Here is a 139541-nt window from a genome sequence, read left to right on the forward strand (position 1 = left end):
TCCCTTAAAGTGCTCAGCCTCAGGCCTCCATCCAGACACACACGTCAAATATGATGATGATTCCTGAAACTCTGATCTCATCATATAAAAGAAAAGGTTCTTCCAATCCCAAAGGATCAGCCACATACCCAGGTTCAATTATAACTTAGATCTTACCCAAAATACACGCCACAGCCAATTGTTATTAATTCAGCTAGAATTTATTAAAAAAGAAAAGAGAGTGAGTGTTGGTTAAAAGATCAATATACAGACAGACTTGAATTCAATTCTTGAGGTTCAGATGCATAGATGAGGTGAGCTCGTAGTTGCCAAAAGTCCTTTTAGAAATGGTCGAGAGGTTATAGTCCAATGTCCATATTCAGGGTGACTCCAGTCACTGACTCGGGATCTCAATCCTTATGGCTTAAGGTTTCCCCCTCTTGAAATCCAAAGCAGATCTGAGATGAAGAAGGATCATGTCCCAGGGTTCTTATACATTTCCAGCAGCCTTTCAGCCTGAGAAAACAACAGGCTTAACTCCTTCTCCCAAACATCCTGGCAATTAGCACAGGGTAATTTATCCATTAAACAGTTCAGATCCAGGTTAGCACAACCTTCAAAGAGACACAGAGACAATAATACTATTTCACTCAAGTATCATCATAAATGTTAATATTCCTTTTCTGATCTTTGAATTAAAACTACAGCAATAGACAAGACTTGTTTGCTGACATCACAAGAACTGAGCAAACATCTCCCCTTCTACCTCTAACAATGCAGACTTGTATTTCAAAGCTCTGCTCATTTATAGATCTTCCTAACCAGTCCTTAAGGTTCACCCATGGGTCAGGTCAGTGGGTGAGGTGAGTTGATTAACTCTTTCTGGCCCTGTCACCTTTCAATGAAATATTATATTATACTCATACCGTCACAGGAGGTCAGGAATGGGATGGCAGGGGCTGCAGGTCGGGAGTGAGGGGCACTGGTAGAGCTGGGGAAAGCCCAGGGGGCTGTGGGTTGGGCGTGAGGGGCACCGCTAGAGCTGTGAGTCTGGAGGTCAGGACTGGGATAGCAGGGGCTGCGGGTCAGGAGTCAGGGGCACCAGCAGAGCTGGAGGGAGCCCAGAGGGCTGCGGGTCGGGAGTGAGGGGCACCGGTAGAGCTGGGGGAAACCCAGGGGGCTGCGGGTCAGGAGTGAGGGGCACCAGCAGAGCTGTGAGTCTGGAGGTCAGGACTGGGATGGCAGGGGCTGTGGGTCAGGAGTGAGGGGCACCGTCAGAGCTGGAGGGAGCGCAGGGGGCTGCGGGTCGGGAGTGAGGGGCACCAGCAGAGCTGTGAGTCTGGAGGTCAGGACTGGGATGGCAGGGGCTGCGGGTCGGGAGTGAGGGGCACCGTCAGAGCTGGAGGGAGCGCAGGGGGCTGCGGGTCGGGAGTGAGGGGCACCAGCAGAGCTGTGAGTCTGGAGGTCAGGACTGGGATGGCAGGGGCTGCAGGTCGGGAGTGAGGGGCACCACTAGAGCTGCGGGGAGCGCAGGGGGCTGCGGGTCGGGAGTGAGGGGCACCAGCAGAGCTGTGAGTCTGGAGGGTAGGACTGGGATAGCAGGGGCTGTGGGTCAGCAGTGAAGGGCACTGGCAGCACAGTGACTGGGGAACTCAGCAGGGAGTCCAGGGGGCTGTGGGTCGGGAGTGAGGGGTACCAGCAGAGCTGGAGGGAGCGCAGGGGGCTGCGGGTCGGGAGTGAGGGGCACCAGCAGAGCTGGAGGGAGCCCAGGGGCCTGCAGGTCAGGAGTGAGGGGCACCGGCATCGCAGTGACTGGAGAGCTCAGTGGGGAGCCTAGGCGGCTGCGGGTCAGGAGTGAGGGGCACCAGCAGAACTGTGAGTCTGGAGGTCAGGACTGGGATGGCAGGGGCTGCGGGTCGGGAGTGAGGAGCACCACTAGAGCTGGGGGGAACCCAGGGGGCTGCAGGTCAGGAGTGAGGGGCACCAGCAGAGCTGTGAGTCTGGAGGTCAGGATTGGGATGGCAGGGGCTGCGGGTCGGGAGTGAGGGGCACCAGCAGAGCTGGAGGGAGTGCAGGGGGCTGCGGGTCAGGAGTGAGGGGCACCGTCAGAGCTGGAGGGAGCGCAGCGGGTGCGGGTCGGGAGTGAGGGGCACCAGTAGAGCTGTGAGTCTGGAAGTCAGGACTGGGATAGCAGGGGCTGCAGTTCGGGAGTGAGGGGCACCAGCAGAGCTGTGAATCCAGAGGTCGAGACTGGGATAGCAGGGGCTGTGGGTCGGGAGTGAGGGGCACCAACAGAGCTGTGAGTCTGGAGGTCAGGACTGGGATAGCAGGGGCTGCGGGTCGGGAGTGAGGGGTGTCACAGAGTCCCCGGGCGATGCTCTGGAACTGCTCCCCACAAATCCAGGCAGGACTCTGGGGAGCCTCCTCTCCCTTGGAGCAGACTATCTGCAGGGCAAGAAGCTCACACGGCTTCACCTCCTGGGTCTCTCCTTGGAGCATTCAGCATCCTCTGCCCCTTCGTGCGCTTCCCACAGCGCGTCTGCCCAGGCGGGGTCCTGGGGAAGCCAGAGGGTCCTGTCCCCCCCACTTCGCAGTCAGCCGTGACTCTCAGCCAGCCAGTAACACAGAGGTTTATTTAGATGACAGGAACAGAGTCCAAACCAGGTCTGGCCGGTACAGACAACAGGACTCTCTTTAGTTAGGTCCATCTGGGGCCCCAGGGAGGCCACAGCCCCGTTGGGAGGCCCGAGCCCCATGGGGGCTCCCCTCCATTTCCCAGCCAGCTTCCAAATCTGCCAACCCCCCTCCAGCCCCTCCTCTCTGGGCTTTGTCTCCTTCCCAAGCCAGGAGGTCACCTGATCTCTTTGTTCTCCCACACCTTTAGCATCCCCTTGCAGGGGGGAAGGGCCTGGCCATTAGTTGCCATGGAGACTTCGTCACATGACCCAGTCTAGACGAAGTGAGGCAGAGTTTGGAACAGCCCGACTGAGCCTGGCAGTTTTCTCAAAGTATCTGCTGCCGTAAACCGCATGTTGTGTGGACGTGTGAACCCCAAAGGTATCAAACATGAAAGACACATAAGGCCAGTTACGGGAGGTTTGCATGGCCAGGCCTGAGGGTTAAGTAGCTGGGCTCTAACAGCTGCCTCCTCCAAAGGAAAAGGGGCCTCAGCACCCATAAAAATAACTGGTTGCAAAAATCAATCATCCTGCATCCATCACCATTTTAAATTCTGACCTCTCCTGCCCGACGTGTCTTTGTTTAGCAACCAAGCGAACTGGGGAACTCTGTGGCTGTTACCCTCTAACTCAGTAGAAGGTTACACATCTTGACTCAAGCAATATTCCTCTTGAAAAAAATTATTTTAAAGTTTATCAAAATAAATTCCGTTTGAAATAGAAATAATTACAGTCTACACCAGGGCTCTATTTTCATACATGCTATTTCTCTCCCATGTTCCCCCAATCTAATTCCTTTGGAGTGAGGTTTCACTTTTCAAGATTAGCCACCATTTCCGATACAGTAGGAGGGGCAGGGAGAGAACTAGAAGAAAACCTGAATTATATTGTAACACTGAAAGTTATCACATAATCAGCCTCTTAGTTTACACTAATTAACTTCATGTTTAATTTCATTGTCGCTGGTAACAACTTATTCAAAGATTATAAAATATAAACCTATAGGGCACTTTTCTCTTAATTCACATTTCCACCCAGTGAGTTTTGTGTGAAATAATAATTTCTACAATAATCTAGGAGCCTTCCATTTCTGTGAGTTCATTTCGCCCTGGGTCTTCTCCCATGAGTGTGGGTGGAAGGGCTCTCATGCTAGTGGGAAGGCTGCATCATGAGAAAACCACCTGTGCTCTATTTCCACACTTTCTAATCTTTCAAAGTCGCAGGAGGTGGAGAAGTGATACAAATGCATAAGACAATAGCAAAACAAAGAGATCAAACCACGGAGTCAGGACTCAGCATTCATGTATCCTGCAGTCTGAACTTGGAATCTGATACATTCCCTTATTGGCTACCATCATTTGCCCAGCATGGAACTGCTTCTTGTCCAGCAAGTCAACCAGATTGGGGCCCACAGGCACAGAATGGCTCTGAAGGAATCAGCTGTTTCTCTCTGTGCCTCATGAAACTTTGGATCCAAATGGTAAAAGACAGTTGTTCCCAATTTAATCATGGCGTCCCGGAGTGTGACCAATGACACTTAACTAGGGAGCAGCGTTCTAAAAATAGTTTACCTGGGCCACAGGTCACCATAGCTTCCATCTCTGGGGTGAAAATCAAAATCTGCAGTTTCTCCCTGAGTTCTTGTCAAATCTTTGACCTTTCCTGGAGTAATTTTACAAATCTCTGGCGTAGAATTCTTCACAAACCGCACAACGTATCAATAGTGATAGTGAGGTACAACTCCCCCAAATATGCCCTTTCATTTCTTTAATCTGGTGGCACAGATTTAAATTAGGGACTAAATTCAGGTGCGGCTTAGAATCCCTGTAAAACACCAAATGTCAGCTATCTATTAAAAACAGGTCTCTTTCTGCAGCTATGTCACATTCAACACGGATTTCATTTTCTACATATTTGCAGCATCTCCCAGGGGTGAGCTGAACAGAAACATCACTTCCATTTTCCCCCATCCCCACCTAGACAGGAATTGCATTTCCCAAATAATAGGCAGTCCCCAGAAAAATCATGGAGCAGGTCCTCAAGGAATCCATTTTGAAGCACTTGGAGGAGAGGAAGGTGATCAGGAACAGTCAACATGGATTCACAAAGGGCAAGTCATGCCTGACCAACCTGATTACCTTCTATGATGAGATAACTGGCTCTGTGGATATGGGGAATTTAGGTAGTGACCCCTGGTGGCTAAGTGAGGCAGTGGCCTTTGATTTCCTCTTCTCTCCCCAGCCCCCTCTCTCTCTGGGGTAGGGCCCCCAGTTGAGGCACTACCCGATGTGTATCTCTACTAATTGGAGCAGTGACCTCCCTGTGGTGCCCTGGTGTGGCAGTGCCCTATTGGTATCTCCCTCCCCCTCTCCCCGCACCATTGTGGTAGTGGCCACTTCAGGCAGTGGCCTGTTTATAACCGCCCCCCCCCACACCACCACCACCACCACCACCACCACCATTGCAGCAGTGCCCCCTGCCGGCCATGTGCAGCAGTGCCCTGCATGTATCCCCCACAACCATTGCTGCAGTGACCCCAGGTGCCCAGTTTGAGTAGTAGCCTGTGTGTACCTCACCTCTTGCGGCAGTAACTTGTGGGGCCACGTAGGGCAGTGGCCTGTATGTACCATCTCCTCTGGAGCAGTGACCACTGGTGTCTTGGTGCTAAGATGCAACCACCTCTGGGTTACATGGTGGGGCTGTTTACAGGACAATGGGGACAGACCCCCACTGTTCCAGGAAGTAGGGGAATGTCTGGTGTTCGGGGCAGAGCGTTCCACCTTCTATTGAACTGTGATGCTCTGAGCACCTTTCCCGTGCATGAAGACCCTGTGTGGCTCCAAAGCTGGTCCAGTAACAGGTATCACCTCACCTGCCTTGTCTCCTGGTATTCTGGCCAGTGTCTAACTTCCCCTTCGCTGTTGGGCCTCAAACCTCCTCCAAGCAACGCCCCCCCAGTCCTTTAAGCTGCCAAACCTCCCCTGGAGCCTAACCCTGGGTGGGGGGCACCCCACCTGAAAACCCTACGGCACCATGGGAGTGGTCGTGTCCACTGCCTCCATCTCCCACCAGCCAGGACGGGCCCCCCACAGCACCATGGGAGTGGTCGTGTCTCCTGCTTCCATTTCCTGACAGCCGCTGCCAGGCCCGGCCCAGACTTCCCGTTTCTGGTGCGAGTCCGGTAGCAGATGCTGCCATGAGGCGGTGCTGGGAAGGGTGGTGCTGGTGTCAGGAGAAAGCAGGAGGAGTAGGTGGGGTCTGTGCTCCTGCGGGGAGGTGCTGCCCTTGCTGTGAAAAGGCCCCGCCATTAGGGGAGATGTCATCTCCCTGCCCTGCCACGCTCTGCACCAGCCCCTGCTTGTCACGGGAGCAGGGCTGGCTCCAGGCACCAGTGTAGCAAGCAAGTGCTTGGAGCGGCCAATTCAAAGGGGCGGCCCGTCCGATATTGGGGCAGCACGTCTGGGTCTTTGGCAGAAATTCGGCGGTGGGTCCCTCATTGAGCTGCTGCCGAATTGCTGCCAAAGAGGAAGGGAGGGAGGACTCGCCGCCGAACTGCCGCAGAAGCAGCAGTGTGGTTGAGCTGCCGCTGAAGAGCCACAGCTTGTCCTTTTTTTTTTTTTTCTCCTGCTTGTGGTGGCAGAAAAGCTGGAGCTGGCCCTGCAGAGGAGGAGCAGGCTCCAGTCTGCGGAGCTGCAGCAGGGAACCCCGCAGCAGGGAACCCCACAGCCCAACGCCTGTCAGGCACCCCCGTTCTCCATGCCCCTAATCCCTGCTGCCCCCCCACCCAGCAGTTATAGAACAGGAGGCAACTTAACTTCTGCTCACTGTTCCCGGTGGGGCTCTAAGAGAGTGCGGACCGGAGCAACTTAACTTCCACTCCCTGTTCCCTTTATAGACGCACAGTCAGAGCTCTCACAGGCTGGGCAGCAAGGAGCTGATGCAGTTTTTCCTCACCCCAGTGGATATTGCAGCCCTTAGTGTAGAGGTTTGTTCTTTAAACATGGGGTCAGTCTCCTGTGGGGTTGGGCCACAGGACAGCCCCATGCCCCTTCCTGTGCTTCTAACCCTGCACTGTTCACCCTGCGTCCTGCCCCACACCCCTAACCCTGTGCCCCCTTCTGGCACCCCTAACCTCTGCACCCCTAACCCTGTGCTCCCCCCTGCACTCCTAACCCCTACATCCCCAACCTCTGGCACCCCTAACCCTGCACCCCCTCCAGCACCCTTACGTCCCTACACCCCTAACCCTGTGCCCCCCAAACCCTAAACCTGTGACCTCTGGCACCCCTACATCCCAACCCTGCACCCCCCTCCTGCACCCCTCACCCTGCCCCCTAACCCCGTGCCCCCTCCTGTCCCCCTAATCCCTGTGCCCCCCTCTGGCACCAAACCCCTGAACCCCCTCTGGTGCCCCCAAGCTCTGCACCAAAATCTCTGCACCCTTAACCCTGTGCCCCCCTCCAGTGCCCCTAACCCCTGCCTCCTCCTGCACCCGTAATCCCTGCACTGTGCCCCCTTTTCCCCTAACCCCTGCACCCCCTCCTGTGCCCACTTGGGGAAACTGACCTGGATGCACGGAGTAGCTGGCATTGCTGCTCGCTCCCCCCGCCACCCCTGAACACTGCTCCTCCGCACATCGCTAGGGGGCTGTGAGGGGAGAGCAAGGAGCGACATCAGGGCTCCCTGCCTCCAGGTCACCTTCCCCACCTGGGCTGCTGCTCTCTGTCCTCCCCTTATGCAGCCCAGGTGGGGAAGGTGACCTGGAGGCAGGGAGCCCTGATGTCGCTCCTTGCTCACCCCTCACAGCCCCCTAGGGGGGCACGGAGGAACATTGGGGGGAGCAGTATCCGCTCATCACCGCTCTCTCCCCCTTCTCTTCCCCCCCCTCCCCCCATGTTCCTATGCCGGGAGGGAGCAGGGAGAAATCTGGGCACCACCCCCAGCAGCACTCCCCTGCCAGCCGGGAGCAGTTTCTGACTTTACACCGGCAGCACACACCTCTCTGCTACTGTACAGCACCGTCCTTGACCATGGTACCCCTGGGCCATTCCCTGGTGTCACCCACCCCTAAGGCTGGCCCTGGCTATGGGCTTCAGAGGGAGTGACCAGACCAGGCGGCCATGGAGAGCTCCAGCCCCTGTTCTCCCCTCCCAGCTTCTAGCAATCAGAGGCCAGGGACATGCTTCCATGCTGATGACAGGTACTGCTCCATAACGATCCAAAGTACAGGGGCGGCTCCAGACCCCAGCATGCCAAGCGCGTGCTTGGGGCGGCATGCTGTGGGGGGCACTCTGCTGGTCCCGGGAGGGTGGCAGGCGGCTCCAGTGGACCTCCCGCAGGCGTGCCTGCGGAGGGTCCGCTGGTCCCGCGGCTGGGGTGGAGCATCTGCAGGCACGTCTGCGGGAGGTCCACCGGAGCCACGGGACAGGCGACCGGCAGAGCGTCCCCCGCGGCGTGCCACCGTGCTTGGGGCGGCAAAATGGCTAGAGCCGCCCCTGCCAAAGTACATTCATATTCCTCATCTGAGTCAGATGCCACCAACCAAAGATTGATTTTCCTGTCTAGTGGTTCAGGTTCTGTAGTGTCTGCATCAGAGTGTTGCTCTTTGAGGACTTCTGCAACATGTTTCACACCTCGTCCCTCTTGGATTTTGGAAGACTCTTCAGATTCTTAAACCTTGGGTCGAGTGCTGTAGCTGTCTCTAGAAATCTCATGTTATACTTTCTTTGTGTTTTGTCAAATTTGCATTGAAAGTGTTCTTAAAGTGAACAACATGTGTCATCACCCAAGACTGCCATAAAACAAAATATACGGCAGAATGCGGGTAAAACCATGGAGCAGGAGACATCCAGTTCTTCATCAAGGTCTTCAGTCACAACGCATTATTTTTTTTAACGAGCGTTATCAGCATGGAAGCATGTCCTCTAGAATGGTGGTTGAAGTATGAAGGCATATGGATGTTAGCATATCTGGTATGTTAATACCTTGCAACGCTGGCTACAAAAGTGCCATGAGAGAGCCTGTTCTCACTTTTAGGTGACGTATATAAGACACGGGCAGCATTATCTCTAGTAAATGTAAACAAACTTGTTTGTCTTAGCGATTGGCTGAACAAGAAGTGTAGGACTGACTGGACTCTAAAGTTTTACATTGTTTTCTTTTTGAGTGCACTTATGCAACAACAAAAAATCTACATATGCAAGTTGCACTTTAATGATAAAGAGATTGCACTACAGTACTTTATATTTTACAGTGTAAATATTTGTAATAAAACTATATATAGTGAGCACTGTACACTTCATATTCTGTGTTGTAATTGAAATCAATATATTTGAAAATGTAGAAAAACAAAAAAAAATTTCAATTGGTATTCTATTGTTTAACGGTGCGATTAAAACTGAGATTAATCATGATTTTTTTTAAAGTTAATTGCGTAAGATAACTGTGATTAATTGCCAGCCCTAGATTTGAATGTTTCTGTCACATGCAGGACAAGCTAGAATATCTGTGTGCAGGGAAAGAGCCTGGGGGGAATTGTGCTGTGAAATTATTTCCTGTTCTGACATGTCCCCAATTGCCTTTTTTGCCCTAACAGACTGCAGCGCCACATCCATGTTTTGCTCCAGCTCATTCCGTCCTTCCAGGGGCCGGGGAAGGGAAATGGCTGCAGTGGAGCCAGTTGAGGTAGGGATTAGCAGGGAGTTGCTGGCGGGTTCCCTTGGCGGGGAGAAAGGGTAGTAAATACATAGGGGGTGGGAACTTCCAGGAAGGTTGGTCTGGGTGGGAGAGGGCAAGAAATCCCCAGGGTGGGGGACAGGGAGTGACAAACCTGCTGGGATTTGTTTACTGTGAGGCTCCAGCATTTCTCAAATGTGGCCACCAGGGGCTTTTATTGTAGCCACAGCCTCCTGGACTGTAATTGAGGGAGTGCGGTGGGGCTCAGGGATGGTGGGCAGCAGCCTCAGTCAAGATACATGGAACGTAGGCTGGGTGGGGAGAAGTCTATGTAACTCATCCAGTTATTGATATACATGTGACCTCGAATATTACCAATCTGTGTTCCCCCCCCCCCCCCCCCACACAAAACCCCCCAACCAACCATCTCCCAAACAGACCCTCAGTCTGGAAAGCATTCGTCTCTCATGTTGTTGAAAAGACTCAAAGCAAACAGAAGAATCTCAGCTTTTAAAACAATCCTCTAGCAAGGCTAAGAAACTCACATCTGTAGACTCAGAAAACACTCCCAAGAAATTTTGACAATATGTTGTCATGAAGAAACCAGAGTGCTAAAGAGGCCTGATTTTTTAACTACTTTAAAAAAATCTTCTCAAATCAGCATCTTTAGAATGAAACTTTTTCTGCTTTTCTAACCAGACAATTCTCCCCAAAAGGAGAGGCACTGGTCCTGGAGACACTGCAATACCAGGTCAATGCATAGGGTGGACAGAGCAAGCTCCTATTACATCCCCTTGTTTCAAAAATCAATTTAACATACAGTCCTCAAATAAAGGACCTATCCGATATTTAAACTGATAAGAACAGATTTAAAGTTTATTAGAGAATATTTAAAAATAAACGATACAAAGTGTTTGAGGTGTCAGTTATTGTGTCATTGGGGGTAACATACAGGTTGTAGGGGGATGTTAGCGTTCTGGTATTGGACGGCATATACATATACACAGTCTGTCATGTCCCCAATGCGGGGTATACGGTGGGTGAGTTCAAGGTACAGCCAGCAAGCAGTGAGGGTACATCACTCATACAAACAGGTTACGGATAGTCGTGGGCATGAATAAATGAGCGGACTGGGTAATGATGATAGGATGACCCTCACAGGGCAGAGTTCAGTTTGGTTGGTTCAGGGGATAAAGTCCAACAGGGGAAGTCTACAGGTCACTTCAGCCCTATGGGTGCGCGAAGTCACGCCGGCTCACTCTTGGTATTGACGGTGGCCAGTGACGTGCTCTGTGTAAATGTCTCTGGACCACCGAATAGCGTCCGAGACCATTAGGCATCTCATGAGCCGCGCATAGCGACGGCCCACCCCACAGGTCCGCAGCACGCCTTCATTAAGGGGGTCCCAGGCGCCCAAGGCCCCAACGATCAGAGCGTCGGTGTGGACCTCATAGCCCTTTGCTCGCAGGGTGTCAGCCAGGGGAGCGTACTTTTCGAGTTTGCGGGCTCGGGCTTGGCGGAAGGCCGTGGTCCTATTCTCAAACGGGATTGTGACGTCGACGAGGATGATCTTTTTCCGGTCCTCATCCGTGACGACGATGTCCGGGCACAGCAGGCTGTCGGTGCCGGGGATGGCGCGATTGAGAGCGATCTCTCCCAGGTGCGGGGCGATGGCCTTCACCAGGCGGTCCTGGACGGCATTGTGGGGCCTGCAGCTGCACAGGACGTGGGGCAAGGTCTCCATGGCGTACCCACACTTCCGGCAGCGTTTGTCCGGGTTCCCGTGGCGGACGGCTCCGTAGAGAGGGACACAGTTCAGCCGGGTGTGGTGTATGAACCGCCAGTTGGCGAATTGGGTGAAGCTGCCTGCGGGGAGGAAGTGGTTGCTGGAGTCCCACTTGCCGGTCACCTCAAAGGCCTTGCCCTGGTCAGGTTTTTTCCTCAGGGTGTCCACGTAGAGCGCGTGGACGGCGGCCTTCAGGCTCCGGGGTTGACGAAGGTGTTGCCCTCTGTCTCGATCCGCGGTACCAGGACTCCCAGCTCCCGCCGATCTTCACTCCATACCCAGCGGCAGCCCAGTCGCTTTCCCAGCCGGCGCGTGGCGTTGTGGGCGCGGGACCACAGCGAGGCGATGTCACCCCTGTCCCGGGCGAATTCACCATCCAGGGAGCCGCTCAGGAAAGTGGCCACATCTTGGTCGGAGGGGGGTCTGCCGATTCGCTTCTTGACGACGGCGTGCAGGGCGGCCGTCACGATGTTCTTAACCACGGCATCCGGGCACGTCAGGGAGGCGAAAGGCGTGCGTGACGACCGCGATGTCGCAGAGGTCTCCCATGCGGGGGACGTTGGCGCCCCCGTGCCGGTGGGCGATATATATGAGCTCGTTGCTGGCTCTCTGGGGTAGGGACAGCCACTTCTTCACCAGCTGTCAGATGGTGTTGTCTGCCTTGTTGAGGGGCACCTTTGCCACGGCGGATCCTCTCAGCGATGCGGGGGATCAGGAAGGTGTTGAGGGCATTGATTTTCTGCCACGGTGCCAGCAGGGATGCATCAATCTTGGCAGTGTCCTGCAGGATCTCCCGGATGGTATCCTCGGGGGTCTGCCAGACGCGGAAGCCTGTCGGCGTGCCGAGGTGCTGGTAAGCCTGCCCCTCCGCCAGGGGGATGACGGACTCACCCTGGATAAGGAACTCCGTCGTCTGCACCGAGTCTCTCTTGTTCCCATCAACGTGGAGGGACGCACACTTCTTGGCATTGAAGCGGAGTCCCGTCCAGTCCGCGGCTCTCCCGATGGTGTCGAGCATGCCCTGGAGCCTCCCGGGGTCGTCCGCGGTCAGGACCAGGTCATCCGCGTAGGCCAGGATGCTCACCCTCTCGCCGTGCAGGTCGAGGCTGTTGGCACCGTCGGATATCGCCCGCAGGAGCGGCTCCATGGCAAGGTTGAAAATGATGGGGCTGAGGGGGCAGCCCTGCTTCATGCCACTGAGGATAGGAATCTCGGCAGTCTCTCCTTCCACTGAGCGGATGGTGGTGCTGCAGCCCTTGTAGAGTTCCCAGATCAGGTGGAGGAAGGTCTCCGGCATCCCAAACTCTCGGAGTGTGTTGAAGATGTGGTGGTGGGGGATGGACCCAAGGCGTTGGCCAGGTCGAGCCACGCTACCGCGCACTGCTTCCGCTCCCTCCTGGTCGTCTGGAGGACAGTCTGGAGCAGGAAGTTGTGCTCGTAGCACCCCTCCGACGGCATGAAGCCCTTCTGGGCCGGGCTGATGGCTCCCCCGGTCGTCGCCCACTCCGTGATCCTGGCTGCCAAGCAGCTGGTGTATAGTTTGTACATCGTGGAGCAGAGGGAGATGGGTCTCCAGTTGCTGGGATCGTCTCGCTCGCCCTTCTTGTGGATCAGGACCGTCATGGCCTTCTTCCAGGAGGTGAGAGACCGGCCGAAGCGCCTGCACAAGTTGAAGATGTTGGAGAGCATGAGGCAGCCGGGGTCCCGTTTCTTGAGGAGGCTGTAGGGGATGCCGTCTTTTCCGGGGGCGGTGTTCTTGGTTCTCGAGAGTCTGGCCGTCACCTCTTTAGGCGTGAAGTCGGCCTCTAGGTTGCCTGCATCGGTAACGCGGGGCAGCGGACGGAGACACTCCGGGCGCTGCGCATCGTTCCTGGGCACGTCGCCGAACACTCCAAGGAAGTAGGTGTAGAGGCGCTCGGGCGGGATCGTGCAGTAGGACGGGGGACCGTTGAGGACCTCTCTTACGGCCTTGAGGCGGTTCGTTCTGTACAGCTTCTGGATCCTTGAAGCTGCTGCTGGGTCGTAGCGGTGGTTGGCATTCCTTCTTCCGGTTCCTCTGGTGGAGGTGTCGCGATTCGGGGTGGGTCGTCTGAAGGCAGGCCGGGTGGTCTCCTGGTTAGGCGTCCTCTTGGAGGCATTTTCTGCTGACAGCTCTTGGGTGAGCCTGTCGATGAGCAGGTCAAATTCCTCAAAGGAGACTGCTGCTTGGAGCTTCTCGATCCAGGCGGCCTGCCAGGGCAAGGTTGGCCTGGTCGTCGACCGCCGGTCCTCGTGGTCCTCGGTCTGCATGGGTGGTGCGTTTGCAGTTTGGTCGACGGGTAGCCTCGTTTGCGGCTCGGGGGACCTCTCGGTTGGCCCCCCGAGGCATAGACGCCGGTGGGGTAGCAGCATTGCTGGTTGATGGTGTGACTTGGTTCGGATCGGTGGGTGTAGGGGCGGTGCCCGGACTTCCGCGTGTGGCCGTCGTCCGAGGGGTTGCTGTGGGAGCGTGGGAGCATCTGATGGTCGGGATTGGCCTGGCGTCTTTTTGGGCCGTGCCAGTCTGTCTGATGATGGGGGTCTGGTGCTGTGGTCTGGTCATAGCGGTGGGGCCTCCAGCGGTAGCAGTGTGCGGGGCGGTCTGAGGGGTGGTGCCCGCTCCTCCGGTGGGTGAGGTTTGCAGGGCAGGCTGAGGAGTTGCGTTGGTGACCCTTGTGGCTGGAGCTCGCAGGGTGGGCCAAGTGACAGCGTTGGTGCCTCCCGAGGCAGGGTCTCGGGCAGCCACGCGTGGCGGATGTTGTACTCAAAGTACTATACAGGATCTTTTCAGGGGGATTAAGGCAAAACAGCACGTGTATTAGTAATACAGGTATTAATTAATACTCTATGATATGCATATGAGATATATCTCACAGTCATGCATTCACACACACAGACACAAACACACTCCGTCTTGCTGTTGTTACCATCTAGTTGCTCCCTTTAACTGCACTGGCCAGGTGAGTTAGATGGGGGAGGGGTGGAGCCGGGCTCCTGCCGATCCGGATCGATGCTCCGATGGTGACAAGATGAGACCCGGGGTCCTTCTGCAAGACACCTCACATTTATAGCAGCTTCCCTCTTATGCAAATCTAGACCAGATTCAAAATCTGGGTCTGTGTCCATTGGTCTGTGTCCGTTGGTCTTTGTGCTGCTTTTCTCTGGGTGTTGTCCCAATGCTGCTCAAAGAGGGTGTTTTCTAAAGAAGGTGCTTGCTTCTAATTCCTGAGGCCATCAATATGTCTGCTCTTCTTTGTTGGGCCCACTTGACAAGTTGTATTGTCCTTTGCTCTGGCTCCCATTCCCTCTGCAACTGTTGTAGCTGTCTAGAGGTGGGTGTCTTCCAAGCCTCACTCATTCACACCTCATTCAGTCAATAGGGCAATTGATTACAGAGTGGGGGGGGGGGGGGAGATCTTATTCTACTTCTAGCAAAAAGGCACGTTTCTTTTACTTTAACTATACTATCCTTAGGGGCTATAACATTTGATACAAAGTTTTTTACCAATTTTCTATATAGGGATCTAATACAAAGTTGTATGAAAATAGAGAGGCACAATGCCAAGTCATATGAAATACAAAATAACATCATGCAAGATGCAATGTCATAAATATTTATAGAGATAGTTAATACAGAGATTTCTCTACATTGTCCCCCTTTTGACCTCTCAAGAACAATTCTTGAGTGGTCACCATTTAAAATCTCTGTTTTAAAGGTATGTATTGGGTCATGATTTCAGAATGTGGTTTTAATTTGGAATACATCTGTTTTATCCAGCGGCACATGCAGAGCATTAGAACTAACATAACAGTTAGGATTACTAATAGAACAATGATGGGATGGAAAATTATATTTAGGACTGCTGACCAGGTGGGTGACCAACCTTTAAACACATTGTACCAGTGGTGGATACTTAATTGTTTTGCCAGTTCAGCCACCCTGAGTATTTCTCCTCCCTCATGGAGGATAGCCAAACTTCTGGTTTGGATTTTCTCTCGAGTGGATTTTGTTAGTTCACTAATTTGTTTGTTATGGTAGGGCACAGGTGATCTGTTGTAAACAAACTGAACAATTATAACCAGGTGAATATAACTAAAACCATTACAATTGAGTAAACACCAGATATAACCTAAACACAAATCCAAACAATTATAGTTATAATAATTGGGAATACAATAAAACTATAACCATTACAATAATTGGGTACATTGACACATAAGATGAGGCCCAAGTTTGATGCTGCAATAGCCAAACAATAAAAGTTACTGAGGTCAGGACCTCCTTAAGACTTAAGAGGTTTTTGGGGACCTGAAAGATGGGGCCCTGCAATTATGGGCCAAGGTTTTACAGGTTATGGGGGCCCAAGAACTACCCTTCAGGGCTTGGGGAAGTAGAACCAGAGTGCATAGAGGAAAGTGTGGAATTAACAATACAAATCTATTAATAACAAAAATTAACAACAAAATGACTGTTAGAGAACCTAACAAAAAATAAACCTGATGCACTGGGGACCAAAGTGTTTTGGACACAACTGGTGATTGATAAGTTGGATGGACATGGGGGAAGTAGAGAGAGAAAAAGACATTTGCTCTGTCTAGTGTAGTATTTTTTTTTAACCCAATGCTAGCACAGGACACCACTAGAGACAGACACAGAACATGCAACAGAGAACATGCAACACAGAACACTGAACACAGACTTTGTCGTGACACTATAACCATGGTATTTTATAACTTTTCAGCTGGTACCAGCTCTTCTGATGTTCTGGTTGTAGAGCCTGAAAGACAGAAGCTTAGAAATAAATTAGCACAGTGCTTCCACATGGCAGACCCTGCTTAGTGTCTGCCACAGTGTGTTTGGTACTTGGGGCTGCACAAATGCTAATTAAGTGGTGCAAAAAAAATCATTTTAAAATTCCCAGCCACTTTGCCATGGCATTCTGGCCCTGGGAGGAGGAATCTACCCAAATATTCCCCTTCCCACTCTCCAGAGGGGTCCCAAAAACCTGCCCCTTCTGGGGTCTCAAATGCTTTTAATTCTGATGTTACTGCTGCTGTAAGATGTGAGAGTGCTGTTTTAACTCTGTGTACCCAACCTTAAGAGCACTTAACTGGGTTTGGGTACTACATACATTTTTATTTCTCTGCTTTTGCAGCAGAGGCTTGTAAATCTTGATGCAGTTTTTTTGTTTTTACATTTTCCCAACAGTTGTGAACAACAACCAACCACAAAAAAAAAAAAAAAAAAAAAAAAACCACAAACATAAATATTAAGCACTATAACCCCTAATTCCTAAAAGAGCAGCTTACAATGGTTGTTTCACATTTTTTCCCATGTTTCCCGGGGGTCCCAAGCCTCTCTTTCCCAATGTGCCATTACTTTCCAATTTTCTACCCCTTTTTTCAATTGGGATAGTTTTTCTTTTAGAGATATTTTCTCCTCTTTACAGGCTGCTAGGCAGAGGTAGCTGTCATTACAAGCCTCCCACAGCAGCCAGATCCCTGCAGCATCTTTGTCTGCTGCATTTGGGGGTTTACATATGAGGATATATTGGGCCAATCTATCCTCTAGGTCCGAAATCGTATGGACATCAGCTAACACTTGATCAGACCAAGGGCTGTGTCCAAATTTTTGCAAAATTTGTTTAAAGGGTGTGGGTTCTTGGACAAAAGACAGCGTTCTCTGTTTCTCTAAAGATGTCTTTAGACTGTGTCTTTCTAAACATTTTCCCTAACAAGTGTGCCTTAACCAAGTACAACACAGGAAACTGAACTGATAAATATCAGAACACTATAACCTCCAATTCCTAAAGGAGTGACTTTTAACTCCTGAAGGAACAACTTAACCCTCTCTGGGCCAGAGGGAGAAACGCTAAGCCTCCCTCTGTATTACTCGGCCTCCTACCACCGAGGGTTCATACACCAATTATACAAATCCTTTCCCAGGATCAGAGTGAGAAACACTAAGTTCTCCTGTTTAGCTCAGTCTTGCTACGGCTGAGGGTGTATGCACCTAAGATTTTTCAGTTTGGAGCGAGGATCTTTAAGTCCTCCTCCTGTTTAAACCTAAACTCCTATTTCCTTCAGAGTTTGGTTAATTGACTGAAAGTTTACACTCTTTTTCCTATAGTGCCAGGCTTGCTAAAGCTGGCGGTGTGCACACCAGTTTCATAATAACTGTGGATTCTATGCTTGCTCCCCCTTTCGCATTCTCCACCAAAATGTTGTACTCAAAGTACTATACAGGATCTTTTCAGGGGGATTAAGGCAAAACGCCACATGAATTAGTAATACAGGTATCAACTAATACTCTATGATATGCATATGAGATATATCTCACAGTCATGCATTCACACACACACAGACACAAACACACTCCGTCTTGCTGTTGTTACCAGCTAGTTGCTCCCCTTAACTGGACTGGCCAGGTGAGTTAGATGGGGGAGGGGTGGAGCCGGGCTTCTGCCGATCCGGATCGATGCTCCGATGGTGACAAGATGAGACCCGGGGTCCTTCTATAAGACACCTCACATTTATAGCAGCTTCCCTCTTATGCAAATCTAGACCAGATTCAAAATCTGGGTCTGTGTCCATTGGTCTGTGTCCGTTGGTCTTTGTGCTGCTTTTCTCTGGGTGTTGTCCCAATGCTGCTCAAAGAGGGTGTTTTCTAAAGAAGGTGCTTGCTTCTAATCCCTGAGGCCGTCAATATGTCTGCTCTTCTTTGTTGGGCCCACTTGACAAGTTGTATTGTCCTTTGCTCTGGCTCCCATTCCCTCTGCAACTGTTGTAGCTGTCTTCCAAGCCTCACTCATTCACACCTCATTCAGTCAATAGGGCAATTGATTACAGAGTGGGGGGAAGATCTTATTCTACTTCTAGCAAAAAGGCACATGTTTCTTTTACTTTAACTATACTATCCTTAGGGGCTATAACATTTGATACAAAGTTTTCTACCAATTTTCTATATAGGGATCTAATACAAAGTTGTATGAAAATAGAGTATCAGAGGGGTAGCCGTGAAAATAGAGAGGCACAATGCCAAGTCATATGAAATACAAAATAACATCACGCAAGATGCAATGTCATAAAGATACTTAATACAAAATAACACAATGCAACGTCATAAATCTCTGTATTAACTATCTCTATAAATCTTTCTCTACACTTGGAGGACCCAGGCTGGGGGTCAGGCCGAGACTGCCTCTGTGGGCACCTCTTATAGTCCCGCGACTTCTTATAAGCAGTTTTGTATTTTGGGTGGGTGGCCTGAGCGGGAGTCTGCTGCGGCTTGAACTTCTTAGGTTTAGCCGGAGCCGGAACATAGAGACCCAGAGTCTGGAGAGTCATGCGGGAGTCCTTCAGACCATGTAGCTTTTTATCCGTTTGTTCCTCAAAGAGAACATTGCCGTCAAATGGGAGATCCTGCATGGCAGCATGCGCCTCGCTGGACACTGCATCCGAAACTGCCTGCAGGGTTGCCCTGGCAGCCGCTGTATCCTCTTCCACCAGCGCTTTGAACTCCTTCCTGTCGCACTCCTGGAGGAAGTCCTCGAACTTGGGCAGGGAACCCAACAGATAGAATCCATACCAGCCCAGGAGAGCCACCCGTACATGGAAGCTCGAGAGCAAATTCATTTTTTCTTCCAAAAGAGTCCAGCCTCCATGAATCTTTATTTTGGGGGGTAGGGGCTGTCTGGCCCTGCCGCTCCCTGTGGTTGACCGACTCGACCACCAGGGAGTTAGGAGCAGGGTGGGTGTATAAGTATCCATGCCCCTTGGCAGGTACAAAATACTTGTGTTCCACTCTCTTAGAGATGGGGGCCAGTGAGGTCAGTGTTTGCCACAGGGCATTTCAAATTTTTTCCACCCCTTCATGGAGAGGCAAGGCCACCCTGTCCAGTGCCGAGGAGGACAGCACATTAAACTGGGAGTCTGAGGGCTCCTCCATCTCCTCTGCTTGGAGGTGGAGGCTTGATGCCACCCTTTTTAAGAGTTCTTGGTGGGCCCTAAAGTCCTCCTGCAGGGAGGGAGGCAGAACCGTAATCGCCTCATCCAGGGAGGGTGAGGAGGCCAGCATGGTACTTTCTGTGTCCACCGGCACTGGAGGGTCCACCATGTGGTCGGTCTCCGGGCATGGCACCATGGTACATCCCACCGACCCCTTCCTCTGAGGTCTGGAGAGGGTGGCCGATGGTCCTTCTGAGGCTCCAGCCACCGAGCGAGCCCCCACCAGGGGCTGTCTTGGGGGCCACAGTGCCCACTGGTACCATTGGGCTGGCCACAGGGCCTGGTGCACCTGACCCAACCTATTGATGGATGACTACAAAGGGAGGCTGGGCTGACATATGACCTGCCACTGTCCCCGGACTGGGAGGAGCGGCAGCGCCAGGAGCGATGCTGACCACGGGACCGCGATCCTGACATGGAGGACTGGTACTGCCTAACAGGTGCTCCGTGATCGGCTCTGGCAGGTGGACCCGCAACGGCAAGACGCTGGTGATCGACACCCAGGCCTGCGGAGGTGGTGCCTTGGCAGGGCCCTGGAGCAGGACACCGAACGGGAATGACATTGACATCCGTGCCATGACTGGCTGTGATAACCCCACCGAGATGAGGACCTTTGGTGATGTCTGCCTTGGTCACGACGGTGTTCGCTCCTCGAGGCAGAGCGGTGCCCAGAGTCTCGGTCAGATGGAACCCAACCAGACAGCCTGGTAGGCATCATGAGCAATTCACAAGGACTTTGCCCTGAACGGTCATTGGGAGGCGAACGGTGTCAGGAACATTCCCTCGACCGAGACCGGTACCGAGCCGGGAGCAACTGCGGAGATCCCAGCGGCGACTTGCCTCTAGAGCACAGGGCCGACATCAGCGGTGCTCCTGGTACCGGCATGGACATAACATCCTGGGCTGCCTGCGGGGCCTCTAGCATGGAGGACAGCTGGGGAGGCCTGCTCCAAATGGGCTGGGCTACTCTGCTCGACTTGAGTCGGAGGCCTAGAGGATCGAGGACTGCCCAAGGACTGCCCGAGGACTAGCCTCTGTCCCGGGTTTACTCCGGTGCCGGGGCGAAGGCGGCCTCTTCCTAGCCTTCTTGGCGTGCCCTGTGGACAGGGAGCGGTGCCAACTAGTCAATGGCGCCGAAGGGTCACCACGCACCAACATCACGGTGCCCGGTGCCGACTCGGAGCGGCGCGCCGGAGCCAGGGTCAGCGCCGACTCCATCAAGATAGCCCGGAGCCTAATGTCCCTTTCTCTCTTGGTCCGAGGCTTAAATGACTTGCAAATCTTGCAGCGATCGCTGAGATGGGTTTCCTCCAAACAGTGCAGACAGTCCATGTGCGGATCACTCAGTGGCACAGATAGCCTACAAGTGTCACATGACTTGAAACCCAGGGCACGGGGCATGCCCCGGCCCGGGCACTCTAGCCTAACTAAACTAACTAACTAACGGTACATACACTGAACGAACAAGCAGTTCTGGGGACGAGCTACAGCAAAGCTGGAGTAGGGCAGTTCCGAAGCACCTTCACCGGGTGCAAGAAGGAACTGAGGGTGGGGGGAGCTTACAGCGCCCCTTATACTGCGCCATGGAGGCGCCACTCCAGGGGTCGCTGGGGCGCTCCCTTACGGGTACTGCTAGGGGAAAAACTTCCGGCACCGGTGCACGTGGCGAGCACGCACACCTATTGAGGAATACACCGGAGCAATCACTCGAAGAAGAACCAGGAACATATACACAAAATTATGTATAAAAAGAGAGTGACTAGACTTCAAGTTGGGGTGTCTAAGTTTCAAGTAATAAGATTGAACTGTTGATTTTCAAAGCTGGTAGGGGACTTGGACACCCAAAATGATTAAGAGCTGGCAAACCACAGCCATGCCTCTTTGTGATGCCACCTTACTGATCTGAGCTACTAAAGATTTGAGATCTAAATATTAACATGATTTCTTGCACCAGAGCAGCTACTTGCACAGCGTCAGTCCAAAGACTGGACAAGTTGAGCAGAGAAGGAACTGACAGTAGCAACTCTCTTTAGAGCTAGAGTTGATAAAATCTAAATCTCTACTCATCTTCATTAAAAGAGCCAGAAAAGGTGCCACAACATTAATCTTCCTTTTTCAAGCAGAATAATCCTATAATCTAAGCAAGATGTTGCAGAGGTACTGAAGTGATGTACTATCTTATCCTGCTAGGAGTCTGAGTAATTATATTCTTCAAGAGTTTTCCATAAACCAACAAAACAGATACAAATAAAAAAAAATTAACTCACTTCTGTGGTTTAGAATTTAAAGTTAAGCTTTTCTAATCCGAGTAGGGGATTTAAAGACAACCACCACCCCATCATTTTAAAATCTCAGCTTTAAAAACCTGAAAATCAAGTCTTTACTATTATAAACTGGTAAGGCTTAGTTACAACCTCCTACCCACCAAAGGACCTAGAAGTTTTGAAATAATTCTAGAGAATCAAAATGTATCTAGTTTAACTATAAACAACTCTGAACTTCATACTGAATTAATCCTAGGACATGTTCTCTAATACCCGCTTACACCATGCCTATCCTTATAGAATTTGACAAACTTTTCAAAGTGCACTTTCCATTGTTTGTACTATATGGCACTGAGGTGGGGGGTGGGGGAAGAGAGGAAGAAGGATAACATTGCAAAAATTCAGCCAATTAAAAAAAAGAAGTTAAGCTCCTTTGTCCAAATAGGGATCAGTAGCATAGCATGTCCTATTGGTGGGAAGTCTACTTTCAGCAATTACTAACCTTCAATTAGCAGCAGCTAAATTCAGAGCAAAAGAAATTAAGGTATTTAAAAAACCCCTAATGGTGGAAAGCACATTTCCCTGAAGATGGTGAAGAGGAAACTATTTTCCAGAGAATTTTACACAGGGCACCTTCCTGACAATTCTCCCAAGGGGACAGACCCTAGCTAGTATTCTTTGCAGTTGTGATGTCGGGGTGCGTCAGCCCATCAATAACCAATGCACGCTCAAAGCTTTAGAAAAATGGACCAACAGAGAAGGTATAAAATTATTTCAAAATTGGTGGCACCACCCAGGCAGGGAACAGGTATACACAGTGTAAATAAGGTTAAAAATGAACTTAATTAAAAAGGAGAAATTTAATTAATTAAAACAACCTGTATTTTTCTTGCCTTTATGGAAACAATACATACCTCATAACATCAAGGCCATGTCAAATCCAAACCCCAACACAATTATGGAAAGTCACCTTCCCAATGACACACATTTGGGGCAGTAAAAGAACAGACTCCTCTCTAGCTGCTCCCCCCCCTCCCTCGGCCCACCTAACAGTTGCTCCGGATCCCTTGGTGGCCTGCCTCTTCTCACTACTTGGCTCTCTCACCAGGTCACATTTTTTCCCACCTCTCCTGCATGGACAGAATGTCATTACATCTGATCCTTGACCCCAACTCTTCACTCCATGATGCTTACACCCTTCTCGTAGACATTAAGTTGCCCGTATCCCTTTAAATCAGGGAGCTCAACACCATCTTCCAAAGGGCTAGTGGGGGAACAAAAGCCCTCACCTTGCACTGGCTTCCAAGGTCTGCTCTGTCAGACACCTTGCCACTGCCTCCCCAGACTACTACTTACTATAGCCTTCCCTCAAGCCTTTTCCGCTACCCCTTTCTGGGCTCCTTCTAATGAGTAGCATCATCCAGGGTTTCTCCCCAGAGGTCCAGTTCTTGTCCTTGTGTCAGGATCAGCTACAGGAGCTTGCTCCAATCCTGTCTCTGTCAGGTAGCACCCCCTGGTCTTCTGCCTTACCCTGCAGGAGCTTTCTTATTCCTGCCGGTCTTTCCCCTCTCATTACCAAGAGAGACTGCAAAGTTCTTCCCTTTCTCCCTGCAACCTCTTTCTGCTTCAGGCTGCCTCTCTTTATAGCACTCCCCAGCTCCTCCCCAGCTGGGCTTCATTTCTCATTAGGCCTTGCTTACCCTCCAGGTTCAACCAGGTGGGTTAACTGGTCTCTCAAGCCCACATTAAGCCTTTCTGCAACCCCCCAGCACAGGGACCTAAGTGTAAGAGAGAGCACCTGTGTCACTGCAAACAACAGTCTTCAATGAGTATGACAAGGAAGAGTATCAGTTTGTGCAGCAACACCTCATTGGACTATGATCTGAAAAGCAACAGAAGTAGGGTTGCACTGCACTGGCTTTTTGGCAGTAGAACAAGTTTCTGCTTGATGTTATCCTCATTTCACTACTGACTCAAAGCAGGGATTTTGGGGAATATGTTCAGTCCAACTGTCTCCTATGTCCCATAGAAAAACCTATGTGGATTTCTTAACACAAGCCTCATAATCTACTTTGCAGGGACATTAGGGAGGGTTTTTGGTCAGAAAAGAGGATTCATTTCCATAGATTAGATGTGTTTTTCTTTATTTAGTACAAGTCAAACACAACTTCTACCAGGGAACTTCCATGAACCAAGACTCACAAATACAATTGTATACAGCAGAACAGGCCAACACTGAGCACTGTCCCACCGTCTAACTCTTCAAGACTATACTGAACAAAATTAAACAGAGAAAGAGCAACTATTACAAATCAGTAGTTACTATTGGAGAACACACCTGGCTGATATGTTTTATTCAGGACTGAGAAAAGTGGCCTATTTCAACAGTAATTACTTTCCTCAAATGGACTAGAATCCAACCATTCTCCTGCTTAAGTGATGAAGTAGGTTACCATTACAAGCAAACTGATATAATATGTAAGATGCATCGTTCTCTTGTGCAAGACTAACTCCTCCATACATTGTACTTATTGATGAAGGCAGTGATGAGCTGCCAAAATATTAACAACCGGTTCCCTCCTCCCCCCCGCGGGGGCGGTCGTGCCCGCCCCCCCCGGGGGGGGGCTGTGCCCCATCCAACCCCTCATGTTCCTTGACACCCCCCCCCCGGGAACCCTGACCCATCCCCCGCTTCCCTGTCCCCTGACTCCCCCTTGCCGTCCCACCCAACCCCTCCTCTCATTCTCGATGGCCCCCCAAGACCCCTACCCCATCCAACCACCCCTTCTCTCTGTCCCTGAGTGCCCCCACCACCTCATCCAACCCTGCTCTTTCCTGACTGCTCCCCGGGACTCTTGCCCCCATTCATTCACCCTGTTCCCTGCCCTCTGACTGCCCTGACCCCATCCACCCCCGCACAACCCACCCCCTCCCTGCCCCGTTACCACACTGCCTGGAGCCGGGTCCACTCCGCCAGGACCACGACTGGGCCGGACCCCGGGGCAGGAGCCGAGCCCCGCCGCGTGGCCGGACCCCGGGGCAGGAGCCGAGCCCTGCCGCGCCTCGCCGCCCGGCCGGACCCCGGGGCAGGAGCCGAGCCCCGCCGCGCCGCCCGGCCGGACCCTGGGGCAGGAGCCGAGCCCCGCCGCGCCGTGCCGCCCGGCCCCTGGGGCAGGAGCCAAGCCCCGCCGCGCCGCACGGTCGGACCCCGGGGCAGGAGCCGAGCCCCGCCGCGCTGCACCGTGCCGCCGGGCCGGACCCCGGGGCAGGAGCCGAGCCGCGCCGCCGGGCCAGACCCCGGGGCAGGAGCCGAGCCCCGCCGCGCCGCCCGGCCGGACCCCGGGGCAGGAGCCGAGCCCCGCCGCGCCGCCCGGCCGGACCCCGGGGCAGGAGCCGAGCCCCGCCGTGCCGGACCCCGGGGCAGGAGCGGAGCCCCACTGCGCCGGGCCGGACCCTGGAGCAGGAGCGGAGCCCTGCCGGGCCGCACCCCGGGGCAGAAGCCGAGCCCCGCCGTGCCGTGCCGCCGTGCCGGACCCCGGGGCAGGAGCCGAGTCCTGCCATGCCGCGGCGCCGTGCTGGACCCCGGGGCAGGAGCCGAGCCCCGCCGTGCCACCGTGCCGGACCCCGGGGCAGGAGCTGAGCCCCGCCGTGCCGCACCGCGCCGTGCCGGACCCCGGGGCAGGAGCCGAGTCCCGCCGTGCCGCGCCCTGGTGCCGTGGCAGACCCCGGGGCAGGAGCCGAGCCCCGCCGTGCCGCCCGGCCGGACTCCGGGGCAGGAACCGAGCCCCGCCGTGCCACCGTGCCGGACCCCGGGGCAGGAGCTGAGCCCCGCCGCGCCGCACCACCTGGCCGGACCCCGGGGCAGCAGCCGAGTCCCGCCGCGCCGCACCGTGGTGGCGTGCCGGACCCCGGGGCAGGAGCCGAGCCCCGCCGTGCCACCGTGCTGGACCCTGGGGCAAGATCCGAGCCCCGCCGCGCCGCCCGGCCGGACACCTGGGCAGGAGCCGAGCCCCGCCGCGCCGCCCGGCCGGACCCCGGGACAGGAGCCGAGCCCCACCGTGCCGGACCCCGGGGCAGGAGCCGAGCCCCGCCGCGCCGGACCCTGGGGCAGGATCCGAGCCCCGCTGTGCTGCCGAGCCCCGCCGCGCCGCGCCGCCCGGCCGGACCCCGGGACAGGAGCCGAGCCCCGCCGTGCCGGACCCTGGGGCAGGAGCCGAGTCCCGCCGCGCCGCGCCCTGGTGCCGTGCCAGACCCCGGGGCAGGAGCCGAGCCCCGCCGTGCCGCCCGGCCGGACTCCGGGGCAGGAACCGAGCCCCGCCGTGCCACCGTGCCGGACCCCGGGGCAGGAGCTGAGCCCCGCCGCGCCGCACCACCTGGCCGGACCCCGGGGCAGCAGCCGAGTCCCGCCGCGCCGTGGTGGCGTGCCGGACCCCGGGGCAGGAGCCGAGCCCCGCCGTGCCACCGTGCCGGATCCTGGGGCAGGATCCGAGCCCCGCCGCGCCGCCCGGCCGGACACCTGGGCAGGAGCCGAGCCCCGCCGCGCCGCCCGGCCGGACCCCGGGACAGGAGCCGAGCCCCACCGTGCCGGACCCCGGGGCAGGAGCCAAGCCCCGCCGTGCCACGCCGGACCCCGGGGCAGGAGCCGAGTCCCGCCGCGCCGCGCCGTGCCGGACCCCGGGGCAGGAGCTGAGCCCCGCCGTGCCACCGTGCCGGACTCCGGGGCAGGAGCTGAGCCCCGCCGCGCCGCGCAGTGGTGCCATGCTGGACCCCGGGGCAGGAGCCGAGCCTCGCCGTGCCACCGTGCCGGACTCCGGGGCAGGAGCTGAGCCCCGCCGCGCCGCGCCGTGGCGCCATGCCAGACACCGGGGCAGGAGCCGAGTCCCGCCGCGCCGCGCTGTGGCGCCGTGCCGGACCCTGGGGCAGGAGCCGAGCCCCGCCATACCACCGTGCCGGACCCCGGGGCAGGATCAGAGCCCCGCCGTGCCACCGGGCCGGACCCCGGGGCAGGATCAGAGCCCCGCCGCGCCGCCCGGCCGGACCCCAGGGCAGGAGCCGAGCCCCGCCGCGCCGCCCGGCCGGACCCCGGGGCAGAGCCGAGCCCTGCCGCGCCGGACCCCGGGGCAGGATCCAAGCCCCGCCGTGCCACCGTGCTGGACCCTGGGGCAGGATCCGAGCCCCGCCGCGCCGCCCGGCCGGACACCTGGGCAGGAGCCGAGCCCCGCCGCGCCGCCCGGCCGGACCCCGGGGCAGGAGCCGAGCCCCACCGTGCCGGACCCCGGGGCCGGAGCCGAGCCCCGCCGTGCCGCGCCGGACCCCGGGGCGGGAGCCGAGTCCCGCCGCGCCGCGCCGTGGCGCCGGCCGGACCCCGGGGCAGGAGCCAAGCCGCGCCGCACCGTGCCGCCCGGCCGGACCCCGGGGCAGGAGCCAAGCCGCGCCGCACCGCGCCGCCCGGCCGGACCCCGGGGCAGGAGCCGAGCCGCGCCGCACCGCGCCGCCCGGCCGGACCCCGGGGCAGGAGCCGAACCCCACCGCGCCGCCTGGCCGGACCCCAGGGCAGGAGCTGAGCCACGCCGCGCCGCCCCGCCGGACCCCGGGGCAGGAGCCGAGCCCCTCTGCGCCGGACCCCGGGGCAGGAGCCGAGCCCCGCCGCGCCGCCCGGACGGACCCCGGGGCAGGAGCCGAGCCCCGCCGCGCCGCGCCGCCCGGACGGACCCTGGGGCAGGAGCCGAGCGCCGCCGCACCTCCCCTCCTCTACTCCCCCCCTCGCACCACCTTACCTGCTTGCCTGCCTGCTTGCTTGTTCAGGCTTCCCGCGAACATCTGATTCGCGGGAAGCAGGGGAGGGGGAGGAGAAAGGGGGCGGAGCAGGATAGAAGGGGGAAGTGAGCTTGGGCTGGAGCTTTTGTTAAATAAAGCCCTTATAAAACTGGTTGTCCTGGAACAACCGGTTCTAAAAGGGCTGCTAAATTTAACAACCGATTTGCGCGAATCGGTGCGAAATAGCTCAAGCTCACCACTGGATGAAGGTAAGTGATAGTGTATATATACCAGCATGAAAGAAATTGCATTGTTATAGATTATGTACAGTTGAACATAAGCTTCATGTTCTTTGCTATACACTAGTTTTACTTTCCAATATACTCTACTAAAACAATACTCAAGTTTTAAACAGCTTTTTACCATTAATATAAAGCCACAGAGAAACATGTAAATGAAACACAGAAAACAGCTTAGCAGCCACTACAACATCCATTAACAGAGAAAACAAGAAAACTTTAGTGCAGGAAGTGAGTTGATGTCACTTTGCCTTACATACTTGAAGGTTCATAATGGAATACAGGACTTGGCGGGGTAACGTAGCTGACTTGATGCATCTGTCTAGGATTTACAATATTATGGAATTGTGAAGGATTACCATAGGAGGGATTTGCGGGATGCCAAGTGCTAACATAATGATAGGCAAGTACTAAAGAGACGTGACAGTCAAACCCAGGTGGAGGTGGCTGGCCATAGGGATCTGTCACTAATGGATAACATACTGTTCCGTGGGATTGAGGTGGAGGCTCTACATTTTGGAAAGTACCTGAAAAACACACAGGTGACATATTTTAACATTCTGGCCATTTTTATGCAGTCCTTCATTTTCATTACAATTGAAACAATTGTATGAGACTGACAAAACAGAACATATCTAGATAAATAATAATTTATGCCCATATGATGTGTACACTGACAAGAAGACCATCTCCGCTCTTGAGTAAGTCTGGAAGGCAACCTGCTCACTCACAGAGGTGTTCCAGGTCTGGTTAAGTATTCATTGCCTATTGATTGTATTTCTTTTTGTTGAGGCTCAGAGGAAGGGCAGATCCCCTTTTGAACTTCTCTGGGGAGCTGCAGGACAGTAGGGGATTTAAAAAACAAAGCAAAAGAACACCTCTCTTTGTAACCTCTGTCTAGATACTATGGTGATGGATATGGGGTAAAGAAACTTAATAGAATAGGTTATAATTGCAGCAGAACTGCAAGCCTGTGTAATTGTCATTGATCAATTAATACTTGTGACAAAGATATGCCAGTTTCTACCATGTTTACTCCATTAGCCCAATATCAGAGACTTTTTAATGAGGCCAGACATCTGAACTTTGACATCTTCTACTCATTTAACACAGCCCCTGCCCACCACCCTTAACTATATGCCTCTGTAATCGGTTGCGCCGGGGCTCGACCCTCCCGTCGGCAGGAGGGGAGCCACACCGACTCACTCTTTGTCTCCTTTAGCTGGCTGAGCGACAGGAAACAGTATTAGAAAGCTCAGGCCCTTCGGTACAGGGGCTGAGCGGCAGTGCAGAACAACAGGCTCAGGCCCCGTTAGGGCAGGGGCCGAGCAACAGTCAGTTCAATAAGCCCAGGCCCTTGGGTGCACGGGCTGAGCAGCAGACACTACAATGAGCGCAGGCCCTGTGGTTCAGGGACTGAGCAGCAGAACAGTACAAGAAGCTCAGGTCCTCTTTGGCAGGGCTGAGCAGTAATAAACAGTACAGTGAGCTCAGGCCTTATGGAGCAGGGGCTGAGCAGTAATAAACAGTACAGTGAGCTCAGGCCCTATGGAGCAGGGGCTGAGCAGTAATAAACAGTACAGGGAGCTCAGGCCTTATGGAGCAGGGGCTGAGCAGTAATAAACAGTACAGGGAGCTCAGGCCTTATGGAGCAGGGGCTGAGCAGTAATAACCAGTGCAGTGAGCTCAGGCCTTATGGAGCAGGGGCTGAGCAGTAATAACCAGTACGGTGAGCTCAGGCCCTATGGAGCAGGGGCTGAGCAGTAATAAACAGTACGGTGAGCTCAGGCCCTATGGAGCAGGGGCTGAGCAGTAATAAACAGTACAGTGAGCTCAGGCCCTATGGAGCAGGGGCTGAGCAGTAATAAACAGTACGGTGAGCTCAGGCCCTATGGAGCAGGGGCTGAGCAGTAATAAACAGTACAGTGAGCTCAGGCCCTATGGAGCAGGGGCTGAGCAGTAAATAACCAGTACAGTGAGCTCGGGCCCTATGGAGCAGGGGCTGAGCAGTAATAAACAGTACACTAGGCTCAGGCCCTCTGGTGCAGGGGCTGAGCAGCAACCGTACGCGTATAGGCCCCGGTCCTTACACCTGGGTGAGGGGAAAAACTGCCACCCGTGAGTGGGGTGGCAGGGGGGACACAGGCCCGCCCACTCCACTGTGTCCCAGACCGGGGCCCTAACAGCGGCTTTCACTGCCGCTGGGCAGTGGGGTCCTGACCGCAACACACTGCCATCGGGACCTCTGCGTCTGCAGTCTGACGGGTCGGCTACCCCTGGGCTACTTCCACTTTCCCCCTCAGGGCTTACCTCGTCCGGGGCGCCCGTCAACCTGCATAGGCGCCTCTAGACCAGGGCTTGGTGGCAGGTCCGGCAGCTCCTCCGGGAAGTCCGGCCAGGCGTGTTCAGGGGGCTCCTCCGGGTAACAGCAGGGACGGGGAAACTCCGGCGGCTCCTCTTCGTAGTGGGCGCGGGGGAGTTCCGGCGGCCCCTCTGGGTACCGGTCACGGGGAGGCTCCGGTGGTTCCTCGTCGTACTGGGCGCGAGGAAGCTCCGGCCAGTCAGGGCAGCTGCCTCGGGCCCTGGAAGGTTCCCAGTCAGGAGCTCCCGCCGGCATGTCTGCTCGCGGCGGTGGCTGGGCTCCGACTGAGCTCTGGCTGCCAGCTTTTCTACTTCCTGTCCCGCCCCTTGACTTCCGGGGGGCGGGGACAGGTGGTGGTAGCTCCGCCCACTTGGGTGTCTGGGAGGGAGCTCCCTCTGCTGAGCAGGAGGGGAGCCACACCGACTCACTACAGCCTCTTACGAAACTGTTGGGTTGAGCTAACTGTTGCTGTAACTTTATACACAGTGGAAGAGAGCCAGCGATAATGGCTGTTTAGACAGCCAAGACATCAAATAGAGACCAATAACCATGGCTCCAGTCTTCTGTTTTAAAAAAAACATAAGGGAACGGCTACTAGTACTCAAAATGTAGGATTTTTTTTTAAATACAAACATCATTGTGGTTTGCTGTGTGTGGGTCAGAAAAGAAGGCCCGTCTAGAAAAGCAGTTACGGTCTACCAAGGTCAAGCCAAAAATATATTTTTTGTTTCTTGCTGGGGTTACCTAGCCCTGAATATCAGCAATTCTAAATCATAAACTTAAGTAATATATCAAAAACAGCAGACCCCCAACCCTAAAATAACCTATAAAGGAGCAGGGCTCACACAGTCAATTCTGATTTTTTGCCAGCATCTATCCCTGGCTGTAGGTAACGAACAATAATTTAAAAAATGATAGAAGACACTATCTCCTGTCACCCACCTATACAGGGCCATACATTATCCTAATTTTACATTAGAACTCAATTTTAACACCCCCGCCCACACACACACGTTTTCACCAATTCCAGAGGCCATTATATGCAATTCATCATTTGTCTCTTCTAACAGGAAATGTAAAGAGGCCCGTTACACTACTCCAGCTGAGCTACAACAGTTAGTTACATTGGTCTGCAATTTCAGTTGACAAAGCAAGGAAAAAGGACCATATCAATCAACTATGCTGTGTCAATTGGTAAATCAACAATAAGACACCCATTTCTACTTAATGGCTCACACTCACATACACAAATGGTCAGCCGAAAATACTAACCATTTGCTGTTTCCGGGGGAACTTGCTGGACACCATTCCCAACGTCAGTGTGCAGCCGAGGTACTGACTACTCCACCACAGGGGCAGGCTCGGTGTATGCTGAGTAAGCTTCTGCAGGTGGTGGCAGTGGTGCCTGTTGCCTGTATGCCATGGAATGCCAATAGCTCTGATGGTAATACTTAGGAAATTCAAAGTAAGGAGAGACGTTTTAGAGTCCGTGTGTGTGTACTTTCCTCCCCTGACCTCAGTAGCACTGAGCCATTAACATTTCCAGAATATGGTTAACAATGTTGTACACATTACATCTTGCAGACTGCCAGAAAGTCACCAAAACGCCTCTCCCTAAGCACTTTTCTCAACTGTATTATACCCTCCCGAAGAATTAAAGATGTCCCCCCCCCATTTTATCATATAGGAAAAGAAGGCATTTTGAGGTTTTTCTGTTGCAGGAGAGGCTGGCACGGGCCTTAGTCCACAGCATATCAGCATTATCTAGTCCATCAGAATCAGAGGGCAGATGCAATTCTAGTGCTGGCGTTACCACCTGCTGAGCACTACAATCTCATGCCGCCTTTTTTGGTGTGCCACATACCAATAAATATAGAGAAGGTCTTGCCAGTAATTTAGCCTCTATTTATTAGTAATTTCTATAATGTAGAATGTCTTGTTGCATTCTGTAAGGTCCTTATCCTGACAGGTGCCAAGAACCCTCTACCACCATAAGGTGGCTGGTAAGGGCATAGAGTCAGTAGGAACCCTGAGCACTGGGGCCCCATACCTGGAGAATAATGCTCAAGTTTCAACCCTGGATTATTAATAATGCTAAAGTCAACTAGATCACATGGCCGTTTGAGCATCAGCTGGGAGTTAGGACTTACCATGGACTTAATTGTAGTCGAGATCAAAATCAGGCGCCTGGTTTCTGTTCCTGCTGACTTGCTCAATTGCCTTGGGCAAGACACATGGGGCCCAGGAGAATTTTCCCACTGATTTCAACAGGCACTTGACCATGCTCTTAACCTTAAACTTCTCTCTGTTTTACCCACCCTTTCCATATAAATGGGAAGAACAATGCTTTCCCCACCCATCTTCATAAAGCCACCGAAATGAAACTCACTACATGTAAATGTTCTTTATGAGTTTCACAATTTACAACTCAAACTTCCTGCACTGTAAGCTTAGTCTCCTCCATGCACACATGCATGTACTAATAGCCAAGTGCACAGGAAGCATATTCAGAACACTTAAAAGCCCTATTCAGGCACATCAATGCATCTGTCAAGATAGGTGATATTGTACAAGCGGTTTACCATACCATATCTGACAAGCACTTACCTGCAATCCCAAATTAAAATAATACTGCACTACCTTTGTATCTGAAATTAGAAAACATACTATAATTATTAAGGATTGTGGACAAAAAACCACCCAGAAACAGTCATCTGTTTGTGGTCTTGTTAAAACTATGTCAATGAATAAAAATAAAATTGTTCATCGGACAATATTACTTTTTCTGAATGCATTTTTAGAATACAGATTTCAGAATCTGACTCAAATTATTTTCAAAAGTGATAGTCTCAAAGTTAGCACATATGTGTAAACAATCTATGCAGTTTAGCACAATAAAAACTGGATTAACCATTTTGACAAGTAATACATTAACAAGTAACATTAATAAGAAAAACTAAAATGAATGTATTGCTATAAATTGTTTGCTCAATGATGTTCTTCACAGAATGACTATAATCCATCAGCGGCTATTACAAACCTTAAAACAAATGATAAGATATTAAAGTAGAAATTACCATGGCCTAGATTTCCCAAATTGACTAGATATTCTGGGCACTTAATAGGGTTCAGGATTCAAACAAACACTTTCTGAAAATCAAAGCCTGTTGAAGTTTGTCAAATTGGGCAACCAACATTTAAGGCACCTAAAACAGTCTTTTTAGAAAACGTGGACCTCAAACTTCCTAAAGATCTGTAATTTCAAATTAACAATTAATGTTTTTACATATTAACTAGCTTGTTTCTTTGGGCAAGGGGGATAACTGTAAGGAAGGGATGGTGTACACGTACAGTAGAATCCCATTTATCTGACCCTCCTCTGCCTGACTCTCAAGGTATGTCTACACTTTCCGTGGATTGATGCTGCGGCGATTGATCAACCCAGGAAGGGAGGGGGTCGATTTAGTGGGTCTAGTGAAGACCCGCTAAATGGACCGGATCACTTTCCATCGACTCCGGTACTCCACCGGAATGAGAAGTGTAAAGTAAGTTGATGGGACTCCCTGCATTAGCATTCCAGACAGAGCCTCTGAGACTGCACTAGTAAAATTCTTATCCAGAAATCTATTTCTTGAGGTCTTGTAAGGTGACGCTAAATTCTTGGTGACTATTACTGTCTTGTACTTATAGATGAATCTCACTAGCCTCACTGCTGCTTGTCTGGCAGGTGTCACACTGTGGCTATATTTTACTGAAGATTATTCTGGGTTCTATACACTTAAAAGAGCATTGTAAACAAAAACTGCCTCCCCCCTGTATTTGCTGCTGTTCCAGTGTTCCACAGACATCACTATCTTCACTATTAGCCTGTTATTTCATTCTCCCGGTCCCCAATCTCCTGCCCCAGTCTGGGGAAAGTGAGTTAGGATGGCGGAGAGTGAGCGACGGGCGGGAGAGAGGGGGAAATGGAGTGAGTGGGTCAGGGCAGATCCTGGGTTGCACTTAAATTCAAAAAGTGATCATGGTTGTAAAAAAGTTGGAGACCACTGCTGTAGGATATACAATCCGGAGCGTGCACTGTTAGAGAATGCATCCCTCTTACCCTGAGGTAGATCACTGCTGTTGAGATTGCAGGAGTAAGGCGGAGCAATGCTGCCACTATCTCCCACCTCGCTGACAGTGGGAGGGGGCGCTGGATGATATGGGTATGGCACTGGCGGAATCACTACTATGTAAAAAAAAATTTTTTTTTTCAAGTCAGGTTTTCAATGGTTTTAAAACAAGTGAGCTACTAGCCAGTGCAGTTAGTATGAACTGCCATCATACTTTCTAAATGTATAGTTATCAGCTTCTGTTCTAAGGACTTAGCATTCCTTCTGGACAAATTAAAAAGTCTTTGGGATTTTTTAAAATCCCACTTTTTGTCTTATGGTTTGCATAGTTAAATTCCCTTTGGTTTGAACTGTATTATTGTGATGTTATGAGTGTGATATAATATCTCATTGAAAGGTGACAGGGCCAGAAAGAGTTAATTAACTCATAGACTGACCTGACCCATGGGTGAACCTTAAGGACTGGTTAGGAAGATATGTAAATGAACAGAGCTTTGAAATGCAAGTCTGCATTGTTAGAGGTAGAAGGGGAGATGTTTGCTCAGGTCTTGTGATGTAAGCAAACAAGTCTCGTCTATTGCTATAGTTTTAATTCAACGATCAAAAAAGGAATTTTAACATTTATGATGATGCTTGAGTGAAATAGTATTATTGTCTATGTGTCTCTTTGAAGGTTGTGGTAACCTGTATTTGAACTGTTTAATGGATAAATTACTCTGTGCTAAGTGCAAGGATATTTGGGAGAAGGAGTTAAGCCTATTGTTTTCTCAGGCCGAAAGGCTGCTGGAAATGTATAAGAACCCTGGGACACGATTCCTTCTTCATCTCAGATCTGCTTTGGGTTTCAAGAGGGGGAAACCTTAAGCCACAAGGATTGAGATCCCCAGTCACTGACTGGAGTCACCCTGAATATGGACCTTGGACTATAACCTATGGACTATTTTGTTGTGTATTTGGTTGTCATGGTTTTGTTGCTATGGCAACTGAGTTAGATTATTATGGGTTAGCTCAACCGGTTTCAACCGGCTGAGGAGCTCTCTGTATATATGTAAATAAAATGGAGGTTTTGGTTAGCTGCCTGCTCTCTGGCCTCAAGTGATTGCTTCCTACACCGGCTGCCCCAAGGATATAACACTGGCGACGAGGGTGGGATTCCGGTGCTGCTCCAGTAACAGAAGGAAGTAGAAGTTAAGGTAAAGAACAAACAAAACAAAAAAAAGCTGCTTGTTGCACTGACTGTGAAAGTGAAACTAAAAATCATGGCTACTCTGACCAGGCCCCTGGAGCCTTTTGATGAGAATACAGAGCAGTGGCATGTGTATACTGAGCGTTTTGAGCTTTTTGGTATTGCAAATGACATTACAGAAGCGAAGAAGGTGCCAATTTTCTTAACTGTTGTAGGGGCTAAAACCTACTCTCTGCTACGCAGCTTACTACACCCTGTTAAGCCTGAGACTAAATCTTACAGTGACATTGTGGAAATCCTGGGGTCTCATTTCTCCCCAAAACCACTGGTAATTGCTGAAAGATATAGGTTCCACAAAAGAGACCAAAAGGAAGATGAAACAGTTGTACAATTTGTAGCCATTTTAAAAAAGCTAGCAGAACACTGTGAATTTAAAGAAATGTTACATGATGCCCTGCGTGACAGGTTAGTGTGTGGCCTGTACAGTGAAGCTATACGGAAGCGCCTACTGACAGAGGCTCAGCTTACCTTACAGAAGGCTGTTGATATTGCTGTCTCCATGGAACTGGCTACAAGGGAGGCACAATACATCGGTGCACCCCCTAGGGTGCAAAAAGTGTCACAAGAACCGACCCACAAAACTGTGCAGAGTCAAGAATGTTACCGCTGTGGTAAGCCGGGTCACCAGGCATCAGAATGCTGGTGTAAGGACCTGGTGTGCCGACACTGTGGCAAAAAGGGACACATTGAGTGTGCCTGTAAACAAAAGAAAAAGAGGCCTGTGGTCTGGCCGACAAAAAGAGGAACCCTGCATACCCTAGAGCAGACCCAGGATGATCAAGGTGACACCTCATCGCAAGAGGAAGTGCCACTGCATGTTTTGTCTTTGGCAATGGGCTCACATGAATACTGGGTAACCCCGTTATTGGATGGCAAACGTATACGCATGGAACTGGACACCGGTGCAGCCGTCTCACTGATCTCCGAGACTGTGTATAAAGAAAAGCTACAGCATCTTCCGTTCTACTGTTCTGAAGACGTATACGGGAGAAGCTGTGCCTATGCTGGGCACTATTGATGTTAAGGTGGAGCTCAATGGACAGATGGCTAAATTGCCACTGTTTGTGGTGAGAGGTAACTACCCAGCCTTAATGGGTAGGTCTTGGCTTGGGAAGATTCAACTGAACTGGGCAGAAGTGCACCAGATGACTAAAGAAGAAACCAGTCTAACCCCTATACTAAGGAAACATGCTGCTGTTTTTGGAGATGATTTGGGAAGTATGAAGGGAATCACTGTGACATTGAACATTAAACCTGGCAGTCCACCAAAATATCTGAAAGCCCGAACTGTGCCATATGCCATCAGGCCAAAAGTTGAAGCAGACCTGGAGCGCCTGGTCACCAATGGAGTCCTAATACCAGTTACCCATAGCTCATGGGCCACTCCTATCGTTCCAATAGTGAAGAAAGATGGCTCTCTCCGGATTTGCGGTGATTTTAAAGTCACTGTCAACCCAGTGTTGTGTGCAGAGCAATACCCGCTTCCCCGCATCGATGACCTCTTCGCAGGCCTGGCTGGGGGACAAAAGTTCAGTAAGATTGATCTGAGTCAAGCATATTTACAGATGCACGTCGATGAAAAGTCCCAAGAGCTGTTGACTATTGTGACTCATAAGGGGCTTTATCGATACTGTCGTCTACCCTTCGGAATAACATCTGCTCCCGCCCTGTTCCAGAGGGCTATGGACCAGATCTTGTGTGGCTTGTCAGGAGTTCAGTGCTATCTGGATGATATCCTGGTCACTGGAAGAAATGAAGAGGATCACTTAAAGAATTTAGAGGCTACCCTACAAAGACTGGAAGAGTATGGCCTACGAGTTCGCAAAGACAAGTGTGAATTCTTCAAGCCCTCTGTTGAATATTTGGGACACATCATCGATTCTGCAGGTCTTCATAAGGCCCCTGCAAACGTTAAAGCTATTGTGGAGGCTCCCCCACCTCGAAATGTAAGCCAGCTGCGCTCGTTTCTAGGACTCCTGAACTATTATGGAAAGTTCATCTCACAGTTAGCCACACTGCTAAAACCACTTCATGAGCTCCTTGGGCAGAACAAGGCCTGGAAGTGGACTGAAGCCTGTGATGTTGCGTTTAACAAAGCTAAGGATGCATTGCTAAATTCTGAAGTTCTAACGCACTTTGATCCATCCTTACCACTGCAATTGGCCTGCGATGCCTCCCCTTATGGAGTGGGAGCAGTCGTGTCACATATTATGCCTTCAGGAGAAGAGAGACCTATTGCTTTTGCTTCACGCACTCTAAGCAAAGCAGAAACTAACTACGCCCAAATCGAACGTGAGGCATTAGGAATTGTTTTTGGAATTCGGAAGTTTCATCAGTACCTGTTTGGGCGAAAATTTACTCTTCTCACAGACCATCGACCTCTGACATCAATTTTTGGACCTTACACAGGCATTCCCCCATTAGCTGCTAGTTGTATGCAACGTTGGGCATTGTTACTTTCAGCACACACATATGAAATCAAATATCGGAAATCCACTCTACACGGCAATGCAGATGGCCTCTCAAGGTTGCCTTTGCCGGTCAAACACCAAGATAGTGCCCACAAGGAAATCTTCTACTTTGAACAGGTAGAGAATACACCCATCACTGCTACTCAAATAAAGAAGGCAACTCGCGTTGACCCAGTATTGTCCCACGTTATGGACCTGGTGATGCATGGAACATCTCGACAAACCTCTCCGGTCTCATCCGACCTTGTTCCCTACATGTCCAAGCGGACGGAGTTATCGGTCCAATCTGGTTGTTTGTTGTGGGGGAGACGTGTCATTATTCCACCACTACTGAGATCACAGATGTTAGAACAGCTACATTCCGGTCACTGTGGAATAGTGCGCATGAAGGAAATTGCACGAAGCTATTTTTGGTGGCCTGGACTGGACAGCGCTATTGAAGAGAAGGCAAAAGCTTGTATGTCATGTCAGGGTGTGAGGAATGCACCCCAGTGGGCACCCCTACACCCATGGGACTGGCCTGAAAACCCGTGGCAACGTATTCACGTTGACTTTGCTGGCCCCCTTGAAGGAAGCATGTTCTTGGTGGCAATAGATGCCCATTCTAAATGGCCAGAAGTCTCTATAATGCAGTCCACTTCTGCAGAGAGTACTATCCAAAAACTACGAGGACTCTTTAGTCGTTTTGGTCTGCCAGAACAACTTGTGAGCGACAACGGACCGCAGTTCGTTTCTCAGGAGTTTCAAAATTTTATGAAAGCAAATGGGATACACCACATCACGTCAGCACCATATCATCCGTCCACCAACGGATTAGCTGAAAGATTTGTGCAGACAATGAAAAACGCTTTGAAATCAGCAAGGGGCCAACACTCCATTCAAAAGCGTCTGGATACCTTTTTACTTTCCTACAGAAACACACCTCATGCTACGACCCACGCATCTCCGGCCTTTCTAATGATGGGACGACAGCTGCGCACTTGCTTTGATCTGCTGAAACCTTCTGAATCCCGACAAATTGTGCAACATCAGCAGCAATATCAAGTCATCAGACGGGCACCCAGAGCAAAAGACCGAACCTTTAGCCCGGGACAGCCAGTTTTGGCTCGGAATTATACTTCCAGAGCTAAAGGATATAACATATTTCTAAAAGGACTTTTGGCAACTACAAGCTCATCTCTACTGTGTATCTGAACCTCAATAATTGAATTCAAGTCTGTCTGTATATTGATCTTTTAACCAACACTCTCTCTCTTTTCCTTTTTAGTAAATTTTAGCTTAGTTAATAAGAATTGGCTATAGCGTGTATTTTGGGTAACATCTAAGTTATAATTGGACCTGGGTATGTGGCTGATCCTTTGGGATTGGAAGAACCTTTTCTTTCATATGATGAAGTAAGATTTTCAGGAATCATCATCATATCTGACGGGTGTGTCTGGACGGAGGCCTGAGGCTGGGTACTTTAAGGGAACTGCGTGGTTTGGACTTCTAAGTGACCAGTGAGGTGCTATAGAAGCTGTTTTGTGCTGGTTAGTAAATCTAAGTATTGGAATAACCACCAGCATTTGGGGTTTTGTCTGCCCCGTTTGGTTTGCAGTTCACCCTGATTGAGTGACCTCAGCTGGCTCCCACGGGCAGCACTGTCACAATTACCTACTCTCATTACAGTCAAGACAAGAGACATGACTAACTCAAACAACTTCATAAGACAAATCTCTGCGTATCCTTTGTGCATTTGAAGGCTTCCTAATGGAAGTTAGGTGCCTAAATACCTTTAAGGAAGTGAGCCTTTGTGTATAGTCAGCTTCACTTCTTCCCCTGCATAGTCAGTTTTAATAATTGGAGATATAACTATCTCCTAGAACTGGAAGGGACCTTGAAAGGTCATCGAGTCCAGACCCCTGCCTTCATTAGCAGGACCAAGTACTGATTTTTGCCCCAGACTCCTAAGTGCCCCCCCGTTTGAACTCTCAACCCTGGCTTTAGCAAGCCAATGCTCAAACCACTGAGCTATCCCTACTGTATAAGCAGCAGTTTTTTAAAGAGTTAGGGAAGTGTGATTATGAAACTCACAAAAAATGACTGCAAGGTTCAGGGTAGGGACAGTAGCTGAAATTACTGTATAAGCGTTTTTAAACTGACTAGATTCCAAGTGGCCCAGGCCCCTTGAAACAAACAGTTTATTTGTTTGTATAAGTTTATTTGTAACATCACCAAGTGGCTAACCCACATAGCGCAGTGGTAATCAGAACTGCAAGCATGCAGTGATCACATAAAGTAACTTAACCATCATGTAAACAAAACAATGACCTATGAATTGAGATGGTTGGTATGGGAGAGGGGAAAAGGAACGAGACTAGAGCAAAAGTAAGAATCCATGGAAGGTGAATGAAATTAGAGAGTACGGAAATTTGAGAGCATGGAAAAACTCTCATATGGAGAGATTCAGATTATTTATTTTAGAAAGCAGATGACAGAGTGGCTACGATTAATGTTCTCTATATAAAATAATGCTCTAGAGAAGGTAGCTAAGGAACTTCTCTTGTCCTTGTCTCATAACTTAAGGGGGGGAGAGACAAAAGGTAAAGGTGACAAATTTAAAACATAAAAACAAAATATTTTGTCACACAATGAACAGTTAGGCTGTGGAACTCATTGCCACAGAAAGACACTGAGGCAAAGAAGTAGCAAGGTTCAAAGAGGGATCAGACATTTACATGGATATCAAAATATCCAGAATTAGGATAAAAGCTTTGGATGGGTGTGACAAAGTTGGACTGATCTTAATGTTTCCTCTGAATACTGTGTGGGTGCCTCAGTTTCCCCTATGCATTTCTTAAGTCTCTAGGTGGTGGGATAAAGGCCAGTGTGCATAAATCACTGACACTCTGTCTCCATGGCAACTAATGGCCAGGCCCTTCCCCCCTGCAAGGGGATGCTAAAGGTGTGGGTGAACAAAAAGATCAGGTGACCTCCTGGCCTGGGAAAGGAACTCAGCAGAGGAGATGGGGCTGGAGGGGTTTTCAGTTTTGGGAGCTGGCTGGGGACGAGGACTGAGGGCAGATTCAGGCTAAATGAATCATAGAATCATAGTGTATCAGGGTTGGAAGGGACCGCAGGAGGTCATCTAGTCCAACCCCCTGCTCAAAGCAGGACCAATTCCCAAACAAGTCATCCCAGCCAGGGCTTTGTCAAGTCTGACCTTAAAAACCTCTAAGGAAGGAGAGTCCACCACTTCCCTAGATAACCCATTCCAGTGCTTCACCACCCTCCTAGTGAAAAAGTTTTTCCTAATATCCAACCTAAACCTCTCCCACTGCAACTTGAGACCATTGCTCCTTGTTCTGTCATCAGGTACCACTGAGAAAAGTCTAGATCCATCCTCTTTGGAACCCCCTTTCAGGTAGCCAAAAGCAGCTATCAAATCCCCCCTCATTCTTCTCTTCTGCAGACAAAATAATCCCAGTTCCCTCCGCCTCTTCTCATAAGTCTCTCAGCCCCTCCTCGTAAGTCATGTGTGCCAGCCCCCTAATCATTTTTGTTGCCCTCCGCTGGACTCTTTCCAATTTCTCCACATCCTTCTTGTAGTGTGGGGCCCAAAACTGGACACAGTACTCTAAATGAGGCCTCACCAGTGCTGAGTAGAGGGGAATGATCACATCCCTCGATCTGCTGGAAATGCCCCTACTTATACAACCCAAAATGCCATTAGCTTTCTTGGCACCAAGGCCACACTGTTGATTGATATCCAGCTTCTCGTCCACTGTAACCCCTAGGTGCTTTTCTGCAGAACTGCTGCCTAGCCATTCGGTCCCTAGTCTGTAGCAGTGCATGGGATTCTTCCGTCCTAAGTGCGGGACTCTGCACTTGTCCTTGCTGAACCTCATCAGGTTTCTTTTGGCCCAATCCCCTAATTTGTCTAGGTCCTACTGTAGCCTATCCCTACCCTCCAGCATATCTACCATTCCTCCCAGTTTAGTGTCATCTGCAAACTTGCTGAGAGTGCAGCAAGTGGAAACAGCAATTAAGATCTTTTATGGAGTTGGGTAGCTGGAGCCAATGAAAGCCACCACACAAGGTACTAGGCCAATGAGCAGCTAACCCATGTGGGCTGAGGGATTTCCCTAGGGATTGATTGCAAGTACAGTGACCCAGGCATTAACTGGTTGCAGCTGTGTGTACTAGAGGTAGAAAAATGAGGAAGTGAGCAGGAATCCTGCAGTTGTGGGGAGTAGAGACAGAGGTGCTTGGCTGGAAAGGTAGGTGTGGAAATTGTGAGCAAGCAAAGTGTCAGCTTTGTTCCTATTGTGTTCAGGAAAACAGGACATTGGTCCTGTCATAAATAGTTAGTTAAGGGTTAAGTTTCCACCTGTAAAGGGTTAACACATAGTACCTGGTGAACACCTGACCTGAGGACCAATCAGGGAAGAGAATTTAAAATTCCTAGGAGGGAACTTTTTCTCTCTGTTCGTGTGTGTGTTGTTCTTAGCCGTTTGGAGTTACAAGGGTCCAGATGTTTAATCAAGTCTTCTGCAAGTTTCCATCTTTCTGAACTAATTTCTTCTAGTCAAGATCATAGAATCATAGAATCATAGAATCTCAGGGTTGGAAGGGACCTCAGGAGGTCATCTAGTCCAAACCCCTGCTCAAAGCAGGACCAAACCCAACTAAATCATCCCAGCCAGGGCTTTGTCAAGCCTGACCTTAAAAACCTCTAAGGAAGGAGATTCCACTACCTCCCTAGGTAACCCATTCCAGTTCTTCACCACCCTACTAGTGAAAAAGTTTTTCCTAATATCCAGCCTAAACCTCCCCCTCTGCAACTTGAGACCATTAATCCTTGTTCTGTCATCTTCTACCACTGAGAACAGTCTAGATCCATCCTCTTTGGAACCCCCTTTCAGATAGTTGAAAGCAGCTATCAAATCCCCCCTCATTCTTCTCTTCTGCAGGCTAAACAATCCCAGTTCCCTCAGCCGCTCCTCATATGTCATGTGCTCCAGCCCCCTAATCATTTTTGTTGCCCTCCGCTGGACTCTCTCCAATTTATCCACATCCTTCTTGTAGTGTGGGGCCCAAAACTGGACACAGTACTCTAAATGAGGCCTCACCAGTGCTGAGTAGAGGGGAATGATCACATCCCTCGATCTGCTGGAAATGCCCCTACTTATACAACCCAAAATGCCATTAGCCTTCTTGGCAACAAGGGCACACTGTTGACTCATATTCAGCTTTTCGTCCACCATAACCCCTAGGTCCTTTTCTGCAGAACTGCTGCCCAGCCATTCGGTCCCTAGTCTGTATCAGTGCATGGGATTCTTCCGTCCTAAGTGCAGGACTCTGCACTTGTCCCTGTTGAACCTCATCATATTTCTTTTGGCCCAATCCTCTACTGTGTCTAGGTCCCTCTGTATCCTATCCCTACCCTCCAGCGTATCAACCACTCCTCCCAGTTTAGTGTCATCTGCAAACTTGCTAAGGGTGCAGTCCACACCATCCTCCAGATCGTTAATGAAGATATTGAATAAAACCGGCCCCAGCACCGACCCTTGGGGCACTCCACTTGATACCGGCTGCCAACTAGACATGGAACCATTGAGCACTACCCATTGAGCCCGACCATCTAGCCAGTTTTCTATCCACCTTACCGTCCATTCATCCAGCCCATACTTCTTTAACTTGCTGGCAAGAATACTGTGGGAGACTGTATCAAAAGCTTTGCTAAAGTCCAGAAATAGCACATCCACTGCTTTCCCCTCATCCACAGAGCCGGTTATCTCGTCATAGAAGGCAATTAGGTTAGTCAGGCATGACTTGCCCTTGGTGAATCCATGCTGACTGTTCCTGATCACTTTCCCCTCCTTTAAGTGGTTCAGGATTGATTCCTTGAGGACCTGTTCCATGATTTTTCCAGGGACTGAGGTGAGACTGACTGGCCTGTAGTTCCCTGGATCTTCCTTCTTCCCTTTTTTAAAGATGGGCACTACATTAGCTTTTTTCCAGTCATCCGGGACCTCCCCCGATCGCCATGATTTTTCAAAGATAATGGCCAATGGCTCTGCAATCTCATCGGCCAACTCCTTTAGCACCCTCGGATGCAGCGCATCCAGCTCCATGGACTTGTGCTCGTCCAGCTTTCCTAAATAGCCCCGAACTACTTCTTTCTCCACAGAGAGCTGGTCACCTCCTCCCCATATCGTGCTGCAGAGTGCAGCTGTCTGGGAGCTGACCTTGTCTGTGAAGACAGAGGCAAAAAAAGCATTGAGTACACTAGCTTTCTCCACATCCTCTGTCACTAGGTTCCCTCCCTCATTCAGCAAGGGGCCCACACTTTCCTTGACTTTCTTCCTGTTGCTAACATACCTAAAGAAACCCTTCTTGTTACTCCTAACATCTCCGGCTAGCTGCAACTCCAAGTGTGATTTGGCCTTCCTGATTTCACACCTGCATGCCTGAACAATACTTTTATACTCCTCCCTGGTTATTTGTCCAATCTTCCACTTCTTGTAAGCTGTTCTTTTGTGTTTAAGACGAGCAAGGATTTCACTGTTAAGCCAAGCTGGTCGCCTGCCATATTTACTTTTCTTCCTACACATCGGGATGGTTTGTTCCTGCAACCTCAATAAGGTTTCTTTGAAATACAGCCAGCTTTCCTCGACTCCTTTCCCCGTCATGTTATTCTCCCAGGGGACCTTGCCCATCAGTTCCCTGAGGGAGTCGAAGTCTGCTTTTCTGAAGTCCAGGGTCTCTGTTCTACTGCTTTCCCTTTTTCCTTGTGTCAGGATCCTGAACTCGACCATCTCATGGTCACTGCCTCCCAGGTTCCCATCCACTATTGCTTCCTCTACTATTTCTTCCCTGTTTGTGAGCAGCAGGTCAAGAAGAGCTTTTCCCCTAGTTGGTTCCTCCAGCACTTGCACCAGGAAATTGTCCCCTACACTTTCCAGAAACTTCCTAGATTGTCTGTGCACTGCTGTATTGCTCTCCCAGCAGATATCGGGGTGATTAAAGTCACCCATGAGAACCAGGGCCTGTGATCCAGCAACTTCTGTTAGTTGCTGGAAGAAAGCCTCGTCCACCTCATCCCCCTGGTCCGGTGGTCTGTAGCAGACTCCCACCACGACATTACCCTTGTTGTTCATACTTCTAAATTTAATTCAGAGACACTCAGGTTTTTCTGCAGTTTCATACTGGAGCTCTGAGCAGTCATACTGCTCTCTTACGTACAATGCAACTCCCCCACCTTTTCTGCCCTGCCTGTCCTTCCTGAACAGTTTATATCCATCCATGACAGTACTCCAATCATGTGAGTTATCCCACCAAGTCTCTGTTATTCCAATTACATCATAATTCCCTGACTGTGCCAGGACTTCTAGTTCTCCCTGCTTGTTCCCCAGGCTTCTTGCATTTGTGTATAGGCACTTAAGGTAACTCGCTGATTGTCCCGCTTTCTCGGTCTGAGACAGGAGTCCTCCCCTCTTGCAGTCTCCTGCTTGCGCTTCCTCCCGGTATCCCACTTCCCCACTTACCTCGGGGCTTTGGTCTCCTTCCCCCAGTGAACCTAGTTTAAAGCTCTCCTCACTAGGTTAGCCAGCCTGCTTGCAAAGATGCTCTTCCCTAGTGAGTATTAGAAAGGTACTTTGTGTCCTCATCTAATAATCCTATGTTTGCAATTCTGTGTGTTTGTTATTGATTATTCTTAATTCTACCTGTATTGTTTGTACTGAGAGGGAGAGAGGATTCTCTCCAGAAATTAGTAAGGTTATACCCTATGAATGTCCAGCTTGGACTCATAGAGATTGTGTATTTTCTTGTTTTTCTTTTAATAAATTCTTTCTATAAAGATTTGATTAAATCCCTTCTACTGTGGATACAGGGGGAGGGGGCTAAGAAACTCTCTCTCGGTGGTGAGACAAGCTTATCTCCGGGCAGAGAGGGGAAGGAGGAAACGGGGAGGTTTCTCCCTCTGTGAGTTGGTTTGTGTTTCCCCAGGGAACGTCTTGGAAAGAGGAGGGGGGAAAACAGGGGTGTCCCGGCCCACGTAATTTGACCGGGTGATGGCAGCAAAAAGGGGACCTACCCTAGGATTTTAGGGTGGGGGGATACATGCTGGTCCTCAACTTGAAACCCCCCAATTTCAAGTGAGGGTGAGACCATGACAGGTGCAATCTCTATTTACAAAGAATGTACACAAAGAAATACCTGATCCATGTCACCAATTTCAACTCCTTACAGCCAAGCCTTGCATATCGGCTAGGCACTTGTGCTGAGGCAACAATATTAAACTTTGTGCTTCAGGGCTTAAGCCAATCTCTATTAGAGACAAGGATGGGACCTGATGCTGGGGGCAGATTAACCCACATCTGCCCACTGCACCTACACCTTCCCATGACGCATCTGGAACCAGCTACTGTCCAAGACAGGATACCAGACTAGATGGGCGCAGTTCCTATGCAAGTTAGGGAGCCATCAATGTTTGTTTGTGCTGAAGAGGGACTCCCAAGGAGATGTAAACCTTGCTTGTCAGTGCTCCCTCCAAAATGTGATCCATGCCTGCGGGAGGTCCACCGGAGCTGCGGGACCAGCGGACCCTCTGCAGGCACGTCTGCAGGAGGTCCACCGGAACCGCGGGACCGGCGACCGCCAGAGCGCCCCCCCGCGGCGTGCCGCCCTGCTTGGGGCAGCACAGTTCCTAGAGCCGCCCCTGTTCATAGCGAAGTGAACCACATTCTATGGAAATACCTCGAAGCACTCATCAGCATGGGGGGCGGGGAGGGGGAGAAGGGAGAAGGAGTAGAACCTGAAATTTACAGTTTTGTATCTAACACTCTACCTGGCCTCCTAGCAGAAGAAGGGGATTCCAGGATGGGCTGAACTGCAGTCTGTGGGGGAATGGGTGTGGTAACATTGTCTTGAGTTGATGTTGCCACGCTGGAGGAAAAGACTGTTGCTGGAGCATTATTAACACAAGAGGAGGTTGAGATCTCTGCAGATTTCTCCATCACCTGCAAAAGAGCCAGGAGAGTTTTCAATACACTGCCAACTTTGATTTAAAAAAAAAACAAAACAAGAAACCCACATCTCTGAAATACTACCTGGGTCTGATAGTTTTCCTATCTATTTAGGCTGAGATACTCAGAGGAGCATAAAGGAATTAGGAGTCCAATTCCAGCCTAAAATCCTGCAGAGAATATGGACCAGTGACCCCCCCTCCCCATTTTGATTTCAATGATATCAATATTTGTATTGTGCTGGGAGTCTACATGGCATTTTACATCATAACACACTATGCAAAAAACTCCACCATCTCCACGAGGGCTTATCATATTAAATGAACAAACGCAATATGTCCACTACACAGGGATGCTATCCTGAGAGTTCACATATATATTCTGAAGGAATTCATGCAGCAATTGAGTAATCACCAATATCACTTCACTTCTAGTGTTTAAATCGAGCGCACAGCTACAGTACTGTGTAATTTCTTTTTAAAAAAATTATTCCAGCAACAGCGAGTGAGTGTGTGTGTGATGGGGGGCAGAGGGGAAATTATGTAAATTTAATGCAGTTCAGGCCAAATCCTGCTTCCTCGCTGACTCAAGTAAGACTATCAACGTCAACGGGACTACTATCATCATAAAGCAAGTAGGCTTTAGCCCCAACCCTGTGAACATAGGTAGGCAGACCACCTCTTTAGAGCAGAAAGGGTTATTTTTGTTTTCCTTCATTCATTTTTCAACTTTTCATTGTCACATGTGACTTAATGGTCTATGATTGAGATTACCTTCTGGGAATCTTGAGGTGAGACAGAACCTGTCCCTCTGTAGGGATATTAAAGAAGGTTTATATTAAACATGGTTTATATGAAAAATGACTTATTGTTAATTGATGCCTTATAACTAATGGTTTATGTTAAAAGTAAATTTGTGATTCTAACCTGCAAGCCACCAGCTGTGTCTGTGTGAAGCCTGCTCAAAGAAATACTTTGTATAAAACTTGTTAAACATTAATTAACTCTAAGTAAGCCAAAACAGTAGCTGTTATAGTGTATAAATAGAGACCCCCACCCTCTGAAAGTTTTCATCTCACTTTATCTTTGATTGTTAAAAGACAGGGAGTCTCACATAAATTGGTAACACCCCAAAAGGTAAAGAGACAGTGAAATAGATGTAATTAATCATAGAATTCAAGATCAGAAGGGACCATTATGATCATCTAGTCTGACCTCCTGCAAGATGCAGGCCACATAAGCCGATCCACCCACTCCTGAACTAATTCTCTCCCTTGACTCTGCTGTTGAATGCTCCAAATCGTGATTTAGAGACTTCAAGTAGCAGATAATTCACCAGTAAGCGACCCCTGCCCCATGCTTCGGAGGAAGTCGAAAAACCTCCAGGGCCACTGCCAATCTATCCTGGAGGAAAATTCCTTCCCGACCCCAAATATGGCAATCAGCTGAACCCCGAGCATGCGGGCAAGACTCTCCAGCCAGACCCTCTGGAAAGGGCTAACAATATCCCAACATTGACCTTTTGTACTAATTACCAGTGTGGCACGTTATTGACCTATTGACTAAACCCGTTATCCTATCATACCATCCCCTCCATAAACTTATCCAGCTTAATCTTAAAGTCATGGAGGTCCTTCGCCCCCACTGTTTCCCTCGGTAGGCTGTTCCAGAATTGCACTCCTCTGATGGTTAGAAACCTTCGTCTAAATTCAAGCCTAAATTTCCTAACTGACAATTTATATCCATTTGTCCTCGTGTCCACATTAGCACTGAGCTGAAATAATTCCTCTCCTTCCCTGGTATTTATCCCTCTGATATATTTAAAGAGTGCAATCATATCTCCTCTTGTCCTTCTTTTGGTTAAGGAAAACAAACCGAGCTCCTCAAGTCTCCTTTCATACGACAGGCCTTCCATTCCTCGGATCATTCTAGTGGCCCTTCTTTGTACTCGTTCCAGTTTGAATTCATCCTTCTTAAACATGGGAGACCAAAACTGCACACAATACTCCAAATGAGGTCTTACCAACGCCTTATATAACGGGACTAGCACCTCCTTATCTCTACTAGAAATACCTCGCCTAATGCATCCCAAGACCGCATTAGCTTTTTTAACGGCCACATCACATTGCTTACTCATAGTCATCCTACGATCAACCAGGACTCCTAGGTCCTTCTCCTCCTCCGTTACTTCCAACTGGTGCGTCCCCAGCTTATAACTAAAGTTCTTGTTAGTCATAACCTTACACTTCTCACTATTGAATTTCATCTTGTTATTAATACTCCAGTTTACAAGGTCATCCAAATCTCCCTGGAGGATATCCCGATCCTTTTCCGAATTGGCAATACCTCCCAACTTGGTGTCATCTGCAAACTTTATCAGCCCACTCCTACTTTTGGTTCCGAGGTCAGCGATAAATAGATTAAATAAAATCGGACCCAAAACCGAACCTTGAGGAACTCCACTGGTAACCCCCCTCCAACCCGACAGATCACCCTTCAATACGACCCTCTGCAGTCTCCCCTTTAACCAGCTCCTTATCCACCTCTGGATTTTCATTTCGATCCCCATCTTTTCCAATTTAACCAGTAATTCCTCATGCGGTACCGTATCAAACGCCTTACTGAAATCAAGATATATTAGGTCCACCGCTTTTCCCTTGTCTAAAAAATCTGTTACTTTCTCAAAGAAGGAGATCAGGTTGGTTTGACACGATCTACCTTTCGTAAAACCATGCTGTAATTTGTCCCAGTTGCCATCGGCCTCAAGGTCCGTAACCACTCTCTCCTTTATAATTTTTTCCATGACTTTGCATACTACAGATGTTAAACTAACAGGCCTGTAGTTACCCGGGTCACTTTTTTTCCCCTTCTTGAATATAGGAACTATATTAGCTAATCTCCAGTCGAACGGTACAATCCCTGAGTTTAGAGATTTATTAAAAATCATCGCTAACGGGCTTGCAATTTCACTCGCCAATTCCCTTAATATTCTAGGATGAAGATTATCCGGGCCCCCCGATTTACTTCCGTTAAGCTGTTCAAGTTTGGCTTCTACCTCAGATACCGTAATGTCTACCCCCATATCTTCATTCCCATCAGTCCCTCTACCACTATTCCTTAGCCCTTCATTAGCCTCATTAAAGACCGAGGCAAAATATTTGTTTAGATATTGTGCCATGCCAAGATTATCCCTAATCTCCACTCCGTCTAAAGTTTTAAGCGGTCCCACTTCTTCCTTCCTGTTAAGATAGAGAATGTATGTGAATGAATGGTTAGGGAGTTACCAGCCTGAAGAATTCAGTGTCGGCTGAAGAAGGTGTCAAGTGGGATCAACCAGAGGACCCCCGGAGGGCAAACTGGAATCCACCCACCACACCTCAAAGGAAGGAAAAACAAAGCATCTGACAACATGGAGCCAACCACCTGCTGATTGATTTAGCAACAGCAAAATGAAGCAACTCTCATGAACTGACATAGGAATTAATTCCTATAAAACTGGACTCTAAAGACTGAGGACTTTGAGTCTATGGTTCTGCTGCCAGCCTCCAGGAGCATCAGATGCATCTGACACAGACTCGGCTCCATCCTCATGACCAAGATACCTGGCCAGTAACTTGGCATGAGCAACATCTAGGCTGGTAACTATAACATCTATACAAAACCTGAATGAATGATTGTGTGGATGAATATATGTGTGTGTGTGTGTGTGTGTATAAGGAATAAGTAGTAATAGAAATAAGTATTAAAACAACATTGTTTACTGTTGTCTTTTATTTTGTTATGGTATTTACAATAAATGTGGCATCTTTGCCTTATCCCTTTTAATAAGATCCTGCTATTTTTTATTGGTATAACATTTTGGTGGAGAATAGCGAAAGGGGGATTATTGGTATTTTTGCCTCACTTATTGTAAACCAATCTGTGTGCACACAAACCGGCTCTACAGAGCATGGTTCTATTCCTGGTTAACCAAAACCTGCTGGCCCCCGTGTGGGTAGCAGGAACATATAGAGCTCATAAAATTGTTAACTAAACCTGCTGGCCTCCGTGAAGGTAGTAGGAAACTTAAAATTGTTAACAAAACCTGCTGGCCTCCGTGAAGGTAGCAGAGAAATAAAAAAAAATCAGGGGCAACAAGAGGGTCCCAGGGACCAGACAGTGCTGCTCACTGAACAAAATTTAAAATGTTTAAGAAAAGGCAAGGGAAAACAGTCCCAGAGGAAGAAATGAAGTCAAAAGTAGCTTCTACCTCACCTTTTATTAAAGAGATAATGCCTTTTCAACAAATCCTTCAAAGATATGGGAACAGTCCTTGGACTGAACAAGCCCTTGCAGATATCTGCACCATTTCGGGCCTAGAGGATAGATTGGCCCAATATATCCTCATATGTAAATCCCCAAATGCAGTAAAAAGAGATGCTGCAGGGATCTGGCTGCTGTGGAAGGCTTGTAATGACAGCTACCTCCACCTAGCAGCCTGTAAAGAGGAGAAAATATCTCTAAAAGAAAAACTATCCCAATTGAAAAAAGGGGTAGAAAATTGGAAAGTAATGGCACATTGGGAAAAAGAGGCTTGGGACCCCCGGGAAACGTGGGAAGAAAATATGTGAAACAACCATTGTAAGCTGCTCTTTTAGGAATTAGGGGTTATAGTGCTTAATATTTACCAATTTGGTTTTGTTGTCCTTGGTTGTTGTTCACAACTGTTGGGAAAATGTTTAAGAAAACACTGTCTAAAGAGATCCTTAAAAACAAACAAACAAAACAACAAATTGGCTAGGTACCTATTAATATATAAACCCTCAACTCCGATGAAAAAGAAAGCAGCTGCAGTTTGGCTTCTATGGGAAACCTGTAATAAGGTATTCCTTCAATTGGCTAAATGTAAAAACAAAAAACTGCATCAAGATTTTCAAGCCTCTGCTGCAAAAGCAGAGAAATAAAAATGTATGTAGTACCCAAACCCAGTTAGATGCCCTTAAGGTTGGGTACAGAGTGTTAAAACAGCACTCTCAAATCCTACAACAGCAGTAACATCAGAAGAAAAAACATTTGAGACCCCAGAAGGGGCAGGTTTTTGGGACCCCTCTCGAGAGTGGGAAGGGGAATATTTGGGTAGATTCCTCCTCCCAGGGCCAGAATGCCATTGCAACAGTAACAACAGTGCCTGCTTCTGCCTCAGACCTCCAGGCCATGGCAAAGTGGCTGGGAATTTAAAAATGAAATAATTTTTTTTCACCACGTAATTAGCATTTGTGCAGCCCCAAGTACCAAACACACTGTGGCAGAGTCTAAGCAGGGTCTGCTATGTGGAAGCACTGTGCTAATTTATGTCTAAGCTTCTATCTTTCAGGCTCTAAAACCAGAACATCAGAAGAGCTGGTACCAGCTGAAGAGTTATAAAATACCATGGTTATAGTGTCGCGACAAAGTCTGTGTTCAGTGTTCTGTGTTGCATGGTCTCTGTTGCATGTTCTGTGTCTGTCTCTAGTGGTGTCCTGTGCTAGCATTGGGTTAAAAAAAAAATACTACACTAGACAGAGCAAATGTCTTTTTCTCTCTCTACTTCCCCCATGTCCATCCAACTTATCAATCACCACTTGTGTCCAAAAGACTTTGGTCCCCAGTGCATCCGGTTTATTTTTTGTTAGGTTTTCCACACTTTTCTCTATACACTCTGGATCTACTTCCCCAAGTCAAAAAGGGTAGTACTTGGGTCCCCATAACCTGTAAGACCTTGGCCCATAATTGCAGGGCCCCATCTTTCAGGTCCCCAAAAACCTCTTAAGTACAACTGTTAAAAATAGGGAATTCTGCAACATTTTAGCAAATAAATGTTAGTTTAAGTCCAAATCAGCTTAAACCTTGCATGACAACTGTGGTCCTCCTACAAAATCTTATTTCTTGTGTGTGCTTAAGAACCTCAGAAACTTTTATTGTTTGATGGCTATTGCAGCATCAAACTTGGACCTCATCTTATGTGTCAATGTACCCAATTATTGTAATGGTTATGGTTTTATTGTATTCCCAATTATAATAACTATAATTGTTTGGATTTGTGTTTAGGTTATATCTGGTGTTTAGTCAATTGTAATGGTTTTAGTTATATTCACCTGGTTATAATTGTTTGGTTTGTTTACAACAGATCACCTGTGCCCTACCATGACAACAACTACTGTAATAATCATAGATTAAGGGGCAGAGTGTTATCAGCCCCCCCGCCAGTAAATGAAAGTAAATGCAATGTCACTACTGTTTTTACTAAACAAATTACAACCTACCACTGGTATGATATATTCTCTGGATGGTCCCCAACCACCACTGGCATCCTATCAGTAATGCTACATCCCTTAATAGTTGTCTTGGTATTGAATTTTATTTGTATTATAAAAATGTTTCGCATGTGCTTTTGGATAAAAAAAAATGTACAATCGATAGGACTCACAAACCCATGTTCAGAGAATCATAGAATCATAGAATCTCAGGGTTGGAAGGGACCTCAGGAGGTCATCTAGTCCAACCCCCTGCTCAAAGCAGGACCAAACCCAACTAAATCATCTCAGCCAGGGCTTTGTCAAGCCTGACCTTAAAAACCTCTAAGGAAGGAGATTCCACTACCTCCCTAGGTAACCCATTCCAGTTCTTCACCACCCTACTAGTGAAAAAGATTTTCCTAATATCCAGCCTAAACCTCCCCCTCTGCAACTTGAGACCATTACTCCTTGTTCTGTCATCTTCTACCACTGAGAACAGTCTAGATCCATCCTCTTTGGAACCCCCTTTCAGGTAGTTGAAAGCAGCTATCAAATCCCCCCTCATTCTTCTCTTCTGCAGACTAAACAATCCCAGTTCCCTCAGCCTCTCCTCATAAGTCATGTGCTCCAGCCCCCTAATCATTTTTGTTGCCCTCCGCTGGACTCTCTCCAATTTATCCACATCCTTCTTGTAGTGTGGGGCCCAAAACTGGACACAGTACTCCAAATGAGGCCTCACCAGTGCTGAGTAGAGGGGAATGATCACATCCCTCGATCTGCTGGAAATGCCCCTACTTATACAACCCAAAATGCCATTAGCCTTCTTGGCAACAAGGGCACACTGTTGACTCATATTCAGCTTTTCGTCCACCGTAACCCCTAGGTCCTTTTCTGCAGAACTGCTGCCCAGCCATTCGGTCCCTAGTCTGTAGCAGTGCATGGGATTCTTCCGTCCTAAGTGCAGGACTCTGCACTTGTCCTTGTTGAACCTCATCATATTTCTTTTGGCCCAATCCTCTAATTTGTCTAGGTCCCTCTGTATCCTAGCCCTACCCTCCAGCGTATCAACCACTCCTCCCAGTTTAGTGTCATCTGCAAACTTGCTAAGGGTGCAGTCCACACCATCCTCCAGATCGTTAATGAAGATATTGAACAAAACCGGCCCCAGCACCGACCCTTGGGGCACTCCACTTGATACCGGCTGCCAACTAGACATGGAACCATTGATCACTACCCGTTGAGCCCGACCATCTAGCCAGTTTTCTATCCACCTTACCGTCCATTCATCCAGCCCATACTTCTTTAACTTGCTGGCAAGAATACTGTGGGAGACTGTATCAAAAGCTTTGCTAAAGTCCAGAAATAGTACATCCACTGCTTTCCCCTCACAGTACCTTCTTTTAAACAGGTTACATAGAAAGTGACACTAACAAGAATATGTATATCGTAGTGCCAAAAGGGGGATTATGTAGGGATATTAAATAAGGTTTATATTAAACATGGTTTATATGAAAAATTACTTATTGTTAATTAATGCCTTATAACTAAAGGTTTATGTTAAAAGTAAATTTGTGATTCTAACCTGCAAGCCACCAGCTGTGTCTGTGTGAAGCCTGCTCAAAGAAATACTTTGCATAAAACTTGTTAAACATTAATTAACTCTAAGTAAGCCAAAATAGTAGCTGTTATAGTGTATAGAGACCCCCACCCTCTGTAAGTTTAAAGAAATACTTTGTATAAAACTTGTTAAACATTAATTAACTCTAAGTAAGCCAAAACAGTAGCTGTTATAGTGTATAAATAGAGACCCCCACCCTCTGTAAGTTTTCATCTCACTTTATCTTTGATTGTTAAAAGACAGGGAGTCTCACATAAATTGGTAACACCCCAAAAGGTAAAGAGACAGTGAAATAGATGTAATTAAGATAGAGAATGTATGTGAATGAATGGTTAGGGAGTTACCAGCCTGAAGAATTCAGTGTCGGCTGAAGAAGGTGTCAAGTGCGATCAACCAGATGACCCCCGGAGGGCAAACTGGAATCCACCCACCACACCTCAAAGGAAGGAAAAACAAAGCATCTGACAACATGGAGCCAACCACCTGCTGATTGATTTAGCAACAGCAAAATGAAGCAACTCTCATGAACTGACATAGGAATTAATTCCTATAAAACTGGACTCTAAAGACTGAGGACTTTGAGTCTATGGTTCTGCTGCCAGCCTCCAGGAGCATCAGATGCATCTGACACAGACTCGGCTCTATCCTCATGACCAAGATACCTGGCCAGTAACTTGGCATGAGCAACATCTAGGCTGGTAACTATAACATCTATACAAAACCTGAATGAATGATTGTGTGGATGAATATATGTGTGTGTGTGTGTATAAGGAATAAGTAGTAATAGAAATAAGTATTAAAACAACGTTGTTTACTGTTGTCTTTTGTTTTGTTATGGTATTTACAATAAATGTGGCATCTTTGCCTTATCCCTTTTAATAAGATCCTGCTAGTTTTTATTGGTATAACACCTCCACCCTGAAGAGATTTCAAAGCAAAACAGTGTATTTAAAATGTAGAGAAGCTACAAGATTTCTGGGGGAAAGGAGCAGGGGAGGGTGTGTGAGCCAGAAACCCAAAAGTCTTCTACTTATTCTTTAATTTTCTAAAATATACTCAAAGATCCTTCAGTTTGCTTAACCCCCCCTCCCTGCAATTAACTGGAGTCAGGCCAGTTCACAATTGCTCTCTGCATTGCCAGGTGCAGAGTAGTCTTCTATACAGTAACTCCTCACTTAATGTTGTAGTTGTATTCCTGAAAAATGTGACTTTAAGCGAAACAATGTTAAGTGAATCCAATTTCCCCATAAGAGTTAATGTAAATGAGGGGGTTAGGTTCCAGGGAACTTTTTTTCACCGGACAAAAGACTATATTATATATATATTGTGATAGACAATTGGGTACAGCAGAATTGCAGAAGGCAGATATCCTGGCCACTGGATTAACAGTTTTCTGTTCCCTGACTGACCAGAGCAGGGGCTGCTCCAGGCTAATGAGAACACCTGACTCTAACCTGTAACGAGTCGGGTGAGGCCATTAAGCTAATGTGACCACCTGACTGTAATTAAGGCCCTGCTGATACTAAACAAAGGGCTCACTCCAGTCAGGCAGAGGAGAGCCAGGGAGCCAGAGGAGAGGAAGTGCGGCTGAAGGGCTGGTTACTGAAGACACCCCCAAACCATCATTAAAGGAGCCCTAAGGTAAGGGTGAAGAAGAGAGAAGCAGGAGAGCTTTGGGGAAGTGGCCCAGGGAAATGTAGCAACTCTGGCAGTGAAAGGTTGGCTACCAACAACTGCTACCATTAGGGTCCCTGGGCTGGAACCCGGAGTAGAGGGCGGGCCCGGGTTCCCCCCAACCCACCACTACAGGAACAGCTCCTGGAAGGGGAAGTCAGGTCCCTGTCAGGACAGGAGGCTGAACAGAGACTGTGGGAGTTCTCTCACCAACCTCCTTGCAGCCTATGATGAACAGGGCTCAGTAGACTGTAACCCGGGCCCTAGAGAGAGAAGGGCTACATGGAGGGTCACAATGAGCCACTGAGGCTAGCGAAACCGCCTAGAAGCGCAGGACCCACGGGAGCAAGGTCAGAGCTCTGCCACAATATACACACACACAGAGTATAAGTTTTAAACCAACAATTTAATACTGGTTCACAGTGGTGATGATTGTGAAGCTTGGTTGAGGTGGAGGAGGCAGAGGGTGGGATATTTCCCAGGGAATGCCTTACTGAAAAATTGGCTGAGCCCTCAAGGATTAACTCTGACACTCTACAAGGCAGCAGGGATGGAGGGAGGGGAGAGAGATATGCACATTTCCCTTTTAAGTACACTGCCTTATTAATTAGATCAGCTTGTTGAAACCACAGCTGCTGCCAGCAAAGCCCTGTCCTGTCCCCGCCCTGCTCTATGGAAGATGAGGTAAGCGGGGTGCAGGAGTGGGACACCTTGACATTAGCCCCCCTCTTCTTCCCGCCCCCTCCGCACAGCAAGCAGGAGTCTCGGGGAGCAGTGTGGAAGTAGAGCAAGAACTGACAGCGATTTGAAGGGGATTTCAATGCAAAGAGTCCCCTCTCTGAGCAAGAGTCAGGCTAGCTGTAACCCTACTAGGTAATAATTGGAGATATACCAATCTCCTAGAACTGAAAGGGACCTTGCAAGGTCATCAAGTCCAGCCCCATGCCTTCACTAGCAGGACCAATTTTTGCCCCAGATTCCTAAGTAGCCTCCTCAAGGATTGAACTCACAACCCTGGGTTTAGTAGGTCAATGTTCAAACCACTGAGCTATCCCTCCCCTAACGCAAGACTTGTAGAAGTGAGGATTGTGTGAGGCGAGGGGGAAAGAACTGTGGGAGAAGATGTTGCAACCTTGTGTTAGATAAGTATGGAATGTAGAGTAGAGGCTAAATAGAGGTGAGAAAAATAAGATATCAGGATGACCTAAGTCTAAACAAACTGCAGCTGTTGCTCTTTATTGTATGTAACAAAGGTATAAATGCTTGCTGAATTGTTTACCTGGAGAGAGACCTGTTTAGCTCTCTCCCTCCACGCAATTGCTAGAGAAAATAAATTATCTGACTTGCTGCACCCAACATGAGAGTGAGAACTCTGTTTTTCTCCAACAATTTGGGAGCTCGTCCAGGACGGCAACGCCTGCAGAGACAACGGCAGCTGCTGCGGATCGTTCCCCTTCGAACTCCATGGTGCCACAATAGAGGTAGAGACCTTTTGAAATCTCTATTGGGGTATTGGAGGAGGACTGACCATGGGGCTGTCTGTCCCTGTTGGGCTTACGCCATCTGAACTTATTGACTGTGCAGCAGGATCAGATGCAGAGCGGTGCTGGGGAACTGTTTTGCTGCCCCCAATAAGGTTAATGCATAAGGCAAATGCACTAGGTTAATGCATCGGTGCTGAGGGGTTTTACTGCCTCAAGAGGGGTTTTGACCACCTCAGATAAGGGAGAAGTGTATTGAGTCCGGACGTAAGGTAGGCTTTGGGAGGAGGGAGGGGGGAGGGGGGAGAGAGAGAGAGTGTGTGTGTGTGCGAGTGAGTGAGTGAATGAGAGTCGCCGGAAGGTGCCCAGAGTATTCTGTGAAGCTGGTGGACTCATGACCAGAAATATTGTAACGCAAGCCCAGTGACTCCACCTAGTGGATCGGTGAAAGATCCGACCCACGGTGGGCTGCTTCTGCCTGGCATCATCCAGCAAGAGGCCTGCCTGGGTCTAGGGTTATGTGAACCAATCTTCCCTCCCCTTTCCTCTCCATGTGAGGCAACAAGAGTAAGCGGCACCGTCTCTCTGAGACTAGCTGACGCTCTTTGCTGAAGGGAAGTGTAGGAGGGTCGTGGCCATCCTCGTTAGCCCCTCCTGTGTGAGTGACCTGCGGTGTGATACCCTTAGTGTGTGTGTGTGTGTGTGATTGGAAAATGGAGGGGGGGGGCAGTCTAAGCATTCCCTCTCACCCCCTAAAGGTACCCCAGCATATTACATGTATGTACATTATGGTTCTAGAACCTGCAGATATTTAGACAATTGGAATCTTTACACGTGTGAAAATCTATCTAAACAATGCCCACTAGAAGGTACCTTCAATCTAGATAAGATCATACATTTCAGAGGAGCTTTTAATCACCAAAAAGCCTCTGACACACAATGGGAGCAATTTGTCTATTGAGGAAAGGAATGGGTTAATTTGAAATTCAGCTTGGCCCAGAGATAAAGAGACAGCTGCTCTGCATTCAAGGTCAAGAATCAACGCAGCCCATGCCCAGTACAAACAAAAAACTGCTTTCAGCCCCAGCTGGCTGTGAAAAAATATAGACAGAGGCAAACCAAAGGCAATACAAATTGCAGGACTGAAATTACATTTGCAAAGCTTAGCTGTCCAGTGAGACCCAACAGTGTGCCTTTGTAACCCTGGAGCTGGTGTGGCTTGGTGACACAGAAGAAGCCACAGGCAGCTGGCCTGGACAGGAATCTCTGAAAGAAAGGCCGCAGGAGACCCCAGGATGTAAAAGAACAGCCCTCCCAAGAGCGGAAGCAAGTTGGAGATTCTGGACAAGCCGTATACAGGATAATCTCCCGTCCACCTCCTCCCCACCTTTGCTGGACATTATACACAGACGTAGCCAGTCTGGACGTATGTGTGCGAGTATGAAAGAGGCTTAGGGCTTGGGGCATTAATGTTTTTCTTCCTCTGAGTAATGTGGGAGCGTTCCCAACACTCTCTGCTGTTGTTTTACCATTTTATTAATGAAGCTTTAAAATTCAATCATATGGTGTGTTTTATCTTCCCGCAACGATCCTGTGGTGTCAGCCTGATCACCTGACACAAGGGATAGATTGGTAACAGAATCTGTCAGAAGCAGCAAAGAATCCTGTGGCACCTTATAGACTAAAAGAGTCTCACCTCAGTCCCTGGAAAAATCATGGAACAGGTCCTCAAGGAATCAATCCTGAACCACTTAAAGGAGGGGAAAGTGATCAGGAACAGTCAGCATGGATTCACCAAGGGCAAGTCATGCCTGACTAACCTAATTGCCTTCTATGACGAGATAACCGGCTCTGTGGATAAGGGGAAAGCAGTGGATGTACTATTTCTGGATTTTAGCAAAGCTTTTGATACAGTCTCCCACAGTATTCTTGCCAGCAAGTTAAAGAAGTCTGGGCTGGATGAATGGACGGTACGGTGGATAGAAAACTGGCTAGATGGTCGGGCTCAACGGGTAGTGATCAATGGTTCCATGTCTAGATGGCAGCCGGTATCAAGTGGAGTGCCCCAACGGTCGGTGCTGGGGCCGGTTTTGTTCAATATCTTCATTAACGATCTGGAGGATGGTGTGGACTGCACCCTTAGCAAGTTTGCAGATGACACTAAACTGGGAGGAGTGGTTGATACGCTGGAGGGTAGGGCTAGGATACAGAGGGACCTAGACAAATTAGAGGATTGGGCCAAAAGAAATATGATGAGGTTCAACAAGGACAAGTGCAGAGTCCTGCACTTAGGACGGAAGAATCCCATGCACTGCTACAGACTAGGGACCGAATGGCTGGGTAGCAGTTCTGCAGAAAAGGACCTAGGGGTTACGGTGGACGAAAAGCTGAATATGAGTCAACAGTGTGCCCTTGTTGCCAAGAAGGCTAATGGCATTTTGGGTTGTATAAGTAGGGGCATTTCCAGCAGATCAAGGGATGTGATCATCCCCCTCTACTCAGCACTGGTGAGGCCTCATTTGGAGTACTGTGTCCAGTTTTGGGCCCCACACTACAAGAAGGATGTGGATAAATTGGAGAGAGTCCAGCGGAGGGCAACAAAAATGATTAGGGGGCTGGAGCACATGACTTATGAGGAGAGGCTGAGGGAACTGGGATTGTTTAGTCTGCAGAAGAGAAGAATGAGGGGGGATTTGATAGCTGCTTTCAACTACCTGAAAGGGGGTTCCAAAGAGGATGGATCTAGACTGTTCTCAGTGGTAGAAGATGACAGAACAAGGAGTAATGGTCTCAAGTTGCAGAGGGGGAGGTTTAGGTTGGATATTAGGAAAAACTTTTTCACTAGTAGGGTGGTGAAGCACTGGAATGGGTTACCTAGGGAGGTAGTGGAATCTCCTTCCTTAGAGGTTTTTAAGGTCAGGCTTGACAAAGCCCTGGCTGGGATGATTTAGTTGGGTTTGGTCCTGCTTTGAGCAGGGGGTTGGACTAGATGACCTCCTGAGGTCCCTTCCAACCCTGAGATTCTATGATTCTATGATTCTATGATTTTGCAGCATGAGCTTTCGTGGGTGAATACCCACTTTGTCGGATGCAAGTAGTGGAAATTTCCACTACTTGCATCCGAAGAAGTGGGTATTCACCCACGAAAGCTCATGCTGCGAAATGTCTGTTAGTCTATAAGGTGCCACAGGATTCTTTGCTGCTTCTACAGAACCAGACTAACACGGCTACCCCTCTGAGAATCTGACAGTTTGGTGAAAAAATGAGTAGGGGGGAGCCCTGCAGAATTACACCATCTATTTGTTTTGCCCTTTTTATTTTTATGTTTGCTTTGCTTGGTACTGTTGGTGTTATATGTTGAGGATTGCATGATTAAAGGTGTACCCACTCAGCCACAGTAAGTCTGAGAACTGGAGAGGGGTTTAGCATTCCTCTCTCCACCCCGGTTGACCGGGAAGGGTGTCAGGTGGATCTATCCCCAGTCGTAGCGAACATGAACCAGGCAGAAAATCAAACCTACACCCAGGGCAAGTTGCAGGCCTTGTGACAGGACTTCCAGGTAGAAAAGGAAGCACTGGCTAAGCAAGTACCGGTCCTGCAGGGACTTGTTAAAATTTAACCATTTGTGCTCAGCATACGCCGTAACAGCAGGGTGTTTGCCACAAAGAGGGAATGAATAGTTAAAGGCCGATGGGCCATGCGTTTTGCCCAGGTGGCAAATCTCACGAGGGAAGACTTGGGTAGCCTTGTGAGTAAGAATGTTTAAGGGAAGAGACCGGGGGGTGCGGGCTAGTTGAGAAGCCCATCCTCCTAGCTAAACTGGTAGTGGAACAAAGCCGGTGCCCATGGAAGAGACAGTTCAGCAAGAAAAGCAGGATTGGGCCCAAGCGGGCAGGCAACAGATAGAGAGATTGGAAAACAGGTTGGAAACTTGGAGGGCATAGTGAAAGAAAAGGAGTAAGTAAGTACAGGAATGGGAAACTTAAATCCCTGGAACAATAATTAGAATGGTAAAATCTGAGTTGATTGGGTGTCCTTTTGGGAGATAAGCAAGTGATTTAAGGAAAGAGTGAGAAATTAACTCTGTAGTTGCTAGAGGGAATCAAGCAGTTGAACTTTGTAAAATGCTAAAGAGGAAAATTCTTGGTGTCTTTGAAATGTTTGTAAACAAATCCAGGCAAAGAAATCATTTGGCTGCAATCATTTGGCTATGAATGATTTAGCTGAATTAACTAAAGAAATGTAATATACAGTTTTACTTAATTAAAATCCTATTAGGATCTATGGGGCTACAATAAGTGGTGTTTTCTTTCAGATCGTTGTGTGTTTTGAAAGCAGGAGTTAAAAGTAAAAGGCAATCAAAATTCTGGCAGCATCAATTGTGTCTCTTTTAAGTAAGAGTCTTTAAGCTGTGGATAGCTTTGGATCCAGAAGCAAGCCAGAAAACATCTGTATTAATGCAAATTATCTAACTGATAAGGTAGGAGCCATTGAAACCTGGGCTGCCTATGAAACCAATTCAAGAAAATATGGGGTAATTCCTCTGTTTTGCCTGAAATCAACAAAGGTATTTGTATATTTTAAGCAATGACTGACTGCCCAGAAGGGGTAGACCTCTGTTTTTTCTGTCTTTCAGATAATCAGAGAAAACTGATGCCAGCTGAACAGCATTCAACGTACCATGCATTTACTAGCACAATAGGAATTCTGTTCTGTGTTCTATGTCCTGTCTTGTGGTGTTTCTCTCATGGCCAGAATTGTTGTGTTTAATATTTTCATAGGACAGTCTAGTTTAAAATCAAACAGAAGGGTTAAATCAAAAAGCAGATACTTGTTTTATTCAATTTGGAATACAAAGTGTTTGGATAATATCAAGAAAATGTGATATACTAAAGTCTAATACATTTGCTTAAGTAAGAAAAAGAAACTTCATTGGCCAGATCTTTTAACTGAAAAAAATTGTTGTTAAAATTTGCATACCAACAGTCTTTGGAAGCAAGGACATGAAAGGTTAACTTGCTCCCCACATTGCCCATGGGATCCTTCTGGCTACCTCAGATTTCTAGCCAGAGGGCTGGATATGGTGGGAAGCTATTGGACACCAGAGGCTGTACCGAGTGGACTCCTCAAAAGTGGGTGTGAATGTCCTGGCTTGTTGCTCCAAAGCTCTGTAAAAAAGTTATTTTAGTGGAAGGGTATATGTGGCATACATTGAATAATAAGACTAATGTACTGTATAATGGCAATGTTTATGTGTTCATGGTTGGGAAAAGGTGTATGAGTGAAGAGCGGAAGTTTCCTTTGTAGGTTAAAAGAAGCCAAGAAAGGGGAGAAGGAAAAAAGAACAGAATGAATTAACTGAAAAAAAAATAGCTAGTATGCTCAGTCCAAAGATAAGATAAGATGCTGGCCCCACTCAAGGACACTGCTCACAGCTAAGGCTTGGCTGACAACCAAGAAAAGGGGGGGCTTGAATGTGCCCAAGTAGCTGTAAAATCTGCAAACACTGCCAGGCATTAATGAAATGTGTTAGGTTTCTTTTCTCACAGGTAAAGAAGCGCTACCCAAAGACCCTAGCAGCCCTGCCACTCCTTGGATCCAGGAGACTGGATCTATGTAAAGGTCCACCAAAAAAAGACTGCTCTGGCTCCGAGCTGGAAAGGCCCTTACCAATTTGGGCTGACTACCAACACCGCTGTGAAGTGCCAAGCTCTGACTGCCTGGACCCATGTGTCTCACGGCCAAAAGGCCCCTCCGCCTCGAGATAATTCCACTCCTACTATTGATCAGCCTGTCTCTCCTTCTCGTGTTTCTTTTCCTCTTTCTGAACCACAGGAGAAAAGGACACGGTGATGTGCTGGTAACCTCTCCTTTATCCACTGACAGAGCTAACCTGCATTTGGTATTTGCTACGGAAACCAAACCACTACAGGGTGCTGTGCTGGTAAACTCTCCCCTGTATGATGCTGAGCCACAATTGCTTCAGGAAAGAAGAAGGAACACGCGCTCCGCTGAAATTGCCAAAGTCCAGGAATTCCTGCCTATAAAAGACATTAAGAACTGACCCTGGTGAAGAGACAAAGAATTATACACTGGCAGGAAGAAACTTGTGGGACCCCTGCTTGGGAATGTGGCATTGATTGGATTTTGGGGTTTGTAGTACCCTCCCTAATTGGATTTTAAATGACAAATACCAAAGGCACCTTGTTGCCACTGCCCCCGCATTTTCTCCATTACACTATTACCCCTGTAACACATCCAAATACAGACAATGCCATACATCTACTACAACCCAATAGCCATACCACCCTGAGCATGCCCCATCTTGTCTGATCTTAGAAGCTAAGCATGGTTGAGCCTGGTTAGTACTTTGATGGGAGACCTCCTGGGAATACTGGGGCACAGTTAACCCAAGTACAGGCTGGAGTGGGTGAGCTACATGTTATTCTGTCCTTAGTTCAATGACCCAGATGTTTTAACAGAGATGGTATTGAATAACACTGAGGCTGGGAAGGCATTGCAGTGGGGGAACCTGGCTTGCTCAGAATCCAAGATTTCCTGAAAGACCAGCTAAAGCCCATTCGGAGTGATCTCAAGCATGAGGCGTGGCCCACTGCCCTTACAGATACCTCAGGAGTACCATCTGATCTGTGGCCATGGAGACACACTTGGAGATTTTCTGGGTGAAAGTGCGGTCGTTCACAGTGCTCCTTTCAAGCATATGGGCTGGTAGGAGTGTGGGCTCTCACATACCAAATCCTGCCCAGTCTGTGGGGAGGATGCATGTGGGACTGGATTATTCAACATGACATCTGGGAAATCAGAGCTCCTGGTATGCCTAATTGATTTATAGTCAATGCCCCTAGAATAATACCTGCCATTTAGAAAGGACTAGGGACTCAATGGATATTTTGGCCCTTAGAAACACCCCCGCCCAACTTCAGTGTGTACATAAACTGAAGCCAGGGGAAGTTGTCACTGTTCATGCCAGTGTTTGTTGGGAGGATGGGGGACAAGGAACTACCCTGACAGGACACCTACTTTTCCAAGCTAATGACAGTTGTGTGCTTGTTGAGGCCACTATGTTGCGAGATATACATTTTAATCTCATCACTGCTGCAGGCAATCATATTATTTATTGGCCTGCAGATAGAATTCTATAATTAGCCCTTAGGTTTCAGATACCCTTTAACTGGACTACCCTAGTATCTGGCCAGTTTCAAAATTTGCTTTCACTGCTACCAGACGTTCAGAGAATCTCTGAATTAAAAGAGCAAAGTCATATGCTTCAAAATATATCTCAAGTTGAGAAATATGTTCTTTATACAGTTTATAGTGTTTATTTTCTGTATTAAATATAATGGATTGTGTTTTGTAATTAAGGTTGAATAGCAACCCCACTATATTATTACAATGGGAATGGGAATGTTTTTATTATTGTTGTTTAGTGTAGGATTAGGTTACTGTTGTTGTAAAGGACGTGATAATAGTAAAACCTTTCATGTCCATGCTAATTATGCATTGTTATTGCATCCAGTCAAAACCCTGAAGGTTGAAGCATTTGATGTAGAATCTGAAATGCAAGACTTGATGCAAATAGAGATTTAAGAATGTTTGTTGTGCTAGAAGCACAAAAGGGGTGTGTCTGGAAGTGGAGAAAGAACTGACAGGGATTTGAAGGGGATTTCAATGCAAACAGTCCCCTCTCTGAGCAAGAGTTAGGCTAAGCTGTAACCCTACTAACGCGAGACTTGTAGAAGCGCGGATTGTGTGAGGCAAGGGGGAAAGAACTGTGGGAGAAGTTGTTGTGGCCTTGTGTTAGATAAGTATGGAATGTAGACTAGAGGCTAAATAGAAGTGAGAAAAATAAGATATCAGGATGACCTATGTCTAAACAAACTGCAGCTGTTGCTCATTGTTGTCTGTAACAAAGGTACACATGCTGGCTGAATTGTTTACCTGGAGAGAGACCTGTTTAGCTCTCTCCCTCTATGCAATTGGTAGAGAAAATAAAGGATCAGAAGGGTCGCTGCGTTAGTCTGGATCTGTAAAAGCAGCAAAGAGCCCTGTGGCACCTTATAGACTAACAGACGTATTGGAGCATGAGCTTTCATGGGTGAATACCCACTTCGTCAGACGCATGCATCCAATGAAGTGGGTATTCACCCATGAAAGCTCATGCTCCAATATGTCTGTTAGTCTATAAGGTGCCATAGGACTCTTTGCTGCTTTTAGAGAGAATAAAGTATCTGAGTTGCTGCACCCAGAGAGTGAGAAATTGTTTTTTCTCCGACAGCAGCTCCAAGGCAGAGGGCAGGAGCAGCACATGGCAGCGGGGGAGAGACAGCTGAACTGCAGGTAACCGATAGCCTTCTGGGTGGCTGCTGCACAGGGAACTTAGGGGAGCGGGGAGCTGATCGGGGGGGGGGTGCTGGGCACCCTGGTTCCAACTACCCACCAGCTACTGGCAACGGGCTGCTCTTCCTGCAAGCAGTGGACAAAGCAGGCAGCTGCCAAAGGATGTTAGATTGGAGCATTGCACAACTTTAAACAAGTATGTTCCCTAATTGATCAGCAACGTAACAATGAAACGACATTAACCGGGACGACTTTAAGTGATGAGTTCCTGTACCTGATCTCTGGACCAGCAAGCTGCAGGGGTGTGGGGTAGAGAAGAAAAAACACCTTGTTTTACTAAACACTAGCTTCTCCAAGCCCATTAACAAACAGACTGATTTCAAAGGCAAGGTCTGGTCCAGTCCTGTCTCTGAAGGCTAGCATACACTGGTGTGAGACTTGAAGAGTAGTACATAAAACAGAACTAGGAGTGGGGAGATTCAGGGCTTTACAAAGAACATAGATGGTTTTCCACCTCCCTTCTCCCCCCAAAAGTGTGAAGACAGACATGGAGCAGAACTCTTACAAACAAAATTCAGACTGTAAAAGCCACCACCAGGATGTGTTTATACTTGATAAGCACTGTGCACTGATTTAAAGACCAACTTTACAATGATACTGTAATGAGGTCACATTTTCACAGGATCCCCTTCAGAGCCAAGCATTCACTATGTAGCTGGAAGGGGTGGGGAGTGGGAGAAATGTGAAATAGAAATGGAACTATTATTTCTTCCTCCTAAAAACCACCCCTGAGCATCTACACTAAGGGTATGTCTACAGTATGAAATTCAAAGTTCTTTTATTTTAATTTCCTGAATCAAGCTCACACATTCGATATTATGTGTCCCCACTAAAGCACGTGAATTCATCAGAGTGCGTCCACAGTACCGAGGCCAGCATCGAATGGAGGAGCATTGCACTGGGGTAGCTATCTCACAGTTCCTGCAGTCTCTGCTGCCCATTGGAATTGTGGGTTAATCTCCCAGTGCATGGTGGGGCAAAAACATTCTTGCGGGTTTTTCTGGGTGTGTGCTATCACTCGCTCCTCCCTCTGTGAAAGCTACGGCGGATGCCATGCTGCCAGCAGACAGTGCAGCACAGTACACCGCCTGTCTCCTGGTATGTCGAATCCACTTTGAATGTCCTCTCCTCTTTCATCTAACCATTTCCCACCATTTCTTGGCCATCGTGAACAGAGCCACACAGCTTCCGCCGCAAACTCTGCTCTCGCCGCTTTTTCCATGTTGTCGGTCCTGGGCTCCTGTGGAAGCTACTGAAGGCAACCATTCCCTGCTGTTACTCGCCCATCATGAACGAAGCCTCATAGACAATCTGGAGAAAGAGGCGGAAGCTGTTCTCGCCTCCCATGGAAGCTACAGAAGACAACCATTTACCACCTTTTATTGGCCATCTTGAATCAAACAGCTCATTTCGCACCCTTTTTCAAGGATTACCCGTGCAGGCGCCATTGTGCAGCAAACATAGAGCCCACTCAGATCTCTGCCGCAGTTTTAACCATTGTAAATACCTCGTGCATTATCCAGCAGTATGTTCAGTACCTGCAAAACTGGGCGAGGAAGCAATGACAGTGCGATTACTATACTGATGAGGACATGGACACAGACATTCCTAGATGCACGGCGTGTGGCGATTGGGAGATCATGGTGGCATTGGGCCAGGCTCATGCCATGGAACACCGAATCTGGGCCCAGGAAACAAGCACAGACTGGTGGGACCGCATAGTGTTATGGGTCTGGGAAGATTCCCAGTGGCTGCGAAACTTTTGTGTGCGTAGGGCCACTTTCATGGAACTTTGTGACTTGCTGTCCCCTGCCCTGAAGCACAAAGACATCAAAATGAGAGCAGCCCTGACCATTGAGAAGCGAGTGGCCATAGCACTGTGGAAGCTTGCAACATACCAGGAGACATACCAGGAGACAGCAACCAGTCAGTCAGGAATCAGTTTGGAGTAGGCAAATCTACTATAGGGGCTGTTGTGCTGCAAATAGCCAACGCAGTCATTGAGCAGCTGCTATCAAGGGTAGTGACTTTGGAAAATGTGCAGGCCACTGTGGATGGCTTTAATGCACTGGGGTTCCCTAACTGTGGCGGGGCAATAGATGGAATGCATATCCCCATCTTGGCCCCGGGACACTGGGGTGACCAGTACATAAACTGCAAAGGATACTTTTCCATGGTGCTGCAAGCACTGGTGGATCACAAGGGATGTTTCACCAACATCAACGTGGGATGGCCGGGATTGGTGCACGATGCTCGCATCTTCAGGAACTCTGGTCTGTTTGAACAGCTGCAGGAAGGGACTTACTTTCTAAACCAGAAAATTACTGTTGGGGATGTTGAAATGCCTACAGTTATCCTCAGGGACCCAGCCTACCCCTTAATGCCATGGCTCATGAAGCCGTACACAGGAACCCTGGACAGTAGTAAGGAGCAGTTCAACTATAGGCTGAGCAAGTGCAGAATGGTGGTAGAGTGTGCTTTTGGACGTTTGAAAGGGTGCTGGCACAGTTTACTGACTCGTATCAGAGGGGTAGCCGTGTTAGTCTGGATCTGTAAAAGCAGCAGCGTCCTGTGGCACCTTATAGACTAACAGACGTATTGGAGCATTAGCTTTCGTGGGTATTCACGTGGATGCATGCAATGAAGTGGGTATTCACCCACGAAAGCTCCTGCTCCAATACATCTGTTAGTCTATAAGTTGCCACAGGACTCTTTGCTGCTTTTACTGACTTGGTTAGATCTCAGCACAACCAATATTCCAATTGTAATTGCTGCTTGTTGTGTGCTCCACAATATCTATGCCCTGGTCTACACTAAGGTCGGGGGTCGAACTAGGGTACACGAATTCAGCTACGTGAATAACGTAGCTGAATTCGAACTACCCTAGTTCGACTTACTTACCCGTCCAGACGCCGCGGAAGCGAACTCCGCGGCTCCAAGGTCGACTCCGGCAACTCCTCCTGCCGCGGTGGAGTACCGGAGTTCGAACTAGCGCTTCCGGGGTTCGAACTATCGCGTCTAGATCAGACGCGATAGTTCGAACTCCGAGCAGTCGAACTCGCCGCGTCGACCCAGCAGGTAAGTGTAAACGTGGCCTATGAGAGTAAGAGGGAGACTTCTATAGCAGGGTGGGAGGTTGAGGCAACTCGTCTGGCTGCCAATTTCGCACAGCCAGACAACAGAGCGATTAGAAGAGCACACCAGGAAGCGCTGCACCTCAGAGAAGCTTTGAAAGCCAGTTTCATGACTGGCCAGGGTACAGTGTGACAGTTGTGTTTGTTTCTCTTGAAGTTACCTACACCATATGTATATATATTATATGAGAGAAAGGAACTAAAGTCAAAATTGTTTAAAAACTGTTCTTTATTTGATGCACAATGTATTGAAGTCCAGAAACCAAATCAAAAGTTCGCATATCCCAGCTTTCTGGTACGTGGGCGATCCTCTGGGAGTGAGTGTGTGGGTCCCCATAGCCTCCTCACCCAGACACCCAAGAACATGTGGGGGGAGGCTATGGAACTTGGGGAGGAGGGAGGGTGGTTATACAGGGGTTGCAGTGGCAGTCTGCAGTGTTGCTGCCTTTCCTGCATTAGATCCATCATACAGCGGGGCATGTCAGTTTGCTCCCCCATGAGCTTGAGCATAGTGTCCTGCCTGCTCTCATCGCACGCGTCCATCCTCTCTTTGTGTGCCTGTAATGCCATATCGGACTCCGCAATTGTTTGCCTCCACGCATTCAGCTGGGCCCTATCAGTGCCGGAGGACTGCATGAGCTCGGCGAACATGTCGCCCCTAGTTCGTTTTTTTCCATCTTCTAATCTGGACCAACCGCTGGGATGGAGTAGATAGGTGCAAATGTTTCAACGTGGCTCCTGTGAGAGGAGAAAAAGGGAGGGTAGTACTTTAAAAAATACATTGCAGAGAACAAAGGGGGCACTTTGGTATGAGGAAGCCATCACACACGACCGGGCAACAGAATTCAGCTTGCAGGCAGCCTAGGGGCACGCGGGGTTCTGCTTCTTCTACGTTCATTTCAATGCTTTCACACTGCTGGGCCCCCTTTCCCATACCAAGCAATGCCTGGTGGGTTCGCCATATAAAAGGAGGGGCTGCGGGCTCTCTGGGATGATCACTTCACACAACAACCACCACCCCCCGCTCCCCCACCGCGTGGCTCCGATCAGGCTCAGAGCAGGGATGAGCCTTTTACACTAAACATGAACAACCCAGCGCAACTGGGTCCCCCCCACCCCCCGCCACGTGGCTCTGATCAGGCTCTCACTCACCAGAAGTACCTTCTCCAGGGTCATGGAACAGGAGCCTGCCTTGGGAGTGAGGGGAGGCTATTGGATCCAGCGTTAAGATTAGTTCCTGGCTAGGGGGAAAACGGATTCCCCACTTGCCGCTTGTGCACCGTTCTCTTCATCCCGCAATGTCTCTTCCTCTTCGCTCCGTGCAACTCCCGCCTTGCAGGTGTCCACGGACAGTGGTGGGGTAGTGGTGGCATCACTCCCCATAATTGCATGGAGCTCACAGTAAAAGCAGAATGTATGGGGCTGTGACCCAGAGTGCCCGTTTGCCTCCCTAGCTTTTTGGTAAGCTTGCCTGAACTCCTTGATTTTTGTACGACACTGCTCTGTCTCCCTGGAGTAGCCTCTTTCCATCATGGCCCTGAAGACTTTAGTGTAGGTATTTGTGTTCCTTTTTTTGGAAAGTAGTTCTGCCATAACAGACTCAGCTCCCCAGCATGCGATGAGATCCAGTACCTCCCGTTTGGACCACGCTGGAGCTTGTCTGCGAATCCGGGACTGCGTGATCTCTTGTGATGGTGGACTGTGCTGATGGACACATGTGCTGCTGGTGACCAAACAGGAAATTAAATTCAAAAAGTTCCCAGGGCTTTTCCTGCCCACCTGGCTAGTGCATTGGAGTTGAGAGTATCGTCCAGAGCGGTTACGAGGGAGCATCCTGGGATAGCTGAGGCCAATAATGTTGAATTGTGTCCACAATACCTTTAACCCGTGATTGCGATCTCAATTTAAGTGCTGCACCACTTGCTGAGGTGGAGTACAGAAATCGAATTTTAGAGCCCTTTAAATTGAAAAAACGTTTGGTCATGTGGACGGAATCATTTTTTCGAAATAACAGTAGTGTAAACCAGGCCTAAGCTTGCTTCCAGGGCCAAGTTCTTTGAAGGATGTTATGTGTCTCTAGGAAGCCTAATCTAAACAGTGACTAAAGCTTACCAAGTTTGCTGTAGTCTCTGCTGAACTAAATACTGCTGGAGTTTCACAGTCTGGATCTGGAGGGCATGGGCAAAATTAATTGAAACAAGAGCATTAAATCTAATCCTTCAAAAACTTGAGCGATCATAAACGATTGTTTTCCATTCGCTGTGTGTAATATGGGAGAGTCCAACTCTTACCAACCAGAAGGGGTGTACATATATTCTTTGTGAAATTTCCTTAGGAAAGAGGAAATGGATAGCTTCATTTCAGAAAGAAGTTAAACACTGAAAAGATCATAATTACATTTCGGTCACCAGTAAAAGGTGAATTGAGCTGTCATAAGAAAAAGGATTACTAGAATGGGATACACCAATCTTGCATCATTTCTGCTTTTCCTACAAACATCTACCATTGCATGGTGTGACGAAGTGGGACTGTTCTTAACGTTTCCTCTGAATACTGTGTGGGTGCCTCAGTTTCCCCTATGCATTTCTTAAGTCTCCAGTGTGCATAAATCACCAACAGTCTGTCTCTTAGCAATAAATGACCAGGGCCCTTCCCCCCTTGCAAAGGGATGCTAAAGGTGAACAAAGAGATCAGGTGACCTCCTGGCCCAGGAAAGAGACAAAGGCCAGAAAGGAGGGGCTGGAGGGAGTTTCAGTTTGGAGCTGGCTGGGGACGGGAAGTGAGTGCAGATGGGGTTGTCTGGCTTGCTGGGCCCCAGAATGGACCCGGCTGAGGGGTCCCGTTTGCTGTACCATGTTCCATGTACCATGTTCCTGTCATCTAATAAACCTCTGTTTTATGGGCTGTCTGAGAGTCACGTCTGACTGTGAAGTGGGGGTGCAGGACCCTCTGGCTTCCCCAGGACCCTGCCTGCGCGGACTCGCTGTGGGAAGCGCACGGAGGGGCAGAGGATGCTGAATGCCCCAAGGAGAGACCCAGGAGGTGAAGCCGTGTGAGCTTCTTGCCCTGAAGACAGTCTGCTCCGAGGGAGAGGAGGCTCCCCAGAGTCCTGCCTGGCTTTGTGGGGAGCAGTTCCAGAGCATCGCCCGGGGACTCCATGACACAAGGTCAGCTCTTTCACAGCTCAAGTGACATTAACGAAACAGCCCAAAGTCAAACACATCATCTATAGTCCCTGAAAACCGAAATTTGAGTCTAAATGTGCAGAACAAAGCGTAGTTAGATACATCCAAGACTGGAAACCCTAGTTTACATTAATTTGAATAGTAGTGCCAAGTTTATAGCTTGACTTAATACACTTCTGTGTAATAGGAGTTACAGATTAAGATAGTTAAGTAAAGAACACATGGAGAAAAAAAGCCACGAGTGTTTCAAGTCTGTACAGGACTGTTCCCCCCCAAAAGGAGTTACATCCCCATAATAATTTCAAATGCAAAATCATTGAAACAATAGTTATCTATAGCACTATATTCCTACCATCCTCTAGTCACTATGTATGAAGTGTTTTATGTATAAATAGGAGATCTACAGTGAAGTATCTGAAAAATGCATCTTTTACTCCTTATACCCTGTAATTAATAGGCAATGCATTTGGGAGAGGATTAAGGGATAGCGAAATGAGACACGAACTATACTGGTACACTCTCCAAAACCGCTCATTTTTAATCAAGAGATATTAAACTGAGTGCCCTTCCTGGCTTCCGTGATAGATGAAAAAAAGGAGCCATTGGCACTTTTAGAAAGATTACTAAGGTGTCTTGGACAATGCTCCTTTTTGTCAATAAGGCAAATGCTAATACCCAAGGCTACTGCTAAAAGCATACAAACTAAAGCAAAGTGTATCTCATTAGTAACTAAGTTTATTACTTTGTGAGGAATGTCAGAAGAAAATAAAAACACTAGTTTATTCCATGCCACCAGAGGCCATAGTAACGATCATCAAATGGAATTTGGTTGCATGTTTCAAGCAATGAGTTGTCATGCTCCAAACCTGCAGAGCCACATCAGCACTAGTCTGGCAAACTACAAAATGAAATGGATTAACACTTTTGCCATGCCATACAACCAGAAGCATGCACATGTGCAACACCTCAAAGTACTTGAAACAGCTGTCTGCCCTAAAGCTGGGCATCCCAAGAGAAAAATGGAAGACATCTCTAGTCCTTGTGGCACCTTAAAGACTAACAAATTTATTTAAGCATGAGCTTTCGTGAGCTACAGCTGTAGCTCACGAAAGCTCATGCTTAAATAAATTTGTTAGTCTTTAAGGTGCCACAAGTACTCCTGTTTTTTTTGCGGATACAGACTAACACGGCTGCTACTCTGAAAGAAGAAATCTCTGTGTACCCAGTGAACATCACTGTAAGGCAACGAGGCTCAGCAGCAGAGTTAAAGGGAACTGCTTTCGCCAGTGACAAGATCCGAGATATCCTGCCCTAAAATCCTCCTGGTGGTTACGGAACCTGCTCCCCTTTCTCCCAACTGAACTGTAGCAGGACCCAAAGCCTGTGATGCCTTCGTGGCGAGCCATTCACTTCGTGACGCAGAGCTCACAAATGTCATGACACTTCCTGTTCAATACTGCCTGGTTACTGAAGAGAGGAATGATGGTCAGTGGTTAGGGCCCCTGACGGGGACTCAGAACAAGAGGCCTGGAACTGGGCCACACTGCTCACAGAAAAGGTTTTGCTGAATTCCAGATTTACAAAACTATATTAACCCTGGCTTGGGCAGAAGCAGTTCTTCATTACACTGAATCTGCAAACACTACTACTGCATAGTAAGCAGTAGAGTCAGAAGCTTTCCGATGGCAGCTGGGCTTTAGCTTCCTGTGGCAGACATGGAGCTGCAATGTAATCAGTTTACAGATTACTGGATGTGACATGCTTAGTGAGGTAAAGTTACCACATACAGGGTCATTAGACTTTCAGAAAAAGCGGCACCATGGCTCTAGATAGAACAACCTTCCAAACTCTCACATGGCGGGCAATTCCAAGACAATGGCATACGCCCAAGTTATACCCCTATTTTGCCAAGGCTTGGAGCCTAGAGATCCAAGGGACATTATGTGACTAAAAAGGACTCTGCGGGGGGCGGGGGGGAATTGCGAGTGTGGTGTTTTCGGTGAGAGACACAGAAACAGGTCTGGTGGGAGTGTCTGCATGCCCCTCTGATCTCTAAGCTCTTTGCCTTAGCACACAGCTGTGTAACTTTGGGCTGGAGAATGAGGCCTTGTCTACACTAGAAAATTAAGCCAGCTTAACTGCTTCACGCTGGGGTGTGAAAAATCCACACCCTCTGAGCGGCATAGTTAAGATTACCTCCCGCACCGTAAACAGCACTAGGTCAATGGAAGAATTCCTCCATCGACTTAGCTACCACCTCTCGGGGAGATGGACAGTTGGTGTAGGTAGTGTCTACACTAAAGAGCTGCCGTTAAGTACTGCAAGTGAAGAAAGAAGAAATATGAAAGAAAAGGTAATACAAAATAGTTGGCTGAACATGAGAAATAACCCAATAATAACTACAGGCAAACATATGGGGGGGGGGCGGGGGAAAAGGGAAAATGGGATGCACACATTCCTGCTAAACGCTCATGATTCTGAGTCTGAAAAGGAAGTAGAATAGTGTATCTATCTAAGTTGCTAACGAATGTCTTCTTCCAAGAACTCTGAGCAAAGGTCATAGGTTGAGCCCAGAACAGAGGAAGGGACTAACGTATGGCTGCTGAAACATAATCCTGAGTTTTTTCCTTCTCTTCTGGCATTTAAACACTGAAGATACCAATTTATACCCCAAATCTATGTTTGCGAAATTCATTATATCAAATGGCGGTGGCAAAAAAATTCTGGAAGACAGGAAGGTTGAATTCACAACTGTCAGCACTGAAACAGGTTTATGCCTGAACTCCAGTCCAGACAGCTAAATACTGACTGACTGTTTTTAGCACATTCCGTTTGGTTTAGTCTAAATCTACAACAGGAATTGGAAAAGCAAGTAGACTGATAAAAGGATGATTCTTCAAGAGCAGACACCAAAGGGGCTTCACAACTTAGACTGGAGGCTCAAGTCTGTCATTTTACTTGCAGAATTGAAAACTTTTCATTTTGGATTGGTCTTAGTTTGGGGAATAACTGTGCTTACGAAAGGATTCACATACTGTAGTACGTTTCCTTTTATAGAAACTTGCTGTGCAAAGGCGATTTCAGGAAAATGTCCGTTTGGAGGTGTGACGAACTGGGAATGTAGTGCTGGGGAGGAGCCGGTGGTCGTGGTACATGTAGGTACCAATGACATAGGGAAGGGTAGGAGAGATGTCCTGGAGGCCAAATTTAATCTGCTAGGGAAGAGACTGAAATCCAGGACCTCTATGGTGGCATTCTCAGAAATGCTCCCAGTTCCACGCGCAGGGCCAGGTAGGCAGGCAAAGCTTCAGCGTCTCAATGCACGGATCAGACGATGGTGTAGAGAGGAGGGGTTCACGTTCATTAGGAACTGGGGAAACTTCTGGGATGGGAGGAGCCTATACAGGAGAGATGGGCTCCACCTAAACCAAAGTGGAACCAAACTGCTGGCACTAAACATTAAAAAGGTTGTAGAGCAGTTTTTAAACTAGGAGATGGGGAAAAGCCGACTGCTGCAGAGGAGCGTGTGGATCGGACACAGACTTCTCTTAGGGGAGAGTCTGATGATAGAGAATCTCCAGGTTATAGTCAGGAGCAGAGGACGGAAGAGGATAATGTAAGGGCTGGATCAGATGATAAACAGTCACATAAAAAAGAATCTGGCACATCAGAAAAGGGCAGACAAATAAACAGGGACACTTTTTAAAGTGCTTGTACACAAATGCTAGAAGTCTAAATAATAAGATGGGTGAACTAGAGTGCCTCGTGATAAAGGAGGCTATAGATATAACAGGCATCACAGAAACCTGGTGGACTGAAAGCAATCAATGGGATACAATCATTCCGGGGTACAAAATATATCAGAAGGACAGAACAGGTTGTGCAGGGGGAGGAGTGGCACTATATGTGAAAGAAAGTGTAGATTCAAATGAAGTAAAAATCTTAAGCGAATCCACATGTTCCATAGAATCTCTATGGATAGAAATTTCATGCTCTAGTAAAAATATAACATTAGTGATCTATTATCAACCACCTGACCAGGACAGTGATAGTGATGATGAAATGCTAAGGGAAATTAGAGAGGCTATCAAAATTAAGAACCCAATAATAGTGGGGGATTTCAATTATCCCCATATTGACTGGGAACATTTCACTTCAGGACGAAATGCAGAGATAAAATTTCTCGATACTTTAAATGACTGCTTCATGGAGCAGCTGGTACGGGAACCCACAAGGGGAGAGGCGACTCTAGATTTAATCCTGAGTGGAGCACAGGAGCTGGTCCAAGAGGTAACTATACCAGGACCGCTTGGAAATAGTGACCATAATACAAAAGCATTCAACATCCCTGTGGTGGGAAGAACACCTCAACTGCCCAACACTGTGGCATTTAATTTCAAAAGGGGGAACTATGCAAAAATGAGGGGGTTAGTTAGACAAAAGTTAAAAGGTACAGTGACTAAAGTGAAATCCCTGCAAGTTGCATGGGCCCATTTTAAAGACACCATAATAGAGGCCCAACTTCAATGTATACCCCAAATTAAGAAAAACGGTAAAAGAACTAAAAAAGAGCCACGTGGCTTAACAACCATGTAAAAGAAGCAGTGAGAGATAAAAAGACTTCCTTTAAAAAGTGGAAGTCAAATCCTAGTGAGGCAAATAGAAAAGAGCACAAACACTGCCAACTTAAGTGCAAGAGTGTAATAAGAAAATCCAAAGAGGAGTTTGAAGAACAGCTAGCCAAAAACTCCAAAGGTAATAACAAAATGTTTTTTAAGTACATCAGAAGCAGGAAGTGTGCTAAACAACCAGTGGGGCCCTTTGATGATCGAAATACAAAAGGAGCGCTTAAAGACGATAAAGTCATTGCGGAGAAACTAAATGGATTCTTTCCTTCAGTCTTCACGGCTGAGGATGTTAGGGAGACTCCCAAACCTGAGCTGGCTTTGTAGGTGACAAATCTGAGGAACTGTCACAGATTGAAGTGTCACTAGAGGAGGTTTTGGAATTGATAAACTCAACATTAACAAGTCATCGGGACCAGATGGCATTCACCCAAGAGTTCTGAAAGAACTCAAATGTGAAGTTGCGGAACTATTAACTGAGGTTTGTAACCTGTCCTTTAAATCGGCATTGGTACCCAGTGACTGGAAGTTAGCTAATGTAATGCCAATATTTAAAAAGGGCTCTAGAGGTGATCCCGGCAATTACAGACCGGTAAGTCTAACATCGGTACCGGGCAAATTAGTCGAAACAATAGTTAAGAATAAAATTGTCAGACACATAGGAAAACAAACTGTTGAGCAATAGTCAACATGGTTTCTGTAAAGGGAAATCGTGTCTTACTAATCTATTAGAGTTCTTTGAAGGGGCCAACAAACATGTGGACAAGGGGGATCCGGTGGACATAGTGTACTTAGATTTCCAGAAAGCCTTTGACAAGGTCCCTCACCAAAGGCTCTTACGTAAATTAAGCTGTCATGGGATAAAAGGGAAGGTCCTTTCATGGATTGAGAACTGGTTAAAGGACAGGGAACAAAGGGTAGGAATTAATGGTAAATTCTCAGAATGGAGAGGGGTAACTAGTGGTGTTCCCCAAGGGTCAGTCCTAGGACCAATCCTATTCAATTTATTCATAAATGATCTGGAGAAAGGGGTAAACAGTGAGGTGGCAAAGTTTGCAGATGATACTAAACTGCTCAAGATAGTTAAGACCAAAGCAGATTGTGAAGAACTTCAAAAAGATCTCACAAAACTAAGTGATTGGGCAACAAAATGGCAAATGAAATTTAATGTGGATAAATGTAAAGTAATGCACATTGGGAAAAAATAACCCCAACTATACATACAACATGATGGGGGCTAATTTAGCTACAACGAGTCAGGAAAAAGTTCTTGGAGTCATCATGGATAGTTCTCTGAAGATGTCCATGCAGTGTGCAGAGGCGGTCAAAAAAGCAAACAGGATGTTAGGAATCATTAAAAAGGGGATAGAGAATAAGACTGAGAATATATTATTGCCCTTATATAAATCCATGGTACGCCCACATCTCGAATACTGTGTACAGATGTGGTCTCCTCACCTTAAAAAAAGATATTCTAGCACTAGAAAAGGTTCAGAAAAGGGCAACTAAAATGATTAGGGGTTTAGAGAGGGTCCCATATGAGGAAAGATTAAAGAGGCTAGGACTCTTCAGCTTGGAAAAGAGAAGACTAAGGGGGGATATGATAGAGGTATATAAAATCATGAGTGATGTTGAGAAAGTGGATAAGGAAAAGTTATTTACTTATTCCCATAATACAAGAACTAGGGGTCACCAAATGAAATTAATAGGCAGCAGGTTTAAAACAAATAAAAGGAAGTTCTTCTTCACGCAGCGCACAGTCAACTTGTGGAACTCCTTACCTGAGGAGGTTGTGAAGGCTAGGACTATAACAATGTTTAAAAGGGGACTGGATAAATTCATGGTGGCTAAGTCCATAAATGGCTATTAGCTAGGATGGGTAAGAATGGTGTCCCTAGCCTCTGTTCGTCAGAGGATGGAGATGGATGGCAGGAGAGAGATCACTTGATCATTGCCTGTTAGGTTCACTCCCTCTGGGGCACCTGGCATTGGCCACTGTTGGTAGACAGATACTGGGCTAGATGGACCTTTGGTCTGACCCAGTACAGCCGTTCTTATGTTCTTAATGTTTGCTCTGAATACTGTGTTGGTGCCTCAGTGTCCCCTATGCAGTTCTTAATATCTAGGTGGTGGAATAAGGGTGTGTGGTTGCTGCAGAGCAAGGGGCCAGTGCACCTAAATGCCTGGCACTCTGTCACCTAGCAACTAATGGCCAGGCCCTTCCCCTCTGCAAGGGGATGCTAAAGGTGTGGGAGAACAAAGAGGTCAGGTGACCTCCTGGCCCGGGAAAGAAGGTGGGGCTGGAGGGGTTTTCAGTCTGGAGCTGGATGGGGACGAGGAGTGAGGGCAGACGTGGGGGTCTGGCTCACTGCCCCCCAGAATGGACCCAGCCGAGGGGTCCAGTTCGCGGTACCAAGCTCTGTTTTAGACCCTGTTCCTGTCATCGAATAAACCTCTGTGTTACTGGCTGGCTGAGAGTCACGTCTGACTGCAAAGTGGGGGGGCAGGACCCTGTGGCTTCTCTAGGACCCCGCTGGGGCGGGCTCGCTGTGGGAAGCGCACGGAGGGGCATATGCTGAATACTCCAAGGAGAGACCCAGGATGTGAAGCCGTATGAGCTTCTTGCCCTGAACAAGGGCTCCAAGGGAGAGAAGGCTCCCCAAAGGCCTGACTGTCTTGGTGGGGAGCAGTTCTGTAGTACGTTTCCTTTTATAGGAACTTGCTGTGCAAAGGTGATTTCAGGAAAAAGTCCGTTTGGAGGTTGTTGCTATTTCCTTGTGCAGAAGAAAGTAGCTTCTGAGTATTAGCGTGCTGTTCTCTAACATCACAACAACGTGTCACTTCATACTACACATAAATGCAACAGGGGAGTGGCAAGACTTTCTGTAGAAAGTTGGAGTAAATTCCTAAGAGTTGAATCTCTACAAAGCTTTCATAGTTATTTAACTAAGAGATTCTAATTAGAGCATGGCAAACAAGAGAGCTCCCTTCCACATCTTTCAAAGCTGCGCATGCAAGTCTGAAAAGCCTATTGCAGGAAATATGAGCAGTGTGTTAACAACCCACCCCAACATTGCACACTTGTACCGGCTTTTCCTTTTCGCAAACATTTTTACATGAACTTCTAGCTCATGACTTACTGGGACAGCAGGGAAAGCGGCCTCATCTCCTCCTTCAGTTTCATTGGAAGTTACGGTTTCTTCCAAAGCCTGAGGTTCCTCTCCAGTCTGTGGTACATGTGGACCTGCCTGATGGAGATACTGCAACTGCTGGTGACTATGGCTATATGAACTGTAGAGAAAAATCAAGACACACACACGGGAGTTAAAACTTAATGGAAATATTCTTAAATTATACTTCTTTTGGAAATGTCCTTACATATGTTTGCAGAAGTGCTATTTACCTATTGTTTAGTATCATGCCATTTTAAAAGCTTATTTTCCACTTATTTGTAGTACAATGTTTTGTAAAGAAATGTATACTCACTTACTGGGACACATAGGAGAAATTGCCATAGCTCTGATAACATCTCTTCCCTGGATCAGGGTACAATGATATCTGAGGGCCAACCATGTTGTTCCTGTTTGTAAATCGGGCAGAACCCCTAAGTTTAAAGGGTAAAATATATATATATATATATATATATATCCAGCTACCAAGAAGCGCCTACAGATTATCTCAGATGAAACTCACCTGTAGAATCATCTATTAAATATCTGAAGATTAGCTAGGGCTAAAGCTGTGGGATCCCGAACAGGGAATGAATACTGGTCTTTATTAAGATTCATACCTGGGCATTCTATATCCCCTGCCATGCCTCGGAGGACGGTAGTGACCATAGGATGCTGTATTCCTAGAAGTTTGAGAGTAATTAAATGGAGAAGGGTGACCTGAAGGAACATTGTGCTGTAGCCGGGGTGGAAGAACTGTCTGACTCCGATTATAAGCCATTGTCATGTAAGCTTCTTTCCCACGGACTCTCTTAAACGGTCTCTTCCATGATTTCATATCCATTCCTGCAATTTCAAAGAAGCACAGGAAAAAAAATAATGGGGGTGCAAGTGGAAAAGAGAAGTTAGACCAATTAAACATCTGTACGGATCTACGTGACTGCCTTAAATGGAGAAACAACAAACTCCAGAGGTGCATTCAGATTACAAAGTAGTGCTAGTCAATTTCTTATGAGAAATTCTGTAAGTTAATATTTGCATATGGAGTTGGGGGCGGGGGGAAGTCACCCACCCAGAAAAATGCAACCAAATGTGTAATCTTATTAAAATACTAATTTAAGTCTTAAGAGGTAGATGAGCAGAATGTTTAATTAGCTTCGTACGCACAGAGTGGCCTCCCAATTTTGGCTAGGCCAAGCCAGTACTCATCATTCAAACCCCTCCCTTAAGACCTTACTTTGTGATTCCCATGGGGAACGAGTCGTTTCCTCATCGTTTCCTCCTCTTTGACTGGGAACCCCTTTCCAGGCAGGGTCAGGAGTCACTTGTGTCACTGGTTTAAAGTTTGCCAATGGAACAATATACCTACATGAAAAATACTAGTGTAAGTAGTGCCCAAGGAATGCATGCTAATGCAGGTCAGTGCCACGTTAGACAAAAAACACTGCCATCAAGTGTGAGCAGCTCTTACTAAACAGACTTTTCTTTATTTAAGAAGCTCATAAAAATAAAGACATATATTTCTAAACTATGTACATCTGTGTTAGCCAAAGCCAGGGGACAGTTTAAATATAGCTTTTTTAGCCTTCCAACCCATGTGTATAGTAACCCTACTTGAGATTTCTCAGAGCTAGATGAGGGCAAAACAAAAGACTCCCCTGCTATAGACATGTAACTTGCATCGATGGCAACGCCATCCTTTAGAGACAGATCCAGTGTCAGAGGCAGAATCATCCCCGGAACAGCACTAGTAACATGCATAGTAATGTAAAATGTGTACACTAGTCAATGCCCCCCCCTACTTTTTAAAATTTGGATCCCAGCATTGTCTTGGCTTTCAGATACTAGCTAGCTACTCTCAGGATTGTTTTTAATTTATCTTTAATCCAGTCTTTAACTCCTGCACATTCTTTCACTCAAGGGCACACTGCAATACCCGTCACTTATAACGTGCACATAGCACCAGAGTTGGGCTTTTTAATCTTACAGATAACAATCCAGACAGATCATCAGAGGTAATTTTGGGACGTCCCAACAAGAGGCATTTTTGCTAGAGGTATGACATTGATTGTATGGCATTTACAAAACTCCCCAAAGTAAGGGGGAGGGGCAAGGAGAGAACTTGAATGAGAGTTGTCAGAATGAACTTCAAGGACTAAAGGCAACCTGCTATTTAGCTGTGATGTAAGTCCCACTCCTAAGAAGTTCTAGAACCCAGTTGTATAGACTCATTGTTCACCATGATCTCAGCCCAACAAGCAGGAGACTCTTCTGCATGGTAATTAGATTATACTGGAATGTTTTCAGTGAAAATCCAAGAGGTATTACCCCTGCCATCTGCTACCAGTGGAATGGTAGCTACTGCCATGCTGTTAAACTGGTAAGGAACGGGGTCTGGTTTTTATCTTATATTTTGAAGAGAAACTGAACCCAGAGTTTCAAAACATTCCGACAGCCACAATTTAAATGCCTGTTGGGAGAGAGGTGTGTATGTGCAGACTCACTTACTTTTCTGCCAGCTCTTCAATGAACACGGCCACCATGTTGTCATCAGGTCCAACTTCCTGGATATGAGCATTGTAGTACTTACCCCCAGGCTCCAGACATACCTGAGGAGGAAATAAAGGGGGGGGGTAGGTAAACCTAAATGGTGACACATTAATGGTGCTCTGGTTCCCCACAATGGTTGGTAACATAGGAGCTGTTTTCATGCTGCTCACATACCACTGAGTTAGCTTCAGAGTCTTGGAATACCTCAGTCCAGCACTCCCCGCCCTACCTGACAGACAGTAGAAGAGTGGGCAGCAGAGGGAGAGAGACTGCAGGAACAGATACAAACAACAACAAGAAAAAGAAGAAGAGATGACCTCATGGATGGAATAAAGGCAGGGAGCGGACAGGTCAGAACCAAAACTGCCTTGTACGATTCAACTACTAAACAGGACCCACTGCACGCACGCACACACAACAAAAAACCCTTATTGTCCATCTTTCATCTCCATTCTGCTGAGGTTCGTATACAGTGCCAGTCACTGTGGCGTCTGTGCATTTCAAGAGTTCAGTCTTAAACACCTCTACTTTCAGGATTTATAGCACTGGTTCCTGGTCAGCTTCCAAGCAGCCTTTCCCATGTACTATCTTGTGCTAGTTTTGAATTTACAGAAAGTTAATTAAAAAAAATCATTCAGATGACCATCATATTTAATAGCTATAATGAGAAAAGAAATCTCTGAAGATCCTATGAGTTCAGATAGTTCTATGACTTAATATACTTTATTTAAAGCAACTTTAATCATTCATCATTACTGAATCTGCTTCAAGTACTAACCTGACACTTGTCTCCTACATAGTACCATCTCCCAGCAAACATGAAGTAATCAGTTTTTTTAAGTTCTACACGAGATCAAAGTGAAAGCTTAAGCTCGGTTCATTTTTTACCCATTACCCAGAATTGCACTCAAGTATTATAGGCTGAAACGAGTGAATTATCTCCTGTATTTTCCTGGACATCATTGTGTGAGCACTCTGAACTACCAAGTAGTCCCTTCCAAGGCTTGAGCACTAGGGAAACGTTGCACTCTCCCCACAACTTGGGATGCCACAAAGCATAATGACAACTCCCATGTGACTGCCAGTAGTCGGGCTCTGGAGGAAGATTGGCATGCAAGACAATCTGGGAGGCACAAAGAAGCCAAAAGCACTTTACAAAATACATATGCAACAAGAGGATCACTTTGCTCATCCCTGAAATTCAGTCTTTTCTGGGACCAGTGTGCAGCAATGCAATATAGAAATGTTGGCCCAGAAACAAAGGATGTCCCTTTCTTCTGAGGGTATGGCTACACTTGCAGCTGTACAGCACTGGGAGTTAAACCTGTCTTCGTACAGCTGTGTAGGGAAAGCGCTGCAGTCTGGCCACACTGACAGCTGCCAGCGCACTGTCGTGGCCACATTTGCAGCATCTGCAGCGGCATTGGGAGTGGTGCATTATGGGCAGCTATCCCAGCATTCAAGTGGCTGCAACGTGCTTTTCAAAAGGGGGTGGGGTGGAGTGTGACAGGGAGCGTGGGGGAAAGAGAGAGAGAGAGAGAGAGAGTGTGGATTTTTGGAGCTGACACTCTGTCAGCAGCTGCCTTGCAAGTTACAACCCCCTCCCGCACCCCTCTCTCACTCACTGAAAGCACCAGATAAGCAGCCTCCCTGACACGGACCCCCACTCCCATCCCTCCCTCCTGCACGCCGCACTGCTTCTCTCCTCAAGCCCCCTCTCTTCAAGCAAACACTAGCTGTGGGTGTTCCAAAGGGAGCTCATTCACAGCAAACAGGAGCTGTGTTGGTTTTTTTTGATAAGCAGCTCCGGGAGCCCAGAGTTCACAACAAAACAAACAGAGGCACCACAACAAAACAAAGAGCGTAATCTTTACTTAAAAGCATTATGGGAAGCTTCCAGAGGTCAGTTACAGCGTAGTAAGATTACTCCCTGTTTACACTGGCACCCCAGAGCTGCAGCACCAGCGCTGTTCTTTATTCCTCTCGTCGAGGTGGAGTACATGCAGCGCTGTAGCCAGGGAGATACAGCGCTGTATGTGCCTTGCCAGTGTGGACAGGGAGTGAGTTACAGCGCTGTAAAGCCACCACAAGCGCTGCAACTCTCCAGTGTAGCCAAGGTCTGAGTCAGCAGTGAGGCTATGGCTTCACTGCATACCACCTGCAGTGGTGCGTAGGGTATGTGTAGCTACACATCAGTGAAAAGCAGGCTGCATCCACACAGTGGCACGTAGCTACATGTGTCAGTGAAAAGCTCTGGCAGGAGGGAAGTGCCAGGGTCTGTCTCCACTACCGCCCTCCTGCCAGAGCCTTTCCCTGCTGTGAGAAAAGGCTCTGGCAGGCTGTTGCAGCAGAGAAAGGCTCCTGGAGCCTTTCTCTGCAGCGAGCAGAGAGACAGGAGAAGCACTGCTTGTGCAAGTACACACACACCAGGTTCAGGCAGGTCTTCACTCTACTTGCCTAAGCAGTGCCTCATTGTCTACACTGCTAGAAATACACATGCTAGAGGTGTGTGCAGTGTATCTACTCCACACCTCACCAAAAGGAGCAGGCAGTGTAGCTGTACTGGGAGTCGAAAGCCCAGCCTGGCTGATGGAAGAGATGAAAACACCAAATGCTGACCAGTTGTGATCATTTTGTAAGGCGGGATGGGATGTAGCTGGATAATTGTAATCTACTTAAATCTCCCTGACAGGGAAATTCTGAAAAAGTTATTCTTCCTTTATCACTCCCAAAGTGTCTGTATAGTGCTGTTGCACACTGGGAACTGGCTGCTCTGTTTAGTCCCAGGAATGGACTGAATTTCTGTGATGAGCGAAGTGAACCTAGTGTTGCATTCATGATTTGGGATTCTTTGGCGTGTAAGATGAGATGTGGGGAGAGAGGGTAACATTTCCCTAGTGCTCAAGCCCCTGGAGAGCTGGAGAGGAAGGGACCACTTGTCTCATTTGACAGTTCAGAGTGCACACTAACCGACCCCGCTCCTTTACTGTTACTCTGAACCCAAACACGTTTATGGACCTTTGTGCAGACACTGCTACCATAAAGTAAAAAAATAATGCCCCCATTTTACATCTGAACACTATCTGAAAATAGTGTTACAAGACGATACTCTGCTATTGCACTTAGCTTTCCTGAATCCCCCTATATTCTAGTCCAGAACCAGTATGTTTTTCTCAACAGATCAGATTTCAGGAGCATGATGGACATCATAGAAGACTGGAAGTACTCTAATGGTTGCTTAGAGATGAAAAGAAGAAGTCTCTGGCTGGTAACAGGATGTATGCTCCACGGATATGTTTGCTGGGTTAGATAATGCCCTTTACTTTTCAGGTATGTGGCTATCTGCTCAAGCCTCTGTGCAGGTCCAAAATACTTGTAAATCAGTCAATAAAACAACCTCATTGAGCCTCAATAACTTTTACTTTTAGCCAGGAATTTATAGCATATATACAACGTGTTTTTTTGGGTACCTTTTCTGCTGTCTAACCAAACTTCAAACTCTACATTTCGATAGACCCCAGGGTCCAGGGCTTTTAGCACTCTATAGGCAAAAGGCATCTTTGGAGGATTTTCTGGACGCTAAAACAGAGTTAAAATGGACTACAATTAAAAGCGTGCCATATATTCACAACACTTTCCTTTCCTTGCAGAGGGTATAATTATTTTAAACAAGCATATGCACTTTGTCTTCCCTGCCTCTTTCAGTTCCACTAGGACAGGCAATTAGTTTGCTTCAAGTAGAGAAGCAAAGAAGAATATGAACAAGTCTTTAGGTATTATGGCTTCTGAGGCTCGTGGACAAAGCAAATAACTTCAACATGATCTCTATTTAACCACGGACTCTATACTGAGCTGTTTGATTTCAGGATAGAAAGTTTTTAGTGACAAGGTAAAAATAGGTAAGGAAACTAACTAGGGGCTGACATTCAGAAGTGGCTGACCACACAACTTCAAATCAAAGTCAATGAGTGTGTGTAATATATATTACACACACACACACAGGCTCCTTGAATGTTAGCTAGAGCAGTGTTTTGAGCCAGGCCTGGTAAAATGGAAGAGCAGCACTGTTCATGTGCCTAAAATAAAATTAGATTAAAGAAGATAAATTAGATGGTTTCTAAATTAGAGTCCAGATGAGGGATTGTTTGCCAAATTTTGTTTTTAAGCTAGCTAGAGAACAAGAGAGTCTTATCTCATAAAAAGCTTATTTCTGAGAGGCTCAACAATTAATTTCGAAGACGAGATAAAGAATACCAGAGCTAAAAACGAAACATGCACATGTAAGCCTGGGGATTTACACCTGTTTTATTTCCTGAACAGCAGCATTTAGAATAGGAAGGGCTGATTCAACCTTAATCACAGTATCAAACACTAATGAGAAAGAATTGAAGGCTTCTCCCTTAATTGCCAAACCTTTGCCTCTTCAGTGCCTTGTCCGAGTTTATCTTCAGGTGGATTGTCAGTATTGTTGCCTTCCCAGTCTTCCTCTCTAAGCAATTTAAAAATAGGATTACAAAATACAGAGCAAGATTTCTGACCAGCACTGAAATCAACAAGATCAAAGTGGCTGAATGACCTTACAGAAGAATTATGGTGCCATCAAGTGATAAGATGCAAGCCAGAACTGAACACTATTTAATGTAGTACAAATATGAAGTTGTGCACCTGCAACACTCAAACACACTAAACCTTTTTCTGATTGTAAATAAAATGCTCTCCCCCGCACTCCAACCCCTTCAATTCAGGTCTTTCATGCAATAGCAGCTAACACTGTTTTATGTTTAAGGAAAGGTCAGCCCCATTCCATTCTGCAAACTTGAACACTCCTTCAGTTGTTCCACTCATGGGCATTATGGAGTCCCCCCACCCTTATTTTTTATTTTATTTTTTTTAAATCTTAGACACCCTTGTTAAGGAGTCCTTAAGTGACAAAATGTTTAAGAACTGCCAAAGCCTGCAACTTAAGTTGAGTTCTTTCTGGCTTGCACTTCATCACCATTAATAAGGTCAAATGTTGTCCTCTCATCTGTACAATCCCATTGGTTCCTACTCCATCAGAAATAAACGGGCTCCACAGTGGCACTGCAAATGAGGGCAGGGTTTGGTCCTAAACTTAGGGCATAGTTTTGTTAACGATGTACAAGCCAGAATAGAATCCAGCTCACTTTCTCATAGTATTAGCAGTCTTGCTGCTGCCATACTAATAGGAATTAAAGTAGCATAATTGTTTCTCGCTAAAGGAAGCCAATGTTTCTGCTTACTTGTGAATTGTTCAGTAAGAAAGTGCCAGTTGACTATAGCCAGTGGGAGAGGTTGCTGCTCAACCACACGTCACTTCCCAGTCCCAGGGAAAGCATGCTGCTTTTTCCACAATATGCTCAGACTCTGGCTCGGTACCAGGACATTGGAGAATGAAGGCAGATGTTCCACGTGGCAGCTCAGAAAACAACTGGTAGGCTAGTCTCTCCCCCCCGCAAAAAAAAAACCCCACCTTTAAGTGATCAGTTACCATTCACAGGATATTTTGTTGTTAAACTAGTACCTCTTTTCTGATGAAGTGTTGGACCCTTCCTTGGGAAGGCAATCAAAGTTTGCATCCTCACTGCCAACAGAGGCACTGTTTCTGTTCTTTTTGCCCCACTTCGAAACATGTCAACTGCAGTTCTCAATTCCTCCTTCTCCACGCCAAACACATCTTTGTACAGGATCTCGTACAAGACAGCTGGGAAAACAAAGCACACAGAACCCAATGATCTGGCACCGAGTCAAAACAAAGAACACCTGGAGTCTGATAGGTGACCTTAGAGTGGCGGATGTGCTCATTGTGGACTTCCACCACATACCAATTACACTAAACGCCATTCAAAATGGTTAACGAGCTTTCCACTTTCTTCTCCCTTCAGTACCCCTCTCCTCCCAAGAAAGACCACAATGTTGAGAAGTACTTCAAATACACTATTTGTAATGGAAAGAGTAAGAGAGTTATTTTACCCTGACAAACAGCAGCATCTGCCTGAAATTGTTTTGTATACACAGAGTCGTAATGGGAGTCACCGGAACACAGCAAGATCTTGAAGAAAAAAAAACCAAAAAGCTTTGAGGAAGAAATCAAAGAAAACTAAACATGTTCTAGCTCAAGACTACAACTCCTTTACTCATTCTAAGGCCAGTGCTTTAACTCACTGTCCAAACAATGGCGGTGCTTAGTATAAATACAAACGGAGTGTTAGAAACAGAGTTGATCCCTATAGAAGAGATTGTAGCAGGTATACAAATAAGTTTGTCTATTACCCCCATGGATACTCTTTAGTCATCTCATGAACTGTTAAAGGTCAAATATGAGAGACTTTTCTGAGAGTCAGCTACCTTATGACCAACTAATGGTCTAGACGCTAAATGCCAATCACTCTTACATTTCAAATCCCCAAACTGCAAAAACTTATTGGCCCACTAGTATCAAACTAGAGGAAAAGCTAAATACAGAACTTTCCCTACACCCTGTAATTGTGTCAAAACCTCAAGTGGGTTTAGACTATTTACCACTTTACATAATGCAAACCCCACAAAAAAAAATCAAGCTAATTAATTTTTATCCAGGAAGGGAAAAAAAAATACACCCCAAAAATCTCCTCTGCTCACTTTTGGGGGAGGGAGAAGAGTGCCCTTTCTTCACCCATATATTTGTTTAATCTTGACACCTTCACTTTGCTCATTAGCAACTCAATCCAAGTGTCTCATTCTAGCTAGATTATAAAAAATAGCCACAGGGAACTGTATTGGAAAAGAGAAGACTAAGGGGGGATATGATAGAGGTCTATAAAATCATGAGTGATGTGGAGAAAGTGGATAAGGAAAAGTTATTTACTTGTTCCCATAATACAAGAACTAGGGGCCACCAAATGAAATTAATAGGCAGCAGGTTTAAAACAAATAAAAGGAAGTTCTTCTTCACGCAGCACACAGTCAACTTGTGGAACTCCTTACCTGAGGAGGTTGTGAAGGCTAGGACCATAACAGCATTTAAAAGAGAATTGGATAAATTCATGGTGGTTAAGTCCATAAATGGACATTAGCCAGGATGGGTAAGGAATGGTGTCCCTAGCCCCTGTTGAAGTTAGCTTTGGTTTTGTTTTTTGAGTGGGCAAAAAGTGCAGACACTTCACTGGAGTTACAAGAGCAAAATGGAAGTGACAAGCTCATTCGAACGGAGTGAAATTAGAGCCATCTAGGAGTGGAAGGGTAGAAAATTGGCTCTCATTTCCTTACCTTGTCTTCAAAGCCATTGTTTGTAGCACAAGCGGGTGGCCGTCCAGGGTTCTGGTACAGAATAAAGTCTCGGCTAGGCAAGAAGGGGAAAAATCAAGAGAATTGAGAGAGAGCAGGCGTTTAATGCAAGTGCTTGTTGTGAAGATATCGAAAGGAATAATTTGGAGAATCCACTGTTGGTTAATAGAGAGAATGGGAGCAGAATATTTTTCCTAACAAGTGAATGCCGACATTAGTTATTGCTTAAATTTAAAGACTGATTGCTCTGATAGTGAGGCAATTAACCCTTAACAAATTAGTTCCCGAACGGGTTAAAAACCTCAGTACAGGATGCCATTAGAACCTTGTAGAAATCTAATTGTTCATTTTGGACTGGAACAGGATGCAGAGTGTTTTAACGTCTCTGCCAGTAGACTCCTAAACTGTTTGTCCAGAAGTGGCAGTTTTTTTTTTTTTAGCAAGACAGACAGTGCCTGCGGCAGATGCACATGTCAGTTGAAATGATAATTTATTTTAAATGCATTTCTAGGCATGTACACCGAGCAGCACGTCTCACTTCCTGAATTTTCAAGGCCACCTCATATAGCGAGCACAGAGTTTTACTTTTGTGTTGGCAGTTAACTTTTACAGCCAGCATTAGATGTTTCCAGTGCACACAACTTCACATCATTTCACACACTTCCCATCAGTAAGTCTCTCACTGTAGACTTTTTTTTAAAGAGTTTAATAGTTATGAAAAATGCCAAATAGACATCATTAGAGATCGAAGCCCTCTGATAATTCACAGAGCCAGTATTGCCTGGGCAGCAGCAATGAAACCTCCAGTAGTCGGGGTTAGCTCAATCTCGATGGCCACCAGGTCTTTGTCCTCTTGGGAGACTTACCTAGGATGCCAATTCAGTACATTTCAGGACGTGGGATCCTCTTTACCTGGCATTGGTCTGCAGCCACCCATTCATGTAATAAATATTGACCGGCAGTCACTCCTAAGCCAAGCTGGCCTCAAAGCTAGACGATCATAATGATCCCTCCTAGCCTTAAAAATCTATTAATCAAGAGATTCTGGGCCCCACAGCTAGTACCCTTAAACATCCAAAGCCCATTACAAAATTAATTTTAATTTAAAATAAAAAAGGAAGAGACTTACTTATACATCAGTGATAGAGCGCTTATTTCCAGTTGGCCAGCCCTTCCCTATGTGTATACAAATATTTTGAGATCATGTTAGAAGGTACGAAAATAACTGTTCTTCATCAAACATGGAGTAGAGCTGAGCACCGAGCCTGCCCTGCAGTCCCTGGAACGCTATACTGGTTCTCTATATGCCATTAATTCAGCTAGTCAACATTTTTCATGATTTTTTTTTAAAAGCATTTTCTGACCAGCTCTAACTACTGTGTAAAATTCTTAGCCCCTATCTTTAAAGCTCTAAAAGACTCAAACCAAGCTCTACAAAGGAGCATAGGCATGCGTACAGGGTGTGCCCAAGCACACCTTAATGCAGGGGTGGGCAAGCTCGTCCTGCCCGGCCCGCCTAAGCTCCTGGCCAGGGAGGCTCCCCCCTCATCCCCCGGCACCTCAGCGCTCCATGTCCAGGAGCAGCCCTGGACAGTGCGGCAGCAGCGTGGCTCCGGCGGGACGTGAGCTCCTGCTGCATGGAGCCATGTGGTCAGCCCTGATGGGCCGAGCGGCAGGAGCTCCTGGACATGGCTTGCTGAGGCTCCAGGAGAGGGGGGAGGCGGGGGTAAGCGGCATGGTAAGGGGCGGGGAGTCCCGGGGACAGTCAGGGGACAGGGAGTGGGGGGGTTGGATGGGGCAGAGGTTTGGCCGGGGGAGAGGTGCGTTCAGGGGATGGGGAACGGGGGGTTGGATTGTGGGAGTCCCGGGGGTCTGTCAGGACTCAGCCGGGGGGTGGATAGGGGTCAGGGCAGTTAGGGGACAGGGAGCAGGGGGAGGTGGGGTCTTGGGGGTGTGGTCAGCAGACAAGGAGCAGGACAGGTCGGAGATTCTGAGGGGGGCAGTTGGGGGCAGGAAGTGGGTGGGGGTCGGATAGTGGGCAGGGCCAGGCTGTTTGGGGAGACACAGCCTTCCCTACCTGGCCCTCCATACAATTTTGGAACCCTCGGGCCATAAAGTTTGCCCACGCCTGCCCTAATGTCTCAAAAAAATGGCTTTGCGTTTTAATTTAAATCGCATGATACTCTATATAGAAAGCTCACGTTCGCTCGCAGCATGCGTCCCCACTGCTGTGGCACCGCATTACCATTGGTCCTCCCCTCCGACTATGATTCTAGAAAATTCTTTGACCTAGATCAGTGGCCGCGTCAGGCGTGCCCAGCACAGTGTCTACAGTATTTGTAATCTTTGTCGCGTGTACTCTACTGAAATAGCATAACAAGCCCGTGGCTTTATGTTTTAATTCAATCGTATGACACCTCCTTTTAATTTTAAAATACGGATCAGTTCGTTGTTAAGAGAAGAAGAGGAGCAGACAAGCTGTTCATGTGAAAGCGCCTTTTCGAGACTAGCACATGTAAAAAACAAACTAAGAAGTGCACTGTCCCAACAGCGCCGCAACTCATGATTTTGTACAATGAACAAGAATTGGCTGTGTCAGTTAATTACAATGATGTGACTGAGGAATTTAAGTCCATACCACCTGGTGAGCGACGGCTCATTCTCTAGGACAGGAAGATGAAGAAACCTTAATCTGTTTTGGTCACTTTGGGTTAGCTCATTATCTGGTTAAACATCATGAAAATTGACTGCATCTTTGTATACGCCTGGTTATCACTACAGCAAAAATGTGGTATTTTGTGTCTCATTTTAAGTAAAGTTTAGTTGTTAATTTTTTTTAATTAAGTTTAGTTAAGTTTTAGTTTCTTTAGTTTGTTTGATGAATAAAAATAACATCCTTATGATTGAGTATTCAATAAATGTTTGCCTTTAAAATAAAATTCCCTGGGTGCGCACCCTAATGAAATGTGCTGCGCACGCCTACGCAAAGGAGTAAATCTGAATATACTTCCCTCTGCAATAACAGTGTTTTATAGTGAAAAGGAGAAGGGTCTACTCCTCAATCCTTACAAGTTAGTGGTAAGTGTAAAACCTCTCAGAGGCTGCCTTAAATATTTGTGGGCATTGAAGAAAACCCAACAAGGGGTGGGAGGAGAGAATCAATGTGAAGTGATGATGTACCCCTAAAATACTTAAGTTCCATCTTTTTTTAAATTCTGATTCTTTCTGCATCTGGAAATTTGTAAAATATGAGGATTCCTGAAGAGAAGATCACAGACATGGGACAATTAAGTATTCAAGTTTTGGCCCAATAATCCTGCGCAAAGTTGCAGCTAAACTCTACTAGCTAGACCAGAGGCAGTCTCAAATATATTTTTAAATATTTATTTGATAAACATGCTAAATTTGCTTTAGATACTGTTGTATCCTGCTCATGTTCACTAGTTAAAAATCTTCAAAGAAACAGTAAGTATAAAGGGTGTGCTCACCCCTGCGGCGCCTCCTGCTGGTCATTGGGAATTAGCTCTTTTCCAGACCAGAGCACCCGCTACAGGCTGGTGTCCTGCTGCCGCTGGCCTCCATGTCCCTCCCAGACCCCGGTGCCCCTTTACCCTGGGATGCTGCCCCCGGCAGTAACCCCCCACACTCTGCCTCTGGGTCTCCCCTTCCTGGGGAAACCCCAACCCACTATCCCTATCTTGCCTTATTCTGGGCTACTGCCAGTCATCACCAAGCCCCCACTCCCGGGGCAGACTGCAGTGTAAAAGCCACTCATCCTAGGCAAGAGGGTTCGGGCCTGCTGTCTTCCCCTGCCACCCAGTACCTTTTTAGGCCTTGATATCAGGCCTGCAGCCTGGGATGTCACCAGGCCTGAGCTCCCCAGCTCCACCTGCTCCTTCCCCAGCTCCACCCTCCATACCATCAGCCAAACCAGGCCCTACTCTCTCCCAGCCTGCCTGAGCGCCTGGCTCAAAGCCTTTTACAAGGCCAGCTACGGTCTGATTGGGGCATGGCCCAGCTGTGGCTGCTTCCCCGTCAGCCCAGCCTTAGGCTCCCCCAGGGCTGTTCCAAACCTTTTAAGGCAGGAGCAGGTGACCACCCTGCTACAGTAAGAAAGCAGGGTTCCCCCACAAAAAACTGGGAAAAATGCAAAATTTGTCAAACATTTGCTATGAATTATGCACCCAATTTTGTAACAGCCTTTTAAAGGTCCAGGCTGACAGGACCAAAGTTTGGTTCCCTCAGCTGAAATTACATTGTTGTGGTTTGACAATGCCTCTCTTTTGCCCATAAGCAAGAACCAAGGCCCTGTTCCTGCCATCAGATCTGGAGTCCTACTGCACCCACGCAACGTCCTACTGAAATCAAGAGAGCTCTGTTCAGGCGCATGTGGATCTGACAGCAGGACTGAGGTACAACAGAAACAACATTCAAACCCACATTCCAGCAAACATCATGAGCTTTTTGGGCTCAGCCTCAGGAATACGAATCTGGCCTTACCTCTGGATCTCCCAGCCATTCCAGATATTCTTCAAATGATCCTTCCACATACTTAAAAAGAAAAGATAGAACTGATTTAATTAGATGCATATCATTATTCAATCTGCTGGAAACATTAAGAGTCAGAATTTGCACTTTGTATTTAAAGAGTTTAGAAGAAAACTGAAAATATTTTTCTTATTACATAGTGCCTAGGTCATGGCTCAGGACTCCATTGTGCTTGGCAATGTACAAACAACAGATGGGCCCTGCTCCAAGGAGCTTACAATCCAAGTCTATATCCGTCTGGTGTCTTAGGGTATGGCTACACTTACGGTTTGCAGCGCTGGTCATCCAGCTGTGTAGGAGCAGCGCTGGTGTGTGGCCACACTCACAGCTACCAGCGCTGGTGTGTGGCCACATTTGCAGCGCTGTTGGGAGTGCTGCATTATGGGCAGCTATCCCAGCATTCAAGTGCACCAACGTGCTTTTCAAAAGAGGGGGGTGGAGGGTGGTGTACTGTGACAGGGAGCGGGGAAGATAGAGAGAGTGGATTTTTGGAGCCAACACTGTGTGTTAGCTTCCTGGATTGGAAAAAATCACAAAATGTTCATGAGCCCTTAGTCTTAACTCTAATTGCAAACAGCCTGCCTCCAACACGGACTCCCCCCTGTTTCACTCACTCCCTGTGGTGTACTGTGACAGGGAGTGGGGAAGAGAGAGATTGGAAAAATCACAAAATGTTTGCGAACCCTAACAGCCTGCATCCAACACTGTTTCCCCTGCCTCTCATTTGATCGTTCACAGCCAGGTACAGATAGCTCCTGTTTGCTGTGATCAGTGTTTGTTTTTTTAGATAAGCAGTTCAACGGAGCGATCGGCTCTGTTTCATTCACTCTCCCTGCCTGCCTCTCATTTGATCGTTCACAGCCAGGTACAGATAGCTCCTGTTTGCTGTGATCAGTGTTTGTTTTTATAGATAAGCAGTTCAAACGGAGCTCCGATCGGCTCCATTCTGTTTCATTCACTCTCCCTGCCTGCCTCTCATTTGATTGTTTACAGCCAGGTACAGAACGGAGCTCCGATCGGAGCTCGTTCACAACAAAACAAAAAGAGAGTAATTTATAAAAGCATTCTGGGATACACCTTATTCCCTGGAGGCCAATCACAGGGCTGGTGTGTGGCCACACTTGATGACCAGCGCTGCAGCACCAGCGCTGGAATCCTTATTCCCCATGCCGAGTGAGGTGTACGGCCAGCGCTGCAGCCAGGGAGTTGCAGCGCTGGAAGTGCCCTGCAGGTGTGGCCACTTACTAATTGCAGCGCTGGTGGAGGCTTTCCAGCGCTGCAAATCGCCAGTGTAGCCATACCCTTAGACAATTGGGGGAGGAAGAAGTACAAAGAAACAATGAGACCATATTGGTCAGCATATAGGCAGTGGTCTTAGCCCAACAGCCTTCAGATTCATAAGGCAAGTAAGTAGCCTTCCTGATCATGAATGATTTCTCCCTTGCCCCCACATTTAGGAACAATTGCATAGGTATGTGCTTAGTAAAGGAGGTAACTTCTTGCTGAAAAGCTGTTTTATCTATATGCACTAGATTGGGGTAGGCAGCCTGCGGCATGCGAGCTGATCTTCAACGGCACTCACACTGCCCGGGTCCTGGCCACCAGTCTGGGGGGCTCTGCATTTTAATTTAATTTTAAATGAAGCATCTTAAACATTCTAAAAACCTTGTTTACTTTACATACAAGAGTTACATTATAAATTATAGACTTATAGAAAGAGACCTTCTAAAAACATTAAAATGTATGACTGCCACGCGAAACCTTAAATGAGAGTAACTAAATGAAGACTCGGCACAGCACTTCTGAAAGGTTGCCGAACCCTGCACTAGATCAAACAGAAAAAAAAAAAAAAGGCAAAGTCAGAATCAGTGTTTCCTCAAACATATTAAGGAAGCCCGTGGGAATGTCTTGTGTCAAACATGAGGTCTGGAAAGTCCAGATATCTCATGCACATGCACAACTAAATGTACAATTTGGTTATCTGGGACTAATACTTTGGTCTGAAAATAGTTTAATGTTAACAATTTGCCCCACCTGCTCCCATGCAGTGCATTGCAGAAGTGACTTTTCAACCATGTTTATTTTTAAATTGCAGGGTAACAATTTTAGCTATTATCGAATTTTATATCTGCTCCTCTAGTTGAAAAGGGATAGCTTAAGGTTGGGAAGGTAGATATCCTAAAATACACAAGTGCAAATACATAGCATTGCTCACCCCAGCCCTTCTTCCTGAGGCCAATCTGTTAAATGCCACATAGTTTTATTGTCTTTTTCTTTTATTGGATAAGACAAAGATCTTGTCTGCTCTGTATGGAAGTTAAAATAGCACAGCAATAATTGTGAGTAGGAACTTGTGCAAGTGCCTGTCACCAAAAAAAATCTCTTATCTCACTATTATGCAGCATGTTCTGAGACCAGCTGGCGGTCTCCCTCCACCCCAATGGTAGCTGCATTTAAGTGGGATCATCTCAATTGATTGGCCTCTTACAGTTGGTCTGGCTACTTCCACCTTTTCATGTTCTCTGTAAATATTTTCTTGCTGTATGTTCCAGTCTATGCATCCGATGAAGTGGGCTGTAGCCCACGAAAGCTTACGCTCAAATAAATGTGTTAGTTTCTAAGGTGCCACAAGTTCTCCTGTTCTTTTTGCGGATACAGACTAACACGGCTGCTACTCTGAAACCTGTCATTAAGTGGGGCATGTCCACAGTGTACAAAGCACTTTAAAATCACTTGATGTGAAAGACTGGTATTATAATACTAAAGAAGCGAGTTTATTGCTTTCAACATCTGTTCTGTGGAGAAAACATTTAGAATTGTTCCCTTAAGATGCAGGGATGAATTAGAGTTCTGATAGCCAGTAGAGTGTTCAGAATGCTCTTCCAGAACCAAGTTGTTTCAAAGGATTCACAGGACCTGTCTATACTGGTAAGTTTACCTGTTGCTGACAACCACTGATCCACCAGTAGCAACAAGTACATTTCCGAATATTCAGTAGTATTGTAACAAACTAAGGCTAGGTATATAAAGGCACCGCAGTTGTTGGCAGGGGTTGAATTTGTGATCTTCTGAATGAAAACCACAGACCTCTACCACTTCCATTATAGTAGAGTCTTCGCTGGGTGAAAATAGTGGTCATCCACTGAAAGTGTGCAGTGACATTTAACCATGGTGTTTTATGTGCTTTAAGAGCCGTGCAGTATTCCACTGTTCTTACAGATGCATGTTTTACTTCAAAACAGAATGTCTGTCTCTCACACACACGAAGATTCAGTTTCACAAGACAGCTTATTAATGTCTATATGGTACTGTAATCACAGTTCCTTAAAGCGAGAGATCAGATGTTTAGAATAAATGTATATTATCTTTTACAAATAAAAATGTTGTGCCATATATTTCCAAGGTTTAAAAACAAATGTAAGTTGACTAGAAACTAATGGACAGTATACAGAGCAAGGCAAATGAGCAAGCATTTTCCCCTCAATTTCTCTAGCTTAAACCTGTGCTTGGTCAAAACATAGACGATAACAACAAAACACAGTACAGTGCCATGTAGGTTTTCAGTGCACAGATCTATGTAAATAATGTTGATGTGTAAACACCCCCATTATTTCCTAAGATTACACACAAAACGTTGCATCCCATAAACACAAGTCTACTTACAACCTCAAAGTTCTGTCGGTTTTCCCTCATAAATGAAACACAAGCCTTCCTGACTTCCCTGTGATGAATCTGACAAGAAAAGACCTAGAAAATAGAGAAGGTGTTAAAAGGCACTGAAACGAAAGGGTTGCAGCTCATTTTAAAAATTGTACTTTTACACTAAGGCTCCTTTTCCATATAGTTCATATCAGTGGCTCTCAACCAGGGGTCCAGGGCCTGCTGGGGGGCGGTGAGCAGGTTACAGGGGGACCGCCAAGCAGGGCCAGCGTTAGATTCACTGGGGCCCAGGGCAGGAAGCTGAAGCCCCACTGAATGGGGCTGAAGGCCTGAGCCCTGCCACCTGAGGTGGAAGCCAATGCCTGAGCAACTTGCATCCAGCATTTATAATGGTGTTAAATATATAAACAAGTGTTACACATTAAGAAAGGGGGGCCCTTGCTATGTGAAAGAGGTCACCAGTACAAAAGTTTGCAAATGGCTGTGATAGACAGTACAACAGGTCTATAGGTTGATTACAACTAACAGTCTATAGAAAGTGATTAATCATTTAATAAAACCCTTTATAAGCTACTCATAAATAGAACCTTTATATATATATAAAAGTGGAGATATACCTATCTCCTAGATGTGGAAAGAACCTTGAAAGGTCATTGAGTCTAGCCCCCTGCCTTCACTAGCAGGATCAAGTACTGATTTTGCCCCCCAATCCCTAAGTGGCCCCCTCAAGGATTGAACTCGCAACCCTGGGTTTAGCAGGCCAGTGCTCAAACCACAGAGCTATCCCTCCCCCCTTTTTGGATACACATCTGTGCCTTCTGTTATTTGTCCATGCATTTGTAAGGGGCAGAACTCAAATTTGCTAAAGGAAAATCAATGATTGTTAATTAGGTAACCACTGGTAGAGTATTAGCCCAAATGCAACCCTTTACCCCAACCTTTGGCAGCTGGGAGAAAAGGTAAACTAGACCCTAGCTACAGCTCGCTTTGCAAAACTAGAACCAACCCCCATTTTGTAAGAGGGAGACCAAAACTGGAAACTTTGATGCAACTCCTGCTGCTCCGGCTTTGGGAATGGAGAGAAAGATGAAGATGTCTGCAAGGTGGATACTTCAAAGCCAAAAATACCAGGTGACACAGAGTCCTGTGGCATCTTCTGGACTAACAGAAGTCCTGGAGCAGGAGTTTTTGTGGGTGAACACCCACTTGGTCAGACGCACGCTTATGCTCCAAGACTTCTGTTAGCCTACAAGGTGCCACAGGCGCCCTTGTCACTTTATACTGCTGCAGCCTAACCCAGCTCCCGCTCTGCTTCAAAATCCAAATGGGGCCTTACCTCAGCCAACCCCAACCCAAGAAAGTAAGTGGGGTTGGACTTGCAAGCTGAGCGGGCACTGTTTATGAGAGAGGGGACCAGAAACGTGGGGGCAGGGAGAGGCGAAGTTATGAACTAGCTGCTAGGGCCGGGGGGGGGGGGACCAGGCAGGCCCAGGGGAGCGGCACAGGCACAAGCCCAGCCCGCAAGGGGGGTGGGGGGGTGAAACTCCTGCTACCTGCTCGGAAACGGCCCGAAAGAGGCAGGAGGCGTCTCGGGCCGTGAGCTTGCGGTACAGCCCCAGGCTGGCCAGATACGCGTCCATGGCGACCTCGTGCACGGACTTCTGGCCGAAGTATTTCTTCCAGACCGGCTGCATCTTCCGAGCGGGGAACTCCTGCGTGTGCCGGGCAAGCGCGCGGGGCCCGGCGAGCCCTCGGGCGAGGCGGCTGCGCTGGCCCCGGGGACTGGCGTGGAGGGGAGACGCCGCTGCGCGCACGCGGCTCCCCGGGAGCCCTGCTGCAGCCAGCGAGCCCCGGAGTCAGTCGGTGCGCGAAGCCCCAGCCATGGCGCTGCTTGGGGGAGTTTATCAAGTCCCCAGAGCTCGCTCTCGGTGCTGGGGGGCTGGTTCTCCGAGTCCTGGCAGCGCTGGCTGCTCCAAGCAGCGGGCGTCGTGCTCAATGCACGCTGCAAGTAGTGTTTCCTGCGCCTGCAGTAGAAGCTAGCTGGGGTCTGCTTTGCACATGTGCGCTAACTTGCCTGCTGGAATGCATCAAAATGTAATCAAGTTTGAACCACAGAGCCCGTCCCAGGCTGTAGTTCCTTGGAATGCCACTCCGAGGTGCTCTGCTTTGGCCTTTGGGGGTGGTTATAGTCCCCTTTCACATCTGCTTCGTAGCAGGTGCAAAGGCGCTTCTGCTCCTTTTCTGCCTAATCCACAGAGCTGCTGCCAATTCAGTTCCACTTAGCCAAGGAGGCAGCAGCGAGGAGAACATGCACATGTAGCTGCTTTACTAGAATCCTGTAGATGTAGTGCAAGATAGAAAAAAGCATTTGGCTTTCTTGTTTATGTTTGGAGGCCCCAATCCTGCAAATCATTGAACTCAGTGGCACTGTTCCCATGGAAAATTCCTCATGTGCAGGTTCAGGGGCCATATGTGTATCTGTGCTTTTTTTTTCTTGAAATGGATTGTTCTTTGACTAAAAGATAAATAAAATACTGGAAACAGATGCTCTCTAGTTCTTCAGCCCACCCCAGGGAGAGAAGGGATTTCTTGCTAGGCTGAGTCCATATTGATTATTTAGAGCTTTTTTTCCCCGATGTGCCTCTATATGACTATAAATAAAATGTGGCATTTTGGGGGTTCAATCCTTCAGTCCCTACTCAGCCAAAAACGCTAAGTAGTTTCATAGGGACTCTGTGCCTTGCAGGAGTTGGGTCTAAAGTGGTAAATATTAACAAAGCCGTGTTTTGTTTGCCAATTTAGGAAGTGAAAATCTCCTGGATGAAAATTTTTGAGGATTAGCAAAATTCACTCTTGTGCCATTGGACAGCAGATAAACTGGTTACAGTGCAGTATTTGAATACAAATTCTTTGATTCTGAAGACAGCTGTCACTTGTGTTTCTCAGGTGTTACTAAGGGGTGTAACTACACATCAAACACCTACATGCAGAGCAAAACAGTATTTAATGGAGTGACATTTAAGACCAATTGCACAATTACCGTACTTGATTATTTAGTAGTAGAAACAAAATATTCTGTGTCGATAATGTCAAGGCTAACAACTCTTACTTAAAAACTGGAGCAGGTTTAATTGTATCTGCTTGACGTTTACAGGACAAAATAATGGTAAATAATTGATGGGTGGTATTGCCAATCGCTCTGGAAAAAAACCCTCTAAAAGCCCGTTTGCTGGCATTTTTGTCTTTCTTACTCTTTTTCCATGCTCCTGTAAGTGCCTATGGTGAGAGTGCTGATGACTTCTATTTATTTGCAGAACAAAACTGCAGGGCAGCGGATGTGGAAGCCTTACACCACACTAACAATGTACCATCACCAGGTGGAAGAACGTTAGTGTGCATGCCTAGTCTATCCTGTGGCTCCTTTTTGATACTACCAGTTGGAGTGGGGATTTTTAATATGTTCTGTGAGGGCCGGTGCGACGACACATTTCGAAACCCTCCCATTTTGCAACCAGTTGCAGTTTCTGCCGCACAACGTAACCATCTGGGCTCCTGCTCAGGACTTGCTGCCGCCTGATCCATGGGGTTGCGAATCAGGAGGGACAGAGTTTGTGGTAAAAAGCACTCATATTCTGCTTCCTCCTGGCTAATGTGCCAAATTGACCTATTGCAGGGCCCTGGGGGGTTCTGCATTTTAATTTAATTTTAAATGAAGCTTCTTACGCATTTTAAAAACCTTATATACTTATATACAACAATAGTTTAGTTATATATTATAGCCATAAAAAGAGACCTTCTAAAAATATTAAAATGTATTACTGGCATGCGAAACCTTAAATGAGAGAGACAAATGAAGACTCGGCACAGCTCTTCTGAAAGGTTGCCGAACCCTGATCTTTTGGATGCTTGAGGCATGCTCTTTCACTTTTTTGTGTGTGAATACATGAATAAGGAGGTAAGGTTTGTGGGTACAGAGCACTCCCCTGACCCCAAGGTGATAACCAGAGTGGTCCCATTCATTTTTTCCACTGGCTTCCTCCTTGATTATTTCCAATGACTTGGCTGCCTATGCACCTGTCACTGGTCCAGGGATGGTTGTGCACCTGTCACCGGTCCAGGGATGGTTGCAAATCTGGAGGGATGGGGTTTGTGGTCGAAAACGCTCACGATTTGCTTCCTCCTGGCTAATGTGCCAAATTGACCTATTGGATGATTGAGGCATGCTCTTTCACTGTTTTGTGTGTGTGTGACGTTATTGATATAAACTGGGACCATATAGAACATGGTTTGCAACCAAGGTCCTGTAGTGGCACCAAATCTTAGGTAAAGGGGGTCATATAAGGTGTCTAAGACCAGGTTATGGGTTGCTGGTTATGATTATGCTGTCTGTATGTCTGTATCATTTTGTAGTTGAAGTTATACGTATTGTCTCTGTACTGTCTGTATTTTGTATTTGTGCTCTGCTTCTGGGTGACACCACAGACAAGTTGGTGTTAGCTCTGCTTAGCCCGCTTGATGGCTCATTAAGGACCATCAGCTACACAATTGACCCATGGAGAGAAGGCAGATACGCCTTGAAACTCAGCAAAGTATGCAGGGACTTGCCCATGTGACTCTAGACTCCATTTTGCTGTAATTTTCCACAGTAAAGACAAAGAGGTTCTTACACCTGGAAAAGCCTATATAAGGCTAATGCCTCATCTCCATCTTGTCTTCAGTCCTGCTTCTTACCTTTGGAGGGATTTTGCTAGGAAATGAAGCTCTACACAAGGGACTGATGACCCATCCCAGCAGGGGATGTTCTCCAGAGGCTTGATTTGAACCTGCAGTTTACTCCATCACTGCTACAAGCCTGAACTAAGAACTTTGCCATTACTGTATGTAATTGATTCCATTTAACCAATTCTAGCTCTCATCTCTACCTTTTTCCCTTTATGAATAAACCTTTAGATTTTATATTCTAAAGGATTGGCAACAGCGTGATTTGTGGGTAAGATCTGATGTGTATATTGACCTGGGTCTGGGGCTTGGTCCTTTGGGATCGAGAGAACCTTTTTCTTTTATTGGGGTGTTGGTTTTCATAACCATTCATCCCCAGGATGAGTGGGTCTGGTGGTGATACTGGGAGACTGGAGTGTCTAAGGAAATTGCTTATGTGACTTGTGTTAGCCAGTGGGGTGAAACCAAAGTCCTTTTTGTCTGGCTGGTTTGGTTTGCCATAGAGGTGGAAAAGCCCCAGCCGAGGGCTGTAACTGCCCTGTTTGAGCAATTTGTCCTGAATTGGCACTCTCAGTTTGGTCCCGCCAGAACCGCTTCGTCACAGTGTGAATAAGTGAAAAGGGAGATAAGGTTTGGGGGTACAGAGGACGCCCCTGACCCCAAGGTGATAACCAGAGTGGCCCCATTCATTTTTTCCACTGGCTTCCTCCTTGATTATTTCCAATGACTTGGCTGGCTATGCACCTGTCACTGGTCCGGGGATGGTTGTGCACCTGTCACTGGTCCGGGGATGGTTGTGCCCTTGTCACTGGTCCGGGGATGGTTGCAAATCTGGAGGGATGGGGTTTGCGGTCGTAAATGCTCACGATCTGCTTCCTCCTGGCTAATGTGCCAAATTGACCTATTGGATGATTGAGGCGCGCGCTTTCCCTTGTTTGCGTGTGAATACGTGAAAAGGGAGGTAAGGTTTGGGGGTATGGAGAATGCCCGTGATGAGACCACTTTCTTTTTTTAAATTTATTTTTATAATTTTATAATTTGCATTATATATATGGACACAAATACAGAGAATAATTTTTTCAAGTAAAAAACACGTTTTATTAAATTCTGATTATACATAATGCAACCCAAAGAAATATAGTTTTATGTTTTGAACAAGAGGCATTGAAACTATGGGTTTTTCTATTGGGGTTTTTTGGGGGGTAATGAAGTGAACTATGCACATTTCTTGCAGTTGTACTCTTTCTTCTCATCTGTCAGGTTTTCTTGATTGGTTCCTTCTGTAATGCAGGGTATATGTGCCCACCTCTTGCAAGAATCACACTGGACCTTTGATAAGTAACAATTAAGAAATGAAATCACAGAAGTTATAATGTTACACATACTTAGCATTCACTCATGCTATTCCTTCCACATGGGAGCGTTACCTAATATATGACTATCAGCATGAAGAAAATGATTACTGTTGTGGAATTTTTACAGGAATCATGATCCTTAACCAGTTTATGGCATATATTTCTCATTCAATACTATGTTTCTTACCATTGTGCAATCCTCATTTTCTCTTTCACAGTTGATACAGTTGCAGTATATGCAGTAGTCCTCCACGCTTTCTTAAAAATAAATATAGCGTTATGAAATGATGAATATGGTACATTAGCAGACTGCATAAATGAGCTTTGCTTTCCTTTTTTCCCCCCTCTGGTTTCTGGACATAGATAAAAATCCATTCTCTCTCTCTTTTTAATTAGTAATTTAAATGACTTATTGCTCACATATATACACACCTGTTTTCATATTATTGTCTCACACTTACAAAATGTATCACCTGATTTGCTGTGCCCCATGTTGATAATAACACATTCTCAAACATGCAACATGCTACTGTTTCGTGTCCACATTCTGTGAAGTCTTTCCCCAGAGTCAAATCACACAAGTTCACTCAAAGTCCATTATTAAGCATATTCAGTAGAAGTACATGCTGTTTCAATGTTTACTTGTAGCTAACAGGAAGATATTAGTCTCACTATTGTTACATTCCCTTTAAAAAAAATTTAAATGGAACAGTTAATGTCCAATGTAAAAGTAAGTATCTAATAAATCACCTCCAATTCCTCAGGCATGTCCTTTCATATCTGATCTCATCACACAAGGAGTCAATTATTAACAATTCCTTTTTTTTTTCCATCAAGGCTATCTGTAAGTTTCAATATATTCACAAATTTTATTGGTAATGAGATTTTTTCAAAAACTTTATACTGATTTATCAACAAGCATTATGCTACTAACATATTGTCGTTTGTAATGTCTCAGTAACACACAAGATATAAGCATATTGTGAAATCAATCAATTATTTACAGAATGTATTCTTCCAGTATACATGAACAATGTAAAGTGACAGTAGCAATTTTTTATAACATTCACATTCCTCTTTCCTTTGCATGCACTGAACTCACTGAAAACCCGCAACAAGGGAAATTATAGTACAATACAAAACATCTTACCGCAATAACCCAATGACCTGGTGTGTGGTAAGGAAGCAATAATATATCATTTTGAAGTAATTCACTCTGTGTTTATTTAAAAAACAAAAAATTAGAATTTCAATTATAGTTTCCAGTGAAGCAAACCATGAAATATACATTATACTGTATTTCCCAAAATCATTACATGTATTACTATTAGACTACTCCTCCACATCAAACATACCACTGTATTTGCTGTTTCAACCTGTGTTTACCTCACTGAATGAAACTGTGCTTTTCTCATGCTATGTATGAAAGTGTGTTAGCATTTACCTTCACTTTCATTTGAGTAGCTCTGCCTGAGAGAATGACAGTGGAAACTACTGCTGAGATGGCTTGTACCTGTTGACAGTCAACAAAGTTATTAATGCATTAATAATTGGGGCACGTCAAGCACATAATTAATTTAATATAGACAGACATGCAAGGGATCCTTCGTTTTACAAATCAGATACATATATGTAAGAGTGTCCTGTAAAAACAAAATGATTTGTAATCAATGTGCTCTGTCTTACTTAATTTTAAAATGTGACTAAGCTGTTCGCATACTTGTGTACAATTAATGGACCCTATGAACTGTACAGCAAAACTAATGGGGCCCTCTATTGTATGTCCGATATGCACCTCCAAATACATTTTACTAAATTTTTGGCAGCAGTAAATACACAGAAATGTTGCGATAACAGGTGTCTGTTGATATTTCAAGGGTATTAGGACTTAAATATGTTGTGCCACATTCATGTGATTGTTTACTTATTGAATCAATGCGGGGGCAGGGAGTGTAGCAGATGCCAATTCGAGGTGAATATTGTCTTGTCCATACTGTCCTGGGTTTATGGTGCTTTATGCCATGGCCTGAAGCAAAGTGGCTGGTGAATAACCAGGAACCTGGTTAATAATTATCTAAATTCAGCTTTCTTCTTTCTCTCTCTGTGAATTATCACTAATTCAAAATAGTAGTGTGCAAGTTGACTGGATAATGGTAATAGCATAATCTCTTGTTATAACATTGTAAACCATAGTACCTGCTTTTTATATTAAACACCTACTATACATAATACAATAAATCTGACAGAAACAAAACCTAGGAAATTTTTATTCTTTCTGCGTCTTATTTAAAGTTTTACAGTAATCTCTTGCTTCAGAATGCCTCATGGGTCACCCATACTGTTTGCAATAGGATTCAACATGTGGCTTGGCAGCTGACTCTTTACTGATTCCTGAACAGCTGGTAGCTCAATATTAATCTGAGATAGATACTATATGCAGAAGCACAACTCTGTATATATGGGGAGGGGGTGATTATTGACCTTTGTGCATATGTAATAGTTTTTGGTGTTTGTAAGACAAGGTATAATAATGAACTTTGGAAAAGTTCCTGTTTGGTGTGAGAAATGTTACTTATACCTAAATGCACTCCCCCTCCCCACTCCCAGCCCTATGCATGCTGGCTTGGGAATATCACTACTGTAGTGTCAGCTTTTAAGAGAGCTTCACATGCAGAGTCGTAACTAGGGATTTTTGCACACAAGGCAAGGAACAGAGCCAGCATGTCCGCCTCTTCCCTATTGGAGGGAAGGATCCACCAACGAATTTCTGCAAAAGAGCTGTATGTGCTGCCCCTCTCCATTGATGATGACCAGCGGCAATTCGGCAACGGGTCCCCCAGTCCCTCTCAGAGGGAAGGACTTGCTGCCGAATTGCCGCTGAAGGAGAGACTTTCTGAGCCCTTCACTTTCCGTGCCCGAGGCAAGTGCCTCACTCGCCTTGCCCTCGTTACAGCAATGTTCACATGCACCACTTCTAGTATTACGGTAAGTTAAAACAAGCTACAGTACATTGGGACATTAATGCTCTATTACAGTGTTTGCATTAGCATATTAAAAGCTATAACACTGAACAGACTAGTTAGGGCCGGCTTCAGGAAGTTTGGGGCCCACCCAATTCAAACATTTTCGGCGGGGCCCCAGCAGGGATGACTTTAAAAAAAAGAAAAAAAAGGTTAAAAAAAAAGCCTTTTCTTTCTTAGCAACCGGTTCCTTACAAAAAGTTCTGATTTAAGGGATGTGCCAGAGTATGTATTTTTGGTACCAATAGGGTTACCATATGTCCATATTTAAAAATTCCTCCCGGACAGCAATTTAAGAACCAAAAAGTCTGACATGTCCGGGAAAATACGGCTGTATGTTAACCCTACCTACAGTTCTTTTTAAAAAAGATGGCACTGAACTAGAAATGAACTCCGCTTCACATGTGTGGGTCCCCGCCACTCCCTGGGAGTGTGCTAGGGTGACCACATGTCCCGATTTTATAGAGACAGTCCCAATTTTGGGGTCTTTTTCTTATATAGGATCCTATTAACCTCCACCCCATCCAGATTTTTTACACTTGCTGTCTGGTCACCCTAGGGTGTGCACATGTGTGGGTCCCAGCTGCTCCCTGCCCCCCTTCATTGAAGCAGGTATGCAGGGTTACTGCCCAGGGAATTGCAGGGCACCAGTGGACATGGGGCTGGCTGCAGGCAGGTCAAGGGATGCAGCAATGGCTGGAGACGGGTGGGTGGGGTGGGGTGGGGTGGGCTGGCTGGCTTCAAGCAGGGCCATGGGGGGTGCGGCATAGATTGGAAGTGCTGAAGACAGAGAAGTGCAGGAATGGCTGGCTTCAGGCGGGGGTGGTGGTGGTAGGGGTTGGCTGGAGACAGGGCAGGGAGTGGTTGGCTGGAGACAGGACAGGGGGTGCGGGCACAGGGGGTACAGACCACCCGGTATGGTAAGTGCTCCCTCCTCCTCCCTCCCCCACCAGGGTAGCAGCAGCCGCCTGGGGCTCCCCTGCTTCCACAGCCCTGGCCATGTACACAGCTGCCGGAGCCCTGAGGAAGCGGTGGGGCTCCAGTGGCTATTTAAAGGGCTGGGGCGATAGAAGCAACGGGAGCCACGGACTTTTTAAGTAGCCCACAGATCCCCACAGCCCTACCCCAGGGCTCCAGCAGTGTGGCTGTGGTGGCAATTTAAAGGGCCCCCATGCCCTTTAAATTGTCTCCTGGAGAAGCCGGGCCACCCCGGTACAGTGCACTGACTCTTGCCAATACACCGAACCGGGGCTTGGGCGTGGGACCCTCTTAGGGGCAGGGCCTGATTCAGGGGAATTGGTTGAATTGGCCTAAAGCCAGCCCTGCCAGTATATCCAGGACATTACTAGCACACTTTTCCCCCACCAATACCTAGTAGTTGCACTGTCATCTCCCATAGCTACTTACGTTGCAGCTTTATTGTTAAAACTAAATTGGGAAGAAAGACGACTGATTCAGAACTTGTTTAATGGTTACTTTATTGCTAAAGGGTGTAGTGGGGTGTAGACTTGGAGAGAGGAAGGTTTCTATGATGTAGGCAAGATCAAGTATTTTATCCAAAACCAGAATATGAATGGCGCTGGTCTTCTTGGTGTCTGACCTTGAGCTATTGTCAAAAGTTTGAGGGTGACTCTTCTCCTTCCTCATATTTTGGTTAGGATTCCATTGATAAAGGGATTGGCCTCAAATACCTGGTTGTAGGACTCTTCCACGGTGTAGTTTTCATCTTGGGTTGCCCAGTCCTAATTATATTAAAGCATGTACTTTAGTCTTTGTGATTATCTGTTATAACTCGGTAGCTTTTTATGAAGGCAGGAGTAAAAGAAAAGTAGCTGCAATAGTTTCATACTAAACTAACGCTGAAAATGTACATAATTTCAATCAGACTCCTAATCTTAATAAATAAATCCATAAGAAAACTATGTTGGGAAACTGCTATAGGGAAGTGCACTTCTCCTATATAGGTCATAAGGATCCTATCTGTCTGAAACTGGCTGCTCTTTCTTTCTTTGATCTGCAGAGTGACTGATGCTTTTCAGACATCAGTTGTGGGTACAGAAGGGTTTCATTGCATCTTCTCTCTTGGCACCAGCTACTGTTCTCCCTTCTTGTTGTATTGATAGTGGGTGGGTGTGTCTCACCTTTCTTTAAAATCATATATGCTAGGGACAGTCTTGTCCTCTTCTCCTCTCCTGATGTCAGTGTAGATGCAGGCAGTGCAAAATGTACTACAGTCATATAGTATCTCAAATGCAAAGCTGCATTTCAATGATCTGAGGTTTGAAGAACAATGTGGAACTAGCTGTTTTACGGGATGTCTCGATTTCATTCCTGTAGTAACATAACTGGTGATAGGAAAGCAGGGAGAGAGAGAGGTGTGTGCTCTGCAAGGCTGCTGGCCATGGGGCCAATGGACGTGGGTGGGCTGGGTAGGATCTCGGGAGTCACGTCTCAGGGATCTGCCCCACTCCCCAGCACTGCTCCAGTTCTGAGCTGTCCCCACTGCCTGGGACCTGTGTGGCCCCACCTGCCTCCCCGGGGGAAGAGCCACCTGGGACTGGTGCAGAGGCTGGGCCAGTCTCAGCCACTCACAGGGAACAGTCGGGAGGGGGGAGGCTCAGCTGGGTCCTGAGAGAGCCTGGCCCGGGTAGGCTCTGCTCCTGCTCCATCCTGGCTGCTTCCACCACTCCCAAGAGGCCAGAGTTATCCTGCCCCAGGACCAGCTCTGGCTACGCTGCCAGCTCAGCCTGGCAGACACAGTCACCTCCCATCAGGGCCGGCTACTGTGGCTGGGGGTTAGGGTGTGGGAGAGTAGGTCTCTAGGAGGTCTGGGGGGGGGGGTGCTGGGCACTGGGGGGTGGGGAGATCTGTGTGTTGGGGGGCTGTCAGTGGGGGAGATCTGTGTGTGTGTGGGCGCTGGGAAGTGTGGGGGGTCTGTGCGGGGCACTGTGCAGTTGTGGTGGTGGGGGGCACTGGACAGTGAGGTGATCTGGAGGGGGGCTCTGGGTGGGAAGGTGCGGGGCACTGTGCAGTTGTGGGAGGGCTGTGGGGGGTCTTCAGCTGGGGGGCACTGGTCAGTGAGAGGATCTGTGGGGGGGTTCTGAGTGGGTGGGGGAGTGATCTGGGAGGGCACTGGGCAGGGGGTTTGTGGGGGTCTCTGGGTGGTGCGGCACTGGGCGAAGGGAGTCAGAGAGGTGCTGGGCAGGGGGTTTGTGGGGGTCTCTGGGTGGTGTGGTGCTGGGTGTAGGGAGTCGGAGGGGTGCTAGGCAGGGGGTTTGTGGGGGTCTTTGGGTAGTGAGGCACTGGGCATAGGGAGTCGGAGGGGTGCTGGGCAGGGGGTCTGTGGGGGTCTCTGGGTGGTGCGGCACTGGGCGTAGGGAGTCGGAGGGGTGCTGGGCAGGGGGTTTGTGCAGGTCTCTGGGTGGTGCAGCACTGGGCGTAGGGAGTCAGAGGGGTGCTGGGCAGGGGGTTTGTGGGGGTCTCTGGGTGGTGCGGCACTGGGCGTAGGGAGTCGGAGGGGTGCTGGGCAGGGGGTTTGTGGGGTCTCTGGGTGGTGTGGCACTGGGCATAGGGAGTCGGAGGGGTGCTGGGCAGGGGGGTTTGTGGGGGTCTCGGTGGTGTGGCACTGGGCATAGGGAGTCGGAGGGGTGCTGGGCACGGGTCTGTGCGGGTCTCTGGGTGGTGTGGCACTGGGCATAGGGAGTCAGAGGGGTGCTGGGCAGGGGGTTTGTGGGGGTCTCTGGGTGGTGCGGCACTGGGCATAGGGAGTCGGAGGGGTGCTGGGCAGGGGGTTTGTGGGGTCTCTGCGGTGGTGTGGCACTGGGCGTAGGGAGCCAGAGGGGTGCTGGGCAGGGCGTAGCATGGTGCAGCATGGGCCCACCCCCAAGGGGAAGAAGCACAATGGCAATGCTGGGACGGGCTGAACAGCGTGGGTCTGGCAGCTCCCGGTTTGTAAACAGTGCCCATGTACTGGGCTGGGTGGAGTAGGGCTGTCCCTGCCGTGCCATGACTCATCTCCCATTGCCCCTGGCCAGCCCCTTGCTCTGAGGACTCTGCCGCCCTGCCCCATGTCCCCATTTCCCCTATGGGGACCCACAGATATGTTTAGCACCGGGCCCACAAAAGGTTAATCCGGCCCTGTTTGGGGTGCAGGCTCTGGGATGGAGTTGGGGGTGCAGGAGGGTTGCAGGCTATGGGGAGTTTGAGTGACGGGTGCAGGCTCTGACCTGGGGCAGGGGATTGGGGTACAGGAGGGGGTGCGGACACGCGGGCTCTGGGAGGGAGTTACCAAATCAGCACGTTGTATAAGAGAAAGGAGCTGCAGTGATTCCGTATAGACACAGCAACTGACAGAAGACACTTTTCCATAGTCACAATGTGAGAGGCAGAGTGTGAGGGAGGGAGGGGGCGTCTGTGCAATATTTCCCGCATTCAGTCTCCTGGCTGGAGCAGTAACAGCCCCGCAGCACTTGTACAGGCTAGAGAGGAGCAGCGGTGTCTGAGCTTTGACAGTCTGGGAATTGGGCTGCCGGTGCCTCTAAGCCCCAGCCCCAGGAACCCGCCCCCTGCTCCGGGGCTGACACGCGGCAGAACTGAAAACAGCCTCTGCCCCCCCCCCACAGCCTCGACACCCCCAGATCTGCGAGCGCAGCAGGTGGCTCATCCCGAGGGGCCCCGTTCCCCCTCCCTAAACGGGGGTTTGTCCCCGCACAGCGTCTCGCAGCGGCTCCCCCCCCCCGGCTTAACCCCGGCTCCCACCCACCACCCCCGATTTTCCCCCTTCAGCCTCTCTCCTGCCGCTACCTGCAGCAGCTCGACCCCCCCGGCCAGTAAATTTCTGCCCCCGCTCAGCCCCTGGCAGCCCCCCCACTGCGATTTGCCCCCTTGAGCCTTTTAACACCCCCCCCAAGAGGAGGCAGCAAATCGCCAGTAGAAGTGAGGGCAGAGAGAGGGCAGCGGCGACAGCAGAGGTTACTGGGCATGCGCAGTTCGGGTGCGCATGCTCAGTGCAGCCCGAGTAGGGAGTCGGGAGCGGGAGCTGTTCCCATGGCCGGGGCCGGGAGCGCAGCACGGAGGCTGCTCCAGCCCTGCAGCCCGCGGGGCAGCGCGGGGCGGAGTCCGGGGGGCGGGGACACGCGTGGGGCGGACACACTCCTGCCGGGAGGGGCCGGGCCCGGCTGCCTGGTTCGCCCCCTGCCCGGGGGGGTCCCTGCGCTCCCCGCGGCCGGAGCGGGGCTGCGGGGGGCGAGTGGCCCGGGCGGGGCGGGGCCGGGAGCTGCAGGGGGGCCGGAGCGCAGCTCAGCTGCAGAGCTCGGAGCCCAGGCTGGGCCCGGGAGTGAGGGGAGGGGAGAATCGGGGGGCGGATTTGGGGTGTCAGATCCGGGCTGGGGCGGGGAGCAGCTGGGGATGGGGACTGTGGGGCTACTGGGAGTTTGGGGTGTGGTGGGGAGGAGTTTGGGGTGCGCTGGAGGGTCAGGGCTGGGGGGGAGCTGGGAGTTTGGGGTGTTCTGGGGGGGTCAGGGCTGGGGGGGACTGTGGGGGAGTTGGGAGTTTGGGGTGTGGTGGGGGGGAGTTTGGGGTGCGCTGGGGGTCAGGACTGTGGGGCTGCTGGGAGTTTGGGGTGTGGTGGGGGGGTCAGGGCTGGGGGGGACTGTGGGGCTGCTGGGAGTTTGGGGTGCGCTGGGGGCTCAGGGCTGGGGGTTGGGGATGTTCGGGGGGCTCCATGTTCAGATCTGGCCCTGCGGGAGCTTTGGGGGTGGGCGCTGGGGAAAGTGGGGGACTGTCTGAAGTTGGCTGCTTGGGATGTGGGTGAGGCCCCGGGGAGCTGGGGGTTGGGCTGCACCCCTGTCCCTGCAGCCTGGGGCCCTGCGTTTCCTCTGGAAAAGCTGTTCCCTGTTTCACCAGCTCCTCTCAGTCTGAGTCCCAGGGACCCTGCACAGGCCTCTGCAGGGCAGGACGGGCCCTGAAATCTGGCAGCTGGGAGGTTTGCAGCAGTTTCTAACCCTCCCTATCCTGCATCTTCCAGGAGGTACCACAAAAGCATCCGGTCCCTCTGGGAAAAGAGAGAGAAGCAGCCAAAGCCGAGGAGCAGCGGCAGAGTGAGGAGCTGCTGGTAGGTGCCCAGAGCCCCCCGCCACTGAGGTTTGCCTGGCATAAGAATGACCTGGTGAATGCAGGGCCCACCCTGCCAGCCTCAGCCAGGGACCCATCCCCCTGGAGCCCAGGGAGCCTGCAGGGTCAGACACGGGGGTAACGTGATGCCCTTAGGATGCAGGAGGCTGCTGGGCAGGAGAGGGTCAGTCTGTGTTAGCCCAGAGCCCCTGCCCACGGGCTGTCTGGATGTCACAGTGACCAGGGATCCTTTCTAGCTCCTGGGGGGGATGGGGAGGAAGGAGATGAGATGTGGGCTGCAGAGATGGAGGATTTGGCTCAGTGCAAGTTGATGAGGTTTCGGGGAGAAGTGTCCCTCCTGTTGGTGATGTACAGCTCACCCCGGCCCTGATCCCCTCCTCCCTTCCTGGGATAAATGAACTTCCCATCACTCACCGCAAGAGATCTTGTGTTCTGGTAAATAACTCTGCCACCCGCCCCGAGGTGCATTTATGATTTTCCCCAGTTACCGAGCAGATGAATTTCAGTGTTGATAACTGCAAAATAATGCACATTGGAAAAGATAATATCAAATACACATAAAATGATGGGGTCTAAATTAGCTGCTACCACTCAAGAAAGAGATTTTAGAGTCACTGTGGATAGTTCTCTGGAAACATCCACTCAATGTGCAGCGGCGTCAAAAAAGCAAACAGAATGTGGGGAATCATTAGGAAATAGAGAGACAATAAAACAGAAAATATCATATTGCCTCTATATAAATCCATGGTACGTCCACATCTTGAATACTGCGTGCAGATCTGGTCGTCTGATCTCAAAAAAATACATTGGAATTGGAAAAGGCACAGAGAAGGCCAACAAAATGATGAAGGGTCCGGAACAGCTTCCGTATGAGGAGAGATTAATAAGACTGAGGCTATGGTTACACGCCGCAGCTTTTAGCGACACGGCTGTGCCGCTACAGCCGAGCTGCTAACAGGCACGCAGTGTAGCTGCTGTTTGTCAGCAGGAGAGTCGTGCCAGTGTAGACAAAGCCTGAGACTGTTCAGCTTGGAAAAGAGACGACTAAGGGGGTGATATGGTAGAGGTCTATAAAATCATGACTTGTGTGGCGAAAGTAAATAAGGAAGTGTTATTTACTCCTTCTCATAATACAAGAACTAGGGGTCACCCAGTGAAATGAATAGGCAGTAGGTTTAAAACAAATAAAAGGAAGTATTTCTTCACACAACGCACAGTCAACCTGTGGAATTCATTGCCAGGGGATGTTTTGAAGGCCAAGACGCTAACAGGGTTCAAAAAAGAACTAGATAAGTTCATGGAGGACAGGTCCATTAGTGGCTATTAGCCAGGATTGTCAGGGATGGTGTCCCTAGCCTCTGTTTGCCAGAAGCTGGGAATGGGCAACAGGGGATGGATCACTTGATCCATGGGACACCTGGCATTGGCCACTGTCCGTAGACAGGATACTGGGCTAGATGGACCTTTGGTCTGACCCAGTCTGGCCGTTCTTATATTCTATGTTCCCCTGTTACTGAGCCGCCCTCTCCCTGTTGCAGAAACAGACGGCAGCCAAGAGGCAGAAGATCATCTGGGAGTGGCAGGAGCTGCGAGGGTTTCTGGAGGAGCAGGAGCAGCGGCTGCTGGCCCGGCTGGAAGAGCTAGAGAGAGCCATTGTCCAGAGAAGGGATGAGGGCGTCTGCAGCCTGTCCTGGGAGATTTCCCTGCTCAGCGAGAGGGGAGGAGAGAAGGGGCAGCAGCCGCTGAGCCAACCCCTGCAGGTCAGGCTGTCATTGCAAGGATCATACGCAGCATTTCTATAGGTGCTTCTGAGCCTTGGCCCCCAAAGCACTTTGCAGAGTGGGGTCGGGGCATTATCCCTCTGGGACAAATGGGGAAAGTGAGGCAGAGGGAGGGGCAGAGCCCTGCCCAAGGTCACACAGTGAGCTTGGCAGCGGCGCCAGGGGTGGGCCGTGGGAGTCCTGGATGCTGCAGCCCCAAGACCTTCTCTCCTGGAAATGTCTCTCTGCATTTGCACTTGGAGGGTGAAATCCCCTCCCCCACCATGCTGAGGTCCCGAGCCAGGCCCAAGGCCCCTCGCACTGCAGGTTAATGGGTTTAGTGGGGCCAAGGGCCTTCTGGGTCTCTCGGCACTGGGGAGAATTTGATTCTCAATGCAGAGAAATATCTTCTGCCTGTAAAGTGCCCGGGGAGAAGATTCCCGCAGTGGCGACCTGCCCGCAGGGATTGCTGGGGCTGCGTAGGGGAAAGTCCCTGGTGGGGGGTCTGCTGCTCTGGGAATGTAAACCTGAAATTCCCCTACTGCCCGAGGCCTCAGTGGTGACCCCTGCAGAGCAGGAGACCTTCCCACCCAGGGACACTCCCCCTGACGGCCTCCTCTTTCTCCCCCTCTTTAGGGTGCTGGGAGCACTGGGGGCAGGTAAGTCGTGGGCTCCATTTCGCTCCCCCTCATGGGCCATTAGGTTTGATAACTGCGCTGAAAGGAAGCTGCCCCCTGCCCTGGGAGCGTGTGATTCTGGCTCCCCTAGTGGCTGACTCAGGTAGGAGAAGAGCCGGTTACTGTCTGATCGCTAAGGAGGTCACAGCAGGGCTGCTAGACACAGGGCCGATGGGACAGACCAGGCCTGTCTCCTGGACTGATGTGGCCGCGTCACATATTCCGAGGGTGCAGAATCTCAGCTTTCGCATTTGTTAAAGTGAGTTGCTGGCCCTCAGCACCTCTCCAGTGTAAACGGAGACAGCGTTGCCTTGCTGGGGCTGCCAGCAGCCTGAAGCCATAGCTCTGAGAGCGTGAACTCTCCTGTCCCCTGTTAATGTCATCGGGGTGTCAACTGAAACAGCAACACTTTGATGTCAACATTGAACATTCCCTGGCTGATCACTCGAGCAGGTGGAATGGGGAGGGGGCGGGAGTGAAGCCTTTGTGGGGTGGGAATAGGGGGTTGCTGTAGTGAGGGAAGAACAGAGGAGAGAGACAACGACAAGGAAGCAAGAGAGAAATGGAGAAAGGAGGGTGGGAAAGGCAGTAAAACACAGGGAAGAACCAGCAGGGCCCTACAGGGTGTCCAGGAAGGGGCTGTTTTCCTCCTGAGTGACACTGAGGCCTTGCCTACACTACAGGACTATTTCGAATCTACTTAAGTCGAATTTGTGGATTCGACCTTATGAATTCGAATTTGTGTATCCATACTAAATACACAATTTCGAACTTCTGAGTCCACATTCACGGGGCCAGCGTCGACTTTGGAAGCGGTGCACTGTGGGAAGCTATCCCACAGTTCCCGCAGTCCCCGCTGCCCATTGGAATGCTGGGTAGAGCTCGCAATGCCTGCTGGGTGAAAAAATGTGTCGAGGGTGGTTTTGGGTAACTGTCATCATTGAACCGTCACTCACAACAGCCCTCCCTCACTGAAAGCGCCGGCAGGAAATCTGATCGCGCCCTTCTCTGGTCAGTTACAGCGCGGACGCCACAGCACTGCGAGCATGGAGCCCGCTGCGATCATCGCTGCACTTATGGCCGTTGTCAACTCCTCGCACCTTATCGTCCACCTCTTCCACAGCCAGCTGATGAGAAATCGGGCGAGGAGGCTCCGGCAGCGCGGTGAGGAGAGTGGCGCAGGCCTCTCACAAAGCAGGGTACGCCGCGCCGTGGAGATCATGGTGGCAATGGGTCAAGTTCATGGTGTGGAACGGCGATTCTGGGCCCGGGAAACAAGCACGGACTGGTGGGACCGCATAGTGCTGCAGGTCTGGGACGAATCACAGTGGCTGCGAAACTTCAGGATGCGTAAGGGCACTTTCCTTGAACTCTGTGACTTGCTGGCCCCTGCGCTGAAGCGCCAGGACACCCGGATGCGAGCAGCCCTGAGTGTGCAGAAGCGAGTGGCCATAGCCCTCTGGAAACTTGCCACGCCAGACAGCTACCGGTCAGTAGCGAACCACTGTGGTGTGGGCAAATCTACCGTGGGGGTTGCTGTGATTCAAGTAGCCCACGCAATCGTTGAGCAACTACTCTCAAAGGTAGTGAACCTGGGAAACGTCCAGGACATCATAGACGGCTTCGCCGCGATGGGATTCCCAAACTGCGGTGGGGCTATAGATGGGACTCACATCCCTATCCTGGCACCAGCCCACCAGGCCAGCGAGTACATTAACCGAAAGGGCTACTTTTCCATGGTGCTGCAAGGACTGGTGGACCATAGGGGACGTTTTACCAACATCAACATCGGGTGGGCGGGCAAGGTTCATGACGCGCGTGTGTTCAGGAGCTCTGGTCTCTTTAGACTCCTCCAGGCAGGTACTTTCTTCCCGGACCACAAAATAACGGTTGGGGATGTGCAGATGCCTACAGTGATCCTCGGGGACCCAGCCTACCCGCTAATGCCCTGGCTCATGAAGCCCTATACAGGCGCCCTGGACAGAGAGAAGGAACTCTTCAACTACCGGCTGAGCAAGTGCAGAATGGTGGTGGAGTGTGCTTTCGGACGTCTCAAGGGGAGATGGCGGAGCTTACTCACTCGCTCGGACATCAGCGAAAAGAATATCCCCGTAGTTATTGCTGCTTGCTGTGTGCTGCACAATCTGTGTGAGAGCAAGGGCGAGGCCTTTTTGTCCGGATGGGAGGTTGAGGCAAATCGCCTGGCTGCAGTTTACGCTCAGCCAGACACCCGTGCCGAGAGAATATCCCAGCGGGAAGCGCTGTGTATCCGGGAGGCTTTGAAAGCAAGTTTCCTCGGAGATCAGGGTAACCTATGACTCTCCACTTGCTTTCAAGAGAAACTGACCCTGGGCCTGTGTCTGTTTGTGTCGATTTCGATCTGCGGCTACATGCCGCGTTCTCCAAGTTTCCCCCACTTCCAAAGCATGCTTTAAAGCAAAGTAATTGTTACACTCATTATTAATAAATCTTTGTTTTACTTTGCATTTCTGTTCTGGTGTTGAAACATGGACGCATACTGTGCTGGGCACGGTGTGCACTGACGTACAGACCGCTTCCTCCATAGAGGACTGACATCCTCCTGCTCCTACATAGGTCTCTGGGGTGGGGGACGGCTGAAAGTGGTTCTGCATGAAGGGGAGGGTTTGCAGGAAGGGGCGAGTGGTGCCTTCTTTGCATAGGGGTTTGGATGACGGCAGTGGGCTGCGGGTTTCTGCGTAGGAAGGGGTGATGGGTGTGGGAGAAGGGTGAGTATCTGTCCGTGGATGAGGGCTCTTGTTGGGGCTCAGGGCAGCGGATAGGCTCGTTGATCCGTTGGAAGTGCATGGAAAGGCCAGCCTGCCTTTACATTAATGGCGTGGCAGGCGCTAGGACCCTGGACAAGCATACACATTACGGAATGACCAGGGGCAGCATACACAACACAGAATGACCCTGGTGCCTACTGACTGCAGTGTGTGTGTGCCCTGCAGTTGATCCTTTCCCCAAGTCTGTACCCTGGTACTGTAGGCTATACCGTGCAAGTATGAAACCCCTGTCCACCCCATACACCGAAAAATCCTCTGACAGGAAAGACATGACCGAAACAGTGATTAACAGCAAACATCTTTTCTTAATCTAATAAACAGTGGGGGGATGAAACTTGGATTTGGGACTGGCTGAGCCTATAAGGGAAGCACTTCTACAAATTTCTAACGTGAGAAGTGCGTGGTACACGGTCGCTCTGTTCTGGTTCAGTGACAGTTCTCACGGCCCCTACCGCCCCTCCGTCTTGTACTTTTGGGTGAGGGGGGGCCAGGACTTCTTGGCGGGGGAGGGCGATTGCAGAGACACTGCAGGGGGGCTCTGTCCTCCAGCCTGCGGTCCTGCAGGACATCAACAAGGCGACGAAGCGTGTCCGTTTGTTCCTTCATGAGACCAAGCAGCGTTTGGGTGGTCTGCTGGTCTTCCTGCCGCCACCTATCCTCACGTTCCATGAGTGTGCGATGCTGCTCACATAGGGTCTCCCTCCAGTGTTTCTGCTCTGCAGCCTCTGCTCGGGAGCAGGACATCAGTTCAGCGAACATCTCGTCCCTAGTCTTTTTCTTTCGCCGTCTAATCATTGCCAGTCTCTGCGAGGGGGATGCCGGGGCAGTCCGGGAAAGAGCCGAAACTGTGTGATGGGGAAAGTTAGTGATTTCCTTGAACAGATACATTTTTGCGGACAGTGAACACCGTCTAGTCAATTTCTATGAACAAGACCGTACCAGGCAACAAGTCTCACGTGGTCTCAAGACAAGCACGACATTTTGGGCTACGCTCTGATTGGCTGCGGCATTGCACAGGAGAGTGGAGAAGTCGGGAGAGATAGTGAATCCGTCTAGCAGACAGTTCTGGTAAGCCTTACAGTAGATTATGCTTATCAGTTAACGGATAGCTGTCTGGAAATCAGATACTATGACCCTTTTCCAGCCACTCCCGACACTGCAGGGGAAAGATCAATGTATGCTTTTCCTCTGTGGCCTACAGCACGTGGCTGCTAAGCGAGGGGCTTTGTTATGCAAAGTATAAGTAAACCATTAAGAACAGTAACTATTCGCTAATTGCCCTAATTAGATGCAGCACTTCATGAACGAGATTACCCTGAGGCGGGTCTCTCAAGTACAGAAAGACAGGATGTTAAGGGAAGCACTTCACCGACCGGGACCCTACGCGGCCATGCTGGTTGAGGCGATGGTTCCCCTGTATCTACGGATGTCGTGGCGTGGAAGAGTGTGCTTCACCGGAGGACCAAATAAGGCACCTCTTCCTAGAAACCTCCTGCGGAGGGTATTTGAGGAACTTTATGATGCATTTGTGGAATTGTCCATGGAGGACTATTGTTCCATCCCAATCTGTGTGGACCTACTGTTCGTATAGTTTCCCGTTAAAAACTTTTAGATATAGTATTTATATATAGAATTTATATTTTTTGTATACATGTTTTCGTACAAATAAATGTTTTCTTGTTTATACGACTTACCGCCTGATCCTTCCCCTGACTCTGAGTCCAGGTTAACAGCCGGGGAGGGTTGGTAGGGGATCTCTGTGAGGGTGAGGAAGAGATCCTGGCTGTCAGGGAAAGCGGCATTGTGTTCGCTGTCGCCTGCGCCTTCCTCCACGGACCCTTCCTCGTCTTCCCCATCGGCGAACATCGAGTAGGAACTGTCCTGGTTCACTATGCCATCCACTGAGTCCACGGTCACTAGTGGGACAGTGGTGGCAGACCCACCGAGAATGGCATGCAGTGCCTCGTAGAAGCGGCATGTCTGGGGCTGTGCTCCGGAGCGTCCGTTTGCCGCTCTGACTTTTTGATAGCCTTGCCTCAGGTCCTTGACTTTCACGCGGCACTGCATTGCATCCCGGCTGTATCCTTTCTGTGTCATGGCTTGGGAGACCTTCTCGAAGGTCTTTGCATTACGCTTGTTGGAGCGCAGCTCCAAGAGCACAGACTCCTCGCCCCACACAGCGATCAGATCCTTGACTTCCCGGTCAGTCCATGCTGGGGACCTCTTTCTATTCTTGGATTGCCCGGACTCCTCTGCTGGAGAGCTCTGCATCGTTGCAGGTGCTGCGGAGCTCGCCCCGATGTCCAGCCAGGACGTCAGATTCAAAGTGCCCAGACAGGAAAATGAATTCAAATTTTCCCGGGTCATTTCCTGTGTGGCTGGTCAGAGAATCCAAGCTCGGACTGCTGTCCAGAGCGTCAACAGAGTGGTGCAGTGTGGGATAGCTCCCGGAGCTACTAAGTTCAATTAGCATCCACACCAAGCCTAATTCGAGTTAGCCGTGTCGAATTTAGCGTTACTCCACCTGCCGGGGTGGAGTACCAAATTCGAACTAAAGAGCCCTCTAGTTCGAATTAAATGGCTTCCTGGTGTGGACGGTTGAGCGGTTAGTTCGAATTAACGCTGCTAAATTCGAATTAAAGTCCTAGTGTAGACCAGGCCTGAGTGTGACAGACAGACTTGGCAAAATACTAAGAACTAAAATTTTATTTCTGATGCGAAGGGCAGATTCTCCTCGTTCCTTGTACGTGGGTGTCCCATGGGGAGCAGTGGGTGTTCTGCTGTGAATGGAGCAGGGCACAGAGTCCTAACCTGATGCCTTGGGCCACTGACCATAACGGACAGTGCAATGTGGCCCTCTCTGCGAATGAGCTGGACACCCCAGGGTTACTGCTTCAGCTGAAGGGTTCGGGGGTTTTGGTGTTTAAGGGGCCAGGCTCATTCCCTGCTGGAGCCCTGAGCTCTGTCTGTGGCCACTGTCAGCATGTAGGACCTGCCCACTCTCTGGTCTGTGTCTCCTCCCTTTCCACATAATCCCTGTGCTGGTGCCCCTTGTTCCTGCAGTAAACCAGCGTAGGGGGTGGCTCTGCCCCCCACAGAACCAGAGTGTCCCTGAGAAAGCCCCTGAACAATGTCTCCGTTCCTTGCTCTAGTGTTTCCTCACTTCCCGTCTCTCTGGGGAGCACAGGGCTGAGGTGACACCATGACAATGACCATCTCAGGCTGCAAAGCTCAGATCCAGGTTTCCTGGAGTTTGGGGGTTGCTGGGCTCAGGGTCCGGGGCTCAGGCCTATTTCTCACCCCTCCTTTCCCCAGCAGGGAGGATGGGACGTTTCGGAAGCCAGAGCCGTCGTTTGTGGAGCTGGAGAAGAGACTCAGTGATTTCTCTCTGAAAAGTGCCATGCTGCAGGAGGTGCTGCTGGGATTCAAAGGTGAATTGGAGTCTGGGGGTGGCGTCTCCTCTGGTTAGAGCGACCCTCGCCCTGGGGAGGAGTTGGGGACTCTAGTGATGTCACTGATCCTCGGCTCCATCTCACAGCCCAGCTCAGCGAGTCGCCCTTCCCCATGGAACAGCCCTGTGGGGCTGGCTCTGTCTGCAGCGGCTGCGTTATCGGCCTCTGATCTCTGTCACCATCTCGTAGTTAACAGCAGTTCCATTAATAAGCAATGGGGATTTCTCCATGAATGCGAGGGACTGAATCCTCACCTCTCCCATCTTCTCCTTCCCCTAGAGACGCTGCAACGGGGGCTGGGGAGCGACACAGGTACGTGTCTGTCTCTGACTGGCCATGGGGAGATTTCGACCAATAACCATGTTAACGACAGGGCATCGCAGCCTCCAGCACCTGGAAGCTGTGTAACAATGGAAAGGGATGTTACTTTGTTCTTGCACCACTATATTTTCAACTGATTGTTTCTTAAATATTTTAGCTCAACAATGTCACATAAGCATTTAAAGTGTTTTGCAGTTTTTTTAGTACTCATTTTTTTTGCCTTTGCTTTCTTTAATTATTGCATTTTAACTGACTACATTAATTTTAAGAATTTTATTTTGCAGTTTTAATTTCAGTAATATTAATAGTGTTTTTAATTAAGTTTGCATAGTCTGATTTTAAAGCTTTTTTTAAAAAACCACTAAGGTCTTTGACAACTTTTCCTGTGTTTGAGTGGCTGCTTGATACTTTTTAAAAAAAAATACAAAGGCTGAGCTTTTTTTAAAAACTATTTATTTGAAAGTTTGTTAATATAGTTAGAGTTTTTTTTTAAAAAATAGACTTTTTTGTTGTGACTCTAAATTGGTAATGTATTCACATTTTTAACTTATAATTATTTTAGTGCACTATTTACCTCTTGTGACACAGGTTGTAGCTGATTTTTACACTTTAAATAAATAAAACAGCTATTAGCATCTAATTTGGTTAAAACAGCAATTATATATATATATATATATATATATATATATATATATATATTGTTTTTTTGCATAACCTGCACTACTTTAAGAATGCAACGTTTGTTTGGTTCTTTTAATTAACTTTTTGCTCTAAACTTTTTTTTATGCTTACATTATGCCTTAAATTAATTTTATTCATTTAAGATAGAATCTTAATTTTTTTTTCTCCCCATACATTCCTAGCCATCCCGATGATTAATTTCTGGGAAACATCCTCAGCAGAATTATTTGAAGGTGTTGCACTGGAGAGTAAAGGCACAGAGGCAGTGGCTTGTGGGAAAGAGGGTAAGTTTCATTACTAATCCTGCTCTTAAAAAGAGGGGTCTTTTTAGAAAACTAGTTTAACTTACAAGCACTGAGAGACTTTAAGAAAGTCACTAATCACGGGAGCAATGGGTCTCTTTGGAACATATTTTAACTGACAAGCCCTTAGAGCCTTTCTGAGAAACAGGATAGAACTATGGTCAAAATGAAGTGCAAATTAATAAATGTGCATCATGAGAAGAGGAAGGAGCACAAATTAAAATAGAATGAAAACAAAGCCTCTCAGAAAGGAAATATATCAGTTTAGTAGCAGTGTTGCCATGTCAGGGGTGAGGTGGGAGATGATTTTCTCTCTCCCCCCCCCCCAAATCTCTTTTTAAAAGTCCCAAAAGGAATAAAAATAGGTGGCATAGTTAATTTTTTATTATTTTGTTTACTAATTAAATCCATGTCCCTAAGGCCAAATTTGGCCTAGGTAACTTTGTTGCCACGTTTTCTTGTTTACCAAGCACAGAGCTTAGTACTGGCCCTGAATGACATCATTAGCCCCCTTTTGTTTGGACTAATTTAATTTTCTGTTGTTGGTTGTCTTGCACCTGTGCATGGCCTTCATGGCTGAAAAGAATTTAACCTACTTTTCATCAACTTGTTGCTATAGGGTATTGAAAGATCTTATGAACTTTTGTCTTCTTTTTACAGTGAAGTAAGGCAGAGAGTTCAAAACGTGGGTGTTACTGGAATTAACAGTTCCCAGGGTTGGTCCATGTATGTCATTGCACTGGGCTCATTCACACCATGTAACACTCTCTTCCCATGCGTAGTCAATGCCGATACAAAACAATGATCTAGGCTGGTGTTTCTCAGCTGGTGGTTTGTGACCCCCGGGGGCTCAGGAAAGGCAGTCAGGAGGCTGTGAGATGTTGAGTCTTTCATTATGATCTAAAGCAAAGAAAATCTCACTCCCCAACTTCTGCACTCCCCTGTTCATTGTGGTCAGTGTTCTCTGTCAGCCTCTAGAAATATACAAGTTGTATATAGACTCAGCACGGATACATGTTGTATTCTTACTTTTTTAGTAAATGTTCGAGGGTCAGAAAATATTTGGCTTCCAATAAGAGGTACTTGCTTACTTATTTCAGCTGTGAAACTAGGCAGTTTGCAGCTGTGCACAGTAACCCTTTCATTGCCTGTATCCCAGCCAGCGAGACTGAAACCCCTGCGGTGGTTAGTAGAAATGGGGACGAAGGAGAAAGTTTTGATTCAAATTGGCATTGAGTGCTGTCAGCGATCGCAGGAGAGCAAAGGAACCCAGGGATCATTGGTCACTAAGTCTCCCAGGCAGAGGGGGGAGGGGGGGAAGGGAAGACAGAAAATGAAGGAGAAATAAGTGGGGGGTGGGAAGGTCACAAGCTCCCAAACCTGCGCACATCCAGTCAGTCATAAAGTCTAAGGCCAGAAGGGACCCCTGGATCATCTGGTCTGACCTCCTGTCTAGCACTGGCTGCCAACACCCCCCAGCACCCGCCCACTAAACCCAACAGCTGGAGAGAGACCAAAGTCTTGCAGCCCACAGGAGACTAGACTGTTCTATGCCCCAGGCAGAGAATGGGAGGGACCGAGGTGCCCCAGTGCCCCAGACCCCTGCAGTGGCAGGGAAATGGTTAAGTGAGATATTTCTGGGTGATCCTAGTGAGTGCCGCACACCCCACGCTGCAGAGGAAGATGAAAAACCCCCAGGTCACCTACAACCTGACCCAGGGGGGAAATTTCTTCCACATCCCACCTATAATGATCAGTTAGACTCTGAGCATCAGAGCACAAAGAGAGAGAGAGAGAGATCCACCCTGCCCAATATCCTGTCTTCTTCTCTGGCCGTTCCTGAAGCTTCAGAGGAAAGAGATAAAAAAAACCCTCTAAAAATACATAGAGGGGGAAAAATCCCTTCCTGACCCCTAGCAGTTTTGGCTGAAACCCTGAAGCATGAGGGTGAGGAACATAATACATAAAATGGAAGTGAGCCCCACTTCATGGTCCACTATTTGTCTCTATTGACCAAGCCTTCCAGCTATCACCACTTCATTTAATTTACTGCACCTGCACTGGGCAGACTTTGTCCTGTCCCTGCCTCCGCCTGGTCCCCACCGTTGGGGGAGTTGCCCTCAGGGTTTTAAAACTAGCACAGTGGGTTTAGCACTGGTGGGAAGGGCCGGGTCTGGGCTGTGATAAAGTGATGGAATATTTTCCCAGCATGCGAGTCAGAAACATCTTGTTCAGGGAAAAGGCCGGGGAAGATCATGATGTGACAGGAACTAACTTCTGAAATCTTCCTGTCACCCTTCTCACCCTGACAGGTGGCACAGTAACGCCCACCTGTGGCTCCAGATTGTCCCAGCCTCCCACAGGACAGGGAAGGGAACTGGCTGTAGTGGAGCCAGTCCAGGTAGGGATTATTGCGGGGTTGCTAGTGGGTTCCTGCTGGAGGGAGAGGGGCAGGAAATACTGAGGGCCTGGGATCTTTGGGGGAGCTCAGTCTGGAGGTGGGATGGGGGCAGGAAACACCCAGGGTGGAGAAAGGGAGGGGAACAAGGAGTGAGACAAACTTGCTGGGAATTGTTTAACCCAAGTCCTGGATTCCGGGAACAGACCCATGGGCCTTGGGGGAGGAAATGACCCTATTTGTGGAATGGGGTTGTGTTGGGAGTGGGGGAACCCTGGACAGCGCTGGGGAAAACGTATCCGATTCCCAGTGCAAGAACATGAACCTACTGGCCAGAGGCTGCTAGGAGATTCGAAGGAGGGGGTGGGAGGTTACCCACCAGTGGGGCATAGAGTAGATAACCCCTCCCCTTCCTTCCAGCTGCTGGCAATGGGAAGCCTGTTGGGATTCTTACTGGGGAGCCAACCCTGGAGCCTGCTGGGGGCCCCATCCCCCGTATCAGCCTCTGGCTTGTAGGTGTGTGATGGAGGAGAAGACCCTTCCCCCTCTGTCTGCTGGGGGGGATGAGGGGATCTCTGTCTCCCCTCCTGTTTTGCCTCCTGGCTGCTCTAAGGTGGGACTCTGCTGACTGAGCCTGCCAGAGCTTCCGTTTGATTGGCTCCTCTCCCCCATGAATAGTGGGGCTGTGAGTGGGGCAGCAGGTACTGAGTGTTGGACTCTTGCTCTTTCAGGGGCCGGTGACCTTCGAGGAGGTGGCTGTGTATTTCTCCAGCGAAGAGTGGGCTCTGCTGGACCCCCGTCAAAGAGCCCTCTGCAGAGACGTCATGCAGGAGAACTATGAGAATGTGACCTCGCTGGGTAAGGATTCCCGTCCCCTCAGTTCTTAGAAGGGGAAATGAAGAGTTAAGGTTCACGCCACCCCCATAATGCCACCTCTGCTCTGCCCTGTCTCAGCAACAGCCCATTGAGTGCATTGAAATGGGGCAGACTAGGTCCCTAAGGGTTCCCATGCACCTCCCTTCATATCGCAGTCACAGCTCTGCCAAGCTGCTCCAACTCCTCCCACCACCATCCAGTTACAGCTACAGCTGACCCAGTGCACACAGCTGGAGACATGTGGAGAAATGCTGGTATTCCCATCTCTGAACACAACACAAACAATGGCACGTTCCTAGTCCTTCATAGCTATATTGGAATCATAGATTTTATGGCCAGAAAGGGCTATTAGGTCATCTAGTCTGACCTCCTGTATAACACAGGTCATAGAATTTCACCCAGTTACTGCTCTACTGAGCTGAATACCTTGTGTTGGACTCAATCTGCCCCCAGAAAGGCATCCACTGCGACTTGACAACTTCAAGAAATGGAGAAACCTCCGCTTCCTTTATTAGTTTGTTAACCTTTGCACCAGACTTACTGAGCCATTCCCAGTGGCTAGTACCAGCTGCAGGGCCAGGGGCAGAGTTAAGGTTGCATTTAAGGGGTGGTGTGTATATTAACTCTTCCTCTTCTGGTTTTCAGAGGTTTAAGTTTAGCCACCACCCACCTAGTGCAAAGGCATGAAGCAGAACTGGGAAACCTGTACTCGGTATTGATGTAGGTTATGGGCATTTAATTTCCTTATTTTTAATAGACTTTTTCAGCACTCTGTGTCTGCATGAGAGATTTTTCCAGCATAATTATATCAATTAAGGATGTGTTCTTTTGCATCCCTAACAAACAGAGCTATGCTGACAAAACTCAGCAGCTCAGAAGAGGCCAGAGTGGATTTTAAAACACTTTAAAATATTGCTCTCAGCCCTGAAATTTTGGAATCAGGGGGAAACATCTAAGAGGAACTCCTTCAGAATGCAAGCAAAACGCACAATACACCTAGTCTGAAAGTTAACAGTGGTACGGCTCCGACTCAGATGAATGGGTGTAGCTCAGAGGCAGTGGCCACAGCATGTCCTCTTGACCCAACCAGCCAATGACTGTGAGAGCAGTGTGAGGTTCCTATTCAGGAGTTCTTGGGGGGTAGGGGGGAAGGAGAGCAGGGAGCAGTGGGAGTGGAGAAGATGATGGGGGAGCTAGTGGTTGTGGGGTGCCACAAGGTAGGGAAGGCTGAGTGTAGTGCGAGGAAAGGGATAGGGATGTGGAAGACTAGAGGGAATCAGGGAGGGATGGGTACCATGGAAGGAAGAGGAGGTGAGGAATCAGAGACAGAATCTCCTGGGAACAGGGAGTGTGGTGGTTTGGGGGAGTGGGAGCCTGGGAATGGAGAAAAGGGGTGGAGGTCCCAGCAGTGGTGCTGTTGGGGCTGCGGGGATTGGGTAGGAGATCTGGGATCCTTGGAAGTGGAAAAGACTGAGGATAGTGGGAAGGGGATGGGGAGTGGTTGCTCCAAGGAGCAGGAAGGATCTGGTGGCAGTGGGAAGGGAAGGTTTCAGGGAGGCAGATATTTGGGGCCCTCCACTGCGAATGCTTTTGCCATAGTCTCTAATGACTAAGCTCAGAACCAGTGCTCCATCCTTATTCTTCTTGACCCGTCAGCCGCCTTTAATACCACTGACCATGGTCGTCGTCTTGACATCTTGTCTGCTTCCTGGTTCTCCTCCTACCTCTGTAATCACTTCTTCAGCGTGTCCTTAGGAAGATCCTCCTCACCCCCACTCCACTCTTCTGTGGGCTTCTACAGGGCTCAGTCCTTGGTCACTTCCTCTGCACTTTATCTCTGGGAAATCTCACCCCAGACACAAATTCAGCTACTGTCCGTATGCTGATGAGTCACAGATCTACCGCTCTGCTCCAGACCTGTCTCCTTCTGTCCAAACTGAAATCCCCGCCTCCCTCTGATGACTCCTCATGGATGGCAGCCATCAACTGAAGCTCAACAGCTGAAATGTTGATAACAGAGCTCTTAATCCCCCAAACCAGCCCCCCACCTCCTTTCTTGCTGTTCAGCCCAGAATTAGCTGATGAAATCTCAGAGCCTCTGGCAATATTTGCAAACTCAGATGACAGAAGAGGTCCCAGAAGACTGGAGAAGGGTTAACATAGTGCCCATCTTTACAAAGGGGAAAAAGGAGGAGCTGGGGAACTATAGACTAATCAGCCTGACCTCAATACCAGGGAAGCTACTAGAACAATGTATAAAACATTCAATTTGCGAATACCTGGAGGATGCTACGTTCTTAGTAAATCCATGCTGGCTGCTACCGAAGGGGTAATCGGTAGCAGCCAGCATGGATTTACTAAGAACGTAGCATGACAACCCAGCTTGATATCCTTCCTTGATAGGGTAACTGGTTTGGTGGCTAAAAAACCTGGACTTCAAAAAGGCGTTTGACACAGTCCTGTGAGTAAGCTGGAGAAATGCAGGCTCAATGGAACTCCCATTAAGTGGATATATAATTGGTTACACAACCGCAAGCAAAGAATAACTATTATTGGAATGATGTCAGATTAGAGGGATTTCTGAAATGAGATTTCACAGGGATCTGTTTTGTGTCTGTTGCTATTTAACATCTTCATTAACAACCTGGATGTAGGAATAGAGAGCATACTGATCAAATTTGCAGATGACACAAAGCTGGGGCGGGGGGTTGTCAACACTTTGGAGGATAGAGCAAGAATTCAAAGAGATCTTGATAAATTGGCAAATTGGGCTATAGACAACAATGAAATTCAACAAAGACAAATGTAAGGTGCTACACTTCAGGAAGAAAAACCCAATGCACAAATACAGAATGGGGGATAACTGGAATGGCAGCAGCACTGCTGAGAAGGATCTGGGAGTTGTGGTGGATCACAACCTCAATATGAAGGCAACAGCGTGATGGTAATGCAAAAAGAAGCAAATGCATTAAGAGAAGCATAGCATGTAAGTCACAGGTGGTGATAGTACTGCTCTACTCAGCACTGGTTAGGCCTCAGGCCAGGGGAGTCCTGGGTCCAGTTTTGGTCATCAATGACTACACAGGATGTAGAGAAACTGGAAAGAATCCAGAGGCAAGTGACAAAGATGATCAAAGGGGTGGAACACAAGCCAGTGAGCAAAGGCTGATGGAACTGGGTGTGTTTAGTTTGGAAAAAAGAATTAATGGGGGGGATATGACAGTGGTTTTCAAATACTCGAAAGGCGGTGTGAGCATGTGTGGCCGTCCCTCCTGGTCTGTTTCAGGGCAGAGCTGCAAAGTCTCCAAGCCCAGGCCCTCAGGCAGGGTGGGGCAGCAAACAATGAGGGGCTTTGCTCAGGGCGAGCACCAAACAGTCTAGGGCTCAGGCAGGGCCAAGCACCAGTCTAGCGTCCTAGCTCGGCGGACAGTCGACCAACACAGGCCTCCTGGCTGAAAGTGGGATGGCAGGAGGTAGGAGGACCCCGGCCCACCTGACTCCACCGGGTCCCAGCCCCAGGCCCTAGCAGTGGCAGTGTAATCCGCCACTGTATTGGGGGGATCCGCCCACAACATCCTTACTTAGTGTCAGGCCAACACTCAGCCAGACGATGGTCTAGTTTCCCTGGGCTACTTCCAACAATCCCCAGGGTTTGGTACCTCTGGCCTCCGTTTCCCCAGGGTCGGTGGTCTGTGGCAACCCCATCATCTCGTTGGCACCTCGACTGGCTGGTGACCCTGGGAGCTTTGGCCAGTCCTCTGGCGGCCGCCCCAGCAGGTCCTTGGTGTCCCGCTCCGGCAGCGGGTGATAAGTGTCTGTCTCCTGCGGCAGCTCCAGCCCACCTGAGCTGCAGGGCCCCCTCCCTTTGTACTTCTGCTTCCTGTACCGCCCCTCAGCTTCTGGAGGGATGGAGGTGGCTTTCCTGGCTCTGTAGCCCAACGGGCGGGTTGTGGTCCCTGCTGGTCTTCCCCGCTACAGGCTGCCATACAGAGGATGGAGAACAGTTCTTCTCTCTTGTCACAGAGGGCAGGACAAGAGGCAGTGGGTTCAAACTACAGCACAGCAGATTTAGATTAAATCTCAGGAAAAACTTCCTAATGAAGAACCGTAGGACAATGGAACAGATGCTTAGGGAGGTGGTGGAAGGTTATTCACTGGAGGTTTTCAAAAGGCAGGGGGTTAGACTAGATGACCTTTGTGGTCCTTTTAACTCTATGGTTCTAAGGGGAACCAGGGTTCACCCTTGGAAAAAGCTAAAGCGAGCGTGTCGCCCATTAAGGGTATGTCTGCACTGTGTCTGGAAGCTGCCTCCCAGCCAGAGTCCATGCTGACTCACTACAAATAACGGTGTAGGTGCTGTCAGTTGCGGCTGTAGCTTGGGTTCTAAAGCCAGGGGTTGAGGGGGGTGGGTGGGCTGGATGGTCTGAACTCCAAGCGGAGCCCTAACATCAAAGCAATGTCTCCACAGCCATTTTTAATGCGCTAGCATGAGACTCAGCCTGGAAAGCGGCCGACTCCCTGATGCACCTTAGACATACCCTAAAGAGGGCGGTCCCAAGGGAGACTGTATGAATGTTGGGTCACCTAACTCCCTGTAAATCCATGACCCAGCCCCCCCCCCCCTTGGCACCCTGTCACCGAGCCTTAGTGGGTCACAACTGAGGATGCCAAATTCAGAACGAACTGCTGAGAAATAGGGCAAACACAACCCCAAACTGGTAGATATTCTTTTATAAGTTTCAGAGTAGCAGCCATGTTAGTCTGTATCCGCAAAAAGAACAGGAGTACTTGTGGTACCTAAGAGACTAACACATTTATTTGAGCATAAGCATGCATCTGATAAAGTGGGCTGTAGCCCACAAAAGTTTATGCTCAAATAAGTGTGTTAGTCTCTGAGGTACCACAAGTACTCCTGTCCTTTTATAAGATAGACCAAACCAGCCACAAAAGTAAACTCCTGTTTCACCACACTGGCTAACAAGAAACATAAAGGCAGTTTTCTCAGGCATTCCGGTTCTTATATCACCACCAAAAATACTGGATTCAGAGCTGAGTGGTTCTTTACAACCAGTGTCATTAAATAATAGTTTCTTCTGATCCCAAAGGGCCAGCCACTCCCAGGTGAATATACAACTTAAATCTTACCCAAAAATGATGCTGGTTCCAGTCCTTTAGTATCTAATATCTAAAGGTTTATTCATAAAGAGAAAGAAAGGGGGGAGTTAAAATTGGCTAAGGGAATCAATTACATCCATAATGGCAAAGTTATTGGTTCAGGCTTGTAGCAGTGATGGAATAAACTGTAGGTTCAAATCAAGTCTCTGGAGTTCATCCACACCTTGGATGGGTCATTCAGTCCTTTACTCAGAGCTTGTCTGTAGCAAAGTTCCTCTGGAGGTAAGAAGCAGGATTGAAGACAAAATGGAGGTGTTTCCATGGCCTTTTATAGCTTTTGCCGTGTGAAAGGCATCCCATGGTTCTTACTGTGGAAAATTAGAGCAACAGGATGAAGTTTGGAGTCACATGGGCAAGTCACATGTTCATGCCCATTTTCCCTCAGTCATTGCAGAAAGCCATTACCCTAGATTCCAGACAGCACATTTACATGACAGTCCACTCAGTGTAGATGGGCTTCTCCCATGATCCACTGTCAACCAAGTGTGTCTTGATGAACCACTTAATTTGAACAGTCCCTCCAAGATGTGCTAGCTAGCTACCTTGGGAGTAGCTTATAAGAAGCACACAGGATCTTTTTCAGGGGAAAAGGCAATACGCCGCATTTATTGAAGATACAACAATTATATGCATTCAGTCACACACCACACACAAACACACTGTCCTGCCAGTCGATGTTATAGTTACCAGTCCAAAGTCCAGATCAACCTAATGGCCAGCTAGTTTGATCATGGGTAGGAGGAGCCAGGTTCTGTCAGTTGCAACACGATCCTCTGGGGAAGTCTTGGCAGGATGAACCCAAAGTTTCATGGCAAGGCACCCTGGTTATATACTGATTTTCCTTCATTGGGACCAATGAGTTTTGCACCATCATGTTGTAATCAGTTGTCGGATAGTGGGCAGGGCCAGGCTGTTTGGGAGGCACAGCCTTCCCTACCCTAAAGCTCATTCAGCAGTTTGAGGCTTGCAGAAGAGCCAAGCTGTTAGCTTTTCCATTAGGGCCACCGTCCCTTTCACTGCTCAAATGCCAAATTATAGTCTGTATTTCATTTCAGTGCCATAGGGAGATTCATGGCAGGGGAGGGTAGCTATATGTCAAATTAGCCACCAGGGGAGGGATCACATGAGAAGAGCAATATCCTACACCACCTACCTCCTTCCCAACCCTAGGAAGGGAGACCCCTCCCTCCGCATTCCCCGAGGCTTCAGAGGGGTTAATTCAGTAGTTCGCAAACTTTTTTACTGGTGACCCCTTTCACACAGCAAACCTCTGATTGTGTCCCCCCCTTATAAATTAAAAACACTTTTTTATATATTTAACACTATTATAAATGCTGGAGGCAAAGCGGGTTTTGAGGTGGAGGCTGACAGCTCACAACCCCCAGTAATAATCTCCTGACCCCCCTGAGGGGTCCCAACCCCCAGTTTGAGAAGCTCTGGGTTAATTTCATTTTAGCACCCTGTGTCCATTCACATGCATGTGCTATTTTGAGCATTTCAGTTTTCACAACATAGGCTCATCCCAGATTCTGGACAAGCTCAAATGCTCAGTTCGTGGAGTATGTACATAAGCTCTACTAAAGACAAACCCACAGTAACCGTCTCCAGTTTGTGAGGGACCCCATGGAGCCAGTCTCTAGGAAACGGATAAATGCATGGAGGTTAAGTCCATTAATGACTATTAGCCAGGATGGGTAAGGAATGGTGTCCCTAGCCTCTGTTTGTCAGAGGGTGGAGATGTATGGCAGGAGAGAGATCACTTGATCATTACCTGTTAGGTTCACTCCCTCTGGGGCACTTGGCATTGGCCACTGTCGGTAGACAGGATACTGGGCTGGATGGACCTTTGGTTTGACCCAGTATGACTGTTCTTATGTTCTAAGGTAAGTGAACCCAAAGTTATGCAGACAGATGTTAGTCAAGGAAGCCAGCAGAGTATCAGAAACCTGGAAAAATCTCTGCCTGGATGGGCTCAGGCATTTGGTCGCAAGCTGAGGTGGTTCAAAAGTTTTGGATTTTTTTTTAGCAGATTTTTTTTATTGTTTCTTTAAGCAATCAAACACAACAAGCAGCAAATATTTGGCCACACACTTCTGAAACCCCAAACCATGTCCAGGTTTTGGTGGACTAATTTCAGCTTTTCAATTAAAAAAACCACAACAAATTTTGAAGGAAAGCAGACATTGTCCATGATTTTTTTCTGCTTTTTAAAAACCCCTAGTTTTCGATCCAAAAAAAGTTTTGACGGAAAATATTTGTCCAACCCTTTTAATGAGCTTTAGTGCCTTTTAGCACTAGCTGATGCTGAGAACCAGTGATACCTTGTAAAGAAGTTTTCTCAAAACTGGGTTTGTGCCGAGATGTGGAAAGTTCATTTTTCCCAGGGCTGCCCGTGAGGGGAGGAGCAAGTGGGGCAATTTGCCCCCCGTAGGGGCCCCCATGAGAATATAGTGTTGTATAGTATTGCAATTTTTTTATGGAAGGGGCCCCTGAAATTGCTTTGCCCCAGGCCCCCTGAATCCTCTTGGTGGCCCTGCCTGTCTCATCTTTAGAATCATCAGTCTGCCCTCCTCTGACATTTCAGTAGGGGTGTGTTGCAGCCTCCTGGCGCCCTTGCGTCTTTCTTCAGTTCATCCCTCGTACATCTGGTTCAGCAATGACCTTCACACTTACCTCTTAACATGTACATTCCTTATTCACACACAAACCAGAATTAATTTACACTGAACATTTTGAACAGGAACATCAAATTGCAATGCAAAAGAAAACAATCATGGCATTCTTCTGCTTATTTTAAAATGCTAAACCTGCAACAAATTGGTGACCCTCAAAGGTCTGTTTCTGCCTTGAAATCAGTCCAGACACGGATCCTGGCTGATGTATCTCTACCCATTGGCCCATTAGCCATTCCTTTCTGTTATTCAAAAAGGGTGGCTGGCAGGATGTGCTCAGATCATACACCAATACACTTAACACATGCTACATAATTATTCTTTATCCTTCATTCCAAATTATATAAAATACAAACATAAAATCCCACCACTACATTTGGGGGAAGAGTTTGGGGGAGTTCAGTTCCTGATTTTTATTTGACCTCTCTCCAGCACTTGTTTTGGTTTGGCCTTCCCCTTTCCATCCCTGTCTGAGGTTTCTGTCTCTGCCACAGCAGGTGATGCAATGGTACGTGAGAAAGATGAGCAGAATTCTCAGCAGGAAAATGTTGCGCAAGTGGCTAAACACAGAGAATTATCACAGAGATCGAAAAGGAATGTGTCCTGGAGTCATGAGCCAGGAAACTCCTGTGAGATTCAGCACAGACCAGAAAGAGAGCAGGGAAACCATCCAGGGGAGAAAGTGGATAAATTTCCTTTTGGGGAACTCAGACGGACCTCAATGAAACCACAACACAGCAGGAAATCCTCATGGGAAAGAGAAAAAATACATGCACTGAAGGTGGGAAGAATTTATTTGACTACTCAGTCCTTATAAAGCATCAAAGAATCCACACAGGAGAAAGGCCCTTTGAATGCCGTGAGTGTGGGAAATGCTTCACTAAGAGCTCATCCCTTTCTGAACATCAGAGAATCCACACAGGGGAGAGGCCCTATGAATGAAGTGAGTGTGGGAAAAACTTCACTCACAGATCAGGCTTTTTTCGCCATCTGAGAATCCACAGAGGGGAGAGGCCCTATGAATGCAGTGAGTGTGGGAAAAGCTTCAATCGCAGCTCACACCTTATTAGGCATCAGATAATCCACACAAGAGAGAGGGCCTATAAATGCAATGATTGTGGGAAAAGCTTCACTAAGAGCTCAGCCCTTTCTGAACATCACAGAATCCACAGAGGGGAGAGGCTCTATGAATGCAGTGAGTGCGGGAAAACCTTCAATCACAGCTCACACCTTATTAGGCATCGGAGAATCCACACAGGGGAGAGGCCCTATGAATGCAGTGAGTGTGGGAAAAGCTTCACTAGCAGCTCAACCCTCTCTGAACATCAGAGAATCCACACAGAGGAGAGGCCCTATCAATGCAGTGAGTGTGGGAAAACCTTCTCTTGGCTCTCAACTCATGTTAGCCATCAGAGAATCTGCCAAGGAGATCAACACTATAAAAACCTCTAGGGCTATCAATACTTTCTTTTTCTTTAATAATTTTACTGATTCCCACACAGTAACTTTTGAAGCTATTTGAACTGTTTGCAGCACCATTATCCCTCAGTTTGACCAGATGAGTGGCCCATTTTTGCCTTTTTACAGTTTGCCCTGTTTTGAGGTAGACCAGTTTGTCCTTTCTATCAACTCCATTGTCTCATGAGTAATTTGAGTGTGCCCTTTCCATAAGAAACGAGGGAGCATCACATTTATAGCATTCCTCCTATTGCAAAGTTATTGTTAGAGTCACCAATGATTCAGATTTTATCATTGCCAGTTGTTCTCACATTGCTCTGGGTTGTGCTGAAGAGCAGTTTTATTGGGAACTTTTCAAATTATATCTAAATGAAGAGGAGCAGGGGCAGGAAAAAAAGTGTCATTTCAGCCTCTGTGACACCGGAAGGATACGGGGCGACTCAGAGATTCCCTCCTTCCCCATCACTGCAGAACTGTTACCTTTTGTCTGAGCCATGTATAGTTTACCTTCACATTCTATCCATCCACTTTTCAAAGTGTCATGTGATGAAGCATTCTCCATTGTCTGTACTTGGAGATGATGTTTTGACTTTAATCCTATATCAGAGTTGCTATGAGTGCAGATGTAAGTGTCAAAGACCTGGGAGAGGAATTCAAATGGATCCCAAACACAGTGTGATCATTGGGAGTTTAAATCCCAGGTTCCATCTACTGGTAAAGCCACTTCTTACAAAGTATCTGTTTTGTCCCCCATTATGGGGATGCTAGGATATTAAACATGTTGTAAATAACATAACTGACTATTGAGACAGTGCTGAGTGAAGCAGGTTTGAATGGATCAGAGGAGAATGTGATGGGAGGATCTCTTGTCCTGATTCTGAATAATCAGATATAACCTGCTCTGGAATTTCACTTAACACTTCCATTGTCATGTATTCTGTCTCTCTGTGGTATGGGTTTCTATCTTTCCTGAAGGCTGTTTGGTCACCCAGTTGGATATTAGTTCAGTTTGATAGGATGTAGCTCAGATTTATTGGAGAATTTAAGACAAATGACCATTTTCTAAAGTCCTCATTTATGATTTCAGCTTTGCTTTTCCCCATCCCTCCATGATGACAAGGAGACAATTCAAGTGCAATTCTGTCAACAGGAGAGAACTGTCCAATTTACTGGACATACTAACAAAGATACAGCAGTGATTCTACACTCAGAAATGGTTAACAACAGCAGAACCCCAACTAACTGAAGGAACTTCATATGATCACATTGTAGTTCAGTTGTTGAAGTCAATATTGTCTCAGATGATCTGGGGATAGAACTCCACATTAGGTGATTTTGAACTAGGCAAAATGCCTATGTATTTGGTTCCCAAATGATATGTACCCCAGGCCCAACAAAAGATCTCTCCTAGCTAATCCTGTGTTACAGGGAATGCTGCCCTTCTTGGCGCAGATGTTGAGGAAATAGAAGTGGGCTTTTTGTTGAATTTATCCTTTGTAGGTGTTGAAAATGTGTATAAAATCACTGTTGGAAATCTAATAGCTGCAGAAAAATACCTATTTTTGAATAGAATCTCCAGCTCTGGTAACAAACAAAGATTATGATCCAGCCCTGTATCCAGTCCCTTGCCTGGAACTGTGCCACCAAATTAAAGAAAAGCTGAGCATGTTTCGGGAAGCCAGTGCTTACTAACACTTTTGAGATTTGGAGTGGTTTTGTAAAGGATTCTACTTCAGAGAAGTGTAAATTTACCCTAACCAAGGCCAAGGATTTGGAAAGAACTGGGGTGGAAAGAGCACACACACAGTTCTTGGTTTCCACCCCAGTAAAGGAAGCTATGATGACCAACGGCCCAAGAAAAATTGTTTGTACAACTCCACTTACTAGTTCAGTGTCACTGGTTACAGTTCCAGAGTTCAGCCATGGTTAGATTGAGAAGAGTAACTAGGAGTCTGGACTCAAAAATCCAGAGGGCAGCTTAAAAATCATGAGATGTTTAAAAATGCTCCCTTTGGGGGTAATGTTATTACTTTCTTGTTTTTTCTGAGACTCTTGGGCCATGTTTTCTGGCTGAACTTGAAGGTTAAAAATGGACTTTTTAAAATAAACAAATGAAAAGGGAGATTTTTGTATCCTCATTAGGCTCCTAGATTGGGGCCTCATTGTGTTGGGCACTGCAGATACCCTATCCAACAGTGGGTGCCCTAGTTGTGCCAAGCACTGCAGAGACCCTGACCGAGAGTTGGGGCCCTGATTCTGCCAGGTGTTATACAACTCAGAGTGAGAGAGAGAGTCCTTGCTGCCAACAGCTCACAGGTGAAATAGACAAAAGTGTGGGAGGGCGGTTCCCATTTTACAGATAGGGAAACTGAGGCCCGAAGATGTGCTGTAATTTGTCCATGTTTGCACAGAAAATAATGGGACCAAACTGGGAACTGAATCCAAATTTTCTGAATCGCAGCCTGGCCTTTAACCATGAGCCAAGCATTGTTGATTGCATGGCAGATGCCTCAATGGAAATTTTCAGAATCTCTGTCATTGGAGGATTTTAAGAAGGGGTTATACAAACACCTGTCAGGGATGGCCTAGGGATACTTGGTCCTGACTCTCGGGATCCCTCCCTGCCCCACCTTTCTATATGATTCAATAGATCATCCTATTTATAATGACCAAACTTTTCTCTCTGGAATTATCCATTAAATGTTTATTATCCCCCCTCTGTTGCCTGGGGTAGAATGGAAGAGGAGAAAAACCTGTCTCAACAGAGGATGCAAACGTCAGTTTGTTCCCTCTTCATATTTTACAGAAGCTTAGAGAGAGGAAGACACATTACCTGCCTAAGGTGGTAGAGAGGACAGAGAGTTTATTTCATTTTGGGTTGTGAATATAAGTGGAAGAGTGGCTGTCACTACCACCCAATGTGGGACTTTAATGCACGACCATGGGATTTAAAGTGTTATGTGCTACCAACTGAGCTAGCCAGGTCTGAGTCTGTTCAGCTGCCCAGTCTCTATGTAGAAGGAGCCCTGAGGGTATTTATTTGCGAGCTGAGGTTCCCTTTCTGACATTCGCCTTTTTTCCTGATTATGTCTCCAGCGAGCAAACCGGAGCTGTCACAAGGCTGGTTAGATGCTGCTTTCTAGACCAGATTGCTGGGGTTGATTTAGCATGCTGTCGCCATCAGCTGGTCAGAGAAACCAGGGTGGGAGGGTGGAATTTAGGATTCTCCACAATGGAGAGGTGCTGTTAGACTCATCTAGTGGGGGAGAGTGTGAAAAAGCTTCTCAGCTCCCAGAGAGGGGGCAGACAAGCTGGTGCCACACACACATTTTCACAGGGAATCAGGCCCCTCTTGGGAAAAACTCAAAAGAAACCCAGGCCCAGGAATGTCAGAGAAGGGAATCAGTGTTTGCTTTAAGAGGTGGGTGAGGTCCTTTGATCCCTTCAGTGCCTGATAGAACCATTTGTGGG

The 139541-nt window shown here is 48.0% G+C and overlaps 1 long non-coding RNA gene, 1 other non-coding gene and 1 pseudogene across 2 annotated transcripts; all 3 read right to left on the bottom strand.

Moving 5' to 3' along the window:
• Nucleotides 1-10046: 10046 nt before the first annotated feature.
• Nucleotides 10047-10232, bottom strand: LOC123354995. Its single transcript, XR_006574998.1, has one exon. It is a non-coding gene; the product is annotated as a U2 spliceosomal RNA (small nuclear RNA).
• A 17483-nt stretch (nt 10233-27715) lies between these two features.
• On the bottom strand, nt 27716-99959 carry LOC123354619 (annotated as a pseudogene).
• A 4208-nt stretch (nt 99960-104167) lies between these two features.
• On the bottom strand, nt 104168-105125 carry LOC123354907. The gene is made up of 3 exons (XR_006574955.1): nt 105090-105125; nt 104527-104597; nt 104168-104313 (listed from the first exon to the last, which is right to left on the bottom strand). It is a non-coding gene; the product is annotated as an uncharacterized LOC123354907 (long non-coding RNA).
• Between the last annotated feature and the right edge of the window lie 34416 nt (nt 105126-139541).

Source organism: Mauremys mutica, chromosome 22 (assembly GCF_020497125.1).
Source record: "Mauremys mutica isolate MM-2020 ecotype Southern chromosome 22, ASM2049712v1, whole genome shotgun sequence".
Taxonomy (NCBI): Eukaryota; Metazoa; Chordata; order Testudines; family Geoemydidae; genus Mauremys; species Mauremys mutica.